This window comes from Kogia breviceps, chromosome 2, assembly GCF_026419965.1.
Source record: "Kogia breviceps isolate mKogBre1 chromosome 2, mKogBre1 haplotype 1, whole genome shotgun sequence".
Classification (NCBI taxonomy): domain Eukaryota; kingdom Metazoa; phylum Chordata; class Mammalia; order Artiodactyla; family Physeteridae; genus Kogia; species Kogia breviceps.
In genome coordinates this window covers 46,311,126-46,433,021 of record NC_081311.1, presented here as the reverse complement: position 1 = coordinate 46,433,021, position 121,896 = coordinate 46,311,126, and the positions used below count along the sequence as shown (strand labels likewise).

The window sequence follows — 121,896 nt, the reverse complement described above, 5'->3', positions numbered from 1 at the left end:
GCAGCCAGCTAATATGAGCGTTTCTGTATGTCAGGTCTGGGACTAAGTACTGCAACAATTTGTCTCTAGTTTTCTAGCAATGCTGTAAGAGGCTAGGTAACATGGCCAAGTCACACAATGAGTGTGTGATGGAGATAAGATTTGAAAGGAAGTTCCAAGAATTCACAGCATAAGCTCCTAACCATCAGAGTATATTATAGCTTTTCATGGTACTGTCCATGGTTGTGATAACAAGGGACTTTGTTAATAAGCGGCAAGCTTGCTGTAGCTCCTGCCTAACCTGACCAATGGGCCTGGAAGAGCAATCTTTTTGAAAGTTTTTGGAAAATGTTACACTAGCCTCAACAAAGGACACAAGATTTAGATTCTACTAACTTTTGTCAGAACTACTGAATTGGTGCAATGCTGTCTGCCACTTAATTAACAGAGACAGAATACCTGAGCCACTCATACCTGCTCAACATCATTAATCATCAGGGAAATGCAAATCAAAACCACAATGAGATATTATCTCACACCTGTTAGGATATCTATTATCAAAAAATCAAAGGACAAGAAGTGTTGGTGGAGATGTGCAGAAAAGAGAACCGTTGTACACTTTTGATGGGGATGTAAACTCGGGCAGCCAGTGTGGAAAACAGTATGGAAGTTTATTAAAAAATTAAAAATAGAACTACCATATGATCCAAAAATCCCACTTCTGGGTATGTATTCAAGAAACTGAAATCCAGATATTGAAGAGATATTTACACTTCCAGGTTCTTTGCAACATTATTCATAACAGCCAAGATATAGAAACAATTTAAGTGTCCATCGATGGATGAATGGATAAAAATGTGGTATATATATCAATAGAATATTATTGAACCTTAAAAAAGAAGGAAACCCTGAAATATGTGACAACATGGGTGGACCTAGAGGACACTGTACTAAGTAAAACAAGCTAGACCCAGAAAGACAAATACTACATTATCTTATTTTTTATGAGGAATCTAAAATATCCAACCTTGGGGACTTCCCTGGTGGTTCAGTGGCAAAGAACCTGCCTTGCAATGCAGGGGAGGTGGGTTCAATCCCTGGTCAGGGAACTAAGATCCCACATGCTGCGGGGCAACTAAGCCCAGGCACCACAACTACTGAGCTCGTGTGCCTCAACTAGAGTCCTCATGCCACAAAACTACAGAGCCCATGTGCTCTGGAGCCTGTGTGCCACAACTAGAGAAGAGAAAACCCGCACACCGCAACCAGAGAGAAGCCTGTACACCGCAACAAAGAGACCACGCGCCGTAATGAAAGATCCCGCATGCCTCAGCGAAGATCCCACTTGCTGCAACTAAGAGCTGACACAGCCAAAAATAAATAAAATAAAATAAATAAATAATAAATCTTTAAAATATATATATATATATGCATAGAGGTATCATTTATTTAAAAAAAAAGATATCCAAACTCATAGGACAGAGAGTAGAATAATGGTTAAGAGGTGCTGAGGGGAACCAGGAAGGGGGAGGTGTCAGTCAAAATATACAAATTTCAGTACTGCAAGATGAATAAGTTCTGGAGATCTGGAGATCTACTGTACAACATAGGGCCTATTGCTATGATATTGTATTGTGTAGTTAAAATTTTGATAAGAGGGCAGATCTTATATTAAGTGTTCTTAACCACAAAAGAAAACAAAAATAAAGGGGTTGGAAGAAACTTTTGGAGGTGATGTATAGATTTATGGCCTTGATTGTGATGATGGTTTCATGAGTGCATACTTATCTCCAGTCTCATCAAGTTGTATACATTAAGTATACACAGCTTTTTAAAAAAAATTGATTTTTGGCTGCGTTGGGTCTTCATTGCTATGCATGGGCTTTCTTTAGTTGCGGCGAGTGGGGGCTACTCTTTGTTGTGGTGCACGGGCTTCTCATTGTGGTGGCTTCTCTTGCTGAGGAGCATGGGCTTTAGGCATGCAGGCTTCAGTAGTTGTGGCTTGCAGGCTCTAGAGCACAGGCTCAGTAGTTGTGGCACATGGGCTTAGTTGCTCTGCGGCATGTGGGATCTTCCCGGACCAGGGCTTGAACCCATGTCCCCTTCATTGGCAGGCAGATTCTTAACCACTGTGCCACCAGGGAAGTCTCATATTCACAGCTTTTTGTAAGTCAATCATACCTCAATAAGGGGGCTTTTAAAAGCAAAGTGTACCTTCTTTGAGTCAAAACAACATGTGTCAGATGAAAATTTTATTGGATGGAATGAATAGCATATTGGACATTGCGGACAACAGATTAGCAAATTTGAAGATATAATTATAGAAAATTAAAAAAATAAAACACACACAAAAGTAATTCATTTAAACTGAAAAGAGCACCAGTGACATATGGGATAATTTCAAGCAATCCAGCATGCATATAGTCAGATTTCTGAAGGAGAAGTGTATGTGTGAATGAGGGATGACAAAAAAGTTTTAAAGAAATAATTGCCAAAATTTTCCTAATTCCATGAAAACAGAACCAAAAATCTCAGCAAAACCCAAGCACTAGAGAAATGAAAAAAACTACACCGAGGCACATAATAATCAAATTGCTCAAAACCATTGTAAAAGAGAAAATCTTAAATACAGCCAGATGAGAAAAGACAGTTGCATACAGGGAACAAAGATGAAGATAACATAGATTTCTCTTTGGAAATAAGTAAATGAGATCACAATGGCACAATACTTTTAAAGGACTGTGAATAAAAATATGCCAACCTGGAATTCTATACCTATGAAAATATCTTTTGAAAGTGAAGTCATATAAAAGATGGTCACCAGCAAATCTGCAGAATAATAATTGGTTAAGTCAGTCTTTCTAAGAGAAGGAAGTTATACCAGATGGAAATGTGGATCTAGAAAAAGAAATGTATATCACCAGAAATAGTAACTACATGGGTAGGTATATAAGATATTCTAAAAATTATTTAAATTTCTTTGAGAGATAATTGACTCTTTCAACAAAAATTGTAACATATGTACAAGGAAAATGTATGTTAGCAATAACATAAAGCCCGGGGGGTAGAAATGGAAGTATACTATTACAAGTTTCTTATATTACATGTGGAGTGGTAAAATATCACTTGACTATAGACAATGATAAGTTAAAGATGTATGTATAAACACTAAAGCAATCACTGAAATGATAATCAAAGAGTAATAGCTATGAAGCCAACAAGGAGATAAAATAGAATCGTCACAATGAGGTGGTAGGAGACTTTTGGGTTGATATATATTTTCTTTAAAAAAAAAAATTATTTATTTATTTCTTTAGTTAGTTTTGGCTGAGTTGGGTCTTTGCTGCTGCTCGCAGGCTTTCTCTAGTTGCGGTGAGCGAGGGCTTCTCATTGCAGTGGCATAAAGTGACAAGTATTTTGGGAAGTTGACCAGTTAGTTGAAGGCAGCACCAAGCTTAGAACTTAGGGCTTCCAATGCAAAATGTTTCAGAGTTTACTACTGGTCCCTTTGTATTCCATTTTCACTGCCACTTCCCTAAGCCGTCATTCTCATTCTCCCGATTTATGCAACAGTCTCTGTATCCACTTTCCTACTTTGATCTTGGTTTTTCCAATTTCTTTTTCATACAACATCCACGTCTATGGATTATAATATGTAACTAATCAGAACGCAGCTGTGATTTTTTTAGAGCATGTTTAATACTTCTTTATTGTCAATAAGATGAAATCTGAACTTTGTAATATGACCTTCAAGGCCAAGTATGATTCAATCATACCATGATTCAATCATGGTGTAGAACATATTTCATAAAATTTACTTGTGATTGTCTAATCTCAGAGTTTGGGTTAAAAAGCAAACAAAAGAAAAGAAAAATGGTGTTACTCTTTTAGAAGTATTTCCTCTGAAGATGAAAGAGACACATTTCTATCCTGTAAATAAGAGCTAAAAGTACACAATGGATGAGGATTGAAATACTGGAAATGTTGGTTTTAAAATAGTTTATCAGTCGGAAGATAACCTTGTAGGTTTTAAAATAGGTTATCAATTGGAACACAACCTTGTAGTTGACAACACAAGTCTACCATTAAAAAAATGTTTAAATTATTTTCATTAATAATATAAAGTAGATCGATAAGCAAATAACTTAGATTCCATTGCCTTGAGTCTTTGGAAGAAATCATACAAATGTGGAATAAGTGCTCCTTTTCACTGATGAACACACACATTCTATATTAACAGTTTTAGGATAAGAGCGAACCACAAGTATGCATTATGCAACTGAGGGCTTGGAGCTGGAATAAATTATTTAGAAAATGGGAGCATTGCTCAGCTGTGGGATGCTGTGATTATTCCCTCTCCTTAGAGGATGGTATGAAAGCTAAAACAGTTCTATTTCTTTCAGCATGGAAGTGATTCATACATGTGTAGCTAAGCTATCCAAAAACAGCAATTAAGAGCACATCTGATGCCAACCATATATATCCCAATATGAAGGGTTCTATAACCATTGTTTCTTTGAGGTAGGCATGAAGGGCATATAGACCTGAGCACTGGTACTGTTTCCATCATTTCCTTCATAACCACAATCTTCTACCATTTTAATTATACAAATGCCTTTTGGTAAATAGTTGTTAATTCTGTTGAATAATGTTTATGGCCAAATGATAGTAAAATAAAGAGCATAAATTACTAAATTTTAGAAATTTTAAGACGTGGTTTAAATCAGAGGGAAGAATGAAAATTTAGTAAGGGATTTTGCAATTAAAATAAAATGTCATCAGTATGTGGAATATTTAGGGAGAAGATGTTTATGTTCACCAAGGTGAAAAGTGGCCTTGAGGAAACAGAGATCTTTCATTGCTGGGGATGAGCAAACGGAGATCAAGTGAGGTCTGCCACAGACTTTCCACTACAACTATGTGGACTACTACATTGTCTGAAATGAAGACAAATGGTTTTCTGAAGCTGTCCACTCCAAGCCCATTTGATTTTTTTATCTTGATATTTTCATTCTGCACATCATCTTTCTCAGAGCCTGGTGGACCTGCTTGTTCTGTAGAGTGTAGATGACAGGGTTCAGCATCAGGGTCACCACCATGTTCACAAGGCCAGCCTCCTTATTGGAATCCAGCCTGTTCACTTGCTTTGGTTTCACATATATAACGACATAGCTGACGTACATCATAGAGAGAACAATGAGGTGAGAGGAGCAGGTGGAGAAAGCTTTCTGTCGCTCCTTGGCTGACGGGAGTTCCATGTTTGTGACTACTTTATGTTGCTGTATGCAATGATGGTTATAATAAGGGATGTCTAAATGACAAACAAAGCAAGGTTGAAGATCAACATTTCAACTGATCTGGTGTCAGAACAGGAGAGATGGGTCAGGGGGCCGAGATCACAGAAGAAGTGAGGGGTGACATGGGGGCCACAGAAGGATACGTGGGACACATTTACCACCAAACCAGAAATGAGAGTGAAGCCCAAATCACAGCAGGCTGTGAATAGGAGGAAACAAGTCTTCAGGTTCGTGAAGATAGGGTAATGCAGAGGCTTGCAAATGGCCAAGTATTCATCCAGAGATATCACTACTATGAGGAGGAAACCTGCTGCTCCCAGAAATACTAACACAAAGGCTTGTGTGAGACAGGCAGCAAAGGAAATTGTTTGCCTAAAAAAAAAAAAGACCAACAATTTAGGAATAACAGCACTTGTGAAACAACACTCAAAGAAGGAGAAAATGCTGAGGAAAAAGTACATAGGTGTCTGGAGCCAGGAGTCAAAACAGGTGATGGTGACTATGAGCGCATTGCCTGCAATGGATGCCAGGTATGTCAGCAGGTGCACCAGAAAGAGGACCTTTCCCAGGTACTGGTCAGTAGGAAACCCCTCCAAGGTGAATTCTTGTACAGTTGTCCCATCACTCATTTCCATCAACATCTCTTTCCACAGCAGCAGCATCTGTGGGTCTTAACCTACAATAAAGACCTCACAGCGAGCACAAAGGCTTTAGAGGAGCACAAGATCAAGATACTTAACTATCCAAGAAGGTGGCTACATAGATAGCAAAGTAGTCCAGTTAGTTGGTTATTCAATCAGAAGGACATGACTTCAATACTAGCTCAACACTGAGTACTAATCCCTGAGAAATCAGTTATCTTTGGAAAGTTAGTTAACCTTTGTGAACTTTATTTTCACTCTGTGTAAAAAGAAGATAGGATCTACCTGTTCACATACTGGTGAGAATGAAATAAAATAGAGCATGTAATTCACTTGTCAAGTGATATCAATGATTGTTTTTTTATTTTTTAACATCTTTATTGGAGTATAATTGCTTTACAATGGTGTGTTAGTTTCTGCTTTATAACAAAGTAAACCAGTTATACATATACATATGTTCCCATATCTCTTCCCTCTTGTGTCTCCCTCCCTCCCACCCTCCCTATCCCACCCCTCTAGGTGGTCACAAAGCACCGAGCTGATCTCCCTGTGCTATGTGGCTGCTTCCCACTAGCTATCTATTTTACGTTTGATAGAGTATATATGTCCATGCCACTCTCTCACTTCGTCCCAGCTTACCCTTCCCCCTTCCCATATCCTCAAGTCCATGCTCTAGTAGGTTTGTGTTTTATTCCCATCCTACCCCTAGTCTCTTCATGACATTTTTTTTTCTTAGATTCCATATATATGTGTTAGCATATAGGTAACAGGTAGGTTTAGGTAGGTTTATACCTAGGTATTTTATTCTTTTTGTTGCAATGGTAAGTGGGAGTGTTTCCTTCATTTCTCTGTCAGATTTTTCATCATTAGGGTATAGGAATGCAAGAGATTTCTGTGCATTAATTTTGTATCCTGCTACTTTACCAAATTCATTGATTAGCTCTTGTAGTTTTCTGGTAGTGTCTTTAGGATTCTCTATGTGTAGTATCATGTCATCTGCAAACAGTGACAGCTTTACTTCTTCTCTTCCGATTTGGATTCCTTTTATTTCTTTTTCTTCCCTGATTGCTGTGGCTAAAACTTCCAAAACTATGGTGAATAATAGTGGTGAGAATGGACAACCTTGTCTTTTTCCTGATCTTAGAGGAAATGCTTTGTTTTTCACCATTGAGAACGATGTTGGCTGTGGGTTTGTCATATATGGCCTTTATTATGTTTTGATAAGTTCCCTCTATGCCTACTTTCTGAAGAGTTTTTTATCATAAATGGGTGTTGAATTTTGTCAAAAGCTTTTTCTGCATCTATTGAGATGATCATATGTTTTTTCTCCTTCAATTTGTTAATATGGTGTATCCCATTGATTGATTTGCGTATACTGAAGAATCCTTGCATTCCTGGGATAAACCCCACTTGATCATGGTATATGATCCTTTTAATGTGCTGTTGGATTCTGTTTGCTAGTATTTTGTTGAGGATTTTTGCATCTATGTTCATCGGTGATATTGGATTGTAATTTTCTTTCTTGTGACATCTTTGTCTGGTTTTGGTATCAGGGTGATGGTGGCTTCATAGAATGAGTTTGGGAGTGTTCCTCCCTCTGCTCTATTTTGGAAGAGTTTAAGAAGGATAGGTGTTAGCTTTTCTCTAAATGTTTGATAGAATTCGCCTGTGAAGCCATCTGGTTCTGGGCTTTTGTTTGTTGGAAGATTTTTCATCACAGTCTCAATTTCAGTGCTTGTGATTGGTCTGTTTATAATTTCTATTTCTTCCTGGTTAAGTCTCAGAAGGTTGTGCTTTTCTAAGAATTTGTCCATTTCTTCCAGGTTGTCCATTTTACTAGCATATAGTTGCTTGTAGTAATCTCTCATGATCCTTTGTATTTCTGCAGTGTCAGTTGTTATTTCTTTTTCATTTCTAATTCTATTGAGTCTTCTCCCTTTTTTTCTTGATGAGTCTGGCTAATGGTTTATCAATTTTGTTTATCTTCTCAAAGAATCAGCTTTTAGTTTTATTGATCTTTGCTATTGTTTCCTTCATTTCTATTTCATTTATTTCTGATCTGATCTTTATGATTTCCTTCCTTCTGCTAACTTTGGGGTTTTTTCGTTTTTCTTTCTCTAATTGCTTTAGGTGTAAGATTAGGTTGTTTATTTGAGACATTTCGTGTTTCTTGAGGTAGGATTGTGTTGCTATAAACTTCCCTCTTGGAACTGCTTTTGCTGCATCCCATAGGTTTTGGGTCACCGTGTTTTGTCATTTGTTTCTAGGTATTTTTTATTTCCTCTTTGATTTCTTCAGTGATCTCTTGGTTATTAAGTAGTGTATTGTTTAGCCTCCATGTGTTTGTATTTGTTACAGATTTTTTCCTGTAACTGATATCTAGTCTCATAGTGTTGTGGTCAGAAAAGATACTTCATACAATTTCAATTTTCTTACATTTACCGAGGCTTGAATTATGACCCAAGACATGATCTATCCTGGAGAACGTTCCATGAGCACTTGAGAAGAAAGTGTATTCTGTTGTTTTTGGATGGAATGTCCTATAAATATCAATTAAGTCCATCTTGTTTAATGTATCATGTAAAGTCTGTGTTTCCTTATTTATTTTCATTTTGGATGATATGTCCATTGTGAAAGTGGTGTGTTAATGTCTGCTACTATGATTGTGTTACTGTCGATTTCCCCTTTTATGGCTGTTAGCATTTGCCTTATGTATTGAGGTGCTCCTATATTGGGTGCATAAATATTTACAATTGTTATATTTTCTTCTTGGATTGATCCCTTGATCATTATGTAGTGTCCTTCTTTGTCTCTTGTAATAGTCTTTATTTTAAAGTCTATTTTGTCTTATATGAGAATTGCTACTCCAGCTTTCTTTTGATTTCCATTTGCATGGAATATCTTTTTCCATCCCCTCACTTTCAGTCTGTATGTGTCCCTAGGTCTTAAGTGGGTCACTTGTAGACAGTATATATACAGGTCTTGTTTTTGTATCCATTCAGCCAGTCTGTCTTTTGGTTGGAGCATTTAATCCATTTACATTTAAGGTAGTTATCAATATGTATGTTTCTATTGCCATTTTCTTAATTGTTTTGGGTTTGTTATTGTGGGTCTTTTCCTTCTTTTGCTTTTCCTGCCTAGAGAAGTTCCTTTCGCATTTGTTGTAAAGCTGGTTTGATGGTGCTGAATTCTCTTAGCTTTTGCTTGTCTGTAAAGGTTTTAATTTCTCCGTTGAATCTGAATGAGTTCCTTGCTGAGTAGAGTAATCTTGGTTGTAGGTTTTTCCCATTTATCACCTTAAATATGTCCTGTCACTCCCTACTGGCTTTCAGAGTTCCTGCTGAAAGATAAGCTGTTTACCTTATGGGGATTCCCTTGTATATTATTTGTTGTTTTTCCCTTGCTATTTTTATTTATTTATTTCTTTTTGCAGTATGCCGGCCTCTCACTGTTGTGGCCTCTCCCCTTGCAGAGCATAGGCTCCAGACGTGCAGGCTCAGCGGCCATGGCTCACGGGCCCAGCCGCTCCACGGCATGTGGGATCTTCCTGAACCGGGGCACGAACCTGTGTCCCCTGCATCGGCAGGCAGACTCTCAACCACTGCGCCACCAGGGAAGCCCTGTATCTAATTTTTGATAGTTTGATTAATATGTGTCTTGGCATGTTTTTCCTTGGATTTATCCTGTATGGGACTCCCTGCACTTCCTGGACTTGATTAACTATTTCCTTTCCCATATTAGGGAAGTTTTCAACTATAATCTCTTCAAATATTTTCTCAGTCCCTTTCTTTTAATTTATTTATTTTTTTAATTTTTAAATTTTATTTTATTTTTTTATTTTTGGCTGCATTGGGTTTTTGTTGTTGTGAGCGAGTTTTTCTCTAGTTGCAGCGAGTGGGGGCTACTCTTCATTGCACACGGGCTTCTCATTGCAGTGGCTTCTCTTGTTGCAAAGCACGGGCTCTAGGCACATGGGCTTCAGTAGTTGTGGCACTCGGGCTCAGTAGTTGTAGCTCACGGGCTCTAGAGCGCAGGCTCAGTAATTGTGGCACATGGGCTTAGTTGCTCTGTGGCATGTGGGATCTTCCCGCACCAGGGCTTGAACCTGTGTTCCCTGTGCTGGCAGGCGAATTCTCAACCACTCTGCCACCAGGTAAGTCCCAGTACCTTTCTTTTTCTCTTCTTCTTTTGGGACCCCTATAATTTGAATACTGGTGCATTTAATATTGTCCCAGAGGTCTCTGAGACTGTCCTCAATTATTTTCCTTCTTTTTTCTTTATTCTGCTCTGCAGTAGTTATTTCCACTATTTTATCTTCCAGGTCACTTATCCGTTCTTCTGCCTCAGTTATTCTGCTATTGATTCCTTCTATAGAATTTTTAATTTCATGTATAATGTTTTTCATCATTGTTTGTTTGCTCTTCAGTTCTTCTAGGTCCCTGTTAAATGTTTCTTATATTTTCTCCATTCTATTTCCAAGATTTTGGATCATCTTTACTATCATTACTCTGAATTCTTTTTCAGGTAGACTGCCTATTTCCTCTTCATTTGTTTGGTCTGGTAGGTTTTCACCTTGCTCCTTCATCTGCTGTGTGTTTCCTTCCCTGTCTTCTCATGATCCTTTGGTTCTTAAGGTACAAATAAATCCAGACTTATGGGAATCTATGCAACCAAGGTATACTCAGCCAGGGAGTCAGGAAAGCTGAAGGCTATGTGTAGAGTCAGCACTCATTCTTATTGTCCCTATTCTTCAAGTCTCCTCTCTCTCTGAGGTCAAAGAGGATGGGGTTGTTACTTTTGTTTCTGATAGCCATAAAAGTGGATTCATCTCACATGGTCTAGGATGTGGTAACAAGATTTTAAATAGAGACATTCAAAAGGACATGGACCTTTTGGTCCTGTTTAACCTTGAGTAAATTACTGGAATTCTCTGTTTATAATAGGAAATATCTATTGGGGTCTGAACTGTTTCCTCCCCAAAGTCATATGGGAAAGCCCTAATCCCCAGTGTGACTGTATTGGTCGATAGGGCTTTTAAGGATGGAATTCAGGTTAAATGAGGTCATAAGGGTGGGGTCCTAATCTAATAGGACTAGACTGGTATCCTTTTAAGAGACACTAGAGAATGAAATCTCTCTCTCCTGTGCATGGAGTGAGGAAAGGCCAAGTGAGGACACAGTGAGAAGGCAGATGTCTGGAAAGTAGGAAGATATTCCTCACTGGAAACCATCTCTGTTGGAACCTTGAACATGGGATTCTGGTCTCCAGAACTGTGAGAAAATAAACATCTGCTGTTTAAGCCACTAAGTCAGATATCTTGTTATGGCAGCCCAAGCAGACTAGTATACATCTAACATATATAAAGCATCTGGCAAAGAGTGGCACAAATATTGAGTTCTTTCTTCAATATCTTCTACACTTCAGACACAGATATTCAATCTCCCATTATATTTTTCACCCAGATACTCCAAGCATCTCAAGATCAGCACTTCCTAAAGTAAATTAATCGTCTTCTCCCCCAGACTTCCTAGTCACTTAGGCTGGAAATCTCCATCATCTTGTTTCCTCTCTTGCTTGCACCTCAAATCTAATGTGTATCCAGGCCTGTCCACTGTTACCACAGTATCTCTTACTTCTCTCCTTCCTGCACTCCATACTCCATAGCCCTGCTTTAAACATTTCTTTCAACTTGGACTATTACAAGAGTACTCTTGACTCTCAGGGACACCAAGTGGTCTCTGTGACCCAAGTGTCTACCTTTCAAATCATATAGAAAAGTCTCTCCAAATTACCAACCTCACATCTCTTCCCAAAAACTTCACTGACTTTTGGAGGATCTGGAATTGCTTGGTCACAAAACTGATATATAAAAAAAAGTCTGTTTTAAAGTCTGCCAGTCCTAAAAATGTTCCAGATATGGTTTTAAGGGGAAAAACACAGAGTTTTGGGTGACTTAAAAGTTGAAAATGACATTAGTTTTCTAAAACCATATAGATTCTATGTGTATTTTATACTTTAAAGAACATAACAGAAGAATCTGGTCATTACAAAATAATCATCCAGTTTAGAGGAGGATGAGGTAAGTGGCCTTCCCAGGTTCCTTCAGACCATGAGAATCTGATTGCTTAGAGTTTGATGGTATTTTATACATTTGTCCTTTCACTACCTATTTAATTAATTCATTCAACAAATATGTGTGTGCTATGTGCAAGGCTGAAGAATGAATTATGCAATGAGCAAGGACTTTCCAAAGAATAGAGAAGACTGAAGAAGAGGGAGAGGGATGGCAGACAGGGAAAGTGAAGTTCTAGGTGGGACTCTAGCTAGGTTGCCATGGAAGCCGATAGCCAACCTGGAAACTTTCCAGAACTAACTTCTTACCTCTTTCTCTAACCTTCTTTCTGTACTTCCTTCTTGGCCTTTCTTCATTAAAACTTTCAATTGAATGACTACTATAAGCCAGGAGTTCACTGTCTAGTATGTGAGAGGGAGAATGAGAAAGAGACTGAAACATGGATCATTACAATTCAGTTAAAGGAAGAACATCTAAGGAAGGTTCAAAGCCTACTTTCTGGAGGCCTAACTCTAAGAATAGATACTAGTCAAAGCAGAATAAGTAAAGGTACAGAGCAGTTTGGAGTTGATGTCATTAAGTGTGGGGCAGGGAATGAAAGGTGACTTGTGCCCCAAGGCAGGAAGTGAAGCTTTGTAGGTCCAGTGAGCCAAGTGGGTCTCTTCTGGGAGACTTTTCTTCTGGCTATTATTTCTCATTGGATCATCCATTACCTTCTAATCTGTGCTCCAAAAACCTTCACGCATCCCATCTTATTAAACCATTTCACTCTTAATGTTGATATTTAAGGCTCTCCTAGAGGCCAATTCCAGCCTTCTCTCTCACAACTCTTACATGAAACTGGAGTGTCAATAAAGCAGCCACTTGCTGTTCTCTGAGCAGATTCTTCTGTGCTATGCAGCTTCTGCTCCATCATGTATCTCTGCCTCTCACCATACCAGGCTCTCTCCCTCCGCCCCCCCACCCCCCAACACAGACACAGTCACACACAGAGCCTTCAAAACACAGTTCAGGTGTGGCAAACTGGTAAGAAATGTTGTGAACTTTAAAATGTTTCTCTTGAAAAATCAAAAGACCTGGCATATCTGGGCCAGAATCTCTGCCTGGCATTAACTGGCTAAAACTGAGTCAGGGTTATCCTTTTAGATGGGCATGTGCACTTCAGTTTACAGCACTCAGCTCTTCTCACTTCATTTACATTAGCTATCTGGCCTCTACAGACTTTTGGGTTTCTGTTCCCTAACCTAATGTAAATGTCATCCCTTTCAAGATCCCTTCCTTCCCTGTACCAGATGTAAATTATCCCAATTTGAATGGCAGTCATACTGTATATTCATGACCTGTATTTTTAGTATTACCTTAAAAAAAAATTACCTTTTCTACCAGTCTTTTACGCATGGCCAGTATTCAACAAATATTTATTTTCTCAACAGAATGGCAGCACTTTACTTCCCTAACATGGGGAATAAATACTGTTTGTGGCTATGAATTTCTATTTTGAAGATGTACTCCCACTACCTGCCAAAAAATTCATACAAATACTTACATTTCCCTTAGGAACTTATTAGATGATTCTTGCCCTTTATAGGTATCCCTTTCTCTCAGGAGTACTGACTCAAGTCAAAATAAAATTGAACTCACCTTTAAATTTGTGGGAGTAATACTTTTGTCACGGACAATTTCAGATTTGATTCAATAGCTTCTCTGCCTCTGAAGACATAAGTCGATCAGTAAAATCTAAACAATGTCTTTTGTAAAAGATAACTGCAATCACTTCATAAGGAATACCTTGTTTTATTGTGCTTTGCTTTACTGCTTTTTTTTTAAAAAACAAATTGAAGGTTTGTGTCAGCCCTGCATCAAACGAGTCTATTGGTGCCATTTTTCCAACAGCACTTGTTCACTTCATTTTTCTGTCATATTTTGGCAATTCTTGCAATATTTCAAACATTTTCATTATTGTTATATTTGTTACATGATCTGTGATCTGTGATCAGTGATCTTTGACATTACTACTATGATTCACTGAAGGCTCAGACGATGGTTAGCATTTTATAGCAATATTTTTAATTAAAGTATTACATTGTTTTTTAGACATAATGCTATTGCAGTTAATAGACTACAGTACAGTGTAAACATAACTTCTATATGTACTGGGAAATCAGAACATTCAAGTGACTCACTTCATCATGATATTTGCTTTATTGTGGTACTCCAAGGCATGCCTGTACTCACAAAACACTTTGTGGATATCCTATTGGATGAAATGCTGTCAACAAAGCCATCTTCTATGACTCTGCACTCAAATACAAGGCCACGAGGGAGGCAAAGTTCAAGTTTGAGACAATCAAAGACAGGCAAAATAAGTGATTTTTCCAAAGGCTGTGATTTTAGATGTTGCCTACAACATCAAAACAATTTTCCAAGAGAAAAATAAACAGAAGGTAGCAGTATCCAAAATACTCCATTAAAATAATTTTTTTATGGATAACTGTCATTATGAGTACAGCAGGAACTGTTATGATTTGAAAGATACAAAAAAATCAGGGCTTCCCTGGTGGCGCAGTGGTTGAGAGTCCGCCTGCCGATGCACGGGACACGGGTTCGTGCCCCGGTCCGGGAAGATCCCACATGCCGCAGAGCGGCTGGGCCTGTGAGCCAGGGCCGCTGACCCTGCGCGTCCGGAGCCTGTGCTCTGCAACGGGAGAGGCCACAACAGCGAGAGGCCCACGTACCACAAAAAAAAAAAAAAAAAAAAAGCATGTTAGCGTTCAATAGAAATTAAAACCTAAGATGAAGGCTAATCAAAATGTTTGGTACTCCGCACTGTTCTGATGAAAGATAAGAAATTTGTTTGTTTGGTTTTGTAAATAATTCATATAACTCAGAAAAAGTTAAACTTAGATTTCAAAGGAGCTACAATGCACCAACACTTGACTTTTTAACAACCTCACTTTGCTACAGGCAAACATTTAAGATAATCAGGGTTATATGAAGCTCTCAAAGGGGAAGGCAGGGAGGCAAGTAAATTGTAGATTTTTAATTTGCAAGTTGAGATGGTTTTGGAAAAATAATTTTGGTTTAATTATTTATTCATAGATCTAAAAGGCTAGCTCAGTTTGTCAGAGCACAAGAGAATGCCAAAAGAAGTCAAAGCCATAGGGATGTACTAACATAAATCCATTCTAATTTCTGGAAAACAAGTGACACGGCGTAACACCATCACAAAGGATAGTATTAGCAGGAATAGGAGACCTGTGGCCTAATTTCAGTTCTCTCTTTGGCTTCTAGAGTATCACTTACTAAGAATTTAGTGAAAAACAGGGAAATTCTACTCCTTTAATTAATAATTATCTATAAGCAGCAGGAAAGAAACAAAGGAGAGCTAACATAGGGTGATGCATCTCGTTGATTAAAAATTTGTGAACATGAATTGATTTTAATGTTGAATCTTGAGTCATACTTACAAACCAACAGCTAATACACTACAAAACTTTACAAACATAAAATCTCATTTACTATAGAACTCCAAAACTAATGGAATTAATTTCTTCTCCCTTTTAAGTATTCCTTCCACAGAAATTCCTGAAACTGAGTAGTCATTGGAACTACACTTCTACACGTGTCATCAAAACATGACTGTTTTGTCAAAATGATGCAAGAAGCAATTTCGAATGAGATCAAGCTTATATTCTCTCAAAACACATTTTCAGTTCTTTGTACTCCAGGTTACATAAAAAATAAGGAAGGCTGGACTCAATGTAATTTCTCTCAGCCCAATGTCATTAAACTCCCAATGTCTCCATGCTAGGAAGGGATACAGTATTTAAGTGCACTATTAAAAAATATCTCCAGTTCTGAAAGAAATGCTTTTTATTTTTTAAAAGAGGGCTGATGCAGTGCCCTTTACTTAGCGGAGACCAGCCACTGACTTTCTTCCTTTACCAGCTTTCCAAGATGATACTAAGTGAGTTTTTGCCCTAATATTTTTGCCCCGGGTTTTACGAGGCTTCTCTTCTTTGTGCACCTTCATGTGCTGCCTAAGATGAGAGCTCTGGCTGAAGCATTTGCCACATTCACTGCACTGGTAGGGTTTCTCCCCTGTGTGGGTTCTCTGATGTTGAATGAGGTGGGAACTCTGGCTGAAACATCGGCCACATTCATCACACTGATAGGGTTTTTCTCCAGTATGAATTCTCTGGTGCTGAATGAGATTTGAGCTCTGTTTAAACCTTTCTCCACACTCATCACATTTGTAGGGCTTTTCCCCAGTATGGATCCGTCGATGCTGAATGAGGTTAGAACTCTGAAAGAAACTTTTTCCACAATCAGCACATTTATGGGATTTCTTTCCAGTATGGATCTTCTGGTGTTGAAAAAGAGTTGAACTCTGACTGAAACTCTTTTCACATTCGACACATTTATAAGGCTTCTCATCCAAGCTTCTTCTCAGTCTACTCAAGCTTGATTCAAAGCGAACAGTCATTCCCCATCTCTGCCGCTGCCGGCCTGTTTTGCGCTGGTTCTCATATACTTTTCCTTGGCTTGAGCTCCGAGATATACCTCCCTTAGGTTTTCCTAACCGCATGGTGAAGAGCCAAATGTATTCTTAAGAGTCTACACTCTTCTTCTGAATGAATGTTTCACTTCCTAGAGCTACACAGCTCAGAATTTTCTATGTGTAGAAGAAAAAAATAAAAAACAAATTATAGATGATTTGTTAATTATTCAACTTTAATACCTCTTCAGACCATCAAAACTGCATCCCTTTTAAATTAAATATCGTATATTAAGGCATATATATGGAATCTGAAAATATTGGTACAGACGATCTTATTTACAAAGCAGAAACAGAGACACAGACATAGAGAAAGAACAAACATGAATACGAGGGGGAAAGGGGGTGGGTGGGATGAATTGGGAGATTGGGATTGACATATATACACTACTGATACTATGTATAAAATACATAACTAATGAGAAACTACTGTATAGCACAAGGAACTCAACTCAGTGTCTGTGGTGATCTAAATGGGAAGGAAATCCAAAAAAGAGGGCATATATGTATATATATATATTTGCCGTATATGTATATATACATATGTATATATGTATTTGCTGTACGGTAGAAACTAACACAACGCTGTAAAGCAACTATACTCCAATAAAATTTTTTTTTAATGTATTCAATATATATAAAAACAAAGACAATTCTGGCAAAAAATACTTGCAAAATAATTCTAATAATTCCAGAGTCCAAACTTAATAAATATAACCAAATTTACCTTTGGAGTTTTTGTCTGTTGGGACAGGATTAAAAAAAAAAGTGATAATATGAAATCTAAATTTTTGTTGGACAGTAACAAATGAGATTAAAAAGTGGACACAATGTAATATCTTAATGGGAATAAAAGAACTCCAAAAGACAATCAAAATTTGGGTAATAGATTATCATTATATTTTACTACTTACTCCCATGTTAAACTTATACTCATGGGTGACTCATTAAGGTGTCCAAATTAGAAAGAAATGACAAATCATACTACATTGTTAAATATTTCTGTTTATCCTTGTTTGTTTAGCCATTCTACTTTCACAGCTTTAGAGAGCAAATGAGTTCTAACTTTGTAGCATAAGTTGTTTTGAATGTAAGAAATATTCTGTAAGGAGTGGAAAATTTCTGTGAATCTATTCAATAAATACTGGATGAGGAAAATGTCAATGAAGAGATATTTCATAATTATTTCCTCTAGATTCCAATGATCCAAGAAAGAGGACAATTCTTTGAAAACTTGAAACGAGGAATTTTTTTTTTGAGAAAGAAAAATTTCAAAAGAACTTTTACTTGATAGCATAATGAAACAGAATAAAAGGTGGTAGGTAAAACACACGAGGAGGAGGAGAAGAAAGTAAGTCTACATGGAAAAATACGATGGAATTTTTAAAATACCTAAATGCTACAAAAATTCAAAATTTCAAATAAATTAATTTCATTTAATTACTTATAAGGTTACTTAAAATAATGGCCACAACCAAAGAAGCACAAAGTCCAAATAGGTGACAATGTGGGAAAACCTAGGACTGCAAAGGTAATACAATTATTGAAACTAATTTCCACATCTTATTGTCAGCAAGTAGACTTTAAAATGGGAATAATTACCCTGGGTCTCTGCACACAAGCTTACAAAGCAAATAACTGAAAACAAAAATTACATCATTGTTCTTGCCTTTCCATCATCTTATTGTATAATTGAGACTCCAGGCCTGACAGTGCTGAGACTTCGTGTATTTAAGTATACCTGCTGCAATTAAGGTAAGTATCAGAAAGAGCAAACTGCATACAACACAAAAGTACAGAGAAAGCACTACTCATTTCTTAACTTTAGTAAATATTTACAGAACATCTATTACAAGGAGGTATGTCAGGTACATGATGTTGGTGTTCAAAAATAGCTATAATGGTAATTATACACTGAAAAAAAACCCCACATTTATTTTTCAACGCTATACAAGTCAGTTCTAGTAGGAAACTCAGAGACTATCTAAACCACCTAGCACACTACAGATGAGGAAATCATACCAACAGGCAGCCTGGGTGCCAGTCACCGTGCTATCCTATTTAATTCTCAGAGCAGGTTTATGGGATTATCTTCATTTTACTTCCATTTCTAAGGAAAGGCAGGTATACTTCGGCCAGGTTCCCACCCCCAAGTAGCCTGACCCCAGAGCCTGTATTCTTAGTGGCAGAACTGACTGCAGCTCGAACTTCCAACGCCAAGTCCAGCGCTCCGACTGGTGCTCTGCCTCCTTTCACAGCAGGTGCGGGTATTAAGGGAAAACTTGAGTGAATGGAGCTGTTGGCCATGCGAATACGCCTCACTGGAATGTGCCTGCTTTCTCATCCATAAAATGGGGATGACAATAAAGCCACCACATTATCCTGGTGTTAGAAGTTTAAATGAGTCTCTAAGTCACTCAGAACAGCCCTGTGCTACCCAAGCGCTTGGTTCAATCTGTTTTATCCTGACACGCGCCTGATGGAGGGCGTAAGGAATGCGGCTCACGATCGCAGGCCTGTCCTCTGGCCTCAACTCGCCCGGGCTTCCGTTAAAGCCTCCGCTCTCCCGAGGCCTCCGGCTACCGCTCCTCGCAGGCCGGGCCCGCCCCGATCCCTCCGCCCCCGGCGCCAGCCAGCGCAGAGCCCTCGCGGCAGCCGGGAGTTGAGGACCGAAGCCGCGCCCGGCAACCCGTTGCCCAGTCGGCACCGCCCCACTGCGGCCAGCTCGCGCTCCTGAGGCCCCGGCCCACTCACCGCGCCAGCCCGCCGCCGCCCTCGCTCGCTCGCCCCGCGCCCTTTGCGCCGCCGGAAGTGCAGGCCGAGCTGTTCGCCTGAGCCGCGCGGTCGCTCTAGGATTCTGGCGGAGTGACCCTCTATGCTCACGGACCCAGCGGAAAAAAGCAACTTTTCGTTTCTTCCTGTCGTTTTGTTTTCCTCTCCTACCCCTGGAAGGCGTCCTGTGGCCCCCAGGACCACAAGACCTGTGGTCTTCTCCCTTTGAGATGGAGGAGCCACCCACAGGGCCGACGAGCTGCAGCCTGTGTGTCACAGCTTTTGAAACGCAACACCAGACTGTCCCACCCGAGACTTCATTCTTTCTACAAATATTGTTTAATTATTAATTATATAGAGGTACTTTTGGAGAGCCGAAACTGTTCCTGAAATTTTTCATGAGTCACCTTATTTGATTATACCAAAAAGCCCTTACGAAATGGGAACGATCATACTCATTTTACAGGTAAGGAAACCAAGGCTTAGAGTAGAAGTTTGCTCGAGTTCAGTGTATAAGGGGTTGGCCAAGGATTGGAATGGGTCTTTTTGGCTCCAAAGTCTCGTGATTTTCAACACACCCCCTTGTTTCTCTTTAGTAATGATCTCTCCTGGTTCTCATTTCTTAGAGCCAACCTCCTCCGCCAACCTAACCTGTGCTGGGTCACCCCATCTCCTTTCTTCTCTCTGGGCCCTCGTTTGCCTGCAGAACTCCTTCAGTCTAATGGCTTCAGATACCATCTGTAGTCGCTGAAGACTCCCTAACTGGTAACTCCAGTCCAACCTTGGGATGCAAATATTACTGAACTCTAGACTTATATATCCAGTTAATTACTCAGTGCCATTTGTATGTGTGATGGACATCCCAAACCTAACGTACCCCCAGATGAACTTCTGATATTCACCTAACCTGTTCCCTCATCAATCTTCATCCCAACAGTTGGCAATTCCAACTTTCCAATTGCTCAGGTCAAAAATCTCGATGTCACTGTTGTTTCTTTTTTCACCCCAAACCCAAATCCAAGACATCTATAATTCTGTTGGCTCGATCTTCAAAATATATCCAGAATTGAACCACTATCAACACCTCCACTGCTATAAGCTCCACCAAGCTGCTGTTATCTCCTGTCTGGATTATTGCATTGGCTTCCTCACTGGTCTCCCTACGTCTACTCACAGAGTGAGTAAGCCCCAGAGTGATCTTCTTAAAACCCAAGTCAGATCATGTCATTCATTTTGTTCAAAATCCTCCAAAGGCTTCCCATGTTATTAGAGCAAAAGCTCATGGCCTCACAGTGGCACACAAAGCTGTCATGATCTGTCTCTTGTTCTTTGTTATATCTGTAGTGCTAAGAACAGTGCTCAGAAGGTAGCAGGCAGTCAACAAGTATTTGTTGAATGAATGAATTTATAAGATGCTTCTTTACAAAGTGCTTTTACATCTATTCTCTGGTCATTCATCTTTATAGCCTTGCGAAGCAGGGATCCTCGTATCCGTCTTAAAGAGCAGTAAAATAAGGCTGAGAGGGAAACTTGCCTGAAGTACACAGCGAGTTGGTGGCACAGGCCACACTAGATCAGAGGTTCAGATCTCAAGCGGGCGCTTTCTGCTCTGCAGATGGCAAAGCGTGAAACTGACTAAGGCCTGGACAGGGAATGTCAGCTCAGTTATCTAGATGATAGCTGGACTGTAGTAAAGATTAAATAAGATAATGTAAGGCACTTAGCACAATGCCTAACACATAAGATATATGAGGCATTGTTATTTTATTATTAAATTGTTATAAGTGGTTGATGCTGGTGGCTGGAGGGGGTAGGGGTAGGGGACAATGGTCAAAGATCGTGTAGGAAAAGTTTCAAGAACAAAAATGACCTGATGGAACTGTTTGCTCTATGTACATTAAAATAATAAAAATTTATTCAAAAAATTTTATTAGTAAGAGAGTTATTCGTTAAAACTAACTTCATGTCCCACATAAAGGTGGATTATCCCTTTTGCCTGTACCTAAAAACAAATGGGCCAGCTACAGAGGCCCAGAGATGTGTAGGTTAGAGAAGTAGGGAATTGGGTAAAGAAAGTTGAAATTTAAAAAGGAGAAAGACAAAAGTCAGGAAATACAGGGCTATGGGTGGCCAAGAGTGGACAGAGTAAGAGGTAAGGATGGAGAGGGGCAAGAGATAGAAAACATTATGGGGTGGGGAGGGGAGGAAGAATAAAGGGTAAAAGGAAAAAAGAGAGGGAGAGAAAACAGGCAGGGTTTTATGTCCTCAGTTTATTCCTTAGTATAATAATAGCCAACACTTACTGAGTGCTCATTATGTTCTAGGCACTCTGAAGCAGTGGCAGTGCCTCATTCAATATTCCTGTGGTATGTCTGCTCCTGAGTATTTGCTCTACCCTTCTTGGATTTAACAGCCCTGCTTAATCCTGTGTGACTTTCATTGTCTTCTAGTGAACAATAGCCCATCCCACTGATGTTGACTTTACATGTGAGTAGCATTGGCTAACTGCATGTGTGTGGACACAAAGTATAGCCCATCCCAGAAGAAGCTTTGGGTCACTGTGTTTCTGCCACCACTCTGTTCTTCCCGTCTGCCTCAAGAATAATATGTCCCACGTAGGGGCTGCTCCTTCAGCCTTCAGCCCAGGATGAGAAGACATGTGGAGCAGAGGCACGTATGCCCACTTGGACCACTTGCAGTCTCATGTAACAGGCCAGAGAAGTAAACACTCTTGTTATAGCCACTATTTTTGTTGTTATTTGTTACTACAGCAAAGCTAATATACCTTACACAATCTTAAGAGATAGGAATTGTTATAATCCTCATATTACAGATGAGAAAATGGAGGCAAGTAACTTGCCTAAGGCCACAAGTGGCAGGCAGTTTGGGTCCAGAGCCTATGCTCTTAACCTCTACCTAGCAGTATCTCTTAAATAGAATTCCAGGTTATTTTTAAACAAATTAAATTATTGAAATTGGTCACACTTGATATTTACAAAACAGAAAGCTGAAAGGGGGGAGGGATAAGGAGGGAGGTACAGTCAGGGTAGCAAAGATAGGCTGTGTTCTCGTAATAGCACATATTTCTGGGAAAACTGGGTCAAGAGAGACCAGATCCCTTAACGGCTGGGGATCCTCTGGGAAACGGCTTGCAGTGGGGTCCAGTGGGTCCCTGAGCCCAGTTGTATTTGAAGGGCTCATTCTAGGAAGAAGAGGCTTCTGGGCTGAGAACAGTCTTGGCAAGACAGCTTCCTTTTACTATGGCTTTGTCCCTTGCACCCCACTCCCTTGCAGACAGACAGAGACATACACCAAAAATCACTGTCTCAACAGGGAGCACAGCTGCCTTGGGTCTGCATTTGGCAACAATGCAAAAGAAGCTGGTCACATGTGTGGCCCAAGGGCCAAGTGCAGTAAGGAGCTGTCTATCTCCCATGAAGGGCCCCTGAACAAGGGTTCTGTCCACCAAGGCTGAGACTTTGCTTTCTGTTTCCTTTGGGTTCTTTGGGAAAGGAAACTCTGGGAATTCCCATTCCTGAGTTTGCAGAAAACATCTCTGTTAAAAGCCCAGCCAGGAGGGAGCAGAGCCCCACTTGAATGCTGGGAGTCCAAGGGCAGGTCAGCAGCTGGCTTTCTCCCAGACAGTCACAGCTCATGGGGGCTAAATACAGCACTTGCACTTGCTGTTTTTACATTTGGAAAGGCTTGAGTGCGACTGCCTTTCCTGCCCGATCATCGCTGAGGGACTGAGGGGCAGGGAGGCCGCTGCCCACCAGGGCACCTGACAAAAATATCCCACTGCTGCTTTGCAGCTGCAGGGCACCTGTGTCCTGCCCACATGGGCACATTGTGTGTTGCCAGCTTCCCCACAGATCACCTGATCCGACAGGATAAGCCTCGTGCTTTGTTTCCCTAGGACTAAGGGGCCAGATGTATCCTGGGTGAATGAATGGCTTTATTTTAACAGTGGGAAGGTCTTTAATCCGTTTTCTGGTAAACATTCTAAGCAGGTAGCATATGGTTATCACCATGGGAAAAAACAACAAGCTGTTTTTTTATTCCTTCTGGTAATTTGTTCTGGGCAAATCACCCTGTTTTTCCTGAGTTCAGATCTTCTTTTGCAATCATGTTGATTTTATCCTGTGTTTATTATTTTCCCTGGTTCCGGAGATCTGAACGGGGAAGACCATCCTGTTTTAAGAGAGGACACTCATCACAGGAATCTTCACTTTATCTTTGGATACATTTACTACCTGCGATACCAGTGAGTTAAGCAACATATGACAAATAATCTAAGCTCTGTGGAGAGAGGCACATGGAACTCCCATACAAACCATCAGGAAACCTCAGAGCCAAACAGAGGAAGTCTGAAATTGTGGTGTCAGGGTGAGCTGAATTAGCAGCTTTTCAAATTGCCTCTGAAAAGCAAGTAGTGTTGATAAAAAGTTTTGTAACCCCTCAGATGATTGCAGAAGTGCATAGGCATACCTTGTTTTATTGTTCTTTGCTTTATAGTGCTTCACAGGTATTGCATTTTTTTGTTTTAATTGAAGGTTTGTGGCAACCCTGCATTGAATAAATCTATTGGTGCCATTTTCCCAATAACCTTTGCTCACTTTATGTCTCTGTGTCACATTTTGGTAATTCTCACTGTGAACAAAAAAAATGTAGCCAGCCATTTCAGTAAACGAGAAATGTTGGTGCTATCAAGACATCAGCCACTGCAGCTGCTCCAAGGGGTGCACCCTGAGGGCAGTTTAGGATGGAGAAAAACAGGATGCTGGCCCTAGAGAGTTAAGATGCGTATCTAAGGAATAATTTTAATGAACCCAGACTCTTGCATCTTCCCATACACCAAAAGGCACTAAAATCATCAACTTGAGACTTCTGCTTTTTGTAATCAGCAGTCATCTTTCCGTGTTCAACTACATGTTTGGCTTTTTTTTTTTTTAAGCAAAAACTCCTGCATATCTTGGTTCCTCCCTTACCTCTTTAGAACAGTTCCTCATAGCTGTCTGACAGGCTGTCTCATGGGATATAGTTCTCAGTAAGATCCCCAAATAAAACATAACTCACAAATTTTAGGTTGTGTGTTTTTCAGTTGACATCACAATTTTCAAGACTTTCATTATTATTATATTTGTTATGGTGATCTATGATCAATAATCTTTGATGTTACTATTGCAAAAATATTATGACTTGGCTTAGATGATTGTTAGCATTTTTAGCAATAAAGTATTTTAAAATTAAGGTACGTATTGTTTTTTTAGACATAATGCTATTGTACACTTAATAGACTATAGTAGGGCATAAATGTAACTTTTATATGCACTGGGCAACCAATTTGTGTGACTCACTTTATTGTGATATTTGCTTTATTGCAGTGGCCTGGAACCAACCCTGCAACATCTCTGAGGTATGTCTGTACATTTTCCCCTTTTTGTACAATTTGTTAGTGATTTCTTAGCTATGTTATTCAGAAATTAGTTTTGATAATTCTATTTCACAAGTGACACGTATCAAGACAGGCCTTAAATGAAGTAATATTGTAACAACTGAAAGAAAACAAAACAAAACAAAAAACCCCCAAAGCAAAACTGGGGATGTTTACAGAGGGTTTCTTCATCTGATGGCTTCCCATGTGCCAAGCCCTGTCTGCTCCAGGGCTGGCAGGCCTCTTCAGGCTAGAATGTCACACACACTCTCTTAGGCAAGTCGGGCTCAGCCTTGGGCCTCCTTCCAGGGACCTTCACCATCTCTCTGCCCTGCTGGTCCCCTGACCATCCAGGGTGTGTGGCCTGCTTCTCCCAGGTCTTGTCTGAGACCCCTGAACACAGGGCACAGCATGGCTGTCTTTGTCCCTCTAGGGCTGAGCACAGGTCTGGCACAAGGCGGTCCTTCATTGCTGCTGAACAATGGACAACAGTTGTCCTTGACCTGAGCTTATAAATACGGTCTGGGAGCTATTTCACTATTTCACTGAGGAGCCCTGTTTGAGTCGTTCTCTACCCTCTCCTAGACCCTGTCACCATGCCCCACCCCCAGCCCTGCAAGATTCCCGAGGTCTTCCTGATGCTGGGACTCTGCGATTCGGGGTGACCCTTATGCTTCCAGGCTGTCCACAGACCCCCACCAATGACTCCTCCTCTGTGCCCTGCAGCTGCCTCTGTCCTCAGGCCCCACACCAGCCCCAAGAATGTGCACGGAAAGGAAGGAGCCATGTCAGTGTCATGAGCCATGGGCTGTGGCTCAGCTTTGGCTCTTCTGCCAAACTTGGCCACGCGTACTGTGGGACAAGAGTGTCAGAGGTTAGAGCAGAGGGTCAGGGTGGACACACACAAGCAAAACAAAAAAGCTGGAACCTAACTCCTTCAGTTCAATACAGCACACCTGTATTGAGTACCCAGGGAACTATGCTGCCAAAGGCGAGCAGAGACAGCAGAAACTACAGCGGATCTCCCCTGGGCATCTCTGCGCCTGCCTCTGCAGATGGCGCCAGGTCAGGGCAATCCTGTTGTGAAGTTCACCCTGAACAGTGGGTTCCATCGGCACGGCTGCTCCCAGGCTCTGTTCTTTATGGGTGCTGCGCAAGGCACCGGGGGAATCTCCCTCATATTGAATTTCTGTATTTGAGAGACTTTATAGTTTTTCCTTTTAAATCCACTATCCGTGGGCCCCAGTGGGAGAATTTGGTCTCCAATTTGCTCTGTTTTGGACAAATACCTCACATGACCAATGTAAACTGTTAGACAATTTTTGCAAATGTCTTCTTGTTCATCCCAGAAGTTTTCCATCAGCTGACAAACCCAAATTGTTCTGCATCTGGCCCCAGGGAATTCAAAGCCCTTTCTCCTCAGACATTTTTCCCTTGGTGACCCTTTGATGGGAAGTATTGAGAGGGGAGGAATGCACACCCAGAGAGGGCAGGAGGCACACAGGTGTCCGAGGAGAGCAGCAACGGGGCAGAGCGCGGCCTTCCCAAGCCACTGCCGGCAGTCCCTGGACAGCTCCTGGACTCGCACGCACCCTGGAAGCATCCTTTCAATGCCACGCGGGTCACCTCCTCAGTGTGATCAAATTGACGTTTCTTGCAGCAAGCTCCTTATAAGAATTCCTTCAGGTCTTGCTGAGGAAGCTCAGAGTGAGTGTTGCAGAGAGAAGATGGGCTGCTGGTGGTCTTACTCCTAGACTGACCTCTGCTGACAGGGCACAGGGCTATGTGAGGCTCATGGAGTGACATCAGAGGCTTGAGGGCCAGGGATGCCATGGTGAAGTGAGGGCTGGGAGCATCGCACATCCCATACCAGATAGCAGCCCTTGCTTTACCCAGCGGAGTTTCTGAGTGACAGCATGAGACGAGGGCAGACGGGGCTCTAGTGGTTCATGAGTTTGATGAGGATAAGGGCTTGTGGTCCTGGGCTGGGCACTGGGAGAGCAGGAGACGTGTGGAGTGAACAGGACTGGCCATGCTATCCAGCTACATAAGTGGCCCATGTCACAGCTTCGGGGCTGCTCACGGCCCAGGCCAGTCTCACACGCACACCCCACCCAGCAAGTTCCTGGCTCCTCAGGCTTAGGTCTGGGCACTGTGAGTGCTCACCTTAGAGCCAAGACCCAGGGACGTGGGACTTATGCTACCTAGGCAGGTGGACAGGTAGAAACATGGGTGCTGGATTCCTCAGCCAGTGTGACCAATCTGTGTGACAATCAGGGCCCGGCCACCAGTGCTCAGAGTGCGCTGGCTGCTGGGGGCTTCGGAAGAGGCAGGTGCTGGTGGGCTACTTGGCCTCCACCAGCTGCTCCAGGCGCTGTAGCATCGTCAGACGCAGGGCTTGGAACCTGGAGGGAGACACAGCCAAGAGGACTCACTGATACTGCAGGGGACAGGGAGGGGGAGAGCAAGGGAGCACATAGATGCTGGGCCCAGAGACCCATGGCTCCTGACCGGCTGATTAGTGGCCACTATCTCTCCTCTGCCAGGAGAGGGAAAAGCCAGGCCCACATCCCACAAGACCACTGGCTTTGAGGAGCAGTCAAACAGGGCTGAAGACCCTGTCAAGCTTCAAAGCAGAATGATCTTTCTATGCCAAAGGTTCTCCAGTACAAGATACGGGGATATATGTATATGTATAGCTGATTCACTTTGTTATAAAGCAGAAACTAATACACCATTGTAAAGCAATTACACTCCAATAAAGATGTAAAAAAAAAAAAGAAAGATTCTCCAGTACAGACAGGAGTGTGCTGGAGTATACAGGGCAGCAAGTAGGGATCAGGAAGCCTGCGTTCAAGCCCTGGCTCTGCAGTCACTTGGTGCTGCCTCCTTATCTCAGGCCGCTGTTTCCTCTCTGTACATTGAACAGGCTGACCAGGTGACCCTCAAGTCCTTTCTAGCCACGGTGACACTGCTGACTGCATGTAGACTGTTTCCTCTGATCGAGGTCTCTGCTGACTGCCTGAATGGGGCCTGACTGCACACACAGACACCTTTCTAAGAATCATTCAGCCAGATGCCAGAATCGCAACCAGTCCCCTGACCGCGGGCCCTCACAGCAGCCTCTCTCCTTCCCTTCCTAAGAGGAACTCTGGGACCGAGCTTCCCCTGCAGAGGGAGAGACAGATCATTGGGATGTGCAACCTGGCTGACCTCACACAGCCGGGCCCTGATGTAGCTTCCCCAGGAGCCAGCCGGTAACATCTGCTCACCTTTCCATTGAACTGGTCCCCTGCACCTGCAAACATTAGCTGGTGCAGGCAGTTCCAATAACTGCTGCTTGGGGGCAGGCCTAGAATTCCGGCTAGCATGAAAGGCCCAGACGAGGCTGAAGGTGCACAAGCAGGCCCCCTCTCAGTTGCCCCTCCAGAGCAATGTCACCAGCAGAAGACACAACCCTGGTCCAGGGCCCACCCGTGCTCCTGCCTGACTCTCCTGGGCATTTTTCAGCAGCTTGTGCCTGTCCTGTGCTGGTGAGATTGCCAAGGCTAGATGAGTGGTCCCTATCTTGGCAGGCTGTCACCCCAGCTTGGTGTCAGTGTTGAGCAAGGGGTCAGAGGGTGGTGCTGGGGAGCCAGGGTTCGCAGGTGTCCCCGAGCTGCGTGAGGACACCTGGCACACCTGGAGGAGAGAGGTCTCCCGGCCCTGGGCCTGGGTGCTCTGCCCTGCAGTCTTGCCCTGACGTTCAGTACCCACGACTGGCTCTTTAAGTGCTGCTTACTTCATGGTCAGTTTGATTATTTCTCTTTCCTCCTCTTCTTTTAATTTTTCAACAAAACTGTCCAGCACCGGCATTTCAAACTTAATGTACTGAGCGACCTAGAAAATCCAAGAACATTTTAATGTGTTTTAAATTAGAAGCCAAAAGTGTGTTTTCTTTTCCTCGTGGCTTCCATAGCGGCCGATTCAGCAAGGTCTTAAATCCAAGGAAGAGGCTGTCCTGCTTTCCTCCCACCCCCAGCACTGCTCTGTGTGTACCAGGATGGGAGGATGGAGCCCATTCTTACCTCAAAGGCAACTATGATCCCTGGGAGGAAAGATTAAGCTGAATTTTAGGAAGAGCATTCAATAGTGAGTGGAGTCACACTGGGTGTTCTCTGGGGGTGGGGTGGAGACGGTGGGAATGCCATTGTTTTTAACAATGGAATGAAACTACATTAGTCTGTGAATGGTTCAAGGAATACAGGGTCACTGGGCCTTCTCCTTGGGGTCCACACCCTATAGGCCTTTTCCATGCAGGGAGTTTGGAAATGTGCCCATTGCCCAGCCAGGACTCAGGCTGTCCTGAGACACAGACCTCCACAGGGTCCCTTCCATAAGCCCTAGTTAGGCCCTAGTTAAGGAGCCCTTCTTGTGGGTCTTTAATGCAATGATAACAAAACACGCTCCAATGAAGGAAAAGATTCTATCTGTCTGAGGGGGAAAGGCCAGGCCATGGTTTTCTAAGACCCAACTTCTTATCTCCCCTGAGCCAGCCGATACATCTGGTGGTGGCTGACAGGAAGAAGAAGGGCTGAAACCAGTACTGTACTGGTCCTTCAGAACGGCCACGAGGGCCCTGGAAGCATCGCCCAAGAGGGCTCTGCCCAAGGTCACCTTAAGAGCCCTTGGGAGTCCGCCATGCTGTCCCCCAGCCCCTAACTCAGGAGCAGGCCTCCCCGAGCCTCAGCCCTCACTCACATCGTGGGGGACTTCCTCGCCCAAGTCAGCTTCCATCAGGAATATCCTGGCAATCTTCTCACAGGGCCCGTGCAGGATTCTGGAAATCAGTGGGTACTCAGAGTCTTTTAATTTTGTCCTCTCTGAAAAAGAAGGTGGTGGACAAAATTCATGGCATCTCTGCGTCTGTTTGTTCCAGGACAGGAACATAATGTAAGACAGGTGTCCAGGGGGCCTGGCAACACTCCCAGATGTTGTGTGATGGACATTGCCCTGATGATGTGCGATCATGTCCTTCAGTGAAGGCCCAGCTCAGAGAGGAACAGTGGCTGAAGGAGCGGGGGATGGGGAAGTGGACTTGGGGAGGCCAGGCCTGCTCAGTTATCAGACCTGGGCTGTGCAGCACTGGACATAGGGCCATGCAGTACATGTTCTGCAACAGCGGTTCTCAGTGGGTGAGGGGCTTCTGATCCATCTTGAAGACCCAGATGCACATTCGTCCCCACTCCCTGTTGAACCTACTGGAGAGAGCGGCTTACCATGTGGTTTTGGTGGGATTCTGAAAGGGATTACAATGTGCCTGGATTTGGGCCTGGGAGAGGTGCTCGTGTTGGGGGCATAGCATGTCCCAAGGCCAAGAGGGCACCTGCTCCGTGCCCGCTGCACATGCCAGCCCAGCGCTCAGAGAACGAGCACAGCTGGTGAGCTTGCCAAATGGACAGGGACTTTTGTTTTTATGATTGGGAAGCAAAGGCAGACACTTACCCCCAGACTCGTGAACGATGTAGAGTGCAAACTCACTGGGACCATTTTCCACCTGCACAGGTAGTAACAGGAAGTGAGACCACAGCTTTTCCAGACAGGAGAGACAGAAAGGGACCCCTGGTAGTAACCACATCCTCAGTGCCACACACACAAATCCCCAGGGACCCTCCCCTCTCTCTCAGCTGAGGAAACCTTGGTCATCCTTCTAGCCAGGAGCCATGGCTTTCCCCAGCCCCCTCCCCCAACAAAACAGCAAACCACCAGCAACTGGGGCAGGGCCGTCTGTGGCCAGACTTACTCGGAACTTGTTCAGCAGCAGGGTGAGCACCTGCAGGGTGGTCATGGTGCTGTTGACTCTCACGTTGGTCATGGACCCATAGGCGGGAGTAAACACGGAGGTCTGTACAGAAAGGGGGAGGCAGCTCAGGGCAAGTCCAGAGGGGACACGGGGCTGACATCACGCAGGGTCTGGGCATACTGTCGGCCAGATGGTGCTGAGCAGGCTGGAGCAGCAGACGAACCTGGACTTTGGGAACACCTGCGTCTATCCATCCACAAAGATCCACGCACAAGCTGTGCCCAGATATGGGCACGCACAGGGAAGCTGTAACAACTCACATCTTACAGAGGCCTCTAAGCAAGATGCCTACAAAGCTATAAGGTCCAACTCTCTGGATTCCAGGAACCAGGGCTGTAGAAGTAACTCACAAGGGGTTGGGGGAACCAGTCTCTCTTTCACTCTTTCTATCGATCAAATCACAAAGTGTCTGCTGATCCTAAGGCTGAACATTCTCAAATCTGTCCACTCCTCTCCATTCTCCCAGCGGTGCCTGAGGTGAGGCCCTCTGTTTATACTGCATCAGCTTCTCAACTCTCCCCTTCCAGTCTCCACCCTTTCAATCCATTACCCACACTGTTGGCCAGAGGAACAACCTTTCAGAAATTCTGCAACTCAAAGTGTGTTCTGGACCAGCTGTGACAACATACCGTCTCAGGCCCCCCAAGTCCAGACTCCTGGATCAAAATCTGCATTTGAGGAAAATGCCCCGTGATGCTATCTGTAGGGTACACTTTGAGAAGTACTGTCTTACAGCATGTCCCACAGCCTAGACAGTGCTGTCCGTGGCCCTTCTCATGTTATGCACATGTGGTACATGGCTCCCTCCCAAGTACCCTGTGCTCTAGCCACATGGCTTCTGCACAGTTATGGGGGCCCGTGACATTCTCACAGGTATCTTGCCTTTGTTTATGAGACACCATCCATGAAAGTCAACCAGGGCATTGTCTGAGACTTATTAAGTCCTCAATGATCACTAGCTAGGTAGTAAACCTGCTAAACACTTTATATATAATCTTTGATTTAATTCTCACAACAGCCCTTAGAAGTACCTGTCACTAGTCCCCTTTTCTTAGGAAAGACATGGAAGCTTGGACAGGTTAAGTGGCTTGTCAGCATCACCCATCTAGAAAGGGCAGAGATGCCCCAAACCCCATGCTTCACCATTGTGGCATAGGGGCCTCCCTGCGTGTCTGACTTCCGTGTGGGTAAGCTCCTCCTTGCTTTCCAAATTCCAATTCACACATTCCTCCTGTATGGCCCTAGCTCTGCTTTTCCCAGTAGGGGCTCGGGGTGCGTGAGGGACTTGTTCAGTGTCCGCAGCTGGTCCCCGAGTACCAGAGCCAGACTCAAACTTGGACCTGCCTTCTGCACAGTGAAATGTAGAATGCCTCTGTGTGATACAGAAAGCCAGCCTAGGTTTTCAGTTTCTAAGAAATATGGAATACAGAAGTCAGGCTATTTCTAGGAGAAGAAAGGTCATGTCAATAAGACATTGTTAGTGTTTCTTCTGCCTGAAGTCTTTTCTCAAGAAGATACCAACCAACTCCAAGTAGGAACAAGGGTACCGTGGCTGTTTTCCCATCTCTAACCACAATGGTTTTCCCCTCACAGAACACATTTGAATCTAACAGGCCAGGGCAAAGCAGTGAAAACAAGTACTAACTTTTACCCAGTCTGCAAATCAAGCCAACATTACTGTGAATAAGAACACTTTTGGAAAATAATTGAGTGAAGCGATAGTGTACAGTTCTAAGAAATAAAACCTGGAATAACAACCCCAGGAAGTTAACTCTAGGAATTTTTTTTTTTTTAATTGTTGTCTGTGACTCAAGTACTTTGTTGCCTGATTTCTAGGGACACTGATTCTGAATGCATGTAGGGCAGGGTGAAAAAGAGGGAGCCCCTTACTCATCCAGGAGATGTGAATCAACTGTCCAACATGCCTAAGACACTAGTTCCTGTCCTGGGAGGTACTCAATTTGCCTGGAAGAATGGGTCTGCATTTCGGCGCAGGTAAATCTGTGACTGGGGGAAACTCTGCCCTTATTGGGGCCTGAATGGGTAGTGTATCGAGTGTTGGGCTGGCTGGCTAAGAAGCCCTTCTTGGCAGGATGGCTCCAATGGACATGAAAGGCTGTGATGAAAGCCCTCACTGTTCATTTCAAAGGCTACAGAGTGCTCAGACATCTCCATGTCCCTGTGACATTTGAAATGACTAACGTAAGATTTAATGTGCTCAACACACCTGTTAGAGATGACTCCTTTAGAGTAGAGGTGAATGTACTGAAGATAAACCCCGCCCCCCCCGCCCCCCCGCCCCCCCCCGCCCCCCCCCCCCCCCCCCCCCGCTATTTGGTACCTTGAGTCATGGAGCAAAAAGCTCCTTTTTAGGAATGTAGAACTAGAAAGAGCCTAAACCCATGCAAATAGTCTTTCTAAATTTTTGAGTAATCCCTTAACATAGCATATCAATATACATTCAAATACTAGCAAATGGTACTTAACACTTTAAGGACAAAACCCCTTTGAAACAAGATTTAAAGAATACCCAAGTCAGATGGTGGGTTCTTTGGCTAATCTAGACATTCTTATTCTCTGTTTAACTTCAGCTCTGCCTCCCCCTCCCTCTCTCAGGAAACTACTCTCAAATAGTCCTGGGTTTTCCTGGATTTAGTAAAGATAACCTATCGTCCCTCATTAACACTCGCTGCAAACCTAGCAGGGAGTGGAGGGAGGTCCTGATGGTGAAGCAGGGTCCTTTCAGCCTGCCTTGCTGAATTCTTCATCCCGAAGTGCAGGGCACCCCAAGAGTGGCTTGAATGGCTCCCAGCAGACCTCACCTGGGGGACTGTTCTTCAGATCTGACCCTGAGACCTCTCTTTGCCCAGGCTCCCCTCCCCCTCCCATGAGTCATTACCTATCAAGAAGGCAGCTGCTTAACCTAAAAACCTTGGCTTCCAATTTCCCAGTGCTGCAGGATATGGCTCTGTTACCAGGACACTCCCCATCTAGGGCCTCACCCAAACTGCCTCTCGTGCCATTTATAGTAACAATCAACTTCTCCTTTTACAGTTTGGCTTGTTTACGCAATGATGTCATCTGGGGAAGGAGCTCTTTTTCCTGAGGTCAGTACAATACTTGGACAGAAGGCTAAGTGCTGGGAATCAGAAGCTGTGTGGGTTCTCTGGGACACAGACACACGTGCTCCTGGGCACACCTCAACCTAGATGCCTTCATCTACCAAGTGAAAATGACAGTAGGGGACATGACGTTCCCGTATCAACTGAGCTTGGGTGGAAACCTATAGAAAATCGCCTTATTAAAAGTGAATTTGGCATCACTTTCCAAATATCCATGCAACTTCTGAGAATGAATTGACAGTGAGTGTGTGATGGAAAAAATACAGGTTTGGGGGCCATGAAGTGGAAAGATATTTTGATGTGACTTTGGGCAAGATAGTTCTCCTCCTGAGCCCGTTTCTCCATCAGGACAGGGGCATGACCACATCTGCACACAGGGCCATGGTGAAGGTGAATTCTGGCATGACCACCACGGAGCCCGGCCTACAGAAGGCCCAGTGGTTACACCCGTGCTTGGGGCTGTTCCCTGTGGCCTCAGCTTCAGGGCCCAGGGGAGAGCCCAGGCTGGGACATCACCTTGTGGTTGTAAAAGTGCCCGTTGATAGAGAACCGATGTCGCCGGATCCTCTGGGCCTCACCGGCGGCACGGCACCTGGGCCGCCTCTGGATCACACAGGCTGCATCGCTCTTGGTCCGCATAAGCTGTGGGGTCTCCTCGTCCTCCTCTATGGGCTCTGTGGTGAGAAGTGGATGAGGGGGTCAGGCTGGGGTGAGGGCGGTGGTGACAGAACTGCTCCCGTGGTGGTCCTGAGTGTGGAGCGTGGTTCCCTGTAGCACTGGGCTGCAGCAGACGGCGATGTGACCACTGTCCCTGTGACGGTCCAGATGGGAAAGGTGACCCCCAGACAGGATAACCTGTGTCACCATGCCACATGGCCATAAGCCTCTGGGCCTCCGTCTCCAGGGATCCAGAGCAGGACTTTGACAGCCCCAGCCCTGTCCTCTGGGACAAGCCCTTCACTGAGTGCAAGGGGAGAGCGCAGAGAGGACAGACACACAGGTGTGGATCCCGGCGTGTGGGGAAGAGGTCCCAGATGCCTGCAAGGCCAGGAGGCAGCCGCACCCTCTGCTGACGTTCTCTCCTTTCTATAAGGGTGCATGTTGCAGGGACTCGGGCAAACTTCACCACCTCTGCAAGCCTCTGATTCCTTTTCCCTAGGTGAGGAGTCGATAAGAAAGCCTCTCCCGGGTTGAGAAGGGATTTAGCAGGGACTGCTCCTGAAGGGAAACAAGCCATTCTTTGCTACTCCACAAAGCTGATATTCAGAGACGGTGGTCATGAGCCAACCCCTCCCTTCCTTCCCGCCCCAGATGAGCAGGACAGGGTCCTGGGCTGCTCGAGGCCCCACTGACCTGAGCTGTCTCTGGAACTCTCCTCCCTGGGTCCGGCCTGAGCGCTTGGTTCCTGGGCAGTGACTCTGCCATCCTGAAGAGGTGGCTCCTTTCTGAAAAGAGACAATCGTGGTGATCAGAGGACTGCAGGCAGAGAAAAGTAGCTCAGGTCAAAGAGAAGAGGCTGGCTGTCTTTGTGGACAGGACACAGGCAAGAATCAGGGCAGGCAGAGCTGAGGCCAGGATTTCATATTAGGTCAACATAAAAGATTAAAAGAAAAGCAAAGGATCGCCCCAGTGTCTGCTGGAAGGAGAGGGAGTCTGTCCTGAAGACCCGGTGTCCTGTGCTGGGCGCCGTTGCATGGACACAGGGACACACACAGTGCCCAGGTGCTGCTGGGTGTTGGGCTGAGGCAGCTGGCATCTGTGGCCACATGCCGAGGGGGCTCTCTGGGCTGCCCTCAGGCCTGCGGCGGTCAGGCAGCAGCAACCTCGAGGGGGCCGACCTCCAGGCCTCTGACAGGGTGGTCTCCAAGCCAGGGTAGCTGGTGGTGGGCTGGAGAAGGAATGGGCGTGATGGGAAGTAGCCACACGGTGAGGAGGAGCCTGCAAGGAGGAGACAGAGCATCCAACCCAATGCTGAGAGGCCTCTGAGGGCCCTTGTCTGAGGCTGCTCGTGTGACCACTTTTACCCTCCTTTCTAAGGAGCCCATCCAAACTCTAAGCTCTAAGTCTGTGCGGCTCAAAATTTGCTATGAGTGACCAGGGATACCTGGGGACGCCCCAGGGGCGTCAATGTGTTAAGGGCTCTCAGAGAAGCAACTTTACTTAAATTTCTGCAGGGGAAAATGTTTTGAATTTCTGACTCTTAGAAGGATTTATTACATACAGAAGCAAGCAAAACGCAGCAGCAAACTGCCTGTCTATGGGGTGGGGTGGGAAGAGGCAAACGTCCACTGAAACGATAAGGCAGGTAGATAGCCATTTCATCCTGATTGAAACATTCTTCTGATAGTTAAATAAATCTGATATTAAATTCTGATAAATTTATAAAAATGAATTCTGATATTGGAATAAAAGCAGAGCAGTAGGAGGCTAAAATTGTGTGCGTTTTTAACATAGAACAGGAGATGCTGAGATGCTCAGCTTGCAGAGGGTGTTGGAAGCCCCCCACCTAGAGCCCTCTCTCTCTTACAGACAAGGAAAGTTTGAGAAGCACAGCCAGAGGTGAGGGGAGCCTGGAACGTTCTCCAAGAGGGAGGTGACTTGGTTGTCACGGAGAAGGACCACCTGGGGGTGAGGCTGCAGGTTGGCAGGTGAGATCATGGGCTGAGGCCGTCACGGGGTGACAGGGATGAGGCTGGATTATCCTGCCATGCTCCTGCCCCAAATGGGAATGGGGCTAGGCCGAGAGCAACTTCCCCCACCTCCGACACCCCAAACGATACCGGGTTGAACGGGTGTCACGGAGACCACCTGGCCCCGCCCCACCCAGCCTGGCACTCACGGGCGTCCTGGTGCCCAGGAGGCGGGGGAGAGGTGCATGCGCTCCCTGTCATCCTGTATCTGGAGCCGGATGGGTCGCCTCAGTCCCCAGGAGATGTTGAGGAGCCCCTCGATGATCAGAGCCCCTTCTTCCTGTGGGGATCCACACGGGTCAGCCTCTTCCCCCAGAGCAGCCAGGCTCAGGGGTCACTGCCCACCCTCCCCACCCGGCCTCAGGACTCAGCCCCTGCCCACGGGACTCACCGTGCACTCAGGCCTCCCCAGACACGCCCTCTCCTCCCTGGCATCCCGTCCTCCGTTGGGGGAAGGCCCAGGAACTTCTGTGTGCTCCAAGGCACACAGCCCGGGGCTGAGAGGAAGCCTGAGGCGTGTCCTTCCACTGCCCGGGCGCAGGGTCTGGGACAGGGCTGCTGAGTCAGGTGTCGCAGAGGAACGCGGCCGCTGTCTGGCAGGCACGTCCACAGAGCGGCAAGGAAACACGTTCCAGGGAAGCACGGCTGTGCAGACACCAGTGCAACACAGGGCACCTCTTCACCCACTGCTGCACCTGGGCAGGGGACCCACGGCCAGCTGGCCCTACTGGGCATGTGCCGAGGGCACTGGATCCCATGCCCACGAGAGCAGAGGTGGACTGGGACAGTCCTCGCACTGTTCCCATGAGCGGCCTGAACCCACCCCCAGATTACCAAGCTGCCTTCTTTCCTGAGGGCCAGTCTTGCTTTCCTCACCACCTGGGATATGGACAGTCCCACGCCCCACCACTGGCACCCACGCTCGGAATATCTACAACAGCTCCCAGCCCGCGCCCCCGACCAGCCTTCATTTCCCAAGGTCTGCAGACGGCATGGCCACTCCCCTGCCACCAACCCTGAGGTCCTGATCGACAGAGTCCTCCAGAGGCACCCTCAGCCAGCTCCCACTTGCTCCCCTCAGGTCCTTGATTCTGTTCCTCTGACCTATTTCCGGCTCCTGTATAAGCACTACCACCTCTGGGCTCCCTGTGTCCAGCCTCATCACCCCCACAGGTGTGCCTGGCCAGGCTGCTCTGTCTGCAAGCTCAGAGCACCTGCCAGGAACCTTCTCAGCTTCACGCTTCCACAGAGTCTAGGTCTTCCCAGCTACGTGCTCCTAATCTGCTTTGATACTGGTCTTCTGGCAATGAACTTAAATCGTCATTCTCCCAAAGCCATCTCAAGCACCATTTTAGATTCACAAATGCCATTTCTTTCTCCTTGCTGACATCAAAAGCCCTGTGAGAAGAGGGACCTTGTGGAAAGTGTCATCCCTGGCAGTGCTTACAGAGGTGTCCTGCAGTGTCGATTTCACGGTTAGTTAGTAATAGTTTAAAACACCCTGCCATACACGGAGAAAATATTTCTCCTCTGTTTAAGTTTATCAAAAATACACAGAGCTTTCTGGAATGGCCTTGCACTATTTGCTAAAAAAGAAAACAGACAACAACAAAACCCAGAGCTATTTTTGATAACCACTGATGCTACACAGGCACAGATATGTAACTAAAGATATGTAACTGTATGTATCTAATACGTAACTGTAAAGGAAAGTCTAGATTGATCCACTGGAGTTAAAGGTCCCATGGGGATAGTAAGACAACCCAAAGTGGGGTTCAGGTCTTTGTTTTCAGACTTAGCTTCAGATGCCTCCGTGAGACGTTGACAGGTCGCTGGAGAGAGCCTCTGCCCCACCAGGAACACATCTCGGTGTGTTCATTCATGGACATGTTTATTCATGGACACCAGCCCCATGATAGACTCTGGGTGGAGGAGATGAAGCAGACACAGCCCCAGACTCTTTGATGCCCTGGGGGCACCGCTGGGGCAGGGGCAGCAAGGCTAGACATACTGAGGCCAGACCTCCAAAGTCGCTGTATGAAGGCTCTGGGGACCTTGCCATGCAGAAGGAGGTAGGGGACTTGTTCTGGGGAAGTGAGGCGCTGAGGCAGAGCTGCTGCCTCTGAGGTCAGGGTTAAGCTATGCTGGGGACCAGCTGGCCTGATGTGACTCAGGCCTGGTATCCCTGCACAAGCAGCATGGGTGCGCCCAATCTGAGCCCCCTACCACTGCTCTACTGCGCCCCAGACTGGCCCCATCAGAATGGAGGGGAGGCCCTGTCAGCCTGCAGCTTTCTCTGATCAAATCAGAGAAGCCCAAAGTAGAGAAGAGGGACCTCCAGGGCAGCCCTCACCACGCAGGTGGGGAAGTAACAGGACGAGAACACAGGTCCCAGGGCCTGGACTTTCTACAAGTTGGGAAATCAACCTGGGCCCCCTAATTCTATCCCAGTCAACACTTCCCTCCTCAGTTCAGCCTATTGGCTTATTTGCTAATTGCTAATGAATTCAAAGAGAGCCAGAGAAACAGACAAAGGCTCTATGGAAGCATCCAGATGAAAGAGCTATCGAGGTGGGAATTGCTATGTTTAACTGAAATCCTGATCATGGGTTGGCCCCATGCCTTGGCCCATGAGAAATACTCTAGCCAGAATGCATGAACTTGGGACTGCCAGCTCCTCCCACTTGCCTCGGCATCTAGGGTCTGTCCAACAATCAGACTTCCAACCTGAGCTTCTGTCTCAGTGACTTGCTTTCCATCCCCTGCCCACGGGAACAAGACAGGCACCTTCCAGGTGGGCCTACGGCTAGGTGGATGATGTGAGGTCTGTCTGAGAAGGGTATGGTGCTGGCTCTCTACAAGAGCTTTCCCAGGGTCACCTGCCTCTCCCTCAGCTGCCTCCTGTGCTGACACACTCACCCCTGGACACTAGCAGTGGCCTCCCAACACTGGCCAGGTGCTCCTCGGTCTCCCTGTTAGCTGCCCTTTAGGCCACGCACAGCGGCCAAGTCAGTCCTTCAAAGCAGAAGCCAGACTCTTGCACCCTTGTTCAAATCCTGTTCTCCCCACCTGGGCCAATCATATGGGCCCCTGGCTGTCCCCTGCCCAGCAGACTCTTGTCACAGTGGCTTTGCACATGCTTCCCCTCTACTGGGAACACACGACCCTCATTTGTTCAGCTCTCTGCTCAATGTCCCCTCTTAGAGAGGACCCTCCTGACCCCTCGACCACAGTGCAGCTGGCCTTTTCTTTGCAGCTGTAATCAGTACCCAACATCACAGCACCCATCCACTGAGTACTTAATTCTTTCCCTCACTAACAGCTAAGCTCTAGGATGCAATGATTTGTTCACTGCTTACGTCCTCTGTACCTAGAACAGTCACTGGTGCACAAGAGTACTAATTAGATACCTGGGGAACAAAGAAACAAACCAGTTATCATTTGAAAGCACCATATCTGGGAAGCAGCAATACCAGGACCCTGCAGGCTGCCCCTGGTTCCAGAAGAAGGTGGGCACATCCCAACTCCCAGCAGGCCCAGGGAGCCCGGCCTTAGCCACCTCCAGGCTGAGCCCTGCATCGCTGTATCTGGCAGGGTCCCTCACAGGTGCAAGCCCAGGGCTCTGCAAGAGCTAGCACCGGGCCAGAGTGTCCTGAGGTTGCTGGGTACTAGTGTAAGGTGTAGTGGGGAACACTTCTAGGCGGAGGTGGCAGACCCTAGGGCTGCTTGTGGGAGCCCAGTGGAGCCCCCTGCCTCTCCCAGTGGCCACCCCACCCCTGCCCGGCAGAGTAAACATTCCCAGAAGGTCCCACAGGCGCAAATGCTGGCTCCAAGCTGCCAGCTGGGCCAGGCCCCGCCCGCCAAGCTGTTTTCCTCTGAGAGCCTTCCTGAGAACTGCTATTTTTGGCCCGTGTGACAGTAACTGATTGCTGGTTTAAAGGTATAAAAGCAGCTGCCAGGCCCCAAGGTTTGCCAGACAGCTCAGGGAGGATTCCACTCTGGACAGCGGCACATCGTACAGAGGCCAACGCACATCTTCCTCGTCGTCCTCCTCCCAGCAATCTGACGGCGGACACAGGGCTCCAACTGCTGGACCCTGAGCTTCCTGGGGGCTTTCTGTGGGCGTCCTTGCTCATCCAGCTCCCCTGTCACCCCAGACCTCCTCAGCTGCAGGTAAGAGAGAGCAACTGCCCTCTGGTTTGAGGTAAAACAAAAAGGCGTTGGGTATCATTGAAGCAGTTCTCAGCCTGGGACACGCACAGCCTCACTGCGGGTAAGAGACCAGGCTGCAGCTAACTGCTGTAACAACAGCTGCGGAGGGCTTTATATTCATAATGGAATTTCCCATGAGGTGTCATTCCACAAGTTTTTCCCAACGCCCCTGAGAGGTGTAATTTTAATGCCTTTTTATGGATGAGTAAGTGGAAGCTTGGAGAGGTGACTTTGCCAAAGGACTCCAGGTCAGGAACTGTTAAGTTTGGTTTTAAACCCAGGTTTCCTCTGACTCCAGTCCGTGAGGCTGGGTTCTCTGATTTGTATGGGTTCTTGAACAACAGTAATGATAGAATCTTAAGTAATGTTAGCAGGAAGAGCCCAGGAGTTCGAGCCTGGTCTTGGATCTGCAGACTTTAAACTGCTCTCAGGGATGTGATTCACCCAGGCAGCCTCAGGTGGGGAGGGGACACAGGAAGGGTGTCAGGATGGCACACTAGTCCTTCACCCCAGTCCTCTGTCAACCAACAGGTTGCTGCTTCCTTGTGGCCGGCAGCCATGAGGTCCCGGCTTTTGCTTTCCGTGGCCCACCTGCCCACAATTCGGGAGACCTTGGAGGAGATGCTGCCCGGTGGGCCTGGAGAGGACCCCCCCACCTCCCCTAGCCTGGATGACTACGTGAAGTCCATTTGTCAGCTGGCGCAGCCCACCTCAGTGCCGGATGAGGCTGCAGCCAGGGTCCGACCCAGTAGACCCCACCGGCCAGCCCGTTTCCGTGAGAAGAGCTGCACCACTGGGTCCCTACAGGACATCACCACCTGCTTCAGTGGCCAGAAGCCCACACTACCTGGGGCCAGCACTGTGGACCCCCTGGACTGGCTCTTTGGGGAGTCTCAGGAAAATCGTCCAAGTGGGAGGGACATGCCAAGGAGGACTGGATCCTCTGCTGACCCCTGGGCTTCATGCAGACAGATGGACAGTGGCAAGGCCCGGGGGAGCCCCAGAAGGAGGCTGAGTGATGTCAGGGCTCCAGGGCACTCTCTGCTGAGACTGCAGACGAACTGGCACCAGTGCTCCCAGGCTTCTGGGCAACCTGGCCAGGATGGAGTTTCCCCAACAAGCCCCCGTCCCAGCAGCGTCCTTAGAACTCTCTATTTGCACCTCCCCGTGATCCATGAACTCTGACCCCTCCCCAATAAAGACTTCTGCAAATAACATACAGGTCGACGTCACCTCTCTACCCTCCCCCTCCCCCCACCCCAGGTGGGCACCGCCCCTGGCAGGTCTCTGGGAGGGAACTGCCTCTCTGCAGAGGCGCCCTGCTTTGGCAACTCATAGTGAGACCCCTGCTCTGAATAAGAGCCTATCTCACATGATGTGGCAATCGATACGCATCCTGTTTGCACTGCTCCTAACTGGCTGATCACCTTGGGCGAGTTATTTAAACATCTCTTCCTTGGTTTTCTCATGGGTAAAATGGGGGTAATCAATGGGACCTGCCTCCTAGGTTGTGCTGATGAGTAAATGGGCTAAAACGCGCACACATCCTGGGGCGCGTGTTACAAGCCCACACGTGGACTAGCTGTTGTTTACGTGGCTGCCTCACAGGTGGGGAAATGAGTAGGTGGGGGGAGAGGAGAAGCAAAGGCCTCAGCCCTGGTGGTTTCAGAGCCAGGCCCTGGGCGCTCGCAAGTCAGCCCCGTGGCTCCCCACACGCCTGCTTCCCCCAAGAGCCCCATGAGCAAACGGAGTCTCAGCAAATGCACCTGCTGTTTTTCGGGGACTTGTCACTGGGGCACCCGCGGGTACCTCAGAGGCTCCACCTCACGGGACCTGTTGCGTCGTGGGGAACGTTTTCCCCACGCTGAGGGCCAAGACAGAACCTGCACTAGCTCAGCCTGCAGGACACCAAACGACTGGACCAGGTGGCCCTGTCCCCGCCCATCCCCACCCTCACCTGCCTCCACCCAGGGACCACTTATCCGTGGGGCAAAGTGCAGGGTGTTGTCCAGGTGCCCTGCTCTTGGGCAAGTTCAGGGGCCAGGGCCTCGCTCCACATGTCTGTGGGTCCCCCACAGCCCTGGGCCCCTACATCCTGGCAAATCCCAGTTCTCAGAGGCATCTGGCAAGCAAGGAGGTGAGGGTGAGGGATGGGGGAGGGGGCAGATTTCTTTCCTCAGGGAGACAGGTGAGGCATCAGAGAACTCAAAAGAGACAGGCTTAAGACCCATTGCCCTGTTCTCTTGGGCCAAGCCAGAGCTGGCTGCCCTGGTCAGCGTGGGAGGGACAGAGGAGAGGAGGAGGATGGAGCTGAGGCCACGGGCAAGCTCATGGCCAGGTTCAGTTTCCTCCACCTCCTTGCCCTGTAGACTAGCAAACTACTTTGCCTTCCTTTTCTCTCTCTCCCTCCCTTCCTCCATCCCTCCCTTCCCCCCTTTTTTTCTTTTCTTTTCTTTTCTTTCTTTCTTTCTGATTTTAAAATATTTTAAAAATTGCTTTGGACATTTACAATATTTATCTGTCCTCTTTTATGTGTGTTTTGTGGGGAGGCAAAATGTAAACCATGAATTTAAAAGAAAAAGTTTCAGACAAGCAGTTTACTTAGTTTCCTGATCTGTAAAATGGGGACAGCAACGCCTGTCCTTCATACCCTACAGTGGTTGGGGAAACGGTACAAATGAAGTTGGAGATGGAGTTATAAGCACTGTATACAAATTTTCCAACTGTCACAACTGCTGTGTCTCTGGTTGACTCAAACCTCTGGGTCCCTGACTTTCTCCAGCAAATATGTGTGGGGCAGGCTTTGACCAGAACATCCTAAGGAGGTGGTGAGGAGGGCTGACCTGCTGAGCGGGTGCCTGGCTGGTGACTGGACGGGTCAGGCTTACTGGGCCAGCCTCATAGCAAAGCGGTGTGAAACTAGGATGACGCTGGCTAATCGCCCCAAGCTCAGAAATCACACTGCTGCATTTGGGGAGATCAGATAGGGCCAAGGAGATGTCTGGGCTCTGGGCTCCTCTGCTAATACCCCCCACGTAAAAGAAGCTAATGGCACCTTCAGACGGTGCCAAAAAAAAAAAAAAAGATGAATAAAGGGCTGGGGGAAGGAGCTTCTGGCAGTGTCCCAAGCTCTTGAGTACAGAACAGCCGAACAGAAAGTCCTCGTGGTGGGGCCCTATGGAGCAGTCTCATCCTCCTCCCACCCACCACTGAGACAGGGAAGGGACACAAATGCCCCTCCCGCCTGGAGAGACAGACTGGAAAGCACCCAGGGACCCCCAGGGAATACATCTACGGGCCCAGCACTCACCAGGAACCGGTGGTCTGTCTGTCAACCCTGTCATTCCTGCCTTCAGGCCTTAGAAGAAGGGGGATCATTATAAGAGGGAAGGGGACCCCTGGCGGAGGGAAGCTCCTTCCCTTTCTTGCGCTCGTGCAGGGGGCCAGGGGATGAGGTCCTATACTGGGTGTAGTGTGCGCTCAGGCCACCAGGGGGAGCTTTGGGCCTACTCAGAGCTGAGCGCGGGGAGGGGTGGGAGGCTGGCTTTGGCAGCGGCCACACACCCACCACACACCAGAACACCAGGGCCCTACTGCCTCCAGCTCACACAGTCAGCAGTGATATATTTGCCCACTGGCATTTCCAGGGTGGTCCATTATTCTCTAGAGTCACCAACCAGCCGGGTTAAAATGCTTTGCTCTCTTCAAAAGGCACAATTGCTCCCAGTTGATCACACTTTTCAATGTAAAACAAGCAAAATGATCCCAGAGGCACGGTTTACAATGAAGGAAGATAGTGCTTCGGCCTCCTGAGCAGGAATCCTTTGTTCCTAGTTCTGTAGAAGCTGGGGGAAAGTTCACCGGGAAATGCCTGCCCCAGGTGTGGCCCCTGCCTGTGACACATTTCATCTCTCCGAGTTCTGTGGGCCCCAGATCAGACAGTGGACAAGAAAGTGCCCCCAAACTGTAGCAGCCAGGCTGAGGATGCTCCGGGGCAGGCCCAGAGACAAGTTGGGTGGGGGGGGGTCTCTTGCAGAGCCCCTTGCGGCGCTGGGAGGGCATACCCGATGCTGAGCTCCCCACGCTTAGCTTGGGGATCGAGCTTGGGAAGCAGGGGTGACGGATGAAGCGCTTTCCGAGTCCCTGAGGCCTGGTGAGTCATGCTCAATCAAGACCTCCACAGACCTCCAGAGCTTAATGCTGGCGATGGTATCGCTGTATTATACACTTCTCTGCTCAGGTCTTGGAGGCACGCCAGAGTCTTTGACTTCCTTCAGGATCATCTTGGGCCAGAGACTCTAAGAGTCTCAGTTTCTTTGTTTGGAAAATGGTCACTCCTCCCTTACAAAGCTCTTGTACTACAATAAATACAATAGAGGCAAAGCTCTGCTTGTCTGCCCTGCCCTCAGGGTCTGCAGTGCCGGGAGAGCCCAGTCTCGGGTGGCCCGGCAGCAAATTCTACGAACTTTGAGTCTCTGAGGCCCAGAACGTCCCAGGTCAGCAACCTGAGGAACTGCAGAGCCCCGGACGGTGGGTGGTGGGTGAGTCACCCAGAGACGTGGTGCCCCAGGACCCAGTCACACATTTCAGCATTAGAACGTCCGACTCCCAAGCCCGGCAGCCTGTCTCTATGGTGGCGGTCACCTCCCAAAGACACACACTCCCTCAGGCCGGCACACCTTGGCTGTTAAAGCTGCAGAAGGTTCCTGAAAGGTACTTTCCGGCTCCAATGAGATCAGGTCAGATCCTCACACCTTCTTTAGGGTTAGGAATATGAAAATCCCTGCCTGTGGGATGTTAAGTTCCTACCTTTGGGGCCAGCAGAAGCACCTCTTCCCCACGGCAGGGTACTATACTCCTTCATGTGGACTGTCCCATCACACAAACAGGTTTGGGGCTTCCCAGTCCCTCTCCCCACTCAGCTGTTCCTACAGAGGGGATTGTTTTGGGGAATCCCAAGTGCCAAGATCAAGCTCCTAGACTAGCTGTTCTCAGACTTGGCCTTCATCAGAATCCCCTGGAGGACTTGTCAAAACACAGCTGGGAGGGTGAAGAGTTTCTGATTCAGCAGGCCTGCGGGAAGGAGGGTGATAAGAATTTGCAGTTCTAACCAGTTCCCCGGGGATGCGGAAGCTGCTGGTGTGGGGACCACATGTTGAGAACCATCATGATCTTAGAGCAATCCCTGGATGGCCCAGAGGTGAGGAACAGGGTCCAGTCACAAGACCCCACCCCATGCCTTCAGCACAAGAACTGAAGTGAACCCAACTCCTCACTTAGCAGCACACATCAAAACTTCCCAGCACGCTGGGGCTCAGGACTCATCCCAACTTGCTCCAGGCCCGCATCTGCTGGTTAGTTATCTAACACCTATGCACAGGTACCGCACCATGCCTAGCCGAGGGGATGCAGGTCTAGGAGGGCACTTGGCCCAGGTCTAGGGGCTTATCACTCAAGTAAGAAAAGAGACAGAGAAAGCAGGGATAGCAGGATGCTAGGATCAGAGCCCTGCGGGCAGCAGTAAGGAGCTGGGCCAGGGCGGGCTGCTGAGACAGGTGTCAGTGGCTGCTCTGCAGAGGAGCCCGAGCAAAGAAGCGTGCAGAAATTCTGAGGGGTGGGGAACAAGCTGTCAGGGCTGGTCCCAAGGCCCCACGCAGGGTGGGTGGATCAAGGGGAGGCAGAGTGTGAGGTTTGTATCATTCCAGGTTGTCACAGGCAGCCTAGCACTGCCTGAGCCAGGAGCTAGCAGCCTCCCCCCGGTCCAGGCTCCTGAACTGTGTGACACTGGCCTGGCCTGGCTGATGGAGTTCACCTCCCTGACACTGACTGGTGATCGCCCTGCTGCCCAGAGCTGCCTGAACTTCGGGGCTCACTCTCTGTTCTATTAATTACAGAAGGGGATGTGTGGTTGTTTGAAGAACTAATGGAAGCGAGATTAGTGAGCAGAGTGGCTTCCACCTGCATGAGGTCTCTGTGGGTTGCCAGGGCTTGCACTGTCCGTTCCCGTGTCCAACAACAGAAGGGGAACTCAGAGGCCACTGGCCCTTGCCAGACACTGATGGGCTAGACAAAATCCAAGAGTCAACCCGATCTCAACCATGGAAACCTCCCAAAATAAAGCCTAATCGCGATCACAATAAGACACCCCAGTTTGGCTTTTCAAGTACCCCAATATCCCGACCAGTGTTCCCATGTGAAAGATCTGGACGTTCTGGATAGTGGGTGGCAAGACCAGGCCTTCACTTGATCTGCCCGGTGAGCAGCTCCCTGAGCCTGGGCCCTGCTGGCCACTCCCTGGAGTCCAGCTGGTGCCCACGTGCTTGTATTTGGCTTGTTTTGTTTAGGCCACACAGTGCTTTGAGGTTTGGGAATGCCACATGAAATTCCAGACATCTAGCTTCCTTTGAAAAATCAGGAAGGGCCTGGGTGTACCAAGCCCACATCCCTGCACAGCTGCCCTGGGTATATGATGTGACCTGTGCTCTCCAATGTCCTCCACTCCCCACGCCCATGCCTCTCATGTGCGGAACTTCCTGGCCCTGTAAGCATCTTCTGGGGAGCTCTCCTCTATCGCAAGGCTTTCCTCTTGGTTGACAAGCACAGAGACTCTGCTTTCACTCCTGCGTTGCCCCGTGAACCTGGGCAAGCCATGGCCTTGTCCTGAGTTCCTCATCTGTGCTGGGATGAGCAGAGGAGGCGCTGGACTGTGTGGTCTCAAAGATTTCAGACTCCAATGTCCCGGCCTTCAGAAGACAAAAGCCCCAGGTGGAAGGAGAAGGCCCACAAGGGGATTTCCATCAGCTCTGCATTCTCACGGGTATGGTCCAACCCTCAGTACACCTTGCAGGGATCTCAAGGGAGATAACCTGGTCCCCAACTCAGGGGATGGGTGACCTTACAATTTATTATACAAACTGGACACTCAGAGTGAAGGATATGGTCTTAAGAATTACCCTTGATTAACAGGTATAAAGCAGCACTATTTTTGGCAAGCCAGGATAAATGGTGACCCTATGAAAAAGAAGGGAAATGGGCCTTACCTCTCTGTGTCTCAGCTGAAAGCTTCTGCCCTCATGGTAGCAGTTGTAGGTTTTCAGCAGGCTTAAGAGCTCCGACCTAAAAAAGGTAAAGACACATATATGCTCTTGGAATGTGGTGGGGCCTTGGATAAGGCATTTGGCTTCGCTGGGCTCAGTTTCCTCATTTGTAAAATGGGCATAATGTACACGTTTTGCCAACAACATATAATCCATTGAGAGACTAGATTTTGCCATCAGACCCACACCCTTTGGTCTTCTAAGGAGTTTCACAGATCAGTGCTCCTGGAAAGCCCGGGGTGGGGCTGCGAAGGAAGCAAAACTCACAGAGGGGCCCAGGTCACCCTATTGTACTTCTAGGGTGTTTGCACAATTTCACTATTATAGATAAGAGTTCCTGACAATCTCCCTGTACCTTACCTCTGAGTCACCTTCTCAGAATAAGTCACTTGGGCTTAGATAATTGGCATTTTAAAGGCTTGCTTTTTCTCCCCACATTACTTCCTACAAGGGTCTGGGGTGGCTGCTATGAAGGTACCACCAGGATGCCTCTTCCCCATCCTGACTTCCTGGACGTGTGATCAAGGGATGAAGGTGGCAGCCCCTGAGAGTAAGATCCTGAAGGCCCTAGGATGGCTACTCTGTCCAAATGCTGTCTCCCCAGAATAAAAGGAAAGCCACAGCTTGTGCCCTGGCTGAGGTGTGGTGGAGAGAAAATGAAGACAGCTCCCTGTACCCAAGCTGGGCTCTGCAGGGCAGTGCAGTCCAATAGACATGCAATGCAAGCTACACACATCATTTAAAATCTTCTAGTAGCTATATTACCAAGGAAAATAAAACAGGGGAAATTAGTTTTAATAACACATTTTATTGAATCCAGTGTATCTGAAATATTATCATGTCAATGTGAAATCTATGTAAAAATTATTGAGATTCTGCTCATTATTTTATTTTGTAAGAAATGTTTGCTAGCTGGAGCATCTTTTATATTCACTACATCTCTCCAGCCACAGGTGCCGTGCTCAGCAGCCACATGTAGCTGACGGCTCCCCTACTGGACAGAGATGCTCTTGAACCTCTCAGGTAATGCTTTCACCCACACTCGAGCAACCCAGGGCCTGGATGAGAAAAACACGCTCTGGTGCTCTGTTGTGCAGCCCTGTGTGATGTGGGGTGATGGTAACTGACAAGGGAACCCATTTACAACTTAATGGCATTAACAATGCAGGATTCAATACTGCATGTTCACTGTGCTTATAAGTGTGCAAACGCTGAATATAAAATTGTTAGGATATGTACATGTATAACATATCTAAATCATGTATGGTTGTTATTATGACTTTTTTCAAAATGATATTAAATATTGTTACATTGTTCTTATTATCAGATCTAAATAAGGAAAATGATGGTGTAGGAGTACTGTCTGTTTTCTCAGGGTCTTTAGTAGGAGGACCCCAGCGGGCAGGTCCTCAGCAAAAGCTAGTCCATTTCAAGGAGGCTTGGTTTGTCTTCAGGATGGCAGATAGGAGCTACCCAAATTTAGAAAATACCTGGACTCAGGACTTGAAAAGCAAGATAAAATGAAAAAATACACTTTTCTTTAGTTCAGCAATGAACTTGGAAAAGTATCCCCAACAGTATTTTTATGATGAGACCAGGAGTCTCATCATAAACAAAATAAAATAAATAAAAATAAGCTGAGAAAAATATACTCGTTTTTTTTTTCCTGAACTGTTTAATGCAATAAGATGTTAGTATTGCTCTAGTTTTTATATAAATTAAATGCCATCTCTGCAGATTCACAGCAGGCACTGTCATACTTTCCCGCTTTTGTCTGCCCAAGGAGGCAGGGGTCAAATTCATGCCTTGATCCTTGATCTCCAAAGCACTTCAAAAAGAAGTGCTCTCATCACTGTCCCTGGGGCAGGTACATCACTGTATCTACAAAAAGTGCCCAGAATTCCTCCACCCACAGGCTGCCCATGGCAGGGGAGTGGCCGCGGGGGGAAGGCAGGCACGGAGACCCCTCTTTGCTCACAATGGCTTACTTCAGAATGGACTTGCTGTCGCTGATCGGCACGTGAGAACTGGGTGGACAATCTTCCTTCATCTTTTGCTGTTGTCTGCAGACTCGGAAGTTACCTGCTGGTAGACAAAGGAGGGCCCACAGACACCTAAGCTGGGAGGAGTGATGGCCAGTGAGGCGCCAGAGCCTTGGTGCAGAGGTTGGAGCTTCTGCCTCACCTCCCACCTCCCCACCCTCTCATGTCCCCACGCCCCGACCCCTACCTCACTCCCACCCCACCCCCGCCCCCAGGTACAGGGCCAGACCTAGAGGACTTCATGGGACCCCACACCCACACGTGTCAGGCAGGGCAAGGTCAGAACTGCCCTATCAGACCCCTTCCCAAAAGCTCTTCATGAGCCCCAGGAATCAGACCAATCTCCTCAATATTTCAGATTATATGTTTTTTTTCTTGATGGACACCCTGAATGATGGTTTCTACCTTGATTGCTCCCTCAAACCTCTAAGTCACCCCTGGCCTTTCTCCTCCGTTTCCACGGAGCCTGAGGTGGTCCCCCCATCACTGTCTTTGGAGTCAGCACACCTGGACCAGCTCTCCTAGTGATGGGCTAATCGGTACCATGTTCACTACATGCTAGAGACTGTTGAGCATATTCTATGAATTATCTTGTTTATTCCTTACAACACCATTATAAGGTAAGTACCATCCTATTCCCATTTCACGGATGAGAAAACAGGGGACAGAAGTTAAGTACTTGGCCCAAGATTCCCAGTGAGTAAATGGCAAAGTCACCGAACACAAGCATCTAAGCTCTAGATGCTGGTCTCTTAGCCCCTTCTCTATACTGATATCAGACAGTAACTTAAACCCCCAGACCCTTCATTTTTCTCATCTGTACCATGGAGTAACCTCTATCCTATAGGATTGTTCGTGGACTCACCCATGAAACTGTCTCTGTCTCTTCTCATTCACAACCTGGAAAAGTTTGTGGAGCTTCCCAAGCCCTCCTAGGTTTCTTTCACAGAGGGTAAATCCACTAGAGCTTTCTCTATCCTGTTGGCATCATCCGTACAGATTCTTACTTCTCTCTGTCTCTGCATTATTCTGGCCGAGCACTCTCTTATCAAGGCCCCCTATGTGTCGGGCACTGAGCCACAGCTTCACACACACATGCATACTCTAACCTTGACCCTGCCTCTACCCCCCTTCTCCCAGTTGCAGCTAGGAATCTGAGGGGTTGTTACTCTGGGAGGTGGCACCAACAGGGCACACAGTGTGTCTTTCACACCATGGAGCTTGCTTGGCTCCTTCACAAAAAAACCCAACATCTATTCACACAAACCTGGCTCAATCGTGTCTTCCTGACCTGTGTGTGTGCCAGTGCTACTGGGGGTGGGTGGGAGGTGGTCAAGGTCAGGTCCAACTGCTGTGGTATGGGTGACCTCAGAGCAGAGCCCGTCGCTGTAGAGGGGCGCTGACTCTTGACTAGCCCAGCACACTCTTCCCTGCTGGCTTGATCCACCCACAGACAAGATGTGCCAGCCTTCTTGTGGCCACAGCAGCCCTGAATAAGCATTTGATTCTGGAGGCAGAGGACACACACCTGGCGTAGAGAAGGGGAATGGTTTGAGAGAGGTGGGCTTCCCAGTGACATCAGAATCATCTCCTAAATTCCTCCCCTCTGCCTGAGTCTACAGTGAGGCAAACTGTGGCCTGCAGAGAGGGCAGGCCCCCAGCTGTGGCCAGCAGCCAGCCCTACCTCTGTAGGGCACAGGGCATTGGCACTGTGGGGGCCTGGAGCTGGGACTTCCAGCTGCCTTCTTCTTGGCCTATTTCAAAATAGGGTTTCAGTTCCTCAGCACCTCGGATACCCTGTGGAAAAAGTGATCTGCCAGGCTCCCTCTCTGGGTCCTTCCTCAAATGCTTCCGATGCAGAAGCTGGCTTCAGCTCAGGGCAAGGCTGGGTTTCTCAGTCAACATTGTTTCTGTGGGTTCATGACACAACTGTCTTGCTTTAAGCAAGCTCATAATGGAAAGGGCTGGATTTACCCAGAAATAACAAGAGATGGTTTTTTTCTCTTGCCTTCCTCTGTAGCCAGCTTCTCTTCCACTCCTCCCCACTTCCTGCTCTGAGCTCCACAGTTCCCCTAATGGGTTCTATGCTTTTTCTCCCCTTTGGGCTTTTACAGCCATTCTCTGCTCAGAACCCTCGTCCTATACCCTAAACCGTCGCTCGCCAGGAAGCCCGTGCCGGAGCTGACCCCTTCTCCAGCAGTAGCAGCAACAGCTGCTCTCTGGCCTAGCTCCTGCCCCCAGCTCTCCCCTGCAGGGCCGGCCTCTTGTTTTGACTCTCCCAGGAGAGGAGGAGGGTGGTGTGGCTGGGCTGTCGCTTTTCTGCCTCACCACTTGTTTCCAGCACGGAGTGCAAGCCTGGGACGCTGCAGGAGGTCCGCAAATGGCTGTTAAAATCATGGGGTCCCCCAAAGTCAACTTTCCAGAATTGTGCATACACAGCTGGAATAAATCATGCAAAAGTCTGCAGGGGCCAGGGAAGTGACTCAGCTGAGGGACACTGGTCAGGGGACTTGGGGACACATTCCTCTTCCAGAGGGGCAGATCTTCTGGTGTTTCATAAGCCAGAAATCTGGATTTTTATGGGCTACATTTTACTGTTTAAAGTTGGGTGACTGTGGTAGAGACAATTACTGCCCCTGGAATGATCACATGATAGCTCCCGTTCCCCAGCCCCCTGCAGCTATGGGGCCACGTGACTAGCTCTGCAAACAGAAGTGTTGTTGTCACTCCCAGGCCAGTGCATCTGAGCCAATGGATGACCCTGCGGCTCTCTTGTTCCCTGTCGTGGTGACCCAGAAAGCCACATGTCCCAGTAAGTACAGCTTCTTGATGGTCCGCCTGGCTCCCAGAGTGCTTCTGCGGACCGGACGCCTCTGCCAATCCACAACGACTATGGACTGGGAAAGAGAAATAAACCTCTGCTGTGTTTCAGGGATTTGTTACTGCAGCATAACCTAGGCTATCCTGACTAATTCAGTAAATAATAAAGTGAAAATGAATATATATATGTATGTATATGTGTGTGTGTGTGTAACTGCTGATGCAGGACATGACTCCGTTTATAACACTGTCATTCTCCCAAAGCATGTGGGGAATATGCCCATTTTGCTCTATTTAGTAGGGACACTTTCAAGTGGAATTCTCTATATCAAGCAGTGATTAGTTATTAATAGAAGATGCTTCTTAAAGTGCTTTGGGCTGGGAGCTGCTAAAGACCCGTGTAGCTTCAGTTGCATGCTTTCTCCTCTCTGGGTTTTCCTTGATTTTCCCATCTGTACAATGAGAATATTGATCTCCAATGAGTTAGAAATTTTCTCAACTGTAGAACTCTTTGTTCAAATGCAACAGTTATGCAAATCAGATTAAAGGGGCTGCTCTGGTTGAAGGTGAGGTGCGTGGCAGGGAGCCCATCCGTGGCTTGGCCTAGGGCTCTGGATAATACTGTGCTGAGTAACACAGGAGAGGCTCCCCGCAATGGCCTTCTGGAATGCTTTACCCTCAAGAGCCTGCTTATTTAAAGGACACGACCAACGGGTCGAGTGTCTCCAGCTGGAGTTGGGTGATATCAGCTGGGGGAGACAGCTCAGAGGGAATCAGGAGGAAAGTGCAGAAGCGTCCTGGATTGCAGAGAGCAAAGTGAAAGGAGAAGGTGGCTCGTAGGGTAAACAGCTTATGTGGCAGGGACAGAGAATGGGGTACACCATCCCAGGTGAGGGAAGGAGATAAGTAAGCAAGGCTTGGGGAAGGCAACGAGGGCGCTTTCAAATTGCCAGGCGGGGTCTGAGCCTTACAGGGGGGAGAGTTTGCTCTATAGAAAAACAATCTCTTCTTTGAGAGAACCACATACTGCTGTGTCCTCTGACATCCATCATGTGCGTGGCCCGAAGCCAGTCTCGTGGTCTCTGGTTCTCACGTAACCTATCCCCCCCACCCCAACTCGGCAACACCTCCATCTTCTTGTGTTCCAGACCTGAGCTCTGGGGTCACTCTCAGAATTCCTCTCCCAATGCCGGCGCTGCATCTGTTGTGCCTCCTTTACCCGACTGGAGGTAGAGGAGGTTTTCATTGATTTTGATACTCCCAGTGTCTTGTCCGGTTCTCAAGTGAGCTGCATGTGTACCTAAGAGGCATCCTAGGGGTAACCTGAATGAGAGAGCTTTGAGGGACAGCAGGCACACAGACCCCGGGAAGAAAGCCAACTGAGATTTCTCTCCATTTGGAGCGTGTTCCTGAAACCGCCCGTTAAACATTCACTGTCCTCATGCATTGGGCAGGACTTAATGAATCTTCAGTGGAGTGTTTTTCTACCTTTTAAAAAAGGACCATCTTATCTTTAAATAAAGCCCTAGGAGAAGCTTAACACACAAACGGATTAAAGCGGGGCTGCTTGGGTTGAAGCAGGAGTCGGGGAGAGGATGGGCTGGCCCACCACCCAGGCGCAGGCTGCAAAGCACAAAGTGACAGGTGCAGCTGGGCAGGCCAAGCCCTGTGGCTCTGGGGAGTCCAGCCTTCCTCGTCCCAGCCTGCTCCCCTCCCCCAGGCCTCAGGGCACAGAGCTCAGGTCTCCACACTTGCTTCCCTGGCTGGAGGAGGCTCTGTCCCCAACCCGAGGACTCAGGCTGCGCCAGGGCTCCCTGTCCCCCGGAGGAGGGGCCCCAGGGCAGCAAGCCAGCCATGGTTACCTGTCCCAGTGAACAGGCAGTGGATTGTTTTTCGCTTTCCACTTCAGCAGCTGCTCTGCCAGCCGTGAGGAGGGGCTGCTGAGGACAGTGGGCCCGCTGCCTGCCCTCGCTATTGTCCCTGGCCTTTGGTTTGGGACAAAGGACAATGAAGCCTTTAAAGCTGCGGCCCATCTTTCCTCTTTCGGGGTCATGGAGCTGGTTATTATGGGAGAAGGCAGCTCTGCGGCTCCTCAGGCCATCACTACAGCCCACTTCCTACTGGCTAACGGCAGAAGCAGAAAAAGAAAGCTAATGCAGTGGCGTTTTTATGAAGCTACATCCACTGCATTCGAAAGCCTTTTATTTCAAGACGATGTGCTGCCTACTTTTTAGTCCTACAATGCCCTCTCTTTCATAAAATAGTGGCAACGATAGATGGTCGTTGTTGTTCTAACTTGGCAAAATGGAAGATGGATCAGCATCCAAATTAAAATGTTCTGAGGAGGTCTGTGAAATCTGAGTGCTTGGTAACCTCTGTTCTAACATCTTATAAAATTATGACTCTGAAGTTCTTCTTCAGGCAGGATTAAAATCAAATATGTAAAGACCGTGACATGCAAGTCAAAGAAAGAGGACGGAGCATGTGGGGCACAGCTGGGAGCCTCTCAGCCCCCCCCCCCCCGGCTGCTCAGACCAGAAGGAGGTAGGAGGTTCCTAGGGAAAGGGCAGGTGCTGGTGACACTGCCATGCATTCCTGTGAAGCCTGAGTCTCCTACTCTGCAGCCCGTGGCTGCAACTTTCCAATGCCAGCCAGGGCCAACAGGAAGGTGGCGCAGAAAACAACGAACCTTTAAATGGGTCCTCCCTAGCTAGCACCTGTTAACCGGCAAATGGCAGGAGGTTGGCCAAGGAAGAAGCTGTAGTGCCTGCTGGTACCAGCTGCCTCTGAGAGGGGGTCTGGCCAGACACAGGCCACCCCTTGGCAATGTATTTTGGCTGAGAAAGCCAGCTGTTGGGATGCGGATGGCGGGCAGGGACGCGGCAGCTGCAGCTTCCATCCCCTTCCACACTGCTGTCCTTGCCCTTCCTCTCTCCTCTACCTTCACCCCCTGGGCTTGGCCACACCGTCCCTGCCCCAGCCCTGGTGGCTGGAAGCCCAGGGAGACGTTGTGCACAGTCCAGCTGGAGTCGAGGGAGAGCAGGAACGGCAGCTGCAGAGCCACCCAGCACCTCCACTCGCCGCCTTCCCCTCGGTCTACCCCCTGACCCCAGCTCACCTTTACTGTATCCTCCCCACCCCCGAGGTCCTGGGCTTCCACCAACACTCTCCCTGAGCCTATCCCAGCACCAGGCCCCCTGACACCATTTCTCTTCCTCTGAAGAGCCCGGCCCTCTGCATCCAGGCAGGTTGGCCCTCCTCACAGCTTTCTGACAGTTGCCACCTAGAGGCGGTGCTGCACCCAGACCCCTGCAGCCAGGTCTCTGGCTTCTGCCCTTGCTTTCAAGGCCTGGCACGCTGCGGCAAGAAAGCATTTCCAATCCTCCTGCTCCCCCTTACATACATATTCCCTGGCCCCGCGGGATTCTCCCTCCCCAGACTGGGCTTAGCTCTTGCCTATGGAAGAAGAGATTTAGGAATAAAGGAATCCTCTCAGCTATGCTTTTTGGGCCAAACAGGTACTCAGAATGACCACTGGTTAATATCCCAATGGCCTGGAGCCAGAGGTGCAGGCCCTCCGAGCCAAGTGCCAGCTGCTGCAGGGCTGCACTGGGCGCTCAAAATGGCTGCCCCTCCTCGTCCCCCACGTCCTCCCATTCCCCCCAGCCAGTGCTACCCACTGCACCAGACCTGTGTGCTGCGTGCAGCTGCTGGAGATGGTTTCCTGTGAGACATGGTTCGGCTCAGAATATTCTGGGTCATGGAGCCCTCTGGAGTCTCCTGAAAGCTTAACACACTGTCTCCAGAAAAATGCCCGTGTGTGCATGCATGTGCACACATACACACACTGAATTTGCACACCATTGCAGGAGGATCAGTAAGGCCCTGCTCAGGTGCTCCTGGGTCTGCAGGTCCCAGGTTAAGAACTTCTGCTGAAATGTGTCACAGCAAGGGAGAGGAGGCAAAGGGGCATACTAGAGAGAAGTCTGGGTATGAGCTTCACTGGGGTATCAGCTTGGCACGTGACTGCAATGTGTTCTGACATCTCTCAGACCTCAGTTTAGCCAGGATTGTACTGGCAGCTGGATCAGAATGTCTTTAGGTCTCTTCCTAGCTCTTTGCAAGCTATGGGGCTGTATGACATCCTCGACTCCACCACCCAAGGTCAGGCAAGGCAAGGGAAGGGGGTTCCAAATCTCTCTAAGCAGTGCATCCTGGGGAAGGAGGTCAGACAGCCAGAAAAGGAGACTGAGCAAACTGCAAGCTCCCCTTTAACAAGAGTGACAAAACTGCAGAAGCTTCGGGAAGTGCAGCCATTTCCTATTTGATTTTGATTTATTTTAAAACAATTTGAAAATATTTTCTTCAGTGCACTCTGTGAGACAATAACCACCAGCCTTTGCAAGGATCTGGGTTTAAAGCTCTGCTCTGGGATTCTTTAGCTGTGTGGCCTTAGGCTAGTCCCTTTCCCTCTCTGAACCTCAGGTTCCTCATTAGCTGAATCACTAACTGCTGTGAAGGCGAATGAGGAGACAGGTAAGATGGGCCTCATATGCAGTTCACCCATGATAAACAGAAGTTCCCAGTAGAGGTCACAGTGGCAGTCAGGGTCTCCAGAGAGACAGTGAGGCTCTGGAGGTGGGAACCTGGGACTCAGAGAGAATGATAGTCCTCAGCAGGAGCGTCTGTGAGCCACAACATCCACAACATCCGGCTGAGTTCACTCTCAAAACCAGGGTCAAGTCCAGAGTGCTTTCTGGTAATCAGTCTCCCCTTTGAGCCTTTGCATTTACAGGACCTGAGCTATAACACATGCTTGAGTTCTGTTCAGGTTCTGTTGTTATGGGTCATTGTCCAGCTGACCCTCACCCGGGAGTACCCTGGACTTCACTCTGTTCTCGACCTCCAGGCCACTTGCTGGAGTCTCATGGTGGAAATATGGTCCCACCTCCTGGCTTTCACACTGACCTTTCATCTGTGGCCTCTATCTCAGTTTCCCTGTAAAGTCTCGAACCACAGGTACTACACACAGAGGTAATAATGACAAAAACTAATGAAAACGTACCGACAGTGTTGAAACACACCCCATTACAACTTCTTAGCCAGCAATTTTTTGACGTAGGTTTAAGGCATTCATCTTCTCTTCTCTCCCTTCCCCCTTCCTCTCCTCTCCCTCCCCAGTACCCCCCACGCCGCCCCCCTGCACCTCCCACCCTGCTGGCAGCAGCTCAGTAATTACTCAGGGGACCAGGGGTGGGCAGGCAGATCGGCATTTTAGTTGTAGTTAACATTTACTCATGGCTTCTGGCAACAAATCTTGATTGTGCCGTGAGCAGTTAAACTAGAGAGAAGCCAGTGAGGATCCTTCCTGCAAGTCCAAGTACATGGCTTTGGAGTCCAATCTGCTTGGGCTAAAATTCCAGAATCCCAGCCCGCACCTGTTGTGACCCTATTTAATTCCTCTGTGAAGTGGGATTACTCACAGCTCTCTTTTCAGTGTTTCAAGAAAACACTGGCACTGGCCTGGCACTGATCCTGGAGAAGGCCCTCACTCCCCCAGGCCTGTGCCAGATGAATAAAAACAAAGGCATTTGTCTGGAGTGGGAAGTGCAGGACAGTCAGGAGCACGGGGGCGAGCGAGTGGCTGGCAGGGTGAGCTCTGAAGTCAGTGGGTGAAATGAATGAGACCTGGCACTACAAGCCCTGGGTTAAAATCCTGACTCCACCACTGACTCATCTGGGTAAATCGGGACAATTCCATAACTCTTAAAGGCTCAGTTTTCTCATCTGAAAATAGGGATAATGAAAGTATCAAGGCTGTGAGAAGTAGGTGGCATATTATGCTAAAGCTCTTAGCACGGGTCTGGGAACAAGGCAAATCCTCTATAAATAGCAATTGTGAGGCCCTGCTTCTGCTATTATCTTGGTGTTCATGGTCTTCCATCCATGAAATCTGAGAATTGTGCCAGAGGCACTTCGAGCCTCTCCCCCCAATTCTAAGATCAATGCTTCTAGGACATTGGCCAAGATGAGAGACAAGGTGGGCAAAGATGTAGCCTGCTGCCGCGCACACACCTGCTGTGCTCAGGTTTTAGCTTCTAAAGTGCCCTCTCCTTGGAGGAGGTGCCTGGCGCAGTACTCACTCTCAGCCTTGGGCCCGAGGCCCGCAATACGCCAGGCTGGCAGAGGGAGGGGACTTTGCACGCGGCAGCCAAGGGCACCCGTGCCCAGATTCCGGAGCCCCTGACTGGGGAAGGTCCTGGGCTCGGGCGGTGGGCGGAGGTCGGCGCTCCGTGGACGCCCCGAACTCTCTCGCCCGTTCATCACTCACCGTCCACTCATCGCGCTGTCCAGAAGCCGCTGCTGGTGCCTTGCCCTCGCAGTCACCGGAGACGCATCCGCAACGCCTACTGCTCGGGGGCTTGGAGCGTCAGGCCCGCCCCTCCCCGCCCCTCGCCCCGCGCCGGCCAATGGCGTCACGTCACCTTGTGCGGCCCGCCCAGGCCCGGGCACCACGGGGAGGGTCGGCTGCAGGCGGTGTTTGAGGGGCCTCGGGGAAGATTTGGGGCGTCTGCTTTGCGGGGTGTCCCCGGACTACACAGAGGGCGCCTGGATATTCGCGGAGGAAGCAGCCGCGACTCGGTCGGGAGGGTCCGGTATGCAGAACAAGGCCAGGGACCTTGGGGGGGGGGGAAAGGACACCCTTGGGTTTCCAACAAAGGTCGCTGTGCGGGCCCCGCAATTACTAGTGTGCCTGTCACGAAAGAGGAGGTTATCAGCAGAACCTGAGCGATGTTAGTTTTTGCTCAAGGGCCACCTGTGTGCAGTCCGGCTGTTTGCTCGCTGTGGCCTCTCAGAGCTCCACTCCATTTAAGAAGCCAGACCCTGGACTTCCCTGATGGCACAGTGGTTAAGAATCTGCCTGCCAATGTGAGGGACACGGGTCCGATCCCTGTTCGGGGAAGATCCCACATGCGGCGGAGCAACCAAGCCCGTGCGCCACAACTACTGAGCCCGCGTGCCACAGCTGTGAAGCCCACGCACCCTAGAACCTGTGCGTGGCAACAAGAGAAGCCACTGCAATGAGAAGCCCGCGCACCACAACGAAGAGTAACCCCCGCTCGCTGCAACTAGAGAAAGGCCGCGCACAGCAAGTTTAGACCCAATGCAGTAATAAATAAATAAATGAATAAATAAATAAATATATATATAAATAATCTCATTTGTTAAAAAAAAAAGAAATCAGATCCTCTCGGTTACCGCCTGCTGGAGGAGGATTTGCCTTTGCAGAGGCAGAGGGGACTGAAGAGCACAGGCCTTTTGGGGAACTCAGAACAGTTCAGTGATTCTGGGGTGTGGGGTGGCAGGGAAGGGGAAGGGGTTGACGGAAACAGTTGCAATTTCTGTTTTATATCACTATCCCAGTACTGACCTCGGGACTTCCCCTTCCCTCACCCCAACATGAATCATTTTTCTTTCATTCAATCTGTGGTTCCTAATCTTTTTAGAGTCACATGGCCATTTTAGAATCAGATATGGACATTTTAGAAAAATGCAGGTGCCCACATAGGCAAAAATCAGCCTGGGATTTGAGTCTTTGAGCCCCCGGCCCCCACTTGAGACAGGCTGGGCTAAGTGTTGTTGTTAGGGCTGCTGGATTTGGGGTAAAGAGATTGGTCTCTACCATCTACTTCCTGCATGACCTTGCCATGTTGCAATCGCTCTGGCCTCAGTTTCCCTACCTGTAAAAATGAGGGAGCTAAAGATGACCAGGCCAGGCAGGGATCTTTCAGCTCTGCCTTTACATGAATTCGTGAAGAGTGGCCCATCCTCTGCCAGCTCAGGGCATCCCAGTGGTTGGGGACCTCCACTCCTGCATAGCCCAAAGGTCTGATCCTCAAAGCTGAGGACAAAAATTGGGTGCTTCAAAAAGTTTTGTTTTGTTTTGTTTTTAACAGTAAGTAAAATTCAACATAGTCCTCAACCTCTGAGCATTCATTCATGCCCAATAGGATAAGTAAACATAGCACCCAGGTAAGATACAATTTCCCTGGCACCCTCCAGCACCTGAGAGTGTGGGTCAAGCTGATGTTATCATCAGGGTCAGGACTAGCTTGGAGTGATGATTGGCTTTGAGGAAGCGACCTGATGTGTCCTGCACTCCCACTGTGTGTCAGGCACTCGGCTAGGTGCTTTACAGCAGGGATCCCACATAATTCCCTCAACATTCCTGGGGAGTTGGGTGTTACTACCTGCATTTCACATGGACCACGAGTGTCCATCGTTAAGTACCTTCAGAAGGAGAATCACCTTTTCCTTCAGTATTCAATGAAACTGTATTTGACCCGCATCTCACTTATGGTGGGTATTGTGTATACAGTTAGTTGCCAACCCAGTACCCATTCCCTTCTTTGGAAAAAAGAAAGAGAGAAAGGAAGGAAAGGAAAGGAAAAGAAAGGAAAGTTGATGCAGCCACTATGGAGAACAGTATGGAGGTTCCTCAAAAAACTAAAAATAGAGTTGCCATGTGATCCAGTAATTTGGAGAAAACTAGAATTCGAAAAGATATGAACCCAGTGTTCACAGCAGCACTATTTACAGTAGCCAAGACATGGAAACAACCTAAATGTCCATGGACAGATGAATGGATAAAGAAGATGTGGTAAATATATACAATGGAATATTACTCAGCCATTAAAGAAGAATGAAATAATGCCATTTGTAGCTACATGGATGGACCTAGAGATTATCATACTAAGTGATGTAAGTCAGAAAGAGAAAGCAAATACCATATGATATCACTGACATGTGAAATCTAAAATATGACACAAATGAACTTACCTATGAAATAGAAACAGACTCACAGACATAGAGAACAGACTTGTGGCTGCCAAGGGGAAGGGGGCATAGAGGAGGGATGGACTGGGAGTTTGGGATTAGCAGATGCAAACTATTATATATAGAATGGATAAACAACCAGGTCCAATTGTATAGCACAGGGAACTATATTCAATATCCTGTGATAAACCATAATGGAAAAGAATATGAAAAAGTATATATATATATATATATATATATAAAACTGAATCACTTTGCTGTATACCAGAAACTAACACAACATTGTGAATCAACAATACTTAAAAAAAAAAAGTTGAGAGGGAGACAGAGAGACAGAGAGGGAGAGAGCAAGAGTGAACAATGTGTTTGGAGCAGCAATGTGCCACTCCCTGGTGAAGGATCATGACAACTTGTATTTTTCACACTGTACTTACAACCCAGCAGTGTATCATGAAATTAAGTTAGTAGGTGATTTGACTAGTATTAAAAAAAAAAGAAAATATCAGTGTATAGCACACATAGTAAACGTAAGTTGTGTCTTGTGAAACTTTTGTTTGCACTATGTTTCATTTATGTGTATTAGGCTGTGATATAAAATGTGTTTCTCACTGTGGGCCACAGTCAAAAAAGGTTGAAAGCTAGTGTCTAAGTCAGTCTTGACAATCTTTTTCATGGCTTTCTCAGCTTCCTTTGAAGCTATAAGTGGTCACATGACCCAATTCTGGGCCAAGAGATAGGGAAAAGTGTGCTGGGGGAGAGTGAAGACAACTTTTGCTTTCCTGATAGAAGGGTCAGATAGATACCCCCTTTCCCTGCTTTTCTGTCTCAAATGTGGAAAATGTGTAATGTCTGGAGCATTGGCAGCCATTTTGAGGTTATGATACAACATGTGCACATACTAAAGCTAGGGGAGCACAAAGATAAAAGAAGTCTAGGTCTTTATTAACATCATGGAGTTGCTGCATAATGCCTTCACTGCCTACTCTAGACTTCCTGCCATGGAGAAAAATAAACCACTATTGGTTTAAGCCAGAGGTTGGTTAAGTCTTTTCTATATAGGGCCAGAGAGTAAATATTTTAGGCTTTGTGGGTTAAGTGCTCTGTGTTGCAGCTACTTAGCTCTGCTGTTGTGGTTCGAAAGCATCCATAGATAACAAGCAAATCAAAGGGCATGGCTGAGGTTCCAATAAAACTATTAACAAAACAGGATAGGATGTGTCCCATGGGCTATAGTTTGCTACCTTTCACTTTTGCCCCTAGATGATCTTGCCCCTTTTATTGCCTCTCTGACCTCATCTCCTCCCACTTCTCCTCCATCTCTTTGTTCTGACCACACTTGTCTTCCCAGATACCAGGCCCACTCCCACCTCACGGCCTTTGCACATACTATTCCCCCAGCCTGGAAAGCTTTCCCTTCAAACATCTGCATGGACTCACTCCTTCATCTCTTTCAGGTTTTACACACAAATTGCTTTGCTTTGATGTCTTCCCACTATCTAAAATGCCCATCCCTGGCCCATGCATACTATTTTCTGGCACACCGTGTATTTCATTTCTTTTATCATGAGCTCCTTGACAGAAGGAGATTATATCTGTTTCCTTAGATATTGACTCTGCCTGGAATGTCAAGGTGTTTAATCAACATTTGCTGTAGGACAGATTTTTTTTTTCCTTTCTGCAAGATTCAGGTAAGAAAACAGACTTAGGGGGGCTCATTACCCCATCCAAGGGGACATAGAATCTGGGTTTGCCCCCTGGTGGCCCTGGGGGTCATGTTTGTGCCACCAGAGAATGACAATAGAACAATATGTACCTCTATGGGAAGATCAGGCCTCAGGGAAGCTGGGGCCACAGAATTTTCTGCAAGACTACTTCCCCCAGGGCATCACCCCAATAAAGGGGGCCTTTGGGAGTCCATTAAAGGAATAGAGCATTATCCTGTAATCTTGGGCAGTCTCATTTTTTATAGCATTCCTGCATCAGAAAGTCTTTAGAAAAGTTATTATTTTGTGAACAGTCCAGACTGACTTGTAAGATCCATAAAAAGCCAAATGGGAGCACTCATGATCCAACATTTTTAGCTAAGAAAGAGCCACAGAGAATAAACTTATATTTGATTTGTAAGTGTGGAAATGGAAAGGAGCCTGAGTCTGATCAAACACATGTGACTTCTTGCATCAGGTAAGGCTGCCCCTGGGGCAGGGTGCTCTGCTCAGCTTTTGCTTGAAGCTTCTTGGCAGTAGGGCACCGTTCCAAGAAGACTGAGAAGTTGCCTTCTTCCCTCTGGTGCTTTGAGAGGCAAGTCATGGAAATGACTCGGTATAATCCCATGTTGTTGAGATGCAATTTAGATTTCTCTGTGTCTTGAAGGAAAAATAGGCTTATGTATTTTAACATAAATAATAATTAATAATGAAGATGATTTTCAAGGCCATTCCCTTAAAACAGTAAAGGGGAGTTTCAATTAAAATTACTGGTTAATTGCTTAAAGTCTTTTATGGATGACTTTGTATGATTTTTCCCCTTTACTCTCTCCAACATAAGATTCTGAACAAGAGAGTTTTTAAAGCAATTTTTGAAAAAGTCTGCAGGTTCTGAATGTATATTCTTTAGAAAACAATTGGATGATTGTACTCGATTGAGATCTGTAATATCCGATTTAAACCAAGCAGCTTTTCTTTATCTTTAATGGGCTCTGTTTTATTAAACCCGTCAGGAGGAAGAGGCCATTTACAGAATGCTTCTTGCACCATTCGTTTTGGTGGAATCCTTGAGTAGTAAGGTCATCCCATTGCATGATCTTAACATGCAGCAGGATTTGCCATCAGTTTTCAGATGATTTCTCAAATTATTTGCATACCATCTACCTTACTTTCCTATGTGAAATGGTTTTCATTAACTCCATTTGTTAGCATAAATATGATGACTTCAGGTTAATATATGGAATTCTGCAACCCATTCCAGAGGTGGGCTGGCAATGAGAATTTATTCTCCAAATGGACATAAATTTCAATGATATATGCCATATAAGTGCCTTCTCCTTAAACAGGCATGCATGTGCGCCTGTGTGAGCGCGCGCGCACACACACACACACACACACACACACACACACACACACTTAACATATTGTTTGTCCTTTAAGTTATGCTTTGGAAAACCTTTTGTATCCCATTCTGCAGAACTAATAAGTACTTAGGCACTGGGTTTCCTAGGAGGAAGAGAGTTTGCTTTAAAAGGTGATATAGCTAAAGACTGCTGCTGAAACTTCCTTCTGGGGAAGAATAATAGCTTATCTCAAGTCCCTTCTCCACTTGGTCCAGAGAAGAGGATGTAACTTGGCCCCAGATCTGCTCGAAAAAAATGTGTGAGGACAAGGATGGCATGAACATCTACAGACAGAGAACAGAAAACAGGTCTGTTTTGTTGATAAGTCAAAGATCTTTCTCTTCACCCCCTCCTCCCTATCTTCCTGACACTGGACATACATACCTTTTTTTTGGTTCATCCAACAGTACAAATCAGAAGGCTAGGGAAAGGACATCTCTCCACTTCCTTGGATTTTCCCTGCCTTCCTGTGCCTCCCCCAGACCTGTGTCACCTCCCCACTCACCTGCATTTCATATGTTCTTCCACCTTCTATGTGGCTATGCCCCTGGAGGATGCTGACAATGTAGGGCTGCTAGAAAGTCGATTATTATGAATGGATATTGTAATGGCCATGAGTTAAAAACATCTTAAAAATAAGATGAAAATAACTGGCAATGCAAAATTCCTGAGCAAACTGCATTTTCATTGTAAGTATGATTTTAATAGTAGAAAATGACTTCATGTTTTTTTAACATTCTGATTCATTTAGCAAAGAGCAAGACTATTTACTGGACACAGAGGCTGGTCATGAAACAGTACAAGGGCAGGAGGATTTACAGGACAAGGCTTCTTCTCAAAGGAGAATGTCTTCAGTAAGGCTTTCCCTCCACACAGAGTCTGGTGTTGCTTAGGAGCCAGAATTTCTATGAATAGGAAGATACTGACTGATACTCAAGGCTGAGAAGTAAGAAGTGTTAAGACCTTGCCTCAAGCCAGGATATTAAGCAGCCAAAGGAAGTGGAGACCATCTAGATGGAAAAGAAAGGAACCTTGAGAGAGCACAAAGCATTTGACAAACAAGGGCCCTTTGTCCAGCTCCTGGGTTGTGAATTTCAAAATGATCTTCCTCAGGCACTTTGGGGAGACTCACCAGCTAGAGAATGTGGCTGCTACTGTGTCCTGGAGGGAAGAGCGGCCTCCTCTACCTCTTCTTCTAAGTATGCAGCTTCCCGAGGAATGTAAAACATCCCCAGTGGGGAAGGTGCAAGCTGGCCAGACTTGACCTGTAAACCCTGGGTTTAAAAAGATATTTCAGCTGAGTTGACCTTACCTCTGAACCTGCCATCAAAGCCACCTCTGTTTAGCCCCTGGTGTGACAGAGGCTGTCCATTCCTAAGTTTCCTTCCCCAAATCTGTAACTATAAACTAAGGTCCTGGGTGTTTAAGAAAGGATGGTGCCATATAATTACTAAAATTCTTAAATTTTGTGTCCACTGGGAATCACTTCTGGCTCTTCACTTTGAAAACTGTCTCTTATTGTAATAATTAAGATGTCAGCCTTACAGATGGGACAGAATTAGAGTGACCAGTGTAATAGGGTTCTTAAGAGAAGCAGACCAATAGGAAATATATATTATATTATTATATTATATTATATTACATTATATTATATTTATTATATACCCTATCATGATAGGTAGAGATGAGAGATTGATTGATTGATTTAAAGGAATTGGCTCATGTGAATGTGGGGCCTGACAGGTCCAAAATCTTTTGGAAAGGCCAGCTGGCTGGAGATTCAGGTGAGAGTTGATGTAGCAGGCTTGAGTCTGAAAGTTGCAGACCAGCAGGCTGGAAACTCAGTCAGGGTTTCTATGTTGCAGTCTTGAAGCAGAATTGTTTCTTCCTCAGGAAACCTCAGGCTTTGCTCTTAAAGCTCCCTTAAGGCCTGAAGATTGGATGAGACCCATCCACATTATGGAGGGAAATCTGCTTAACTCAAAGTCTCCTGATTTAGATGTTAATCCCATGTAAAAAAAATACCTTCACAGCAACGTCTAGGCTTGTGTTTGACCAGACAGTTGGGCACCATGGCTTAGCCAAGTGGATGCAGAAAATTAACCATCACAACCCGTGAGTTTGACCAACAGCTTGTATCACCTCATGTCCTTCTCGGGACAGACTCTATAGCAGGTTGTGGCCTGATGCTTGGCATTTGAGACACTATAGGATGCGACAGTGCCTCCTTTCCTAGGGATTTCATGTTTTCATGTACCTATATATAATCTGTGACAATTTTTTGAGGAACTTTTGCTTCTCTATTGGCCTACTGAATATAAATTAGGGGTTGGCCAGATAGTAAATATTTTCTTATTTGTAGACCATGTTGTCTTTCTTGCAACTACTCAAGCAGATGCAGCCATAGACAAATCTGTAAACGAATGGCATGGCTGTGTTCCAGTAAAACTTTATTTACCAAAGCAGGCAGAGGGCCTGATTTGGTCCACGGGTAAAGAAAGATTTGGGGTTGATATAGGACATTTTCTTTATGCAAAACCTGGCAAAGGGTGTGGGTAAGTTACACTCTAACATGGGATGCTTTCATCTGTGAGGAATAAAAAACCCAAACAGGGCTTCCCTGGTGGCGCAGTGGTTGAGAGTCCGCGTGCCGATGCAGGGGACACGGGTTCGTGCCCCGGTCCGGTAAGATCCGCATGCTGCAGAGCGGCTGGGCCCATGACCCATGGCCGCTGGGCCTGTGCGTCCAGACCCCCTGCTCCGCAATGGGAGAGGCCGCAACAGTGAGAGGCCCGTATACCACACACACACACACAAAAAAACCCAACAAAGGGGATTTTATTATCTCACACAGTAAAAAGCCCCCAAGATGGGTAGTTCCATGGTTGGTTAAGTCAGTGTCTCAAAGACGTTTTCAAGGACCCAAGTTCTTTCCATCTCTGCACTCATCCTCAGCATATTGGTTAAGTTCCCCCTCATATTTGCAAATGGTTCCTCTATTTCTCAGCAGTCATGACCATATTCAAATGAAGGAGAGGAAGGGTGTCATCAAGTCAGGGTCATTTTAGTAGCAAGGAAACCTTTTCCAGAAGGTACTGGGCCATCCCCCTCTCACTTCTTGCTGTCCAGCAGTGGGGTATGGGTGCGCTGCGGAGGATGGACCCTTGTGACTGGCAGGGTGAAGTACATGGCTGGCCGAGGGGAGGAAGATAGATCAGCTGTGAAAATCCAGGCTTTACCAGCAAGCAAGGGATCTACAGTGCCCCTGGGAAGAAGTCCGGCAATGCCTGCCCTGACTGCAAAGCCCCAGCAGACAAGGCCAGCCCGTCCCAGGGGGCAAAGTCACTGCCTTGTGATGAGTGAGCCAGGCCTGAAGGGGGAGGGGGAGGACAACAGATGGAGAGAAGTTCAGGAGAGTACTGGCCTCCGTTGAGCACCGAGTAGGTGGGGTGGAGGCTCTGAGTAACTGGGAGAGGACCCTGGCTAGAGAAAAGTGGCCTGGCTGTGAGCTGCCCAAGCCAGAGAAATGGGAACTGAAAAGGTCCGTGGAGAAATGAAGAGTGGCCATGGGGTCCTGAGGCCAGAAAGACCTCCCACCAGCTGCTGGGGCGCCTTAGCCAGGGGGCTCTGGGCTCAGGGGAGCAAGAGGGCTTTGGGAGGTTGTGCTGGCTGGTGTCTCTCTGCTGACCTTTTTCATAAGCCCCAGGGACTGGAGCACAGCAAGCAGAGGTGACAGGATCCCCGGGCCTCTGGAGGGAAGCCAGGGGGTAGCCTGCGTGGTGATGCTGTCTGCCTAAGTGTCAAAGAGATGTTTACTTTGTCACTTCCCCTGCATGGCAGGGGAGACCCCGCTGAGGCTGGGAGTTTTGTCCTGGGCATGGAGGTGGGGCTTGGCACAGCTCCCAGGCTTGGCTCAGGCCCATCAGCCACCAGGGAAAACCCCAAAGGCGCCAGGCCTCCGGCAGGGTGAGCCACAGGGCACTGACCGTGCCGGGGGCAGGAGTCAGGCACTGCTCAGGCTCTCTCTGTGTTGGGGTGGGAGGGTTTAATGCTTAGAATAGAAACTGCTTGTGGGCATGCAAACACAGGGTGAAAAATGGAGTAAACACAGGATGAAAAATGGAGTAAACACAGTCACAGCCTCAGTGCCGACAAGGTTTTCTACCTTGTCCCACCTAAGCTAGCTCCCTAAACTTTCTCCCTCCCTGTTCTTTTCCTCCTCTCCATCCACCCCTGAGAAAAATCAGTCTCAGATGACTTAGATGTCAAGCACTTTAGGGTCATTTGGTCAACACCATTCTCTTTCAAAACACAAGGGAGAGAGGCCCAGGGGAAGGGGCGTGGTTAAGGCAATGGGCTGATGAGGTCTGTGGACAATGTAAGACTTTGTTCTCCTGATGGCATTAAGAATTTCGGTTCCAGAGACTTCCCTGGTGGCGCAGTGGTTAAGAATCCGCCTGCCAATGCAGGGAACACGGGTTCGAGCCCTGGTCCGGAAGATCCCACATGCCGCGGAGCAACTAAGCCCGTGCATCACAACTACTGAGCCTGCACTCTAGGGCCCATGAGCCACAACTACTGAGCCCACGCTCCACAACAAGAGAAGCCACTGCAATGAGAAGCCCGCGCACTGCATCGAAGAGTACCCCCTCCTCGCCGCAAGTAGACAAAGCCTGCGCGCAGCAATGAAGACCCAACACAGCCAAAAATAAAAATGAAAAAAAAATAAAGAATTTCAAGGTCTGGAATGAATACTGGCTCTACGGCTTTTTAGCTGTGAGCCAGTGTGCAAGTTACTAAATTCTCCGTGCTATGATTTCCCATTTGCGACATGTAATTGTTTGTTTGTTTTGCGGTACACAGGCCTATCACTGTTGTGGCCTCTCCCGTTGCGGAGCACAGGCTCTGGACGCGCAGGCTTAGCGGCCATGGCTCACGGGCCCAGCCGCTACGCGGCATGTGGGATCTTCCCGGACCGGGGCACGAACCCACGTCCCCTGCATCGGCAGGCAGACTCTCAACCACTGCGCCACCAGGGAAGCCCTGTGACATGTAATTGTAAAAGACCCTGCTTCATAGGCTGTGAGGATTAGAGGAGATGCACCTGCAAAGCACTGAATGCCCCGCACACACTCAGGTCTCGCTTCTGTCCATTGTTTGTTATTGTCTTTGTTGTTGATAGGGCTCTCTGCCTTACGCTTTTCGTACTGCACAAAAATCTTCTTTGTTATGTATGGAGAACACATCGGCTGGCTTCAGATTCTGATGGACTTTGCCATGTTTCCCTTGTCCCAGGATAGACAATTACATACCTGGTAATATTCTAGTCCTTCTTTTGAAGCTCAACACAAATCTACTTTCCTAGGTCTCCCTCTGAATTCATCTCTCGTGGCACATTGTCTGCAATTTCATTGTAACGCTTATATCTGCCTCATGTCAGCCACACTTCCATCTATGGGGTCAGACAGTAAGCTTGACTCACCCCTTTAACCCAGCACCTTGCATAGTGCCTGGCCCACCAGGAAGAGTTTAATGAATATTTGTTGAGTTAAATGAACTCTTGTCCCTAGCAACCTACTCTCTAAGTTTATACTGGTGCTGCTGATCGAAAAGAGAGATGTGTTCCACTTTGGAAAGAGGAACCCGCGATTGGGAGCTGCAAATATCTCACCGAGTTTCCTGGAAACTGGATACTGAAGCGATAGTGGGCTTCAGGCCCCTTATCCCCACTGTGTACCATGCTCAGCCTCAGACAGAAGCAGCTGTTTAGGGACAAATGAATCATCACAGGCATTGCCTATTTACTTGTCATCTTCTCTTCAAAAAGGAATTTGATTTGAGACTCACAAAGCCTTTCAATATCCATTAGGTGGTAAACATTTCATTGGGTGGGCTCTTGCACCTGCCCCAGTATACGTCAGTGCACTCCCACAGTTCTAATGCTCCCAGCTGCCCCAGACCTCTGTCTTAAGAGGTTGTACAAATTTCCTGGATGATCATGCTGTTAAAAAACAACAACAACAAAAACCACACAGCCTATCTTTAGACTCAATATTGGATTTTCCTTGGACCTGCTCTGAAGTCTGGGCACGTACTCCCTGTTAATGTGCCCAGCTGGGCATCCCTGAGGCTTGGAGCTGGCAGGACCCTTAGAGATGACCTCATTCTCTCACGTTACATATGAGGAATGACCCAAGGCCCCAAATCTCAGCAGAGCCCAGTGGGACCATTCTCCTGGCCTCCTGGAAGCTTCTTTTTATAAAGTGTCTTCACCCTTATCATAATGTGAAACTCACAGCATAATGCTCCACTGAAATGAAACTTGGCTTCTCTGAATTCCACTTCTCTCCTGTGCAAAGGTCTTCCTTCTTCTCCAGACAATGATAAAATAACCAGCCAGGCAGATCGCATGGGGGCAGCCCCTATCCAGCCAATGGGGACAGTCCCTCTTTGTCTCCCAAGAGCAGTAGTTTTTCCTGCCATCGACAGGACAGCAGCTCTAATCTCCAGCTTATCCCAGGGTTTTGAGGGGAAGGTGCAGGCTGGATGACTGACCAGTTTGCAGAGAAAGCTTGAAATTTTGTGCAGGCAGGGGATGGTGCAAGAGGTTCTCCCATTTGGATATATCAAATAGTATGTTTCCTTTGAGAGATCAGTGAGGTGTGGAATGGGGTAGAACACCAGGAAAAGAGGCTCAAGTTTGTTCCCAGGACATATATACCATTGGCAAGGTTTTGGCTCCAGGCTGAGCTGAGAGGGTAGGTGGGACTTCGAGACAATAACATGCAGCCTGCAGAAAGGAGCTGGCAAAAGATTCCAGAATGGCTGTAGGCTCCCGCATTCCAAAAAAGGAACACTCAAGGACCAGGAGGGCGTGGGAGCTGATGTTTACTGAGTCCCTGCCAGCAACCAGGTGCTTTACTTCACTTCTATCATAATATTTAACTCTCAGTCAATTCTTGGAGGTAGGTACTTTTATTATTTCCTTTTCACAAATGGAGAAGTGGAGGCTCAGAAGGGTTACACGAGCTCTGGCCACATAGCTGGTGAAAAGCAGATCTAGGGCTCCAGCCTACATCTTGTGCACTTGATGGTCAAAGTTCTCATCAATGCATCCCATTTCTTCATGGTCATGGCACAAAAAATTAGGAGCAAGACTTCTGGACTGGCAGTGCAAGGAGCTCGGGGGACACTCTCCCTACAAACCAACTATTTAACTGGAGGAAATTAAAAGTATCAATTATTTAAAATCTCTGGAAATTGTCCTAAGGGCATATAGCAAATGGAGAAAAATTCATTCAAGAAAATCTACTAAATCTTGGTGAGAATAGGGAGGGTATGTGGCATTTGAACCACTACCCATTCCCTTATTCCCTCTCAGCTCTATCTCTTGGAAATTATTCTAGGCACTCCACTCCGGGCAGGGATGGCTAATAATATGGGGGCTCCCTCTCCCTCCATTGTTCACTTTACATTACAGTTTTGCCCCAAGCATTTGACAAACCCAATAACCTTTCGTGATAAAATCACTCAACAATGTGGAAATAGAAAGAAACTTCCTCAACCTCATGAGGACATCTACAAAAAACCTAGGTAACATCATATTCAATGATGAAAGAATGCTTTCCCCAAGAATCGGGAACAAGATAAGGATATCTGCTCTTGTTCTGTTCAATGTTGTACTGGTAGTGGTAGCTAGGGAAATCAGGCAAGAAAGAGAAATAAAAGGCTTCAAATGACTCTATCAAGAAAGAGAAGAGGCAACCCATAGAATGGGAGAGAACATTTGCAAATAATGTAACTGGTAAAATCTAGTATCCAGAATATGTTAAAAACCCTTACAATTCAAAATAAAAGGGCAAATAATCCATTTTTTTTAAAAGGGCAAAGCATTTGAATGGACATTTGTCAAAGAAGATATATAAATGGTCAATAATTACATGAAAGGTTGCCCAAAACCATTAGTCATTAGGGAAATGCATATCAAAACCATAATTAATGAATGACTATAATAAAAGAGTCAGACAATAACAAATGTTGGTGAAGATGTGAAGAAATCAGAACCCTCATACACTGTTGATGGTAAGGTAAAATGGTACGGCCCCTTTGGAAAACTGTTTGGCAGTTTCTCAAGAAGTCAAACACTGATGTACCACTTGACCAAGCAATTCAACCCCTAAGTATATATCAGGGAAATGAATATATATGTCCACCCAAAAACTTGTACATGGAAATGTTCATAGCAGCATTATTCATAATAGGCACAAAATGGAAACAACCCAAACGTCCATCAACAGATGAATGGATAAACACAAGTAGTATAACCATATAATTGACTATTATACAACCATGAAAAGGAATAAAATAAAGATACATGTTACCACATGGGTGAACCTTGAGAACATTATGCTAAGTGAATAAAGCAAGTCACAAAAGACCACATATTACAATACAGGATTCGATTGACATGAAATGTCCAGAATAGGAATATCTATAAAGACAGAAAGTAGATTAGTGGTTGCTTAGCATAGGAGTGGATTGGGGTGGGGAATAATTGCTCATGGGCAACAGGCTTTTCTTAGGGGCGATGAAAATGTTGTGATCTTAGATTGTGGTGAGGTCAATCATGAACATAATAAAGGACATTCAGTTATTATACACTTTGGTGAATTTTATGGTACTTGTATTATATCTCAATCAAGTTATTTTAAAAACTAAAAAAATCCTTTAGGACTGGTGGGAGAGAGATTGGAACACTGGGTGACCCCCCCAGGGCATGGCTCCTCGTGATTGGGGGTTCACTATGGCTCTCTAAGCTGGAGGGTGGTATCTACACCCTTTCCAGGCTCAAGCCCTGGAATCTGGATTTGAGACCTGCATTGGCCTTGCCCTGGAGACAAGCCTTGGTGATGTTTTCTGTGTTTCCTTACTTTGGGGCTTCCTCACTGAGAGGTCCCCACGGTAATAGGAACATGCATTCACACCGACTTGGGTGATTTGTAATCTGAAAAGCACTTTCCCCATCTTTCTTGGAGGACTCATTGCACCCATCCTGAGAGAAGTGCTGTTATTCCCACTTACTAGGGGAACCTGAAACCAGAGAAGTGAAGGGGCTTGGCCCAGGTCAATCAACGTGTTAAGGGCAGATTTAACAATCCCCAGCTCAGGGCTCTACTTCCAATAGCTCTGTTCTACATCTATGCAACATCTGCTCTGCCTTCTGCTGAAAAAGGAAGGCGGACTACAACAAGGTCAGCCCTTCTAGTCTCTGTTTCTCAGCAAGGATGGGTGTCATTACATATTTGCAGGGATAGCAGTAGCTAAGGATGTGGTTGTAGCGTCTCGGGCTGAGAATCAAATGGAGACGTGGTAGTCACCTGCTTTTGAGGAAGGTGCCACTTTCTTGCCTGGTCCACTGACAGAGATGAGGGCTCTGGTCTATTGAGTGATCTCACCCAAACCTTGTTTTGGGGGGAGGGGGTGGGGTCAGCAATAAGAGTGTGGAAGAGCTTTACTTTGTTAACCTGGGTAAGTTCATAATCGCCTCAACCTCTGATGCAGCATACCCAGCAGACTCCCTTAACTGATGACATCCACCAGGAAGCCTAGATGTCTCAGAGTCACAGGCATATCACCCAGAACTCCCAATGCCTGCCTCACCTCTAAGACACATCCCAAACGATGCTGTAGCAGAGGTGTTTATTAAATGGGGTCTGAAAGCTCAGACATTATGCCTCCCAGTTTGCTTCCTGCAGCCTACTCACCATCCAGCTCTGCTGACTTGGGCTGAGAATGGGGCAGGACCGTTGGGTTCCCCAGAAGCCTGTGCCACGAGGGTGTTTGTGCCCATCGTATCCTCTTCTCCACATGACAGGTGGAGACCCTGGCTCCTCCCCACTTGGGACTCCTTCTGTGCACAGCAGGCCAGCCTGGGACACCGGGCCCTTTTGGAATCAGGTGCTATCCCTGCCTACCCAGACCCATGTTCCATATTACTCACTCTCCCCCAGCTGTGACTCTCAGATCCTGAACTTCCTCCTCGGTGGCAGCTAAAGAAACACTCTATTGCTTCCACCTCTGAAGCCTTGTGAGAATGTCTTTTCTCACTTGGTTTTACAGAAGAAGTGGGTTATTGCAGGGAGGAGTCTGCTTGTTTGGGATACCTGCTGCATTTAGGCACCAAACTGATACAAGCTTCTGGTTGGCTATTTCCATACACTTGCGAAATAACTTTTAGGGAATGTTGAAAAGTGTACAAGAATGAGCACATGTTTCTAATCTAGACCTTAAAGCATGTGCTCTAAGTTTTGCTCTACAGAACCCTGGTGTTAGCTCACACGCACAAATGAAGAAGCATTATAATTTCTCATTAATTAAGATTGCCTATGAAGAATGACGTGTCTGCTCTGTCTTGTAACAATCCCATGGACCACAGAACACTCTGTAGAAATACATGTTGCAGATCCTTAACTGAGTATCTGATTCATCTTTCTTTGTTCATTCTGGGTTAACTGTCACTTCCGTGGCCCCGTGGCAGAGACCTAGCCTGCTGCCCGCCCACTTACCTGTCTTCCCTCTTTTCCCTCTCTTCCTTCCTTCTCTCCCATTTTCAACAAATATACATTTCTCACCTACTCTCCCAACAGTCACCAAGCAGGGCAGAGCAACGTCTCCGTACTGTGTGAGTCTCCAGGGCACCGCCTCTGTGGTCCCTGCATACAGCAGGCGCCTTGTCCTGTGTGTTGGCATTCACGGCTGAGGATTGTCAGATTTCAGTCTCTTTCAGTTTACATCATCTACTTGGAATCTTGAGAGCCCATGTAGTGAGGATGCAGGGAGCCCTCAGCGATGCTTCTGGAATGAGCATTGCTCATCTGGCCTGGCTCTCCCTGCAGTGAGCACAGAGCCGCATTGTCTCAAGTCACTCTGTGACTCCTCTGCCCAACGCCGGCCCCAGAGCACGCAGAGAACTCGGCCCACTGCTCGCGCGGCTCCCATCCTGAGGGCTCCTAGCCTTGCCTTTTCTCCCTGCTCCCTGTCCTGAACCATCTCGGTTGGAGTTCAGGACCCATAGCTGTAGTCTACACCTGCCTCTGAGATGTGTAAGCTGCCAGCGCATCCCTGGCCTTTCAAAGCTGAAATGTTACATCAGAGATGAGATGGGCCGTGAGTCCTTGCTGAGTGCTGGGTCCTGTGTCAGGAGCAAGAGAAGCCCCAGGGCTTCTGGACTGACGCAGCCTTGTGTGAAGTGGGAATGCTGGTCTCCTTTGGGGAAGGCACAAGGATTTCTCCGCTTCACGTCTGGGAGAGAGGGACTTGTGAGGGTTCGAAGCAGCGCGAGCTTCGTTTGAGCCACCCTCGAGGTCTCCGCAGGACCTGTCGTGTCGCGCGATGGTCCCAGAGGCCCAGATACCGTGGGGATGTCTGGTCACCCGTTGAAGAACTGACCTGTGAAGACCCCGAGCTCCCCGGAGGGGCCCTGGACATCAGGAAATTCCAGGCAGGGCTGTCTATCTATACAGACCCCTTGCTGAGCATCCCCCAGCCTGGAACAAGTAGCTCAGAAGAGGCTGGTGCCCGCGAGGGAAGATAGGAAAAGTGGGGCCTCGGGGGGAGGGATGATGGGGGTGGTGTCAGAGGTGACCTCCTCTGGCTCGCTGTCCCCATCGTCCAGGTCTTCGGCCAGGTCCGGGATCATTCTGACCGTACTGTCCTCAAAGTGCACCTGCTTCTTCTTGGCCAGTGGGTCAGCTGGCTCCAGAGTGAGCTCCGTCAGGGCGTCTGGGTGCTGGAGGGCGTTGGGCTTCCTGGTCCCTTTCAGGATGCTCTTCATGTGGATGAAGAGGGAGCCAGGCCCCTCCTTGAGGGCCCCATGGAAGGTGTACGTTTGCTCGGTGTCCCCAGAGCCGGTGGTACTCACGGCGCTGCCAGAGGGGTCCGTGTACTGCTCTGCGGGGGCCAGCACCTCCGCGGCAGCTTTGCTCTTTTTCCGCTTGCTCAGCAGGAAGTAGGCCAGGCCAGTCATGATGAGCATAGAGCCTGGAAGAGATCTGGGAGGTCAGGATGCTGGACGTGTCCTGGAGAAAAGCCAGAGGCTGTCCACGCCCACTGTCCCAAAGGGCCACTGCGGCACGCCTGGGTGGCCACACTCAGGCCCGCCGTGCTCCAGCCCTCACTCCTAACTTGTCCTCACAGACCCACATCAGACCCATGTGGCAGGCCTGATGCCTGGCCAGGGGACGTCAGTGGGGCCAGTGCTGTGCTGGGGCCCCTCACCCTGACACTTAACCAGGACACCCTGTGCCACAGGCCCCCTTCTTGCTGACAGCCGATCCTGGTGCTGCCCGCCTGTCCTCCCATCACCACGCTCAGCCTCTGTCTCAGGGACGGCTTGTTGGGGCTGGACCTGCAATGCCTTCGACAGACCTGGACTCTATGTTGGATACTGGGCCCAACTGCTGAACTGGGCTTCCTTCCGTTCCCAAGAGTGGGGAGATCCTGCTTTACTGCCCGCTGCCCTATAAACATGGAGGAAATTGCAAATCCCTGTGGGTGCAGCTGGCACAGTGTTGGCTCCCCCCCAGGCCCCTCATGCAGCCTCCAGGCCAGAGGCCCCTCTGTCTCCTGCTGGGATCCCCACCCTGTCCAGAGGCAGAGGTGAAGGTGGCTGTCCCTCCTGCCAGGGCCAGGGCCACCCATGCATCTCACACTCTCTAAGGAGTGGGAGGCCGTGGCTCGCTGTGGCCTTGGCAGAGCTGAGTCCTGCTCAGGAGTCCAGTGAAGGCTGCACGGAGTGTCCCTGAGAGGCCACGACAGGTATTTTAAGAGAAACAGCAGGAAGGAAGAGGAGGCTCCACCTTTCCACCTCATCTCCAAGGGCGGTCAGCTTCCTGGCATTTTTAGATGGGTTGTGAGGAGGGGTGTGGTTTTCACAGCTAAGGAGGAGGGAGAAGGGTCCTAGCAGGAAAAATCATTGTCAAAACCCAGGAGGTGGAAGCATCAAGTGTTGGTTTCTGAGACCAGAACATGGGCTGACTTTCTGAGACCAGAACATGGGCTGACTTTCTGAGACCAGAACATGGGCTGACTAGCAGGGTGAATGGTGTGGGAGAAGAATATGGAGTTGCAAGGGTGTTTGGGGATCCCATTTGGTGTGCCTTTCAAACCAGGCTGAGGACTTTGGACTTGAATGGGTAGGTGCTAAGGAGGCATAGAAGGGTTTGGATGGAGAAGTGACTATCTTGCTCCCTCTGAAAGCTCAGGCCACACACAAGCATTGGAGAAAAGGTCAGTTCGCTTTTGTGGGTATAGCCTCTGGACACCTGTAGGAAAGATGCACTTCTTGGGACTTTCCTGGCACTTGGTCAGTTCCTCATTCTTATGATCTAGCTAGAAAGGGCAGAGGAGCTAGTGGGGCCCTGGAGCCAGCATCGCTGCAGGTCCCTGAGAGTGAGATGCAGCCCCTTCTGCTCAGAGCCTACCCGCAGTGGGGGCTGCCTGCCTCCACTACCTCCTGGAGCTCCTACCTGGGATGGTCACGTGCCAGACCAGGACAGGGTGGAGGAAGCAGGCCACAGAGAGCAGCATGTAGGCCAGGAACCTCTGGAAGCAGCCCAGCCAGTGGGCCTTCTCCCTTGCTCTGTAGGCCAGGGACCCTGGATGACACCTGGGGGGAGGAAGTCCAGGATTGGCAGGGAGTAGGCAGCGACCCAGAAAAGCCCCAGCAATATATAAAGCCATCAGAGTCTGGGATTGGGTCCTATTATGGCCATGTTCCCTGCAGTGGCCTCTGGTTGAATACCCCCAGGGGCTGAAGTCCTCACTGTGGGTTCAACAGTTAGGGGCCTTGCCTGAGCCTCTCCAGAGGGTCTCCAGCACTTTTTGTGAAATGCAGCCCAGACATGCCTCTTTGGCCCGGGGCGGGGGGGGGAAGGTAAATGCTCTCAGGATGCTTCAAAGGCAGTGGGAAGAAGATTAAGAGACTCAGGGGCACACTGGGAAGTCCACAGTGCAGTGCAGAAAGTGTGCAGTACAGGAGACGACCTGGCTGGGACAGTTGTAAGGGTGTGCACTACACAAAGGGCCTGGCCGCATGGGTGAGAGGGCTGGAATCCAGCTGTACCCTACTCAAAGGAGCCTTGGCTAGGCATGAGATGACATTGGCCCAAGGGGGCTTCGCTGTTAACTGGCACGCAAGGATCACACGTGGGCCTGGCAGAGGCCTGATGCTGAGCAGGTTTCCTTAGGGGAGCTGTCTCCAGGTTGCAAAGGAGGAAAGTGTTTGCCTTTAGGTCCATCTCCTTCATCCTCTGAATTGGCTTGGAGCGGGGCTCTGCACACCGCCTCCTGCCCAGCCTGGCTTTAGGGGAGTGATGTGGGCTGGCGGATGACGTGTTGGACCAGAGCACAGCCCTCCTCCCACATTCTGCAGTCATGGCTCATTGGTGCCCCCTGGTGGTCATTATTTTGTAACAAACCCTGCCTGGGAGTGGAGGGACTCCAGAGACGGGAAAATGCCCCTTCAGGCCCAGGGCACCTCCCTCCCCTGCCCTGAGAAGTTGCAAGGGTCCTTTAGCAGTGACATTCAGCAGAAATGGGGGAGGCCTGCTGCCTCAGGGCTGGTAACCCTGGGAGGCAGCCAGTGGCCTTGCACGATGCCAGGACAGCTGGATTTGAAGCCTGGCTCTTTTGCTGACCACCTAGAGACCCAACTGTCTAGATTCTGAGAACTGTGGCCAGGCGTCAGTCCTTGGCCACCCTGATGACAGCTTCCATGAACGGAGCATGACTGGGCAGAGGTATAGGCCTCTGTGGTCATGTGGCTTCCCAAGATTCTGCAAAATCTGCATTCTTGCCTCACAAAGGGGCATGGAGGTGGTTCCTGACTTGTCCCTGGGTCCCAGCAGGAGGCAGAGTCTGTTCTTAAACCCAGCTCTGCCTGCTCCAAGCTGGCTTTCCTCGAGGTACTCGCCCCGTGGTAGATGACTCAGACAGGGGGTACAGTGACTGGCTGTTTCCAGAGGATGGGGATGGACTCAGTCGGGGGACTCTGGGTGGGGTCAGGCCCTGAATGGATGTGTCAGTCCACTCCCTGGTTGGGAGAAGGGAAAAGGGGACCATTGAGCTCCACGAGCCTGAGCCCGTATCCAGGCTGGGGCTCGCGGCAGGGTCAGGAGGGAAGCTGTCCGTGGCTGCTTTGGGAGCAGAACATCTACCGGGTCGTGGTCTCATGGGTGGAGGCATCTGGGAGTGTCTGGGGCTGGGGCTGGGAGTGGGGCCGCTCTGGAGGCTACTTACTGGAAGCAGATGGCCAGCAGCTGAGCCACGAAGTAGGCGCCTTCACACACGGAGACGGCGGCTCCTGTAAACCTGTGGCGGAGGCAGGTGAGGGAGGCCGCGTGCCCTCTGACCCTCCCTTCACTTCCCTCGGCTGTCTCCTCACAGTGCCTTGGCCTCCTGGGCCTCCGTGTATAGCCGAACAACTGACCAGGAGTTTCTTGACCTAATCTTGTCACCCAGTCAACATGAACCAGAAGCTGCCTGGACGCCAGGGCCTGTGCTGGGTTGGGCTGGGCCTCGGTGGTGGGGGGGTAGGGGTGGAGGCCGGGGCCAGAGATAGGTGAGGGAGCTGCAGGCCAGCAGGGGAGACGATCTTGACCCCTACGCTATTGCTTGGACACTGGCAGGCACATCTTTCTACCCAGTGTCGCCAGGGCTGACACCGACTGCTGGTTGTCTGAGCCTTAAAGCTGGATCCCTTCCTGATCAACTTGCCTTCTCGTCATCCAAACAGTCACCAGCAGGGGCTGACTGTGTTCCTTAGACAGCCTGAGAATCACGCCCATTCTTTCTGGTCTCACCTGTATTGCCTGAATTGGACACTGCCCCCTGAATCCTTATACCAGCTTCCCCTTTTGGCTTCCCTGACTCCCTGACCCTCACCTCCTGGCCTCCTGTTGCTCCAATCTATCACCACCCAGGTGCCCGAGGGCTCCTTCTGAATCTGATATTCCTCCCCATCCAGAATGCTTCAAAGTCTCCTCTGCTTCAAGTGTGGTCCGGGGATCCTCCAGTCAGAATCTCCTGGAGATTCCTGGGCCCCAGACTGTATATATCAGGATCTTTGGAGGGGAACTTACATTTTTTTATTGGAGGGTCTCACTGGCCTATAGAAATGAAATTTCTTAGCATGCCTTTGAAAGCCCTACATGAAGCTGTTAGGTGCCACATGGCCTTTGCACAGGCTAGCGCCTCTTGGAGGTCTCCCCCTTTCTTCTCTTGTCCGTTTGACAATGTTAGTTATTTCTCTCTTTCTCCCTCTGACCATACAGTACTTAATCTCTACCTTCTCCCACTTTCGCTGTGCCTCCCAGTATCTGCCTAGCTCTTACTCCTCAGCTTTTAAACGGTAATAATGAATTTACGTAATGAATACATGGCATACATTTCTAAGGGCTTTACAAATACCAATTTGTTTAATGATTTTTGTTAAATCACTGTGATTACCCTCAGTTTACAGCTGGGGAAACTGAGGCACAGGAAGGTCAAGCCCCTTGCTTATGGTCACATAGCTGATCAGTAGTGGGGAAAGATTTGAACCCAGCACTCAGACCACAGAGCCTGTATGCCTACCAAGCACACCAGAGCATGTGCTTTGATAAACAAGTGACAATGCCTTTTTCTATGTCCTGGAGCAGAGGGGGAAACTGAGGCTTTGGGAAGAGAGTGGCTCATTCAGACAAGAGGCTGTGCCTCTTGAGGCCAGGGATTCTGGGCCACTCAGACGAGGCAGTGAATCCAAGCAGAGAGCCCTGCCCTTGTAGCAACATCCTACACACGAAGGCCTCTGTCCAGGGCTCCATGCTGCCCATGTGGACCCTTCAGCCACCGTTTGTGGGTAAGTGTGAGGAAGGCACTGAGGGGCCTCTTTGGAAGGAGGAAGACAGGAGGCAGCAGGGGTAGAGGAGAAGTGGAGAAAAGCCCGGAGAAAACCAATAACAGGTCAGCTCCTACCGGTGCCTGCTTGCGGCCATGGCCCCTGCTTGGCCCTGGGAATGCAGAGCAGGAAGTGACAGTCTTATGGGGAGATGCTCCAGTGGACGGAGAGGACACAGTGGCAGGACTCTGAGATCTGCAAGGGCCGGGGAGATTGTGAATATGGGAGGAGGGTGAGTGGGAGAAGTGAAAAGAGGAGGGATGGACATTTGGGCCTTTGGGTATCCCTTGAGGGGCGAGTGGAGTGTGAGTGGCAGGAGGGATAGGCCGGGTGGGCAATGGGTGCCCATCCCAAGGGGTAAGAGCAGGGCACGGGTGGGGAACATAGACTAGTTTACAGTGAGGGGCAGGGGTCTTGAGGGTGGAAGGAACATCTTCTAGGACTGGACCACAGAGTGACCAGATGGGCACAGTGTCCCCTCAGGACAGGGGCGGAGCAGTCAGGAAGAGGCAGGGTTCTGGGTAGAAAACAGTCTGCATTAAGCAGCCATGGATATGGACTCTCCCGTAGGATAATACCCTCCACCTCTTACCCGAAGTGGATGTTTGTGGGTGAACTAGGAAACCATGTGGGGAGGAGGAAGGCCCGCCTTGCTTCTGGATTCCAGGCAGACAGTGCGCCGCGGCCAGGCGCAGGCTCAGTAAGATGTGGAGGGCCTTCCGAGCAAGGAGAAGCCACTTCCAGCCAGCAAGGGCTCCAGGATCGAGGAGGCTTCCCAGGGTGAAATGCAGGGAGGAATGACAGGCTTTGGGAATGCCGGAGTGGCTGGGAAGGCACTCATGTGCTCTACAGGATGGAGCAACGGCTTAGAGGGGAGGTGATGTGGGTGAGTTTGAGAAAAAGTCAGAAGCTCCTGGGGTGTAAGTTGAGTGACAAGAAGTAAGGTGGAGGCCAGAAGATGGCAAAGGAGTGTGGGCTGGAGGCTCCGGGATCCCCTGAAGGTGGACAGAGGGGCCAGGTTTCTAGGTGGCTAAAGTTGTGGCAGTGTGGAGATGGGCCAGAAGGGTGGGACGGGGTTGTGGATGGTGGGTGTGATCCATGTAGCAAACTGAAGAGGCTCGAGGGCTCCTTAGGACATAGACCATGCCACCGTGATGAGGGTGGGCATGGAGGGGAGGAGGTGGGGGGTAGAGGATGCAGCCTGCTGACCCTGCAGGCAGGCCGAGGCTCCCTTAGGATGGAGCTACTGAGAAGCTGGGTTGTAGAGCCCGCAGGGACCCCAGGCTCACCTCACCCCTCTGGGATACCTCCGCAGAGCGATCTCTTTCCCACTAGGGGGCGTCTGTAGAGGCAGCTGGCAGAGGAGAAAGGACAGAGGCTGAGAAACTGAAGGGACCCAGGTGGATGTATCTGGGCCCTGCTGTTCATGGGCTTGGTGATGTGGGCTGAGCTGCTTACTCCCTCTGAAATTTTTTTTTTTAATCTGCGAAACAGACTATATGCACTTCTTCTGTAAAGCTGTCAAAAGTAAAGGACATAAGGTAAATAAAACATTTAACTGTGCTTGGCATGTAGAGGAGCTCAAATAGAGAGTCCTTTGAAATGATTCCCCAATCTCTAAAACAAGAGCTTGGTTACTGTTTTCTGAATAAAGACATGATTGAAGAGATGGATGGATGGATAGATGTATGTATGGATGGGTGGGTGGATGAACGGATGGGATGCTAATTGGTTGATTTACGGGATGATCTGGCTAAAGTCCTTCGCAACAAGGGGATATTCCAGAAGCCCCCTCTACTCCTTTCACCTTTGGGACAGAATGGAGCTCGTGTGGGATGGGGGGGGGTTGCTGTGGGTGGGTCTCAGCAGAGGGACTTGGGGTGAGCTGGAACAGAACATACAGGCAGGGAGGGCACGTGCACACATACTCACAGCAGATAGAAAGCCAGGCTTTTAAACTGTCCCTGGAGGAAGGTCTCAGTGCCCACGCCGATCAGCACTAAGGGGAGAAGAAGAGGAGAGGAGAGTGGGCCCAGGTGCTCCAGCCACAGCACTGCCTTGTGCAGGCTCCTTGGACATGGCATGAGCCCTCTCCTGGGGACTGGGAGCCAGGGTAGGCTCCTCTCCATGTGACACAGGGAGCTGTGGCTGGGAAGGTGCAAGAGAGCAAGGAGCCTTCTGGATTGGTCTCTGGAAACCAGAGGGGTTTCATGCAGCACCCCCGAGGCCTTTTAATCCAGTCTCCCCAGAGCAGATGCCTGTCCTTCTCTGTCATGCTGCCACCCCTTTAGTGCCCCTGAAACAGCCCACACTGACAGGCCACCAAGCCCTGGGCTCCACGGGTATCCTCCACATGGAGTGGCTTCAAGGGCCCCTGTAGGCCCATGTGGGCTGTGTTTCTGGGCCCTAGAGCTTGGCCATGGGACCTGCCCCACCTGTGTTCCCTCGCCCAGATCATTGTTCTTGCTGTTCCCGTGCCCTTGTTTTCACTTGCTGGCTTGGCGGCTGCATCGTGCACTCCTGGCTCATCACTTTGGACCCAGTGCTGATTAAGCCCCTGGGGTTTTGCTGGGACATGAGATGCGGCTCAGCCTCATCTCTCCGCCCATCTCTCCTTGGCAGTTGATGTCTGTGCTCAAATACCTGACCTTGCACATCTACGAGTAAATCCATCTTGGAGCCACATCTGTGGGCTTGCTGGGTCCTGGCTGTCTCCTGGCTCCCACGGCTTCACTCAGCCAGCTGCAGCCCTGACCCACCCACCCGCTGATGGAAACGTTCCACAGACAGCATGCAGATGTTCCTCCCGCCGTGGTGACCCACCCATCAGGCCTCTTTCTGGTCCTAACTGGTTACAGCCCACGCACCCTACATTTCTCTCTCTGGGCTCTGATGACCCACGCTGGTATTTGCCGAACAGTGACTTCAGCTCGTCTCCTTCCCCAGGAGTCAAAGATGGTGGGGCTGAGCTTCTGTTCTCGGCTGCCCATGTGTGGCCCTTCATCTCTGCCGTGCAGGGGGCTGCTTCCCTGGGTCTGATGCCTCCTCTTTTCCCTGGCAGATTCGCTGTGTAAGCACCCATGCTCAGGTGACTGCGGAAATGCTGTCTTCTGAAATGCAGGGTGGAGCTGTTCACTTAGGCGCCAGCACCTCCTCCCCTCCCTTCGTGGGGGGATGCGGAAGTACTTCAGGGAGAAGGGACCTCCATCGAGGAAGGGGGTGCCTATGTATTCTTAGTGATGGGGGTTCCAGTGTTCCCTGTGGTTATGGGCCAGGGTGGTGGAGGACACTGTGCCTCTGTCCCCCCCAGGTCCTAGCCACTTGCTGGCTTGTCCCAGGTGAGAAGTCAGGGGTGCCACACAGCCTCACTCCCCTCTGCAGTGTTAATGTGGCTGGTAGAGCACTCAGTGGCTGATACACAATGGTCACACGTGTCCTGGTTCCTCACAGCATCCCCGCAGCACAGGGAGTTCTATACTCCCCATTTCATAGGGACGGAAATGAGGCTCAGTGACCTTGCGTAGTTCTCCCAAGGACACATCTAGAAAACAAAGGACTGATAGAGCAAACTTGAGCCTTCTGGCTCCAGGCGATGGGCCATTTCCTGGTTTCCACTGTCCACGTGTGTGTGTGTGTGTGTGTGTGTGTGTGTGTGTGTGTTTTATGCAGGCAAATATTCATGTATTTAGTTTTCACTGTGTCTCCTGTCCTGTTCTCAGCACTAAGCACTTGTTAACTTATTTAACATCACAGCAGTCCTATGTGAAAGTACTGTTACCCTCACTTTACAGAAGAGGAAACTGAGGCACAGGGAGTATAAGTAAAACAAAGAAACGAACAAACCAATCATGGATGCCTAGGTCAGGTCCTGCATTTCGGTCTCCCACTTGCCAGTTAATAGCTGAGCCAATCTCTCTGAGGATTCAGTAAATTAATTAATGCCAAGCACATCACCGGTGCTCAGTGAAATCACCAATTTTTTGTACAAGAATCCAGTCCAGCCCGGGGAAGTGTCTTCCCACCCAGGGCCTGGGGAAGGGGTCCTCTGCTCAAGGCTGATGCTTGTGATTGTTCACTTCTGGGGTGAGGCAGGATCTTCATCCACCTTGTAAGTCTTTGTAGATTTGCATGGGCTTCTGGCGAAGACCAGCAGATGGCAGGAAGGGGCCTTGGGAGCTCAGCCCCTTTTCCTGATTTGCACCCCTTTGGCATATGGAGTGCTATTTTGATGTCTTTTGATGGAAACAGAGGGTCAATAGTCAAAGGGGCATTTCAGGAACACTCTAGAGGCAGTTTGCAATTAAAAAAATGAGAATAACAATAGGGAAAAGAGAGAGCTCAGTTGAAATCCCAGTTCTGTGTGGGTAACGGTGGATAAGTACTTAATTCATCTGAGCTGGGTTTACCATCTGGGGAATGGGGAGAATTCGTTGCATCTCCTAGAGTTGTTGCTTGGATTGGAGAAAAAAAACAGGTCTGAAAAACTGGACTTTGTGCTCATAGATGTCACGTGGTCCGTACACAGAAGCTCCTTCCTCCCTCTACCTCTGGCCTGGGCAGCTTTCCCAGCCTCCAGGTAGCCCGTTTTGCATCAAGGAAAGTGGGGTCACTCTTCCAAAAGCTCTCAACCAACAGTAAACATGCTGGATTCTGCAAGCCCAGGGACCTGAGATATGCCGTTTGGTAGGGGGAGGAGAGCAAGGGGGTGAAGTCAGAAGCATGACCCCTCAGGCCAGGAGATCCGTAGGGATTTCTCACGGGAGGCCATAAGTCCCTTTGACACTGGGGCCTAAGGGTCCTCTGCTGGATCCTCCCAGTTCTGAGGCTCATGCTCTCAGAGGCAGACCATGTGAGGTCGAGGCAGGGCTGGCTAACAAGAAGTCCTTCCTTTGGTGCCCCTCATCTGTCTGTCTGCTTGTGGCCTCGACCCGGCTTCTGCCCACAGCTGCCTGCCCAGGCTCCTGGTGTCTCCTGACAGCTATTCCTAGACTGTGCTTCCATCTCGTCTTCTGTGGTTTCACAGGGCTCTAGCTCTGAGCAAAACTGGCCAACCTACAACAGCCACTCACCCCAACAAATGACGCTGTGGCCCTTGCCCTGGGCTGGTCATGGGGACAGAGGAGCTGAGATTGAGAATGGAGATGGGGGACAAATGCCATACATGTCCCCAGAATCAGGGCCTCATTATAACAACTTCTCCATAAGAAAGAATTGCCCCAGAAGAGCCTTGATCCTGGGCTGCATTGTTCTTTGTGCCACGGGGGTGGGGGTGCTGGGTGGAGCCACCTGTGCTACTTTTACACCCCCACCAAGGGGCCTTAGACTCCTTCCATCCCTCCCTGCTGTCTGTCCCTTAGGATCCTGTTGCCTCTCATCCCAACCCAAAAGAATCAATCGTATTTCAAGCCCACCCTGGCACAGTCCGGCCCACCCCTCCATCTCACTTCCCCTCACCGTCTCCAGGGAGACATCTTTTCTGGCATCTGGTTAGAACCAGCATCTGTGGACAAGCCTGGTCTCTGCGTCTCATTCCCTGGCCTCTAGTTTCTTTCCCTCCTGTCTGGGCTGAGTCCAACCACAGCACAGTATTTTCTTCTCCCAGAGGCCAGGGCTTTCTTCTGAGTTGCCTTCCTGAGCTGTTTGTTATAGTTCAGACTTAGCAGGGATCAGAGATTCTGGACCTGTGGTGCAGGCCTGGGCCAGGCACACACCGGAGCATGTTTCCGGGCATCCTGAGGCTCTGGTCCAGAGTGTGGGTCGATGAAAGCTATGGGCGTGCAGTGCTGTGACAGAGAACGAACATGAGGCTTGATCAGAAAAGCAGAGTCCTGGCTCCTGAAGCAAACAATTACTCCCTTGCTTGCTCCTATTCCAGAAAAATGGGGATGATAAAACACACATAACTGACTATGAGCCGCAGGCTTAGTAAATTATAGAGAGTTGTGCAAATGTAGATGATGGCTAATGGAATTATTAGGAGAGGCAGGTTGTTCCCATCAGTAGTCTCAGGGGAAGGGGAGGGTTTATTCTTCTCCTTTCCTTCCATTAATACATGTTTTTATTGTGGCTCAAGAGCTCTTCTCTCTGTATTGATGTTGCTCATTGATTTTCCTGTCTCAGGTCCCTTCTGCAGGTCTGCTTGATATAAGTGGCCCAAAGCCCCATCTACCTGTACATCTCATGTGTTAAGCCCCTCTGTGCAGCCTGCTAAGGGCCCGTGTGCTCCTGAGGATGACGCCTGTCTGTGGTACTAATGGCTAAGGGGCTATCTCCAAGGTTTCTGGCCTCCTGCTACCTTTGCCTCAGGGTCGATGTCATGGTTGGCTGTAGCTTATCTGTTCCGACTCCATCACTGGGTTGAGTTTTGACATCTGTCTTGCATTCAGTGCAGTGCCCTGGTGGCAACATAGGACACTTCACAGAGGTCACTAGAGGCCATGCTAACTGGCTTTCCATGCCAGGCAGTGGTCTTGGCCCTGGATGCCTGGGGAGCTGGGTGAGAATGTCATATTCACTGCTGCTAAGGGCACCTCATAACTCCCCGCATCGTATTTATTGCTTTTCTTCATCCTCAGCTATGGCATATCTCCTACTGGTCTTAGTGTCTGTAGGGACATCTCAGGTAGGGACACACTGATCTGATGACAATGGCTGGGGATGGTTCAAAGGGGGTCACAGCTGACTGTAGACGTGAAGGCTAGGTTTGCACCATTTCTAAGAACACAGAGATGTTGGAACTAGTTGCTAAGAATCCAATGAGACAATAAAGTAGTAGCTGCAGGTTTCTTAACTCAGGAGAAGTTGTGGCAGATGCTAAGCCTGGCAGGGAAGTTTACCAGTGTGTTGAGAGCCATTCAGGTGACACCTATGAGCCAGGGTTCAGAGACACTATGAGAAAAGGCCAAGATTTTATAGAAGAAAATTCTAGATATTCAGTTAGAAGAGATTTTAGAGTATAGGGTGGGCCTCAGTGCCCTCCAAACCACTCACAAGCCTGCTTAGGGAGAATTTCCTGAAGGTGAGAGAGTCCTCATTCTCTACTGGATTCTCTACTATCGACTATAGTAGACCATCCAAGAGGACTATTTTGTTTGGCCTTGTGGATTGGCCAAAGTGCCTGTGGTAGATTGCAATGATGCCCCTGCAAGCCTTCACCCCCTTGGTATCCACACCCTTTGTTATATGACTTTGCAGTCCCTTGCACTGAAGAGAAGTCTCTTTCCCCTTCCCTTGAATCTGGGCTCAGCAATGTGACTTGCTTTGGACAACAGGATGTTATCAGGTACCAGGCAAGCACAGATGGGAAACGGGCTTGTGAACTGGACCTGCTTTCTCGTGCCTCTGCCATTATCATGGGCACATGGCCAGGCCAGCCTGCTGGAGCACAAGGGACCTTATCATCCCAGCCAAGGCCATTCTAGACAAACCAACAGCTGTCTGACCCTCAGATAGGTGAGCACACCCAGCCTACATTAGCAGAGCTGCCTAACCTACTCGCCCAGATGTGTGAATGATAAAAGCTTATTACTCTATGCCACTAAGGTTTTGCAGTTGTTACACAGCATTATTCTGGCAATAGATAACTGACACATCCACTATTAAAAACAGCTTTATTGAGGTGTAATTGACACGCAACAAATTGCACATATTTAAAATGTGCAATTTGGTAAGTATTGATATATGTGTATACCAGGGAAACCATCACTCCAATCAAGATAGTGAACATATTTATCACCCCAAAAGTTTCCTTGTATCCTTGTAATATTACCTTCCAATGCTTCCATCCACTCCCAGGGAAACACTGTATCTATTTAGATAATAATATAGCTTTCCTTTTTTAGTTTGTTAATATGGTCAGTTACATAAATTGATTTTCAAATATTAAAGCAAACTTACATTTCTGGGATAAACTGTACTTGGTTATATTTTTTATATATTTTAATTAGATTTTTCAGAACTTTTAGAATTTTTACACTTATGTTGATGAGGGGTATTAGTCTATAGTTTTCTTTTCTCATGATGCCTTTTATTAGTTTTGGTATCACTATAATGATAGTTCATAGAATGACTTGAGAAGTACTCCCTCCTTTTCAAATTTCTGGAAAGGATGTGTAGCATAGATATTATTTCTTCCTTCAAGGTTATAAAATTCAAGGTTATGAAACCATCTGGGCCAATACCCCACCTTTTGCTGATGACATCGTTTACATGGAGGGACTCTACAGACCTTTGCTGATGCTATTGAAGATATTGACCCTCAGGCAGAATAGCATCCTTCTTGCAGAGACCCACAGGGGAAATTTCTTCTAGGTCTTGATTTCAGGTCAAAGTATTTGGCTGAAGTATTTGATTCTTATTCTTTCTTGCATTTAAAGAGAATGCATCTGCTCACTCTTCTACATGGCAGCTTTCCCGGCACTAGAAAACAATGACCGTGCCTCCAATGTTCTCTCTCCATGCTACACATACAGTGTTTCTTTCTTTTTTTTTTTTTTTAATTGGAGTATAGTTGCTTTACAGTATTGTGTTAGTGTATACTGTACAGCAAAGTGAATCTGCTATACGTATACATATATGCCCTCTTTTTTGGATTTCCTTCTTATTTAGGTCACCACAGAGCACTGAGTAGAGTTCCCTGTGCTATACAGTAGGTTCTCATTAGCATCTATTTTATACATAGTATCAAGAGTGTATATATGTCAATCCCAATCTTCCAATTCTTCCCACCCCCTCCCCTTTTCCCCCTTGGTATCCATACGTTTGTTCTCCACGTCTGTGTCTCTATTTCTGCTTTGTAACTAAGACCGTCTATACCCATTTTTTTCAGATTCCACATATATGCATTAATATACGGTATTTGTTTTTCTCTTACTGACTTACTTCACTCTGTATGACAGTCTCTAGGTCCATCCATGTCTCTACATGTTTCTTTATCTGACCTTTACCTAGCCTATGGCAAATATCTGACCTTTACCTAGCCTGTGGCAAGCTAGGAAGGCTCAGGGGAAAGCCCCAGGAGGGCTCCATCTCCCCAGCATCAGCCATTTGTTTCTGACTACATTCTTTTTTGATAACAGGCATCTTCAGATGGTTGCACAGAGCTAAAGAAAAATCTTAAAAGAACTGTCAGCCCATGAAAAATGAAATGAGGCCACCATCTTTCTTCTGGTTTCATCACTACATGTGATGTAGAAATAGCCAATGTGCTGTGGGATGATCTTAATGACCCAAGTGCAAAATGGGAAGAAAAATGTTACTCAGTGTAAGACCTTTCATAGTCTAGCCCCTTCCTCCCCTTCCAGCCTCCAGGGTCATATGTTAGCTTGTTCCTTTCCTCTGATCTTTCTTCTTTTTCCATCCTGCAAGAAGATCTCATTACTCACACTGTGCCGTCCCTGTGTCCTGCACGGTCCTCTAAAATTAACCAGTGCTGAGTGAGAATCTATGTGCCATGAAGTTTGCTGCTTTAGTCATTGTTTCATTGAATGCTCACGTTCCCAGAGTATAGATGCACTTGTTATTCCCATTTCATAGATGAGAAAACTGACATTTAATGTGATTAACTGACATGCCTAAGGTCACACATCTACTAAGTGGTAGAGAAGGACACAAATTCACCCTCTCCAACACTAGGCTGCAGTGTTTGGCACTGGAATATGTATTTACTAGCTTGTCTCCCTGGTCAGCTCATGCGCTTCTCTAGGTTAGAGGTCATACCATCCTAATCTATGTGTCTACATTGCACAAAGTGGGGACTCAGCCAATGTTTGTCAGATAAATGAATCCTAGGCGGAGATCCAGAGTTTTTGTTCTAAATCTAAGAAGGAGGACACAGGCACAAATAAGTAAAGAAAGAAATGCTTGAAGTAAATTATATTATCTTCCAGTGGTAAGAGGGTGGAACTAAAGTGGGGATATTTCATTTGCTCATTGGGACAATCAGACTGGAAAACAGTCAATATCCACGTACAGGATCTGAAAACAATATGTTCTTGCCTGGTCATAAATCCACCTGTGGACATGTTGGAGTGCATGAAGCTTCCTTAGATGGCAGGAGGTGGACACTGAGATATACATTTAAGAAGGGTGGAAATTAGCAAGGAAGGCCCAAGATGATTGCCTCAGAGGCATTCGCTTTTTTTCTTTTGAAGGCTTTGAATAGGGCTAAAGTCAAACTATGCATCTGCTGTACTCTTTAAAAAATAATGAGAACATCTGGGATTAAATGCTTCTTTTATTCTAGACTATATTAATAAGCCAAGTCTCCATCTGAATGGAATGTAGCAAGGAACGGGGCTGTCAGGAATGTGGCTCTGTCCTTTATGGAGAGAAGAGGTTAATGGGTCAAAAACCTGGAACAAAGCAAAACTCCTAAGTGATCCCAGGTTGATCGAAAGTCATTGATTTGTGGCAAGCAGGACTTGCTTAAAATGGCTTTGTCTCAAGGCTGGCTCCTGTCCTTGTTGGCTGAGTGGTGCCCTTCTCTTGGGAGCTGCGTGCCGACAGCCCCCAGATGTTCCACCGCATCACTGCCCTGTGAGTGGGCAGACTGGGGCTCCAACACCAGATCCGCTGTTTACTGACTGTGTAACTTCTCCCAAGCTACCTAAACATTCTGAGCCTCAGTTTCCTCATTTGTAAAATGGGATTTAGCTCAGCACTGGGCCCTCACAGGTACTGGTAGGGCTGCAGCAAGATAGTGGCTTTACAGCATGTTGTCAGTCATGTACCTCTGGACCCATACATGGAAGGTCCTATTGTGATCATTCCTTCTGGAAATTTGTGCGGATTTGTCTGGCCCCAGATGAGGCCCAGGTGTGGGTTTGGCTGGAGATGGTCATGGTGATGTCAGTCAAAACATGCCTGGCAATCATTCAAAGACAGAATGAGCAGTTGGATCAACCATGAGTGTCTTTACAGATTCAGAGAGCAAACTAGTGGTTACCAGCGGGGAGACAGAAGGGGAGAGGGGCAATATAGGGACAGGGGAAAAGAAAAAAAAAAAAAGGGTTATTATATGAAATCATGTGTGTGAAACTTTTGAAAGTTGTAAAGCACTCTAGAATTTAAAGAAATTTCATTCAATAAAAAAAGATCATATAATATTGCACATAAAAAGAATATCAGGGTCTTTAGATTTAGGAAGGGTCTGGTCAATCCTTCCTTTGCTTCAGTGTAACTGTGTCCACTCTCACCATGACCTCACCTGCCTGAGGTTGTGCATGGTCAGGACCGACCGATGGTGGGGGCACTAGACTGATAGGGTGGCCTCAGCCAGCCTCTTTGGTACCCTCTGTGTGTCTTGCATTCTGCATCCCATCGTTTCGCCAAGACATAGCAAGACACGTCCTTTGGCCTGATTTAGGTGGAAGGCATGCTGATGAAGAGTAGGGTCTCAGGAGTAGATAGTCATCAATGTAAATCTTGCCTCTTGGCTTCCTGAGTGTGAGACTTTGAACCAGGTACTTCACCAACCAGCCCTCAGTTCCCCCCCAAGTGCAATGGGGATGAGGATGAGTGTGATGGTGCTTCAAAGGGTAGTTATAAAAAAAAAAAAAAAAAAAGGTCATGAAGAACCTAGGGGCAAGATGGGAATAAAGACACAGACCTACTAGAGAGTGGACTTGAGGACACGGGCAGGGGGAAGGGTAAGCTGGGACGAAGTGAGAGAGTGGCATGGACATATATACACTACCAAACGTAAAATCCATAGCTAGTGGGAAGCAGCTGCATAGCACAGGGAGATCAGCTCGGTGCTTTGTGACCACCTAGAGGGGTGGGATAGGGAGGGTGGGAGGGAGGGAGATGCAAGAGGGAAGAGATATGAGAACATAAGTATATGTATAACTGGTTCACTTTGTTATAAAGCAGAAACTAACACACCATTGTAAAGCAATTATACTCCAATAAAGATGTTAAAAAAAAGGGTAGTTATGAGGATGAAACAAAATACTACATTTAAAACATGTAGCACTGAGCTAGGGTCACGATAGATACTCAGGTAATAATGTTCATGAGCAGCTGTTACATCAAGAGCAGAGGCTGGTAGACTGAAAAAACGCCCCCGAGGGTTGGGACGGAGAAGCTTGAGTGAGTTTTGCTCTGAGGAAAGTTGAGAGGCCTCCCCACAGGGCCCAGAGACATTTCCTCAGCAGTTCCTCTTTGCAGGAAGCCCAGGCCTGCCCTTGTGCAAGGACACAGCTGTGAGGAGAGGGCTTTCTCTCCAGGGTCAAGGCCTAGGGAAATGAATCTCCTCACCTCCCTCCACACCCCAACCCAGATCTGGAGGGCCTTCAAGGGGTACCCTGTACCCTGACACAGGGAGCTCTTCCCATTCTCTCTCTGCAGGCTTCGGGCAGGGGCTGAGGACTGGGGCGGAAGTTCATGGGGATTCAATCTGGGGGATAAGGAGGACAGCAGAGGTGCAAAGGGAAGCCAATCCTGCCTTCCAAGCACAGGATGGGGACCAACCTCGCTGGACAGGCCCCTTTCTTATTTTACGGAGGAAGTGCACCCTGGGCCTCAGCGCTCCCATCTCGGCTGAAACCCATTTTCCCAGGTCTCCCCACTCCTGACAGTTAACGAGAATGAAACACAGGGGCCTGAGTCTCTGACTCGGATATCATGACCCTGTCTTCAGGGGGACACAGTGAGAACCTGCCGGAGGGATGGACACATAAGGATCCGGCATCTTTACTGGCAAGGTGTGGGGTGCTCCCAGGCCGTGTGCAGTTCCCCGGTTGTGTCTTTTCTTTGGGTGGCTCCTGGTGCCCATCTCAGCAACAGAAGGACACCCAATGCCTTCCATGGCCAGGCAGGGGATACAAATGAATGACACCAGCCAAGTGTAAGTCAAATAAGAAGTGGGCCTGTGATGACCTGGAAAGCTTATGACTTCAAAGGGAGAGAATTGCCTCATTTTCTAATTTTCAAAACACTTCTGCCTGGGGGCAATCGGCAAGACCTGTTTACCCTTCTTTGGTGGCGGCAATGCTCTGTCTGTGCCCACTCATGGTGTGGGGCTGGTCATGGGGGTGGGACAGCAATGACCCCTGGGACCACTGGACATTCTAATGAAGCTTCATTTAAAGGGGCTGAATGGGGAGGAAGAGGTGAGCTGTGCTTCGGCCACAGCCGCTGGGCCTTGCCATCCTAGTGCATGTCCCCAGGTCCTGGTGCTGAGCTACTGACAGCCTCAGATCCATCTGAAGAGGGAAAGGGAAACCAGGGAGGGGCTACTGGATCAGGAGCTGCCTGGTCCCTGCAGGTGACACTCTGGGTGACCTTGGGTCACACGCTTTTCCTAGTTTCTAGGAAACCCACACTCCCCCCCACAGGCAGACCAGGGCTACCTTAGGTCTCCCAGAGTTTCTGCAAAGTGACAGCCTCTGTCTCAAGTCTGATTTCCTCTCTAGCAGCAATGCCCCTATAAATGAGGTCTGGACTTCTTAACAGAGGATTTCAACAACAAAGAGGCTTAAGAGAATAAGGAATTTGCAAATCTTACACATTGGAAATAGGCCAGCAGTTCAGTGATGCTGAAAGAAACTCGAGATTTTCCCAAGATGACTAAAGCCCCTCTTTCTAGCTTCCCACCTGCTCCCAGCACTCTAAAAAGCCCAAACACAATTATTGGAAAGCCTGGCCATTAGAAGGCAATATAGTGGCCTATATTTAGCCTGGATCCTACATCAAAACCAAGGGAGAGGACCATCCTCTGCATTAACACTGACCCTCTGCACAGAGATAAGGGCTGTAGTTCAGAGGAGAAGTTTTTATGTGTAGCGTGTGTGTGTGTGTGTGTGTGTGTATGGCTGCAGACCCTTCCACTGGCTGAGATAAATCGGACTTTTAAACCATCTGTAGCTATCCATTAAAAGTTTATATACCTCTTAAAACAGCTTCCCGACAGGAGCCAGGTCTCCCCTCTGGGCAGAGCATGGCAGGGGGAAGTGTCACTGTGATTTCTGACAGATGAAAAGGGGTGCATTTTACATATTTAGAAACCAAGGCGTAGAGGAGAGCAGGGTGTAGTCAAGATCAACTGTGGTAGATGAGGACTCAAACCCCAGACACAGAAACCCTACTGAGGGTTAATTTCCCTTCCCCAGGATGGGCATTTAGGGGCCTTGGAGCTCATGTAGGTGATAAGGTGGTTCTGATGGAGGCTGGACCTGGCTCCCCTACTCGTTCATTTACTCAGGGCCCTCAGCAGAGCAATTCCAGACCTGTCCTGGTGCCCACAGGATGGGGCTTCCTGCCCTGAGAAGAAGGAGCTCTTTGGGCAGAGGCCTGGTCTTTCTAAAAATCGAGCCATCAGGGTCCCAGGCCGGCTAACCCTCTGACCTGTAGCATGACCTTGGGCAAGGTCACTGCCCCTATTGGAACTTAGGTGCTCCTTCCTGTAACAGGAGGGGTGGGATTAGACCATCGACAGCAGGCCTCCCTGTGCCAAGTCAGGGCTAATTGCTAGAAGAACCCACTGGCCAGCAGAGCAGTGAAGCTGGCCTTGAACCCAGGGAATGGCACAGATCCCCACTGAGCTCTAAAGCATGCCCTGGAGCTTCTCCCCAAAGGTTTACATCCTCAGTTCTATTTAGCTATGCTCAGTTCATGCATCCTCAACCCTCCAAAACATCTGGCTAGCAGGCTCAGTTATCTCTATCATAAAGATTAGAAAGTGTGATCCCAGAGGGCCCAGGGGGCTCTCCCAATGTCACACATCGGTGAGCGACAGGGCTGGAGTAGGAACCAGCACTGTTTGGGTCTGAGCTGGGAGCCATTTCCCATTTTCCAAGACCCATTCGTAAGATGGTGGGTACTGGTGGGCAAGGACTTGGTCAGCATTGGGTGTCTCTTCTTTGTCCCCAGGGGACAGTGGGGGCCAGAGCCACGGCTCAGAATGCTGCCTGCTCACCTTCCCAACACAGGTCCTGGCCACGTGGTGGGCACGGGGCTAGGGTCCGGGTCCAAGTTGGGGAAGTGAGCAGCTCAGGGTCACAGCTGTGCAGGTACTACTGTAACCATCTCTCTTCCCGGCAAGTCGAGCAGCCCCCGGCTCAGGCTGGGTGAGGAAGAGAAGCCCAGCACGGGGGACCATTTCTCCCCCCAAACCCACGGTGTTTTAAGGGAAGCCTGGGATCTCTGTGTCCAGCTCTCTAGCTCAGCCTGCCCTGTGTGCTGGGAATTCCCTCTCCATGAAGTGGGGCTGTGGTTTGAATAAAACAAGATGCACTCCAGTGACCCTTGACTGTGCAGTGAGGCAGCCGACTCTTACATTTGCCCAGCCCTTTACAGCTTCACCTTCAGCACCCACCTCCACCTCACAACAGCCCCCAAGGAGGTGGGGCAGACCCTTTCAGCTCATTTCACAGATGACGATGTTCCCAAGGTCACAGGGACGGTGGGTTGCCAGGCAGAGATTCTGTTCCAGGCCCCTGGATCCCAGCCCCAGGCTCACTCCACTGCACCTGCTGCTGCCTTGCAAAGCAGTGTTTCTGGGGTTTGGGGAAAGATAGTGAGGACTATGTGGCTAGCTGTTTCTTCCCATCCCTCGCTGGCCGGCTCCCACCCCTTGGGCAGTCCTGTCTGCTGTTCCCAGTACACAGAGGATCGAAGTTGGGGGGCAGGGTCCTACCTGCAGCAGTGGTGATGCCCAGGAGCCGACAGGTGTATTCCAGCCCCATCCAGAACACCTGCAGTTTCATGGTGCAGGGTCCCAGAAAGGCAGACAGCAGAAGCTCTGGCCCGAGATGCTCCAGGTGGCCTGTGTGCAACGGGAGGCTGTGGCTACCAGCTCCGGGCTCTTGCACCCTGGGACCCTGCCTTCCCAAACAAGTCCAGGCCACCTCAGCCTGGCCGAGGTGTGAATAGGGCTCACTTTCCCAGCTTGCCAGGTGCTCAGCTTAATCATTACCTTGGAAGAATGTCCCTACTGCTCCACACAGCCAGGGCCTGGTCTGGAGCTGCTGCGGCCCCAGCGTGGCTTCCTGAGATCAGACCGATTAGGGCTGGGCTGGAGGCAGCGTGGAGCTGGCAATTAACTGTTTCTGGCTGGGAGTGGGGAGCCAGCCAAGGAGTCAGCCCAGACCATGCCCTACTGGGTAGCAGAAAGGCACAGAGCAAGTCACATCTGGACCTGAGGTCTTCAGGGTCTGCGAGTCAGTGTCTGGAGGTCACAGTGTACATGCAGGTTTGTGTTTGTGTGTGTATGGGAGAGAGGGATGTGTCTTTAAATCACCAGCAGAAACAGCTTTTGAAATGAGTTCCAAACCTCTATTCTGCTGTATTTAGGTGGATTAGAAAGCTTCCAAGTCTGTGGCAGATTTGGACTCTGACCAGACATGCTTAGCTCAGGCCCATGCCACAGACGGACATTTCTTTATCCCTGACATGCATCCCTGACATGTGATGTGGGAAATTACTATAATCTTTGGGAGGTGAGTTGCTATGTCAATAATTAACTAGGTGACCTTGGGGAAACCCAAAGATATGCCTGAGCCTTAGAAACTTTTGCAGAAAACAAATGAGCAGATTTGGCTGGATTGGTGGTTCTCAAAGCATGTTCTGAGAGCTGCTCCAAGAAGCCTATCCTCTAAAATTGGACAATGGTGGGCTTTTACTAATTCTTACTTTACTAACTGACGCAAGGGATTGAATTATATCTAGTTTTAGTTTTCCTCCCAGGCATTTTTCTGGAACTTTTTATGTCTCTGCCCATATGGGGTAGACATCAAAAACAACCAAAGTAGGAGAAAAAAATTCCAAACTAAATTCTAATAATAGAAAACTCAGGCATAGTCCGTTTTGCTTTTTTCTTTGTTGAGCGTGTGTAAGCCCTCATATAATAAATATTCTTTGGCGTTATTTTAATTTGATTGATTAATTTGACCAAGATTTCATAGTGTTCCATAAAGACTATTAATTTTCCTGCTTTGCATGAGTTTAAGAACTTCTGTGTTCGCGTGATCTTTAAGATCAAGTTTAAAAATGTATGATTTGACGTATGTGTTTATTTCTTTGGTTAGCTGACTGAGTTTAATAGCAGACTACGTTCATCAACTCCAAACTTCCCAATTTCGACAGGTCTTGACACTCACACACCTCTTCCCCAATGCTGGTACCTGAGTCTCTGTGGCACAGGCTGAATTGCACAGGTGGAGGTGCTGGGGGCTGGGGTCAGCAGCCTGTGGCTCACGTCCTTCAGGCACCAGTTCTTCCTGAGCTCCGTGGGAAGCTCTGGGTGGCCCACAGCACGCCTGGCTTCTTCCTTGCTAACAGCAGCCGACTATGCTGTAAACCCGGCCCCTCCGTGATCAGGAGACATGGTGTCCTTCCAGGCCTTCGTTGGCGGGGTCTGTTCAGCCCGCTGGTGCTGGTTACAGCCTCCCCTTCCTAGCAACTTTGGTTTAGGAATGAGCATGTAACCCAATTCCGGTCAAAGAGCCTAGAAGGGGCAGGTACTGCTGTGCTGCTGGGAAAGCGTCTCTGACTTTTAACGCGCTCTCCCTTTGGATATGCCTGTGTCGGGGTGGGCCGCTATCTGGTGTTGAGGGGGTGAGGTGAAGGGTATAACCAGCAGTACTGAGCACCCAATGTCCTTACAGAGCTGGCTAAATTCACCTGTTCCTTGCTGGTAAGCCAGTTGACGTAGGTTCCATTTCTCTCCACAGCCTTTTTCTTGGGAAGCTCATGTTTTGTGCACTGGGCTTAGGTTGGGAGAGGCTGAGAACTACAGGGGCTGAGCATCAGGAATGTTCTTCCATCCCTGAGGGTCCCCTTGCTTTACCGGGGTTGCACCCTAAGAGGGATGGAAGAGGAGGGGGTGTAGGGCCTGTCATAAGGGTAAAATGTTGAGGAACCCCAGAGAGGGCTCTTTTTCAGGAAACTGCAAAGAAGACTCTGGCAGAGTTTATGACCCCTCTTACTACGATTCAGTGATCTGTGGAGCTCCACGGGGAAAGGAGAAATCTGGTTGGGCCCGATTAGACCTCTCAGAATTCAGAGAAAATATTGCCAGGAGCCAGGGGCCAGAGACCTTAAAATAGAAGCTGGCTGAGAAGGCAGAGAAGCACCCAGACATCCAAGTCTGACCTTGTAGTCACAAATGGGTCCAGAGGAGAAAGAGAAGGGGTGTTTCCTGGGGCAACTGGGGGACTGCCCAGGCAGCTTGTGAAAGGCGGAGAAGGGGACAGGACAGAAGAAAGGACCAAGCACTGTGCAGAGCTGAGGAACCTGCATAAAGAGTGTGGAAAAGTACTCTGAATAACAAAAAGGGAGGCTCAGATTACAGAGGCCTAAGAAGCAAAGTGCTAGAGACCCCACTGCTCCAGACATTGGTGTGACCTGGATCTCATACACAGAAAGCATTGTTTCAATTGTTATTGCATCCTGAGGAGTCCAAGGCTTGCACTAGTGGCTGGAAATTATGGGGGGAAGCTTTTAGCTCCAAGTAGGTGAAGGTGTTCTAACCATCATTCCCCCACTGGTAGGATGAACTGTTGCAGGAGATAATGAGCTCCTTGGAGCCCACGTGAATACTTGGTGGGGAGAGGTGACATGATGGGCAGTTCTCAAGCACTGATTGGATGATTCAGACCGGAAGTCTGTGATTCTAGATGATTATGATTCCTTAAAGAATCCAGACAAGGACTGTGAGATGTGCCAGCGATGCCACCTAGAATTCAAAGGAAGAGAGCTGGGGTTTCCTACGTTGCCTGGTTCCTCTTTCACCCACCTGCCTGTGGGCCCTGGATGCCCAGCCAGGGAAGAGAAGCAGTGTGGCGATTGGCGGGGATGGATTCCAAACTCACTTCTGCCATTAACAGCTGTGTGGCCTGGGACGTTCCTTACTCTCTTTTAGTCTCAACCTCCTTATCTGTAAAATGGGTCTACTAGCTACCTTACGGGGTCAGAAGTGTCATGTCAAAAGTACCCGTCCAGAGCAGATGCCAGTAAATGGGAGCTAATACATACGTGAACAAACTGACTGCACTGTGGCCCACCCTATGCAGGTTTGTTAACACAGGATTCCACCCACTGAACCAACGATACCCCAGACTGGGGCACAGACTGGCCTCAACATCATAGAGAACCGGGGTAAAATGAGTAGCTGTTCTTTGAGATGACAGGGCTCATCCAGAGCTTTACTTATTATATTGTTTTGTTTTGTGCTACAACAACCAGAGCCCCTGTGTGTTGCACCCATAGGAAGGTAGGTTGACCCAAGACACTTACAATAATCCAAGCCCTGACTGCAGGGCTGTGGAAACCAGTGATGATGTCAGTGACGGTTGTCATAGCTAGGTGCTGTGCTAAATGCTATATACACAACACTACTGTTATTATTATTCACATTTTACAGGCGAGGAAACTGAGTCATGCTTGGTTAAGTACATTTGCTCAAGCTCACACAGAACAGAAATGAGGAGATTTTGAGTCCAGTGGTCTCAGCTTGGCCCCCTCTATTGCCCCCTCTGGTTTTACACTTGCCTCTGTCACAAAGCTGCCCCAAGAGAGGACACCATCCCAGTACCCTTGGGCAGATCATTCAGAAAGGCTTTGGGTGGAAGCTTGGTGTTGATTTCCTGACTGCTCCTGGATCCCAGGAGGCAGAGGTGGGCTTGGTGAAGCTCTCCACCTTGTTCTCCCAATGGTGGTCCATGGGAAAGAATGCTTCCAGTGGTGGGCTGCAGCTCTCCCTGGGTCTTGTCTAGACCTTCTGTGTATTGTTATAAATGGATATTTCACAGTTACTCCTCACTATATGGGATAGCCATAAATTGTGCACAATTAATAGCAGCAAAAAATTCCAGATGCTTGGGATGGCTCTGAGGAGCATAAGTCAGGAAAAGATGAAATGTGAGTGTATACGAATCTTCATCTGTTGAGGGTGAGGAAGCTTCAGCAAAATAGTAGGAAGCTCACGGGCATAACTCAAGCAAGTGCCTGGCACTGGAGACAAATCCCGGGATCTGGTCTAAGCCCTTTGACCTCTTCAGATGCCTTGTCACCTCACTCTTCATTTCAGTGTCTGCAGAAGAAAATAGATGCTCAGACCTGCACCCCCAAAACCCCTTGCATTCCTCTTAACTGCATCCTCCCCCTCACTTGTCCTTTCCTTCCAATGGAGGCAGTGGGGTTAGTCCTCACACTTGTGCTTTCAATCGCTGCCCTGGTATGTCTCCTGAGCCCTTGGACCCATCATGTCTTCCACTTTTGCCTCCACCTTTCCCATCTACTCATCTACAGCTAAGAGCAAAGCTATCCTGCAAGACGCTGCTTTCCCCTGCAAGCCACATGCAGTCTTTCCTCCCTTCACCACCTAGACTTTTGAAAGTGCTCTAAATTTACCACTGCCTCCCATTGTTTCGCTTTCTGTTCAGTTGTTCACCTACTCAAATGTGGCTTCTACCCGGGTACATGTCAGTGCAACTATGTTGGCCTGGCAGCTGACCCCCAGACCCAGTGGCCTAATTGTTGTGCTCATTCAACTCCACCTCTTGGATTTGTTTAGCATTTGACACTTAACTCTTCCTTCCTTCTGGACAACCCCCCTATGACATTATCCTTTAGCAATCATGCTACATGCATTAGGGCTTGCGTTCTTTCCTTTTCCTATGCGTCCTTTACTGAGTCCTCTTTCTTTGCTGTTTCCCTGGTGGTGATCTGTGGTTGGCAGCCTCCAAATGGTTCCAGTGATCTCCCCTCCTGGTATTCACACATTTGTGTGGTGTTCTCCCACATTGGGAGGGTTGGTCTGTGTGAGTGAATTTGGAAGAAGTGGTAGAATGTCAGCCTGATGTTAGGTTATAAGAGACATTACCTTGGCCACTTTCTCTGTCTCAGGGGAAGCCAGTTGCCATGTCTTGAGGAGCCCTACTGAGAAGCCACATATTGGGGAAATGATACCTCCTGCCAACAGCAGCAACGTGAGTGAGCTTGAAAGCAGACCCCCTGCCCCAGTTGAACCTTCACATGTCAGGCCCGGGCTGACAGCTTGACTATAATCTTATGAGGAGCCTGAGCCAGACACCACCCCCACCACCCCACCCCCAGCTGAGCTTGTTGTTTCAAGTTGCTAAGTTTTAGGGTAATCTGTTACTCATCAAGAGCTGACTAATACATGCTTTGGAACCCTCTTTTCTCTCATCCACTCTCCACTCTCTCTCATTGCCTGGCTTGAGTGTTACCAGAATGAGAATAATTCCCAGGGAGGCCCTCTGGCCCAAGCCTCCTTTCCTTAGCTGTGGAGCTAAATTTCCACCTGTAGTTTGGTCAACTATACATCAAACTCATTATGTCCCAAGTTGAACTTAGTATTTCCACTCCATCCTTTTCCTTTTTCCTGAGTTTTACATCCTGGATACTAGCCTCATTATTAGTCTAGTCACCAAAGCTAAACACATCAAAATCAGTCTCCCTCTTTCCCCAGTTCTTCTCATTCTACACTATAATTGCTCCTCATCTGCCTCCTTTTGTCTGTTGCTCCTAGCTCTCTTTGAGCTTAGCCCTCATTATTTCTTGCTCAGCTAACTGCCACAGACTGGTCTTCCAGCCTCCATCCTATGCCTGCATTGTTGGTGGAGATTGCAGATCTTCACAAGTTACAACTTTGCTTAATACCTTCAAAGATTTCCCACTGCCTAAAGAATAAATTCTGAACTCCTCAGTCCAGGATCCCAGGCCTTCTGTAAGCTGCCCCACACCATTTCTCCAATCTTTGCCCCCTCTCTTCTTCTCTTTCTCCAGACTGTCTGGGGTCTCAGCCTCAGCCCCACCAGACACACTCATGCTGCCTTTCCTCATGTTGTTCTCTCTGTAATATCTTGTTTCCTTTTGCAATAGTCTCTCCTCCTCATCACCATTACACTCATCACTGAAAGTCCAGGTGATAAGCACCTCCTTGAATTGTTTTTGATCTCCACAGTCAATTACTTCTCCTCCCAGGCCCCCAGGACCAGTCACACTGTGTTTGACTTATTCGCTACTTCTTAGTGCTGCCCTCTCCCACCAGCTGACAAGATCTGTGGACTCAGGGATGGTAGATGCTTGAATGAATGAAGGACAGTTGTTCAAGGGGATCCTTTATTTATATTTTAGTTCTTTAGGATCAATTTAGCCAAAAAAGCAGGAAGTAGGCAAAGTCACATACCCAACAGTGTGAGGGTGTGCAGTTGATACATTTCAGGGAAACTCATCTTTGCCCCTCATCTCTCCCTCCTTCTCTGAGTTTGGTGCAATCTGTGTTTGCTCCCTTACAGTGCAGGGGGTACCCAGAATCTGTGCACAGCTTGCGTGCAGGGTTGTGTTAATGATTTTCTTGCAAGTCTTGAGCTCCCAGGGAGATAGAGCTGCCCAGGGTCCACCAGGCATTGCCTGTGCAGGGTGGGGTGAGATATCTGCTCTGAAATGGGGTGGAGAGGGGCTACCCAAGCTGCATGGGTCTGTCCCCACTGCAGCTCAGATAAGGGCTTTGGCAGCTGTTATTTTGACACCCTGGTTCTGGCAAAGGGATGGTACAGTGGTCTTCAGGCCAGGTTACCTGGGGATGAATTCCAACTTGCCTCTAAGATCAGTGTGAGCTTGGTTAGGTCATGCTTCTTGGGTGTTGGTTTTTCTGTGTTTATAATGAAGCAGTTGGACTCTTCAGATCCTTCTGAGTCACTGAGGCTGAGGTCTTTATAGTCTGAAGTCCATTTCAATGAAGACATCTTGAAAGAGAGGACTGACAGGGTGAGGGATTGCTATTCCTGGTGGGGGGTCTGACACAGGCACCACCTGCTTTGCTGAGTAAGTAAGCCTCATCAGACGTGGTCAGATGGACCCGCCGGTGCAGCTTGGGCTCCTGGGACCATCTGTCAAGACACAGATTTATGGGGTGCGGCTGTGGAAGATTTTAAACATTCCATGGGCTTGGCCTTCTTGATGACCACAGATTTCTGGAAATTGGTCTCTGACATCAGTCCTCCCAGGGGACACAGTGAGACTAAATACCAGTCCATGTTTGTAGCATTTAGGAGGTTAAATGCCCAGTGTTCCCGGGAGTGGGCCCCAATGTGCAGCGGAAACAATATTTTAGTCAAAGGTGTCAAGTCGCTTCAGACAGGGTCTTCCTCTGCTGTTGCTGTGAGCAATGGGTTTTCCTCATCAATCAGAGCCACGAGGGAGGTTCAAGAGAAAGAACACAGGCTCCTTCATGAGAGTCCTGGCTGCGCTCTCCCAGAAAACCACACCCACCCTGAAATGTAAGTGCTGGAGTGAAATTAGGAGGGGGAAGCTACAATTTCCGTTCCGTGTCAGTGCTTTTAATGATTGTGTCTCTGAACATTTTGATTTTGTGGTTTAAATTACAAAAAGATGTTCAAGGCTCTATCAGGAAAAATGAGAATTCTGTTTGTAAGTCAACCAAAGTCATTTGTAACTTCCCATAAGTACTAAATCATGTTTTATTCATTTGTTTCTGTTCAGTCACCCAACATCACCCAATTGGTCATCCACATACCAAAAAAAATATATTTTATGATATAACTATAAAAGAGTTTATTTTTGAAAACACAGGGGCTTCCAGGTGAATGTGGCTATTTAGTGGTAGACATTTGGCTCCTCTCCGCCCCCATCAAAGTGCAGCGTGAGAATTTTGAAAAGTGTTCACTCCAAGGACACAAGGTAAGAGCAGAGAGGAGGATTCAAGTGAAGGATGGAGGCATGGCAACTGAGTTTTCAGAACACGGGAAGTTTCGAGCTACTTGTCTGCAGTAGGTTTTTCCTGTCAGCAGTGTGCCTTTCACCCTGCAAATCCCTGAGGGGCTCAGCACCCAGCGACACCAAGAACTAAAGAGCAAGGGTCAGGCGTGGGGCTAAAAATGAGTGGATAGTTGAAAGTCAGTAAATAGGGACTTCCCTGGTGGCACAGTGGTTAAGAATCCACCAGCCAATGCAGGGGACACGGGTTCGAGCCCTGGTCCGGGAAGAGCCCAAATGCCGCAGAGCAACTAATCCCATGCACCTCAACTACTGAGTCTGTGCTCTAGAGCCTACGAGCCACAACTACTGAGCCTGTGCACCTAAAGCCCATGCTCTGTAACAAGAGAAGCTGCCTCAGTGAGAAGCCCGCACACCACAAAGAAGAGTAGCCCCCTCTCACCACAACCAGAGAAAGCCCACACGCAGCAACGAAGACCCAATGTACCCACATCATCTGGAGAACCCCATCCCTCCTCTGCCCTTCTCCTGCTTCCCGAGTCAATGGAGACCAGAGGCTTATTCTCCAGATGAACTGAATGGTAGCAGTATGTCAGGCCTTGGAAGGCTAGGCAAAGCAGAGGACAGAAGACAAGGATTAAAGCCAGACTTGTGCTGAATTGTGGGCTCTTCAGACTTTTTCTCCTCCCTGGCTCTAGAATAGCAGCAGGCAGACCTATATCCCCAGGCAGGCAGCTGGAGGACTCTTTCTGGAGAGTATGAATAGCCCCAGGGAAGACCTTGGCCCTAACTTAGGAGGAACCAAAATTCTAATGACCTTCTGGTGAAACCCACAAGTCCTTGAAATCTCCACAGAACATGTCCAATTACTGTTGCAGTACCTTGTCCTAGGTATAAGGACAGTGCAGGGCCATGAGATATTTGAGGAAGGTGCCAACGTGACAGAGAGGGCCTAAAACAAACAGAAAAAGAGGGCTCAGAGAGAAGGTGCAGGCAATGTAGGAAGCATATAGAAAACTTAAAACTAATAAACCCTCTTATTACCATCTTGAGAGATACGTGGGAATATGTTACATCTATAAAACAAGGACAGAACACAATGAAAAAATAACCAGAGCATAAAAATTTTGAAAAGAAAAATGAACAGAACCCAAACAAAATAAAGCAAACAAAACAAAAATGATAGACTGTTGGAAGCTAAAATCAAGTAGAACAAAAGACAAAGAAAGAGAAATAGAAGGGAAAGGCCTCATGAGGTTCATCTACTGACCTACTGACCTATAGGAGTTCCAGACAGACAGAGCAAGGGGAAAAAAAAGTATTGAAGATGTAGCACAAGAGAGTTTCTCAGAAATGAAGAAAACAAGTATCTAGAATGATTATATTTTTGGAAGATGGGAGGAGAGGTAGTGAGGAGGATGTCGCAAGTTCATGACTACAGCTGATCAGTCAAAAACTGCAACATGAATATTACCAAAAATATGAAAGTGAATATCAGAAGAATTTGCCAGAAGAGTTGACATTTGTCTTTGGGGAGTGGAACTGGGGAGAGGAATTAGAGAAACAAATAGTTGTTTGTTATTTTTGCTTTATTAAGACACTGATTATTTCTTGACATGTTAAGCTTGGTTACTTTTTTATTACTTAGACAAAAATAAAAGTGTATTTTGAAACAAGAAACAAGGATAAAAATTAAGGAAGTACCTCCGTCCAGATGCTAATATATTAGAGAAAATCCTTCGAGTTATATAGTTGTGCATATATGGAAAAACATATTACCACAACAGGATTATAACATGCATGCTGCTAACTAATTGATTTTTTAGGCTAAAAATATATTGGAATTGTGCACCTGCCAACAAAAATATATAGAATGCCTATATATGGAAGACCCACTGCTAGGTGGTACAGAGAGAATGAAGTTGTATATAGTTAAAAACTATTGTATAAAAGCTGCATTAACTTAGTGCTATGGGAGAGAAACTACAGGGCTGAGCCCATCCAGGGAGGCTCCTTAGAAGTGACTTCCAGGAAGCACTTGAAGCCACAGATGTGGAGGCTTCAGGGATGGAGAGGACAAAGTGCTCCACACGATGCCAGCCCCAGGCCATCCACAGCTATTGAAGCACGTGTGTGAGACTTGCTGGCCCCGCATCAGTTATGGTTGTAGCCCATGTAGAGGCCAAGGGACAGGAAACTCCTTGCTTGGTTACAGGGGGCTATGTCCCTGGCTGGGAAGGAGCGTGGGTGGGGTCAGAACCCTTCCTCATCTCAGTGATGCCATTCACCATGTGCCTCACCACACTAGACCCACATCCCTCTTTCCTTGCTGGGAAGTTTCCATCAATTGTCACACTGTGAGCTGCGTAATGGTGAGCCTTGTCTTGAGCACGGCAAGGTCCCATCACTGGAGGCTTCCAAGGAGAGGCTGCATTAGGGCAGTGGGGATGCCAACATACTCTTCCATGTGGGATCAAGTCCCACATTCTGACCGCTTCCTTTGTCAGCTCCTTACCTATATGTTCTCAACTTTAAAAGCTAGCCTCACTTTTCCTCTGTTTGCTTTTCCTGTGATACCTCACCCCTCTGTTCCTTCCACCTACAGTTTCTACCTGTATAATTCCCACCTGTTTTACCTGGTCCAAAAGACTACCTTGGAATGGGGTTCTGGAAACTTTGAGATAGAGGAGACTGCACCAGGGCACACACACAGGACAGAAACAGCACACAGGGATGTAAAACCACAAAGTTCTGAGGATGCAATGGGACCCCAATTATTGAGTACATGTGGGGAACCCAGGTACATGGTTCTCCTTACTGAACCCAGTGGGAGCCATTGTGATAACTAAATCACATGTGATAAGTGTTAGTTCCAGTTATTGTTTCCACCCCTTCTGTAAAACTTTCCTATTGCCATTGTAATAAATTCCTGCACATTTAGTGTCTTAAAATGACACAAATTTATTACCTCATAATATTGGATGTCAGAAGCCCCATACATGTCTCACTGGGCTAAAATCAAAGTGTTTTCAGGGCTGGGTTCTTTTCTGGGGACTCTGTGGGAAGATCTGTTTCCTTGCTCATTCAGGTTGTTGGCAGAGGTCAGTTCCTTGTGGCTGTAGGACTGACAGCTCCATTTCCCTGCTGGCTGTCAGCTGAGGGCTGTTCCCAGCTTCTAGAAGGTACTCACATTCCTTAGTTTGTGGCCCCCCTTCTCCATCTTCAAAGCCATCAAATGTGGTCCAGTCCCTCTCACCTTTGAATCTCTTCGTTCGTCTCATTTCTCTCCCAGATGGGAAAATGGCTCCACTGCTATTGCACTGGGTGTACCTGGAAAGCTCTGGCTAGTATCCCTAACTTAAGGTCAGCTCATTAGCAACTAAATTCCATCTGCAAGCTTACTTCCCTTTTTCTATGTAACATAACACTCACAGGTCCCAGGGATTAGGACATGGGCATTGTGGGGGACCATTACTCTGCCTGCTACACTGTCCATCCTTCCACTGCATACTCTGCCTTCTACAGAAGATTGGGGAGGAGAACCAAAGCACAAGAAGTTGAGGTATTTTATTTAGCCTTTCAGGGAATCCTTAGAGGAAAACTGCAATTGCGAGAAAGGTAAAAAGCAGCAGCCTATGGACCAGTGTTTCTCAAAGGAGGATCCCTGGACCAGCAGCAGCAGCATCACCTGTTAGAGATGCACGTCCTGCCCCCCAAACCCCAGCCCTGGCACCCGACTGAATCAGAAACTCTAGGGGTGGGGCCCAGCAATCTGGGGTTTAACAAGCCCTGTGAGTGACTCTGATGAGACCCCCGGCTCCAGATCAGCCATCCGTCCCTGCCTCACTGTGCTCTTGGGCTGGACCGTCTCTGTGTTGTGCTTAGGTTTCTTAGGCTGCCAGTGCTTCCCAGCCATTGGGGCCTCCCTGGAAGACTGGGAACTTGATTGCCTCAGAAGTCAGGCTGCTAATGCCTTGCAAAGGTAACATAACCCAGAAAATCTACCAGAAGGAACTGAAAGGCCTCTGGCAGGGTCTTCTGGGTAGCCAGCTGGGCTCAGAGTTCACACAGGGATGAGAGAAGTCAGGATGCAGGACAAGAGCCTCAGAGGCGGTTCCAGTGCAGGACACAGGCCAACCGACCTCTGTAGCACCGGCTGCAGGTTTCTCTGTGTGGGAGGGTGTTTGAGGAGCAGGTGAAACCAGAGATTTTGACCCTGGAGAATGAGGTGGGCAGAACCCTATGGGGTTAAGCACCCAGAGGATGGGGTCCTTGGACTTTTCTGAGAAATCCAGACTCTCTTTCCCTAAGTGTCACCTAAGACGTTGGGTCTTATTCTTGACTGCACAGAGGAATCAACTTGGGGAGCTTTTACACATCCTAATGCCCGGGCCGCACCTCAGGCCAATTCAATCAGAACATAGGTCGGGGGATGGGGGTGATGGGGGGGGTGGACTCAGGCTCAGTACCCTTTTTTTTTTTTTTTTTTTGCGGTATGCGGGCCTCTCACTGTTGTGGCCTCTCCCGTTGCGGAGCACAGGCTCCGGACGCACAGGCCTAGCGGCCATGGCTCACGGGCTTAGTTGCTCCACGGCATGTGGGATCTTCCCGGACCAGGGCACGAACCTGTGTCTCCTGCATCGGCAGGCGGACTCTCAACCACTGCGCCACCAGGGAAGCCCTCAGTACCCTTTTTTAAAGCTCCTCAGGTAACTTTATTGTGCTGGTAATGTTGAGAACAGCTGGTCTGACAGTGGCTCTCAATCCTGACTGCACATCAAGATCAACTGGGAAACAAACAACAACAACAAAGAGCAGGCTGCCTCCGTGCCCTAAACCAGCTCCTGAGGAGATCAGCCTGGGCCTTGTAGGTGTTAGAACTCAGACAGGGTTGGAGACCAGGGTCTAATCTGTTAAACTGGCTCTTATTTTTGTCCAGCAAGGAAACGTGTAGCAGAAGAAAGGCCCTCCAATATGAGACCTGGGAGGGATCCCTGAACACAGGGGACTCATGGAACAGAGGTGTAGCTGCTACTCAGGATGGCTGTGGGCCTCCCCACTGGGGTTACTCCATCTCTCTGGTCCCACGAGCTTGGGGTGTGTGCGTGTGCTTCTAAGAAGCTGGCCCTGTCTTCTTCCAAGGAAGTTTCTCCTGCCTCACAGGAGGTATTTCAGTTTCTAGTCGCTTTATGATCAGTGTTTGGCTTTTCTCCTTTGGAGCCTGCCATATGAAATACATACATCATTATGAAATACATCATCATTATGAAATACATAATACATAATGATGTATTTCATATTTGCACTGAAGGGGGTCTCATGTCTGAACCCACCCATTGGCATGTCAATGTTTTGTTCTTGCTAAAAGAATCAGCCGGGACTCAAATGTCAGTTAAAAAAAAAAAACCCGAAACCGACGTGTCAGCAATAATCTCAAAGTCTCCCATTTGAGGAAGGATAAGTGCTGCCCTTAATAGATGTTGGTGGGCGTGTAGGGGTCAAGGGGCTTGGCCTGGGAGAGACAGGCTTGGGGCTGCTTACTGCATGGAAACCGTGGGTCTCGATGATCTCATCTGTGTGATGAGGTGAGAAGTCCGAGGATCATCAACATCCCCCTGGCTCTGATACCCTGAGACTGTGAAATGAGGTGAAAACTTGCTGAGTGGGAAGATGACCTGTAGCCAAGGACACGGATGTCTTTCCCCCTGTCTCTGCCTATAGCTTTTCACTGAAGTGCCGGGAAGTGCTCCTCCCTGGGAGTTCAAGACCTCGCTGTGTGTAACTCTTACCCAGGAAAGCATCTTCTAGCTTTTTTTTTTTTGCGGTACGCGGGCCTCTCACTGTTGTGGCCTCTCTCGTTGCGGAGCACAGGCTCCGGACGCGCAGGCTCAGAGGCCATGGCTCACGGGCCCAGCCGCTCCGCGGCATGTGGGATCCTCCCGGACCGGGGCACGAACCCGTGTCCCCTGCATCGGCAGGCGGACTCTCAACCACTGTGCCACCAGGGAAGCCCTTCTTGCTTTATTTTTCAGACCATGGAATGTCAGTGTATGAATGAGCTGGGATTTACATCTGTAGGCTTGGCTGCTCTTTGGAGCTTGCTTGGATTTTGAGATATAAATTACACCTGTGAGTGTGTCCTGCTCCAGGACCTGTGTTATCTATTGTTTGAGCTTGAGGATCACAGAGGATCAGATCTGGGGGGCCAGGTGAGTCTGGCCAGGGACTGTTTCAAGGTTCTATATCTCCCCTCCTCTTTACCCACTCACATTGGTTCCAGTTGTTTTGAAAAAGAGCAATGGCTCATAAATATGAGTGTGAAGCCTGGGTGAGTTGCCCTTGGCCTTGCCTTCCTCCTGGGCACAGGGTTTAGCATGCACAGGAGTGGCAGGGTGATGGGGGAGGAGAGGGCTAGGACTGGCTTTTAACATCCTAGGTCTGAAAGTGACACAATACCAAGCTCTCTATACAGGCTGCCAGTCCCCTGACACTTCTGTTTCCACGGAAAGAAGCATAGAGACAGTTATACATTTGGGAGTACCTTTGACAATGCCTTAAATTGCCCATAAGGTAGAGTGCAGAGGCTGGTGTATACAACCCTGGACAAAAATGTGTACTATAAATGAATACTGCACAGAACAATGCAGGCATGTCATGAACATATATGCAGGAAACATTCTGACAATAATTATTGTGATTATATAAAAGGGAGCAAAAGACCGCTTCACACCCACTTGAATGGCTATTACTAAAAAAAAAGGAGAATAATAGGTGTGACCAGGATGTGGAGAAACTGGAACCCTTGTGCCCTGCTGGTGGGAGTCGTTTTGGAAAACAGCAGTCCCTCAAAAAGCTAAACACAGAATTACTGTAAGATCCACTGATTCCTCTTGTAGGTGAAGCTAAGTGACATGTTAGACACGAAAGGACAAATTCTGTATGATTCCACTTTTATGAGGTCCTAGAACAGGCAAATTCATAGAGACAGAGAGTAAAATAGACGTTGCCAGGGGCTGGGGGCAGGAGGAGTGTGGAGTTATTGTTTAGTGGGTATAGTTTCTGTTGGGATGATGAAAAAGTTCTGGGAATGGATTGGATGGTGGTGATGGTTGCATAACATTGTGAAGGTACTAAATGCCACTTAAAAATGTTTAAAATGGTAAATTTTATGTATATCGACCACAGTAAAAAGGGCAAAAGCGCCAGTGGTTGAATTTGCCTCACTCACCCTCCCTCCAGGGCTGGGGTGGACCCCATCGAGTCCCACCTGTGCTTCACCAGGGTCCTGCTGGGGGAACATCAGTCCCATTTTATGGGTGAGTAAACAGGGTGCGAGGAATTTGTCCAGGGTCTGTTATTCTCCTTTAGTTTCTCCCTAACACATACATACATGTTCTCATTTGTATGCCTGCTTACTGTTTGTCTCCCCTCCACTAGCATATGCATTCTCTCAGGGCAGGGACTTTGGGGTCCCTCACCCCAGTATTCCCAGTGCCTGGAACAGTGCCTGGCACACAAGAGACATTTATAACAAATGAAGATGCAAACTATTCTCTTTGAGCTGGTGGGGGGCAGGCACAGAACATGTGCCTCTCTTCCTTCTGGCTCTGCCACCCTGTATTCAGCCCGGATGGGCGAGTGGGGACTCCATAAATGTGAAGCCTTTCATGCTCCAAACCAGGATAAATGGCCTCAGGAGAGCTGCCCCCTGAGCACTGACACTCGTTTTGGTGGCTGCAGGGCCTCCCCCTTGGAGTCACCCATTTCGAAGTGGCTGCTTCCTTGCCCTGCCTTGACCCTGCCCCAGTACACCTCAGTACCTGGACAGATGTGGCCTCTTCTCTTACTTTGCTTCCACTGGACCCAGACTCTTCTTCCTCTCAGTCCTGGGCCCGAGTGGAAGCTCGTCGCCCTGTCCCTCTCAGGGTGGCTGAGAGCCAGAGCCTGGGCACATTTGGGCAGGAGGTGAAAGCTGGCTCCAGGCTAACCTTCGGGCCCCTCGCAGTGGCTTTCTTCTCCCTTTGGTGCTTCCTCCCTACCCTTGGAGCTCCCTGGGGCTGACATTTTACCTTCACTTTCACCACTGTGTCCAGCACAAGGGCCTGTCCTATCAAAGTTGATGGCAGATCAAGTTGCCCCCTGCTGACAGGGCAAGTGCTGCTGCTAACAGACCCCTGTCCCAGCCCTGGTTTTGGGGTGTGCCAGGGTTGTGGAGCTGGCCTGGGAGTGACAGGTTTGGGATCTGCTTACCTCCTAATGATCTCATCTGCTCAATGAGGTGAGAAGGTCTGAGGATCACAAACGTTCTTCCAGCTCTGATGCTCAGATCAGAAAACAAGGTGAAAACATGCTGAGCAGGGGAGATGATCTGTTAGCGAAGGACACGGACACCTTTCCTCCAATCTCTGCTTGGCTGACACCCTATGTTCGGGGTCATGGGGTACCACCCATTACTTTGATTTCAAAACAGCTCAAAGAGACTCATCTTTTCTCGATCCTGGTCCCCAGTTTAATCTCCTTCTATGACATCACTATCTACCCATCACTCAGATTCAGAACCTCAGAGCAGACTTTGCTTCTAGTTTTCCTTCAGCCCTTCCCAGGTCAGCAGAAGCCCTGCTGTTCCCACTTCCTGGCATTGCCCTCATCTGCCTCCTCTTTTTCACCCCCGTGTCTGTGGCTGACCCCAGGGCTGCCTGCTTATCCTCTGATGGGTGCCATCGACTGCCAGCTGACCTCCCTGCCTCTCACCCCTCCACCTGCCATTCCAGATGCCACATTACAGCCAGGGGTCATTCAGAGATATGGACTAAACCATACCACTTTCCAGTGTAAAGGTCAACAGTTCCTGCAGGTACACAGGGCTCTGGGACAATAGCATGCTGGCTGATAAATGTTTAACAACAGCCGTGCAGGACGAGAACCCTTATTTGTAGCAAAATTCAATGTATGTACACCAGGTAGGTGACTGTCATGGGAACGTCGTTAATAGGTACTCCAAACTGCTGAGCTCAACTTCAATATTAGATTTGTAAATGGTGCCTACATACATCCCCATAACCCTGTGGGTGGTATGACCTCTTACTTCCTAATTAAAATGATCCCTTTATCACTCCTTTCTCAGCGCTAACTCTGTCTTGTTTTTTAAATCTAGTTCACTCTATACCAGCAATTTTCATTATTTCCCAGAGGTGGAGATGTTTCCATGGTGATGCTGGGAATGGTGCAGGTACCCTCAACTCTGACTGACCTAAGGGACTTGCTGGTAGGAGACTTTACCCTGGGATCAATGGGTCGGAAGCAGGAGTTGAAACCTCTACTTCTATCTCTTCCCCACACTTCAGTGCAAAAGAAAGTTGCAGAAAGCAGAAGTGAGGTGAGTGGAGAAGGACCTCATGTGGCTTTTTACCCCCTAATAAATCACTTCACCAAATGCTTATATGATTATTCTCATCAGCATGGCAGCACACCCGAAGTTCTCACAGAAAGAGAGAGAGCGAGAAAGAGAGAGAACTAGAACATCAATGCTCCATCTCTCTGCTTCCACTGTTGATTTGTAGAAATTGTATAGTTATATGGTTAATATAGTCAATGCATGTTGACCAACTGGATACTTTGGTGCCAAAGACTGGCTTTTCTGAGTCATCCATAGCCAACCTTGGTACTTAGCAATTTAGTTCTAATTTATAGAGCGCCTGTGGTGTGCCTGCCCCCAGCCAGGTACTGGGGATGCAGAGATGAATGACATTCCTTGTTACATCCCAGGAGTTTCTGGTGTGGGAGCTCATAACTGGGGGAGGCAGGTAAGAATCCTGATTCAGGGAATGCATTTCATAGACACTGCCTCTGTAGACAAGTTTAGATGTCCACGACCGCATGGGAACATTTCCTTAGCAAGTCCCTGGCAATGAATTGAGGGTTGGGTTGTAGAATTAGACATGGACCCCACTTGGTCCTTTAGAGCCCAGGGCCCCCCTCTTCCCACCGAGAGACAGATCTCCATTCAGTGCCTAGGTCCATGATCCTCACGGAGAGAGCTTTAAAAGTTTTTAAAAATTGAGGCACAACCAATATACAGTACCATGGAAGATTTTAATCTTTCAGTTTGGAGAATTTTGATAATCATATATATCTATGTAACTACCACTCAAAACAAAGGCTAGAACATTTTCAATCTCTGAGCGAGCTCCCTGTACCCCCCTCCAATCAACCACCCAACCACTGTGTTCTTCCTTTTGTGTGTTAGAGATTAGTTTTGACTATTATAGATTTAATATAAATGGAATCATAAGGTATGTATCCTTTGTGTCTGGCTTCTTAAAAATTTAAGATTCTTCCATTTGGGTTTTTATATCTGTTTTTATTATACCATAATTCATTTACCCATTCATCTGTTATTTCCAGGTTTTTACTGACTATTATGAAGAAAGTTGCTACGAACATTCAAGTACAGTTCTCTTTTGTAGACACAGGTATTTATTTCTTGTGGTAAATACCTATGAGTGGAATTGCTGAGTCATAGGGTAGATGTATGTTTACATTTATAGAAACTAACAAACAATTCTTTTTAGTGGGTGTGGCAATCTACACTTACAGTTGTGGAGGAGAACTCTGGCTGGGTCTGATTTTAGCTAGGTGTGAAACAGAATGTCATCATGGAGAGTTTTAACTCACACTTGTTTGGCATTTTCACACTATCCTCCTGATGCTCACAAGCCTACTTTACCTTTAGGTATGAGGATATCTTGTTTACAGACCAGGAACCCAATGCTCATAGAGAGTGAGTACCTTGCCCAGTCAGCCAGGGGATACCTGGCACCTCTGGCATTCCAGCCTGGCTCTGGCTGTGTGGTATAATCAAAAATAGACTTTTGATCTTTGTCCCTGGCTCCTGACACAGAGCTCCTAAAACCTGAGGAATTTCCTGAGCGTTTTTTATTATTCATAACAAGCCCCTTTTGACCACACCAGAATTTATGCTAATGAGTTGACCACACCAGAATTTATGCTAATGAGTTGATTCTTGGCAGCTCCTACAGAGCTTCAGGATGGGGGTTGGTTGCCAGAGGAGCCAACCACCTGATTACAAGGTTACAACTTTCGGCTTCACCTCTTGACCTTTGCGTAGGGTAGAGGGTCTGGGGATTGACTTCAATCACCAATGGCCATGATTTAATCCATCATACATAATAAAATTATACTTGTAAGTAGAGTTGACTCCTTCTAGCAAATTATAAACCTGAGGGGGCCATGGGAACCCTGAATTTGTAGCCAGCCAGGCAGAAGGGCAGGTCTGGGGACTTCGTTTGCAACTGGTATCTAAAGTGGGGACCGTCTTGTGGGACTGAGCCCTTAACCTGTGGGATCTGCATCAGCTCTGGGTAGTTAGTGTCAGAATTGAATTGGACTGTTGGACCCTCTGTTGGTATCAATGAATCAGAGACCTGGTGTTGGAATGAGGTATGCGACCTCGGTAAAAACCATGCAGGCTGACTCTTAGCTGCCCACCCCGCCACTGCCCCTCTGTTTTCTTTGGGCATATAGTACTAGGTTGCCCTTTAAACAGTGGGACCGGCGGGTGTTAGAACTGAAGAGTGACGAGAGCCCTCCTCTGAGCCATGTGAATGTGCTGATGCTTGTGTTAAAACAGCAGAATCACCACGGGAGCAGACATCTCCAGGGATTTGCCAGATACAATTTATCAAGCTTCCCAGGACAGACACTTACCAAGACTGAATTCCAGAAAGTGTCACAGAAGTAAGGAGGGGAAGCAGACAACATAAATAGCCAACTGTGAGTTGACAGAGATGACATGGAGAAGAAGTCTTATAAGAATACTTTAATGGAAATAGAAATGTCATCAGTGAACAAGACTAAATGTCAATAGAGTCATATTTGGGGACATTTTATGAGTTTTATTAAGTTTTGTGCATTTAAAAAATACTAATAATGGGAAAAGAGGGATATGATTTTTATCTCTCATTATTATTTATACATAATAAAAATATCCATTAACATTGTTGGGACTATTTGCTAGTTTTATCTTTTTCAGAAGTGATGTTTTCCCAGAGTGTCTAAGACTTCTTCTCTCATACTGAGTTGTTGAACCTGGAGTACATTGCAGTTTAGACTCCGAAGCTGACTTTATCACGAGGATATCTGGATACTGACACTAAGCTGTGAAGACAACCATTCCCATTACCTGTGCATGAAAGCCGCTGGGGAACTCCTGATGCCTTGAGACTACACAGCTGCGTGAGCACACACTGTGGAGAACCATGCAATGCAGAACTTTCAGTTCCATGCTTTTTGCAGGAAGTGGCCCCACGCATCATCCCTTTCCACCACTCGTTAGGAGAGGAGAAGCTCAGTTCTGGAGACGTGAAACACTTGCATAAGTCCAGCTGGTCACTGGCAGGGGTGAGAGGAGAATGCCATCTCCTTGGACTTTTGCTGCTGTGTGGGATGCAGGTTGTGGGGCAATGCCTCACCTTTAGAGAGAAAGGAAAGAAAGGGAGAGTGATGTCTTAGGAAAATAAAAGCTCCAATGTATTGAGCATTTACCATGTGCCAGGACTCTGTCAATACTTTATGCATCCACAGCCCTAAGGAGAGAAGACTGAGCCTGGGAAAGGCGAAGTGAGCTCTCCAAGGTCAGAGGTCAAGCGAATGGGCATCTGCCACGTGATCTGCCTGTACAGAAGCCCAGTGTTGTAAATGTTGCCCTCCCCCTGGTTCAGAGTCTCACTTATCATCATTGTCCAGATGATGACATGATTTGGGTCTTCCCGGGCGGCCTCAGTATTCCAGAATCCGTTGTCAGCTCATTTTTTAGGCTGGTCCCTGATCCCTCGAGGACCACTGCCCAGTTTTCCTTGTGGAGGAGGCTCAGGCTCACCCTGAACCATGCACCTTTATTTTCTCGGGTTTTTGCTGTAGCTCTGAAAAGGGGATGGGACACATGGAACACTACTGTGTTCAAGCCCACCTTTTACGCACCTCCAGCGTTGGCAGCTTCCTCTTGGTCTATTCATGGCTCTGTTTTCCAGTGGCTGAAGGAACACGTGCCGTCTGTTTTGACGCATGTTCTGTGTCTTCCCAGAGCCCCCGTGCCATGCGAGGGCCTGGGAACTGCGTAGTCCCCCAGACACAGAGAAGTGTTCTAGCCGCAGGCAGACAGCCTAGGAAGGGAACATCCCTGGCCCATCAGTGAGCCCTTTTAGTTCCCGGACCCAGGAATCAGAGCAAACCTGCTTTTAACAAGGCTTTCCTGGCCTTGGCTTTTTTTTTTTTTTTTTTTTTTTTTGCGGTACGTGGGCCTCTCACTGTTGTGGCCTCTCCCGCTGCGGAGCACAGGCTCCGGATGCGCAGGCTCAGCGGCCGTGGCTCACGGGCCTAGACGCTCTGCGGCATGTGGGATCTTCCTGGACCGGGGCATGAACCCGTGTCCCCTGCATTGGCAGGAGGACTCTCAACCACTGCGCCATCAGGGAAGCCCCCTGGCCTTGGCTTTAAATCTGCAATCCGGAGAGAAAAAGAGCTGGATCCACAAGGACTTGGAGGCCAGAGCAAGTATTTGGTGAGGCTTTCACATTTCACATGTGCTACCTTTGCACGAGCCACACCTTCCATCTAACACCCTGACCAGGAGCCTGGGGGTGAGCTCATCTTCCACACTCAATTCTTTCCTTGCCTTCTTAATAGTCCTTTGATCCATCCCCTCCTGAGCACACTCACTGCTCCTGCCTCAGCTTAAGCACTAATCATTTCTCACCTCGATGACTGAAATGGCCTCAGATAGGGTCCCCTGTGGCCTGTATTCCCTGCTCCCTCTTGTCCTGGGTATCTTGCCCTCTTCACTCATGCAGCGAGAGTTCTTTGGTTGGAAGCAACAAGGACCTATTCTAGTAATTTAAACAGAAGAGGATACATTGGAAGGATGCAAGTTTGTCCAGGGGTTGGAAGGGAGGGCTGGTAGACCAGGCCTGGAGCAGGCAAATGTCCAGGGTCTCACTGGAGAGAATAAGCCCACCTCCCCTGGCTTTACTTTTACAAATCAAATGTCCACTGCAGTTGCCAACTTTCAGATAGTGTCTGGGGGAGGGAGCAGAGCCTGGCTGAGGACATGACTTCCCAGGGCTCTGAGTGAAGGATTTGGGAGTAAGGGAATGAGGTGATGGGTAGTGTCTTTGGCAGTAAAATGAAATCAAAGCTCAGAGGAGCATGAAAACCATTCATCAACTGGAAGAAGTGAGGCAGGGAGAGAGAGGGAGGGAGGAAGGAAGGATAGGAAGGAGGGAGAGAGAGGAGACAAAGAAGACAAAAAGATTTATGTGAAAGGAAGGAAAGAAGGGAGTAGAGTGGAGAAAAGAGGAGCTCTGAAATTTGAGACAATGGCTAGAACCCAGGAAGCCTGGCCAGGCATCAGGAGGTTTGAAGCAGAGGGTGGGAGGTGGCCCCAGGGGAAATTCTTTGAGCTGCAGGGAGGGGCCTCTGGAATAATGGGTAGGGGATTTGAGGCCTCGGGTGTGGATAAGAAGAGATTCTCTAAGGACACCCACCCAGAGCCCCGCTGGGCATAAGGGGAGCAGGAGGAGTGAGTCACAGACCTGTCCTCAGCGCCCACAGGGTGGCAGGTACCCCGAGACCAGCCAAGAGATTCCAGAGCAGCCAAGAGATTCCAGAGCAACCAAGGACAGGAGAGGATGCAAAGAGCTAAGTCTGTTGTGCACTGCATTGTTCTCAGTCCTCTGCAAGGTGGGTATCCACGAACCTCCTTACAGATGAGGACGATCAGACCCAGAGAGCTCGAGAGCCTTCCTCAACCCCCACAGCTAGACAGTAGCACCTCTTGGGGCCGGGCACAGGGACGTCTGCTCCCGCAAACACGTGTGCTTTCCTCCACACTACGTGTGCAGCCTCTGAGCGCCACTGATCCGGATCTGAGGCTCAGGGAGGCTGAGGGAGGAGGTGGAGAGAGCAGCTCCTCGGTTAAGGGGGCGTTTGTGCTGGGCAGGGGTGCACTGCATCGAGGCAGCCGTCCCCTCCCCAGCCCAGGTGCGCCTGGCTCCTTCTCAGAAACCCCTTCTCTGCAGGTGGGTGTGCAGCAAGGAAGTGGTGGGGGCGTCCTTACCTCCCCCAAGCTGGCCTTTCAGTGTCACCAGGCTGCTCCCTCCCAGGTTTCAGCACATGCCCAGCCGTTGATTGCTCCAGGGCCTGCAGGAATGGGTCCCATGACCTGGCTGTTTTCTCAACCCAGAGCGGTCACAAGGGGTTGTTTTGTTTTCCGCTGCGGCTATTAACTCAAACCGTGCTGTGTGGCATCTCATTTTGGCTTTCAAGCACCTGTTTTATCCCACCCCCAGGCTTGCCTCCATTGTCATACCTTTCAATATGCCATCTGGAAATCCTATAACCATTCTGAAAGGCAAGGGACCTTGTTCTTTGGAATTCTCTGCTCCTTTCCTAATTAGGAGTCAGTGGATTGAACATAAGCGAGCCCTTAGATCCATGGGAAATGCCAAGTTCAGATGATTCTGAATTTTCACTTAGATATTTTCTCGTTCTTGGCCCAGCCCTACAACTAAATAAGAATTTGAAAGTTACCCAGCTGCTTTGTTTGATATGGTTGAAGACCTGTCTCTCACAATTGATAATTCAGGCCTCAGTGCGGCTTCGGTGAATTCTTTGATTTGACTATTGCTCTGATTAATCAGAGAATTGTATGCTTTCTTCCTTTTGGAAAGATCCTTTCCAAGCCCCAACTTTACATGTGTGAATGTAAAAATGAAACTGAACTTGGTGACACGGAGCATGGTCACTCCCACAGTTGGTGAGGGACATTTCTCCTGGGGTCTCCGCTGCACGCAGGAAGGAGAGCTGCAGCTCTGCGGACTAGAGCCAGGAATAGTGACCCTCATGGTCATACACTCACTGGGGTGGCAGTTTGAGCAAAGCCTTTGCACTCGGAAGATGACCATGAACTGCAGTGGGTGGAGCTAGGACCCCACATTGCTGGGGTGGGGGGCACAGAGGGACCCTGCCGGCCTGGGGGATGGATGCTGTCTCTGACCCTGCGGGGCTGTGTGTTCCACCAGCCCGTACTGTGGCAGCATCGCCACAGACACAGAGGTCATTGCTTGTATTTTATGATCCCTCACATTTTGTCCATGGGTCCCCCCAGTATGTGGAGCAAGCTCTGCGTGGTTGATTCTCCTGCTCTTGTTTTTTATATCTGCTTACTTTAAGGGAGTGAGAAGAACTGGCCACAAACAGTGGGTGTGTTTCAAGCGCCATCCTGGCCGGATGGGAGGACAGGCCACTTTCACACAGGTGCAATTATAAGTTTCATTCCTAGGCCAAGGCCTTGGCCCGTCCTCCACTGCTTCTGGGCTTCCTCTTCCTGGCTCATCAGCAGGGACCGAGACTTTCCTCCACATTTTAAAAGTCCGCACCCTGCATGCAGCCTGTGCTGTTGATTTTTCACTCCATCTCATGCCCCAAATCTTTTCTTCTCTCCTCTTCCTGTAACCATATTGCTTTTACAAACCCCCGGCACCAATGCTGTGTCACTCAAGGCACACTGAGAAACGAAAGGGCCACCTGTAGACATATTGGGCTGATGTGGATGGAGCCAGGCCTAGAGCTGAGATCTGGATGCATCATACGTAAGCATGTATGGGAAAGTGGAAAAGCACCTTTAGGTAAAAGAGGAACTATATTCCCTGCAGAACT

General features: G+C 48.1%; 4 protein-coding genes, 1 non-coding gene and 1 pseudogene across 18 annotated transcripts; 2 read left to right on the top strand and 4 right to left on the bottom strand.

Annotated features, from left to right (window-relative positions):
* Positions 1-4,973: 4,973 nt before the first annotated feature.
* Positions 4,974-5,938, bottom strand: LOC131750322 (olfactory receptor 6C75-like; annotated as a pseudogene).
* Positions 5,939-14,794: 8,856 nt separating this feature from the next.
* Positions 14,795-19,475, bottom strand: ZNF22 (zinc finger protein 22). 3 transcript variants are annotated; one of them, XM_067025136.1, is made up of 2 exons: positions 19,303-19,475; positions 14,795-16,665 (listed from the first exon to the last, which is right to left on the bottom strand). In XM_067025136.1, the coding sequence occupies exon 2, from the start codon at positions 16,576-16,578 to the stop codon at positions 15,901-15,903; it is 678 nt and encodes a 225-aa protein (XP_066881237.1). In that variant the 5' UTR covers positions 16,579-16,665; positions 19,303-19,475; the 3' UTR covers positions 14,795-15,900. The 3 variants fall into 3 exon arrangements, with proteins under 3 accessions (XP_066881237.1, XP_066881238.1, XP_066881239.1); XM_067025137.1 differs by lacking the exon at positions 19,303-19,475 and adding an exon at positions 18,745-19,284; XM_067025138.1 differs by lacking the exon at positions 19,303-19,475 and adding an exon at positions 18,204-18,218.
* Positions 18,536-117,725, top strand: LOC131750062 (uncharacterized). Of its 8 annotated transcripts, none has more exons than XR_010838903.1 (10): positions 18,536-19,786; positions 19,947-20,085; positions 20,343-20,497; positions 21,645-21,686; positions 21,771-21,990; positions 24,705-24,736; positions 48,665-48,740; positions 114,352-114,538; positions 115,567-115,634; positions 117,200-117,725. It is a non-coding gene; the product is annotated as an uncharacterized protein (transcript). The 8 variants fall into 8 exon arrangements; XR_010838901.1 differs by adding an exon at positions 23,491-23,584 and having other exon boundaries at positions 21,645-21,807; XR_010838898.1 differs by adding an exon at positions 102,307-102,389 and having other exon boundaries at positions 21,645-21,990.
* RASSF4 (Ras association domain family member 4) lies at positions 24,664-59,745 on the bottom strand. 4 transcript variants are annotated; one of them, XM_059052349.2, is made up of 11 exons: positions 58,911-59,745; positions 49,706-49,802; positions 47,661-47,736; positions 36,558-36,688; positions 35,072-35,163; positions 34,235-34,392; positions 30,537-30,638; positions 30,239-30,290; positions 29,495-29,616; positions 28,536-28,633; positions 24,664-27,159 (listed from the first exon to the last, which is right to left on the bottom strand). In XM_059052349.2, the coding sequence occupies exons 2-11, from the start codon at positions 49,765-49,767 to the stop codon at positions 27,099-27,101; spliced, it is 954 nt and encodes a 317-aa protein (XP_058908332.1). In that variant the 5' UTR covers positions 49,768-49,802; positions 58,911-59,745; the 3' UTR covers positions 24,664-27,098. The 4 variants fall into 4 exon arrangements, with proteins under 4 accessions (XP_058908332.1, XP_058908331.1, XP_066881236.1 ...); XM_059052348.2 differs by having other exon boundaries at positions 49,706-49,799; positions 58,911-59,019; XM_067025135.1 differs by lacking the exon at positions 28,536-28,633 and having other exon boundaries at positions 58,911-59,046.
* Positions 40,367-41,835, top strand: DEPP1 (DEPP autophagy regulator 1). The gene is made up of 2 exons (XM_059052342.2): positions 40,367-40,581; positions 41,152-41,835. Exon 2 carries the CDS (start codon positions 41,179-41,181, stop codon positions 41,803-41,805), a length of 627 nt encoding a protein of 208 aa, XP_058908325.1. The 5' UTR covers positions 40,367-40,581; positions 41,152-41,178; the 3' UTR covers positions 41,806-41,835.
* TMEM72 (transmembrane protein 72) lies at positions 72,840-97,452 on the bottom strand. 2 transcript variants are annotated; one of them, XM_059054179.2, is made up of 6 exons: positions 97,376-97,452; positions 97,097-97,225; positions 83,392-83,458; positions 79,821-79,892; positions 78,050-78,189; positions 72,840-76,562 (listed from the first exon to the last, which is right to left on the bottom strand). In XM_059054179.2, the coding sequence occupies exons 2-6, from the start codon at positions 97,164-97,166 to the stop codon at positions 76,084-76,086; spliced, it is 828 nt and encodes a 275-aa protein (XP_058910162.1). In that variant the 5' UTR covers positions 97,167-97,225; positions 97,376-97,452; the 3' UTR covers positions 72,840-76,083. The 2 variants fall into 2 exon arrangements, with proteins under 2 accessions (XP_058910162.1, XP_066881234.1); XM_067025133.1 differs by lacking the exons at positions 83,392-83,458; positions 97,097-97,225; positions 97,376-97,452 and adding an exon at positions 82,749-82,779.
* Positions 117,726-121,896: the final 4,171 nt, after the last annotated feature.

Bases quoted from the DNA above. Each gene is read 5' to 3' on its own strand.
- ZNF22 (XM_067025136.1), bottom strand. From the start codon at position 16,578: ATGCGGTTAGGAAAACCTAAGGGAGGTATATCTCGGAGCTCAAGCCAA.
- DEPP1 (XM_059052342.2), top strand. From the start codon at position 41,179: ATGAGGTCCCGGCTTTTGCTTTCCGTGGCCCACCTGCCCACAATTCGG.
- RASSF4 (XM_059052349.2), bottom strand. From the start codon at position 49,767: ATGAAGGAAGATTGTCCACCCAGTTCTCACGTGCCGATCAGCGACAGC. The intron at 35,164-36,557 runs GTGAGTGCCAGG...GTCTCTTTTCAG, and splicing joins TCCTGGGCACCAGGACGCCC to AAAGGAGCCACCTCTTCAGG. The intron at 34,393-35,071 runs GTCAGTGGGGCC...TTCTCACCACAG, and splicing joins GAGTTCCAGAGACAGCTCAG to AGCCCATAGAGGAGGACGAG.
- TMEM72 (XM_059054179.2), bottom strand. From the start codon at position 97,166: ATGAAACTGCAGGTGTTCTGGATGGGGCTGGAATACACCTGTCGGCTC. The intron at 78,190-79,820 runs GTAAGTAGCCTC...TCCTCCCCCCAG, and splicing joins CTGCTGGCCATCTGCTTCCA to GTGTCATCCAGGGTCCCTGG. The intron at 76,563-78,049 runs GTAGGAGCTCCA...GATCTCTTCCAG, and splicing joins CTGGCACGTGACCATCCCAG to GCTCTATGCTCATCATGACT.